Source organism: Marmota flaviventris, chromosome 14 (assembly GCF_047511675.1).
Source record: "Marmota flaviventris isolate mMarFla1 chromosome 14, mMarFla1.hap1, whole genome shotgun sequence".
Taxonomy (NCBI): Eukaryota; Metazoa; Chordata; class Mammalia; order Rodentia; family Sciuridae; genus Marmota; species Marmota flaviventris.
Window position 1 is genome coordinate 4,091,526 of NC_092511.1, and position 141,816 is coordinate 4,233,341.

Here is a 141,816-nt window from a genome sequence, read left to right on the forward strand (position 1 = left end):
TATATAAAGGTTTGTTGCTGCAGCATTAAGAACAATAGAAATAAACTGAAGGTAGCTTCGCTTTGCCGTAGGGCAGGAGCAGGTGCATTAGTACGTTAGCATAGTGAAATGTCTACTGAATAAAGCATATTTAAGAGTGTTATGTTACCAGGATAAGGTCTCATCACATGATATCAGTAAATTTGAAAACCAACATGCAAAATCAATCTGAAACTCAATGCTGATATGCAAAAAAAAACATATCCATACGTATCCCCCAGAGTAGTGCAAATTCCAATAATTTGGTTGATTTTATAACTTTTTGGATCTTCCAATTTGTAAAAGATAAGATTTGTTATTTGAGGAAGTATTTTTAAAACAGGTTCTCCCATCTGCCACCCCAAAATACACACACAGAAAATCTCTCCCCCGGATGCTCGCATAATGTTAGGAATTCCACGGACAGAAATTTATTCCTTATGCTTTGGCTTCTGGAGGTCTTGATGGATGGCTGGAGTTTAAAGGTGATATTGAACTAAGCACGAGTGAGAAAATCCCCAAATGGAGAGAGAGCAGGGCAGGCTTCAGGGAGCAGTGAGGAAGTGGAGGGAACCCTCTCGCAGGGTCTCTTTTACGGGATCTTCCCCCTCCATCTTAATTACATAGTGTGAGGGCGAAGAAAATAAGGAAAGCAATGAAAGATGGCACTGTTCTCGGTCTCCATCCTTGTATGAAGAGCTCTTCACCCACCTGCGCATCTCAACTCCCCAAAGGCTCCCCACCCAGGTTTTCTTTCCCCCATGTGAGTCGGCTGGGACATTCGCCTTAGGTGTCCCGTTGGTGAGGGCAGAAGGTCTGTCTACCTGCTGTTAGCTCAGGAATCCCTCTGCGCACACAATGCACCACTACTGTCAGTCAGCTTAGCGTGGCAGAATCAATGGGAGAAGCCACCCTGTAGTCCCAGGCTAGCATTGAAGAGTGCTCTGCTTGGTACATCAGAAAGAGGGTCCACAGTCGAGGGAACACTGGGGGCCACTGTCAGGGAATGTGGAGTGGTGTGGCTCCTTCTCTTGACCTTTCCGTTTGATGCAGATCATCCAGGCCTGCTGAACCTGTTGGGCTCTGAAGGGACACACACAGTCCCTCCCCTTATGAGGGTCACACCAAAAGCCACTCAAATGAGATAAGAAATACTGAACCCAGAATTACAAAACCCAAATGCACATTTTATTATAGACAGTTGAAAATACACACTGAAAAATATGCTTAGGACTAAATTTGTATGCAATTTCTTCTTTGCAGATGAAAGACTCCTACCTTATCCTGGATGAATACGTGAGTATTTCTCTTGAGTTATGAAATTATCACTGAAAAGCTAGTTAAGCAGCAAGTCCAGCTCTGAGCCGAATGCCATCATATAGGACCCGTTTGTCCGTCTTCATGGCCTGTCACAGGTTTTGGGCCAGTTAGGGTCATTAAGATGATACAGCTGGGGGTCCCTTTGCCATATGCGCCCAGCACCTCTGCAGGCACTGGCTTGGGCCCAGGTCCCTGGATTGGCACTAGCTGCCATATGGTGTGGCTCCTGCCTGGCCTGGTGTCCGTGGACCTCACAAGGACCCCCAGCACGTGAAAAGGCCCTGGGCTGCATTCTCCTTTGATAGGCAGCTCACTCCCTGCTGATTAACCTTGGCAATGGCAGAGGGGCCTTGCCCTTCCTTTCCTTTCTAAGCACCACTCATATCCTCTTCCCTCATCATCTTCCTAAGGAAAGGCAAAACCTACCCTCTCACAAGTGGAAAAGAATCCACTTTCTTTTCCTTTGTCTTTTTTTATTTTTTTGGTCCAGATTTATAACGTTTGTCAATATGTCTAACAAAAGACAAATAATTCCATTCAAAGATATGTTTTTCAGAAGAAATGAGCTCAAACAAGAACCATGGGTTCAATATTTAAATTGGATTTTCTTTGAGGGATATTTAAGATAACTTTTATATTTCATTAGTTTCAAGTTCATCCGTGTTGCTTTATAGCAATTTCACTTATTATCAACATGAGCTTTCTTTGTGGGACATAAGGGAAAGAGTAATAGTGGAAACGTTCAGTTAACAAGTCCAAGGTAAAGAGGAAAGTGAAACCATTTATTTGGGGAATGCAAGTGGCCATGATAGGCCCCGGGGGCTTTGACCAACGTTCTGCAACAACCTGTCTGGTCTCCACAGAATTGGATCAAACGTACTTGATCCAAAATTTGCTTTTGCCAATTTAACAACTTTCTGATTCAACATATATGAATCGATCCTCTACAAAATTCTCAGTGTAGGTCACACGAAACCTCAAGACCTCATTCTTGCACAAGAAGTAGGGAAAAGAGGCTGAAGTAATTAAAATAAGACAGACAGGATGAAAGCAAAGAACGAGGCCGGCCCATGTGGCTCTGCTGGTCTGGTGCTTGCCTGCCTCAGCGTCTGCTTTCTTACCACTCTTTCTCCCACTCTTGAAAGAATTCTTTTGGGACGCAGAGTGACGTGGCTGTGTGCTTGTCTCACTAGCAATGCCATCACCTACAGTTTCCCACAACAGTGCTCCCCAAGCCCCCAAGCCTTCACGGGATCTTTCCCTTCAGACACTGGGGAGAAGTCTCTCCAGATCAGCATGTCGCCTCTGCTGGCGGCCATGGTAGTGAGCCGTCATCCTGCGCCTGAGGCTCTCAGCGGACCTCACCTCTTCCTCAGTGCCTGAGTTACATGAGTGGGGGGTGGGAAGCTTAGAGAGCTCAGTTTCTGGCCACAGTTCTCAGTGATCATTTATTGACATGATTGGAATATTAAAAAAATATTTTGCATTGATACCTTAAAATGGGTTTTACAGCATAAACTGTATGGAAATAGACTGATTTCTTTCTTGAATTTCCTAGATGCGCTTTCTGAACTGCAGAAGTGGCCGGAAGGATCCTTCCATGTCTATCCTGGACGTTGGAGTGGAAGAAGCTATAAAATTCAGCGGGTTTGATGAACGTATGTTTCTGAAGCGAGGAGGAAAGTACGTCTGGAGCAAGGCTGACCTGAAACTGGACTGGTGACGCTGTCAGCAGAGCAAGGGCCAACCCACTGGAGGCCAGCCCCACGTGTGGCTGCCGTGGTCTGCAGGACCTGCACACTGGTCTGTCTCAGTGGCCAGAAACCTGCGCGTCACATTGAATTGCCTGTGGGCACTGAACATATAAATCACCTGCGTAACTAAAGTCCACACTTCAGTTAGTTGGCTTAGTGCTGTATTGTTATTTAAAAGGTTCTAAGCCGACTGTGAACAAGAGCATAATAATCCAGTTCAAAGTTGCCTTTGTGAGAAATAAGCTACAAGGATACCTGGGGCGGGGGGGGGGGGGGGGGGGCAATCCATAATTCCAATGGGTTTGGTATTTTCAGCAAAATTTCCCGTGACTGCTGTGTTTTTATTTCAAAGCTATTTTTTTCCAGTTTCGTTTCTGTTTTCATTTTTGTCTTTCTTTTATTTGATCATCAGTTATTTCCTGCTAAATATTGATTGAAACATCACTTTTCACCTTAGAAATATTATCAAATACTGCCTCCAGTTACTTCTGCTTATTGTAAAGCTCCTTCATTTTCTGTCTTTATATCACTGAAATCTTGGAAATTTTATTTAGAATTATAGAAATGGTCCACAGACATTTTAAAGAACAATGAAGGAAACTCATCTATCTCACCTGCTCCTTGAGCGCAGGGACTTCTGGTGCCCGTGCTGTCTGTGCTACACAGATTCTTCTTCAAAGACCCTTGGCACAACCAGAAGACTCCGCGTTCCCTGATATGGAACAAGAGTGGTACTTCAATTGCTGTGACCACCTACTTTTCAGGGCATGGGAGTGTCAAGTGAAAACGTGACTTTTCATTTGACCAGATGTTTGTCTTCAAAGCTCTGAAAATTGACAGTGTGGGCTGTTCCGTAAAAACCCTCCAAGTGCACCTGCAGTTTATGCAAGTGAAGCCACAGCACCTTATAGCATTTCTCCGTTAACTTTGAGTCAGTGGAAACAGGATACAGTCTAGGCCAGTAGGAGAGAAAACTCTTCCTTTCTTTTCTAGCTCTAAGAGGGAAGCATGGGAAATAATGTCGCTTGATCAACATTTTCTCCTTGTATAAATACATCATGTGGTTTCATTATGTAACTTAGATAGTATCTCATTACCTGGAATAAAATAATTTCCTATCATTGTTTCAAGGAAGCAAAATCATAGAAAAAATTTTTTTGCCAATTAGACTGCAATTCCAGAAGGCCTCACTAGGGGGCACTTTAGCGTCTCATTTCATTAGGAAACTTATAGAAATTCCCTGTTCATAATCAATTTTCAGGACTTGGTAAATTTTTTTCTTTTTTGTTTTATGTCTTTCCCTTTTTTTATTGTATGATTTTGTTTTTGCAGCACTGGGGCTGGAACTCAGGGCCTTTTACAGGGCTTGGTGATTTTGAAAAGTTTGGTTTTGTGATTTTTTTTCTTAAAAAAATATATTCCTATTTTAATTTTTAAGTCATATAATTCAACTGAAAGATGTGTGTCGCATCCAAAATTAGATAAGTTGTTTGTATTTTCTACTTTTTCAAGAGAAAAAAAATTAATCAGGAAACGTTTTCCCCAGGGGTTTTGATGGCACCTAAGCAGCCCTTGCCATGATGTAATCAGCTGGAACATGAAACGGATTTGTCGTTTGCATGAGTGTGCTTTGGCCCTGTGTGAGAAAGCCCTGAGACGCTCTGATGTGCTGCCAGGGCTCAGCCAGCTGATCTGAAGGCAGGTCTCACTGAAGCCCAAATCTTCTGAAGTGGATTAGATTTATTTCTAGTTGAGGGAAACTGCTTGTCTTTCCTCTAAGGAAAATATGATGCAAAACAAGAGCTGCATTTGAGATATAAGCTATTTTAAGTATATTTTCCAGCTGTTTGAGCTGCTATTAACCCTCTCATTTAGTCAGGATTTGTAAAGCATTGATGTTTAAAATATTTAAATGTCCCTTTTTCTTAAAAGGAAGAAATGGGAATTTTTAACACTGCAATAATATTTAAACTCACATAGTGTTTTGCTTTTTTTCCGTTTTAAATATGAGTGTTAGTTTTGTGGAAAATGTTGCTTTTTATTGAGACAATAAAGCATAGTTTAGTTATATATCTTACTTCAAGTGTAAGTACAAATGTTTTGTGGTGCTTTCAATTATTGCTTAAGTTCAGTGTCCACTTGGCACTAGCCATCTCTATTATTAGATGATATATCATAGGGCAGTATCCTTTTTTTTCCCCCAAGTTGAAGGTGATTGAGCTCGTTTCACTGAATTATCTGAAAAATGGGCCCGATTTTATCTCTATCAGATTTTGGAGTCCAATTGCTGCATAGACAGAAAACCAAATAAGCAAACACTGTAGCAATAAGGTCCCTTTAAGCAATAGTGTATTGTGTGTGTTATGCTCTTGTTGAAAGTATTCTATTAAGTAAGTTGTGTTTGGACAGAGACTGTTTTGTAACATGTAGCAATATATTAAAATAGTTTTGTCTCACTGGCTGACTGTTATGAAGTCTTTCTTTGTTGTGTGTTGACAGTAAGTGTGTGCTTTCACAGACTGCAATTGCTAACGGCCAGTGTGCTTTAAAATTTAATCAACAAGATTATCAATATTAATAAGTCCACTTCAGACAGCCCACTGTAAAGGAAGACTGGATGGAGATGAACCACGAGAGAAAATACACTTTCCAGTCTAAAATCAAAGCCAACACCCTGGGGACCCAGCCTTTGACACCTGATCATCTCATGAGGGACAACTCCTGCAGGAGGTCAGGGGCAGGGCAGCTCAGCCCTCACCACAGATGCAAGACCCCGGGGGGCGGAGGGCTGGGGTGAACTAACCCTGCTGCTCTAGACCAGGTCCCCGAAGGATGGCAGGGGCCTGGTCCCAGCATCGTCCTTGCAGGACTTGCTCATCAGACATGCGAGGTGTCCAGGCACCGACTCAGAAGCCTGGGGCCAGCCCCACAGCATGACCCCCCTCTGCAGTAAGCAGTCCACACAAAGTGGCAGTGAGCGTCTCCCTGAAGACTCAGAAGCCTCAGAGCTGGTGGGAAACAGGCTGAGGAGAGGGAGCCAGGCAGAGTCCTGAACTTTGGGACGAATCCAGCACAGTGGGACAGCGCCTGGTATCACCAGCATTCTGAGGCAATGCAGAGCTAGTCCCCAGCACCCTGACTCCTAGCTGTCCACTCAGACCATGGCTCCTTTGAAAAATCCTGCTGGCCTTGCCATCCCTGCCACCAGCCCATGAGTTGATTATGCCTCCTCCTTCCAGCCCGGGGCTCTGCTTATTGGCCCTAGTGTCCACCTGGCCCCTCTCGACTTGCATGTGGTCCTCCTGAGACCTGCACCATTCTCCAACTAGCCCTGCATGTGAACTCCAGTCATAAACACTCCCATCTTCAGGGGCAGCACCGCCCTCTGCTGTCCCCACCTTAACACCTGCCAACCCTCCCCAGTGTTCCAGGTCAGATCCAGGGTCTCAAGGACAGGCAAGGAGACTCTGGGGAAATATGTGTCTTTCATCACGGTGGTGAGGCCCTTGACAGCCACATTTCGGGGCACAGTGCCACGTCAAGTGCTCATGAATATGTCTCCCATCAGGTCATGATTAATGACACAGAAACCCTCATAGTGCTTGGTGTAGGTTCAGCATGTGGCTCAGATGCCATTCAGATGAGTTTCGTAGACCAGAAAGATCTTAACCCTTTTTAAAAATAACTGTAAAATCTACACATTTGGGGAGTACTTGAAAAACAGTGTAAAGCAAAATGAAGAAAATAGAAGTCACTTATAATTGCATCACCCAGTGGTAGCTGCTAATTTAGCTCAAGTCCCTTCCAGTTATGCATATCATTTAACAGAACTGAGTTCATATGCAATCATTTTATTTCCACATAATATCTTATAAAGGTTCTAAAGGCAATTAGCATGGTATACTTTAATGAGAACAGTCTGTTCTTAACAATTCACACTAATAGGTGGATTTTAAAAAGCACAGTTATTTAGAAAGCAGAGGGTGGATTTGTTTTCTGAGTTGTTTACATATTTGTTGGAGTGCGGATGCACCCTTGTTCTGCAAATTCACTTTTCTATATGTGTGTCTGTGTGTAAAACTCATGGTTTGAGTTCTGAGTGTCCCCAAAGTCTTCATGCTGAACCCCTGGCGACCAGCCAAGGGTGCTGTGGGAGGTGGTGGAACCGTTAGGAGGATTGGCTTTGTGCAAGGAAGTCTGGTGGTTGGGTGATATGGGGCCGTGGCCCCTTCCTCTCCCTCTGATTCCTGGCTGCCAGAGGTGGGTGTCTTTCCTCCATCATGACGTGTTGGCTCGCCAGAGCCCCCAAAGCAACCTAGCCAAGGGACCATGGGTTGAACCTCTGAAACCATGAACCGAAATAACCCTCTGTCCTTTTACGTGGCCGACTTCATGTATTTTGTCCCAGAGACAGAAAGTTGGCAAGCACACACACATTCACATATGTGTATCTATATGTACACACACACACTTGCGCGCGCACACATACATATCATGCACACACCTTTAGATATGTATGCACACAGAGCTTCTCTGTGCAGCTCATTCCTGGAGGGTCTGGGAAACTGCCCAGAAGCTGTTTTTTCATTCAGGGCCAGCTCAACTTGTCCCTGGAACTCCCCCAGCAACACTGTGAACTGACCGACCTCTTAGTTCTGTCAGAGCCGATCATCCTCCCAAGTCAGCTGCTGCTGGGTGTCAGAGCACCTAGGGTGTGCTCTTGGGATGGACTCCTCCTGGGTCTTCTAGGAAGCCTGTCGGATCCAGGCATTCAGTGCAGGCTGTGCTGATGAGCTCATGCCACCCCCACACAGTGCCACAGGCTGAGCACCTGGAGGTGTGAGGCCCAGGAACAGTGGACGCCCCCAACGTGTGGTCCTCCTGGCCATCAGGAGCCTCTCCTCGGGGCCTCCACTTCCTGCACTCCCACGGCCACAGCCTGTCAGAGAGGCTGCTACCTCAGGACTTCACTTGACCTTCCTTACCTCCAGGGACCCCCACTCCAATACAGCCACCCTGGGGAAAGGTCTCACAGGCCAGTTGTGGAGGGCACGCTTTGGCCCCCAGCATTAAGCAGGTGGAGGTGTGGTGTGCCCCAGGGTGCCCCGCAGCCCTGCACTAATGGCCGGCACAGGGCCACCTGCCTAGGGTCAGTGGTATTTGGATGGATAACAATGCCTAGAATGGCTTGGTGGCTCCTGGAAGGTTCCAGTGTTTTAACTAGTCCCCTCAACAACTGCAACGGAGCCTGAAGTCCCTCATCACAACTGAACTTGTGAGCCCCTCCGACCCCCGATTCCCCATAACATCCCCCATCGACTCCCATCAAGCTTCTGCGGGGATTCTCAGCCCAAACTTCCTCCCAGGTACGGGGCAGGCACGGGGACAGAGGGAAGGAAGGCAAGTCTGAGCCACTTCCTACCCGTTCACCTTCTTGGCAACACCTGCTGAATCCTTGAGCTTAAAGGTTCAACTCAGAAGCAGTTTGGCACGAGCCAACCTGGACTGGACACCACAGGAAATGCCCATGACCAGGAGTCAGGGTTTTCACCTTTAAGAAATCCGCAAATGTTAGGACAAGGGTTAGGCAGGGAGACAGTGAGTGAGAGGGTCAGAGCGGCACAGAGGGCACAAGGTGGGGACAGGGCTTCAGGACTGTCCCTTTCTATCTGTGTGATTCAGGGAGTGATGTCACCTTCACAGCCTTCACTTCATCAGCAGCAAAGTGAGGGCGTAGCACAAAGATGGAGTGAGGACTCAGGACCCTCGCAGGCAGACACGGCAGCTTGGTGCTCCTGACGGGCAACTGGTGGACCTCAAGAGGTTTTTACTTCATTGTGATTTGAAAGTGATAGAGAAGCCACACTTTGAATTGTGAACCTCCATCTTTTCCAGACTCTGGGTGTGTGGTCCAATCCTCTCCTGATGCTGGAGCTCCCTTGAGACCCAGGTTCCTGAGGGGACGCGGTGGACAGCTCAGTGTGCTGGCAAGCTGTGGTGTCACCAGGTGATGCATCTGCGTGCCTCTCCCATGTCTGCCACGCTCAGCCTGGGATGGGCCTATCGGGACCTGGCCCTATTGTAAGTGGCAGAGCACCTGCACCTACCTGGTGACCAGCAGCCACTGGTGAGACGACACCAAGTGAGCCTTGTTCTTCATAACCTGAGATCAACAAGGGTGAGCTGTGTAACCTCGTGTCACAGCTCAGTGTCCTGACTCAAGTTGATGTGAGCCACTGGAGGACCCTTAAGCCTGGGGAAAACGTCTTAAAGAACGTGCAGCACGAGAGGACCACTTGCTGAACCTGCTCATTTACTAAGCACCTGTTCACTGGCTCAGGGGCCCAGAGTTCAGTGGGGAGGGTGATCCTGTAGACTAATAGGTAAACTAGGGTGCTGAAGATGGGAGAAGCAGGAGTGCAGCGTTCACAAGGTATGTGCTGTGGGAGGAGAAGATGGTGAAGGGTGAGGAGGACCGCCACACGTGGACAAAGTGAGGGCAGGAGGGGGGACGTTGAGTTCTCAACGCTGTGCTCATGTTGAATGCAGAAGGCAGACATGGCATTACAATAAGACACAGGAGAGGCAGAGAAGTGGATGACTTAGAGGAGCCATGGCCATGTCAGAGTATCAGTCCCAAAATAAAGTTTGAAATATTGGAGACGTTTGCCCAGCTGACCGGATGGGGAAGCTGCGTGGCTTGCGTTGTGTCACTGCTGCTGTGCTGCCCGCAGTAGTGGTGCAGGTGCTGCTGTGCGTGGAGAGAGATTGAATAATTGGATTAGAGGAACATTTAAAATCACAATGGAATAAAAGTTAAATAAGAACAGACACCAAAATATTTCTTAGAAAGGAGTGGCAATAAAGCCAAGCAATCTCTAACAGCCTTGGGAGCATGTTGCAGTGCAGAAGGGGTCTCCACAGCCCCTCACGGGTCCTTGCTTCCCCGTGCCCAGAACTCTGCCTAGGTAGGCTGTGTCAATCCTGCAGCTTCGGGCCCAGCCCTCCTGCCTTGCTTATCTCAGTAGAAGACCCGATGGTCTGAGCAAGCCAGGGTTCTGCCACTGGGAGCAAGTCTCATGGTTCGCCTTTGGCATCTTACTGGAGTGGATCCCGCTTCCGTGTCTTGTTATCTCAGCTTGGTTTCCTGGGAGACAGCCTGCTGCAGGGTTGGCCACAAGGAGAAGCTGTCCCTCTGAATAGTGCTTCCAGAAGAGTGAAGGCAGCAGACGGCTGGAGAGCACCAGGGCACACTGCCTCCAGGGCTGGAAGGGCCCAGCCTTGTCCCGAGGCGAGGCAAGCCCGGCATCTAACCCTCACACAGCAGCCACGGGAAGCAGCGACTGCCTCGGGCAGAGAATGATTCTCAGCAGGGAGCCTTCAGCATCCCACACCTCTCGCCTGGAGTGGGCTGTGCCCAGGTTGTTTGCATGGGGGCTTCGGCAGGAGGCGCTGCAGCCTCCACTGCACCTAGGTGCAGCTCATCCCAAGCTGACACCGTGGTGAAGCATGAGTCTAGTCTTCCCTGTGCCTCTGGGAACCCCTAGGGGAATATCACAGGTGGCGGCATCCCCCAGGAAGGTCCTCCAGACACCTGAGCTGTCAGGGACCAGGCCTGGTTTCCTCAGTGTGGCTTATTTTTGTCTATCTGATGCCTGGATTCCTTCCAGGTCCCCTGCCTCACATGTGCTTTGACATCCCAGACTGCCTGACTTACTCTACTTACCCAGTGCGCGCTGTGCTTCTCTGTAAAGACACAGGTGCATCTGAACTACTGCTGCTCAAAACCAGTCCACAATGAACCCTTTGCTTGGTTTAGGCTGGACTGTGCTGCAGTATCAAGCCCTCAAATTGCCATAGCTTGTCACATGCAGGTGTAATTGTCTGGGGGAATGTCCTACTATGGGCAGCTCAAAGACCCAGGCCAATTTCATTTGGTGGGGCCACCACCTCAGTACAGATTCCTAGGCCATTGTGATGGGGTCAACAAGTCAGAGGGTCTCAAAGGTCTACTCACGACCTTAGCCAGAGGTGAACTCCATCCACAGTCCAGGGAACAACAGGAGTCACATGCTCTGGTCTAATGGCGACAGGGTTGGAATCTGGAGAGGCGCATGGGTATTTAGGGAGCATTGACAATCTGCCAAGGCCGAGTCCACCTACTGTTGAATGTCATTTAATTATCCTTCAGAATTGAGAAAGCCTTCAGAAACATTGTCAAGCCACAAGGGCCACATTCTATTGATTGCTACAGAAAAGCGGTGTAATAAAAAGTGAAAAGATCGATGAATCAGCCAAGAGCCTCCGGAACACGCAGTGGAGCCACCGGCTGGAAGCAGAACTCGGAAGCCCTCGGGCTCCACGTGAGAAATGCCAAGAGCAGGGAAGCTTGTCTCCGCCCGTTTTTGGTTCCAAATGTCTACCAGAATCTATGGCATTTATGTCCTTCGCAGGCAAGACTCATTTGGGTCCTTTGAACTTGTCCTGCTGGAGGTGAACACGGGGGTGAGCTCTGAAGACCACATCTGCTCTCCCTGGGAGAACCCCAGGGAGAACTGGCTTCATTTTTTACTGACAAATCAGCCTTTTCATTTACTAACACTGACTTTACCGCCTTTGAATGGCATTTCTGTTTTGATCAAGAACCTCATTCTCCATGCTTTGGTCCTACGTGGTTACCTCCTAGTGCCCTCAGTTGGCTAGATCAGTTAGTGGCTTCAACAACAGAAATTTATTGTCTCAGGGTTTTGGAGGGCTATTAGTAAGTCAGCCAGGATTCTCCAGAGAGACAGAGTCGATACAGGGGTCTTTCCAGCTCCCTATCCACCCGTATATCTCAGCTCACGTGACGATGGAGGTCAAGGAGTCCCTGACCTACCATCTTAAAGCAGGAAGCATTAGGAAGCTGCTGGTGAAGTTCAGTCTGAGGCCAAAGCCTGGGCACCTAGGACGGGATGGGGGGTGGATGGCGCAGGACCCGCTGGGTAGGAACTGGAGTCTGAAGGCCCAAGAACCGGGAACCCTGGGGTCAGAGGGCAGGGGAGATGAATGTCCAGGCTCAAGCAAGAGCCCAGCTGCCCTTCCTCCCGTTAGGTTCTTAGGGGCCCTCAAAGAATTGGGTGGTGCACATTGGGGAAGGCAGGCTTCTTGCTCAGTCCGTGGGTTCAAATGCTGCTCTTCCAGGAACACTCTGAGAGCACCCAGGAAGAATGCTTTACCAGCTCTCTGGGCACCCCATGCCCATTCAGGCTGACACCCAGTGAACCATCACAGGGCCTGGAAGTCCGAGCTCAAGTTCAGCAGGTGGACTCTCCTGAGCCCACCAGGGACCCCCTGCTTCTCGCGGTTTGCTGGTCTTCCCGGGCACGTCTTGACTTGTGGAGCCTCACCCCATGCCCGAGTTCCCCTTTCCTTGTTTACCCCGTGGGTGTGTCTGTGTCCTCATTTCCTCTTTTTATAAGGACCCCTGTCCTCCTGGCTTAGGGCAATCCATACTCTGGTGTCACCTCATCTGCAACAACCCTGATCTCACAAGGGTTTGTTTTCTGAGTTACCAGGGGTTAGAAATCAAACGTAACTTTTTTAGGGGGTCATTTCAGTCTATCCCTGTGTTGTCAATGAACAGCAGGAGGAATAAAGGCACTTCTCCACCTGTACTTTCTCCTTCAAGTGTTTTTGATGCCACTTGAAGACAGTGTCTCCACACTTGTCATACTAGGGTGGACACCCACTGAGGGGATTCTTTGGAAGTAATGTCAAAGTTGAGAAAAAGAAGGCACCTTGGAGTGGCGGGGGGTGATGAGGAACGGGGAACTTTCCCAAGAAGCCTCCGAGAGGCTGTGCCACTCACCTGGAGCTGTGACCTGCTTCTGAGCAGACCAGAGCCACAGGTGGGCGGAGGACGAGAGTGTACATCCCATTTCCCATTCCCAGCTCCACAAATCTCCCCAGGTTCCCGTGTGTCTCTAAGGAGAGGGAGTCGGCATGGGCTCTAACATTTATTTCTGGCTACTCTCTAGAAACAGAAAATTGGATTTAAGTTAAAAATTCAAAGAAATCAAAAGAACATAAATTTTCTCTACTTATAAAATGTGATTACAAATTTACACAATTCCATTGTCTATTTTTACTTTTAAATTTTAAGCCGTGAATGTGCTCCTTGAGTTTCTCTCAATTTTGTGTCTAGAAAAAAAAATTTCAAAATGGATTCCCATTTTTTCCACCCATTTATCTCTGGGTTGTTTTCCTCAAGCACAGAGTAGGCCCACAGGAGGTCACTACCAAGACTTGTTCAGTCTGTGATGACAGAGCCATGCTGTGACAGGCACAGACCCTTAACAATGGGCATTGTGTCAGTCAGCTTTCTGTTGCCATCACAAAACACCTGAGAGAAACAAGGAGGAAGGGTTTATTGTGATTCATGATTTCAGAGAGCCACCTGTGATTGCATGGCCCAGGCTTTAAGGTCTGTGGAAAGGCAGTGTGTCATGGTAAAGGTGTGTGGTGGAGGACAGCTGCTCATCTCAAGCTGGTCAGGAAGCAAAGAAGGAGAGAGAAGAGCCTGGATCCCAGTATTCCCTTCCAGGGCGTGTGCCTAGTGACCTACTACTTCCAACCAGCACCCCCCTTCCCAATATACCATCAGCTGGGCATCAGGCCTGCAGCACAGGAGCCTTGGGGGGCACTGGTGATCTAAATTGCTATAGGCATCTTTTAAAACCTAGTAGACATGACTGCCCTTGGGGAGATGGGTCAGTCATGACATGGGCAGGGGTGGAAGACCAGCCATGAGTGGTGGGGATGATCTTAGAGCCATGTTGCTAACAAAAACTGGGACAGTTTCACAGAGGCACCAAAAAAACAGTTTTACTCACTGTTCATTGAGCACTTACTATGCTCAAATCTCTGTGGGAGAATCCACGGATAAAATGACTGCATCACTATCTTATAGACTCTCTCTCTCTTTCTCTCTCTCTGCACTGGAGATTGAACCTAGGGGCACTTAAACACTGAGCCACATCCACAACTCTTTTTAATTTTTTTTATTATTATGAGACAGAATCTCCATAAGTTCCTGAGGCCGGCCTTGAACATGCAATACTTCTGCTTACCCCAGTTGCTGAGAATATAGGTATTTACCACCATGCCTGGCTAAGACTCTAAAGATCTACGATTCAGAACATAAATACCCCAAACACAAAGGGTGGTAGATGCCATAATCCACATAGAAATAAACTAACACCTGTGTTCAGAGACCCAGGCACAGAGTGGGTGATGGTGAACTTGGAAGACTTCTAGACAAACTCGTACCAGAGGTGCATTCTGCAGCCTGCTGCCAATTGTGTTCTCACTGCCAATGTGCTTCCTTCGAATCTCTCCAACAGCAATGGCATTAGCAGGGGCACATGGAACAGGTGGTGAAGTACACGCCACCCATGAGCACTTGGTCTTAGCTGCACAGTCGGGTGAGGGTTTGGTTTTGCACCCAGCCCCATATGGCCCTCAGCAGTCCCCCCCAACTTGACTTCTATACCTCTGTGTGCTTCAACAGAGACTGCTTGATCTGTAAGTGCCCTGTGCACCTTCCGTTCTTTATGCACTAGCATGCACCCGTGTGCACTAATCATTCATTTATAAGTAGGCCTTATTCCAGGACTCCCCAGGACCCCGCCAGGCTATGGGAGGTGTGAATATATTCCCCACAAACTCAGGCAATCAGCCAAAACTTTTCATCTTCTGGAGAGAGGCTGGAGTAACAAAGTGCCCTTGTCAGGATTCTTCACATTGTGCACTTTTCTTAAATAATGACATTTCTACAAAGAATTTGACTGAAACGGAGACATCAGAAGGCAAGTGCTTGTTCTTATTTAACAGAAAACTCCTCAATGCAGATGAGACTGATTTGGGGGTGGGGTGGGGATAAAGATGTGAATGTAGCAGAGAAAGACAAATTATGCAGAGTTTCAAGACGGTTAAAAACCTTCTGTTTTAAATCTTGGGAGAAATGAGATGAACAGTAATCAAGGACTGTGGAGTCTCCGTTTGCCAGAAATGTTATTTGATTTATTTGATCCCTCCCAGGAACTCTAGGACATGCATAATATTGCCACCTGCACTTTCCAGATAAGAAAATGGAGTCACAAAGCAGATGAGTAACCTGCTTCAGGTCACCTGGCTAGTGGTGGTGGAGCTTGAATTCAGACCAGGCAGGGTGGAGGCATCAAGGAAGGACGATGCTGCAGTAGGTGTTTTCTAGACTCCTGGAGAAGATTCTGCGTGTCCTGTGTTTCATGCGCCTTTGTAGGCTTGCTTCTTACATGCATGTCTGAAGTCATTTCGTTTTGAGAGGGAGTGGTAGGAAGACTATTTAGGAATTCCACGTTCAGTGATAGATCTTAGACCCTAAAGACCCAGAAATCTTAAGAAACAATCTACTCTGTCTGCATCCCAGATAGTCACAGCCTGGCTGGCCATCAGGTTGCCCTCTCTTCTCCGTTCCCGAACACGACCAGGTAGTAGGGTGAAAACACGATTCTTGTTGCCACGACAGACCATCCAGGTGAGGCTCTGCTAGGGCAGGCCCTTGCTCTCATCTGTCTGGCCCCTGGCCAGCAGTATTCACCTCTAGAGCCCCGGCTGCTCTGCTCGAGGCTCTCTCTAGCACCTCGATAAGAGCGGTAAGGTGGGTCACCCATTTCCTTCCTTTTTGCTGATATTGGTTCCCCCTGAGCAGGAACCAGGGGGCCACCAGCTCTGGGGGGACCTGGGCGCTCTCACAGGGCCTGGGGCAGGGAGCCCGGTGCGGCCGGGCGCTGAGGCGGCGGGCGCGGCGGGACGGCAGGGGGCGCTGGCGGTGGGGCCGGGCCGGTCTCCGCGCGCCCTCGCTGTGTGCGCGCTCGCGCCCCCGCGGCCGCCGCTCCCCGCGCCGGCTGCGCTCAGGGCGGAGGGCGGGGAGGGAATAAAGGGCGGCTGCCGAGCGGGCCGGCGGGCGGCGCGGTGCGGAGGCGCGGACCGTGGGCATCAGCACCCCGCAGCCGGTTTCGGGCGGAGCCGTCGGAGCCGCACGCCACAGTGGAGCGGGAGCCCGGGCCGCGCGGGACCAGGTGGGTGACGCGCTCGTCCCTTTGTGTCGGCATCACTGGAGCCGGCCGCGGCGCGGGGAAGGCGGGACGCGGCGCTGCGCAGCCAGCCTCAGGGTCGCGGCCGCGACTGCCCAGCGGATCCTGCTGGGCGCTCGGGTCGCGGCGGGGCAGGGGAGAGCAGCGGCGGCCTGGGGTGGGGACCGGCCGGTTTCGGGCCCAGGACACCCGCCCTGCCCTCTGTGGCCCGATCGGGATGGCGCCTGCGCCCCCGGCGCGGTTGCCACTTTCGAAACCTCGCGCCCCGGGCGCCGCCCCCGGCTCGGCGGGGTGGGGGTCTGCAGCGCAGCGTCCCTGCGCTCTGGGCCAGGTCCCGCGGGCTCGGGGCTGTCTCCTCCCGCCACCGCGTCCTGGACAGGGCGAGAGCTCCCGGAGGGGCCCATGGCGCCGAAGGGCAGGTCCGGCCTAGGGCGTCCCCCGAGGTGCACACCAGGGTCGGTGTCGCGACTCTCCGCACCCCTGCCTACCCCTACCTGCCTTTCCCGGTGCCACTGCCACCAGCCCTCCCTGCCCGCCCCCATACCGCCTTCCCTGATGGCAGGGACAACCCGCTCGCCGGAGAAGTTCCCTGCAGGTCTGTCCCACTCTGCCCTCCACAGTCACTCCCTGGCCACCCACACCATCCGATTGAGGGCTTGTGCAAGCTGGAGGCTTCTTGCTCCTAGAGGAAGAATGACTTATTTTGCCCCAGTGGTCTTCACAGGCGTGTCTTAGGATGTCATCTCCAAAAGTTTGTTCTCTCCGTTTTTTTCCAGATTGGGGGTGGTGCTCCTTGAAATGCTGTTCCCAGCCTGCGTTGTGCAGGGTCAACGGAGAGTTAGATAAGACCCCAAGGAAGCATCAAGGAGGAATCCCTCCTGCCCCTGTGGTGGGGAGCAGGACTGGACCCCACACTGGAAGGAGACCTGACATCTTTCATTGGACAGTTTTTTTTTCCTGGAGTGTAGCCTGGGAGATGGAATGAGCACTGGTCCCAGGGAATGGGACAGGGTGAGAGTAGTCAGCAGATGAAGTGTGTTAGTAACTTGCCAGGCAAAGGGCAGGGGGTCTGGACACCCTGGGGGCTGTGGGAGTCTTCAGGAGGGAGAGCAAAGGAGAACTGGGTCAGGGCCATGTGAGGGAGGGCCCTTGGGTTCGAGGTGGGCAAGGTGAAGATGGTAGGAAGGGCCCCTTGGGAGAGAAATGCCTTACAAATGAATGTGTGCGCCTGACCTTTCCCAGTGACTCCAAAGGGGAGACCAGAGACTTGCTTATTGTGTCCTCTTCTCCAGTGTGTGATTTGGGACCAGGTCTGGGCACTTTTCTAGTGCCTTCTGCTTTATTTTTATTATTAGTCTTTAAATAGTGTAAAAGAAATATGGCTGGAAAGGTCAACTGGGGACAAATCCTGAAGTTTTTGAATTCCAGGGCTTTGGGCTTCACTCTGTGGTGTTGGGAGCCATTGATGGTTTTGGAGGAAAGTGGGCAGTCTGAGCCCTTCTGCAGAGTGGTTACTGCAGTGGGGTGGGGGCTCAGGCTGACCTGGCGTACAGTGACCATTGTGGACCTGAGAGACAGACTCTCGAAGGGTGTGACCTTCTACCTACAGTACTTGCCAGAGTCCACGTGGAGTGGGGACCACTTGAGAAACTGGGTATACACAGTCCAGTTTGAATGGAATGGAAAATTTCCAGAATCAGCACAATTTGAGTTTCTGCAGTATGTGCTTTTAAAGATGCCCTAGTTCTGGTGTTGGTACCCCTCCCTGCGGGGGGAACTACCTAAGGGTACGCTCAGATGAATGCTGCAATGCATGGGGGTTTTGGAAACCCAAGAGTCCTGACAAATGTATTTTATAAGCATATTCTGGTACCCTTGGTTTGCTAGCTTCTAATCCCTGTTTCCAGACTGTTCCTAGACCACAGAACTTCTCTTGGGGACTTAGTGTAGCTTGGGGCTTTGAAAGGCCTTCACACACTCTTAACTGGAAGCTGTGGAGTTTTGCAGTCGGTGTCCAGCCAGCCTGGCAGATCAAGGCCAGAAGCTGTGAGCCAGGCCGCCCAGAGAAGCTGTTTTTCCCACTGTGGTTCCTATTTGGCTTAGCTGCCTTCTTTTGTTCAACTTTCTCCTCCCTGCTGGGAGGATGCCTCTCTCTACCACTGGGAGTCACAGAAGTAGGTGGGACCTTGCAGACAGCCCTCACTATGGTCAGGAGGAAGTAGGGCTGGAGAGTGGGCAGGTAGTGCTGGTCAAGTGGTGTGGTGCTGCAGTAGGTCTAGTCTGGCACCAGGACTCAGGTCCTTTCTCTCCCTCTGCTCTTACAGCAGGCTGGGAGTGTTTGCTCCTTGGGGAACCTGAATATCTGAAACCTCTTGGGGATATTGCGCCTCAGAACTTGCCAGGCCATCAGACCCCCTGATTTCCTGGGGAGTGGGATCTCAGAATCTGCCTAGAGACTGTGAGAGAATAGAATCTTTTCAGACTATCCCTGTTTCCTCTGGGTCCCTTTCTACCTTCGAGATCCAAGAACTATGTCATTTGAGGTGCTTTCAGAGCCAGGTTCCTTCACTGACCTGGCCTTGCTGGTCCACAGGAGTACCTTTTCTTAATTAGTTGGAGAAATTAAATTGAAGCAACTGTTAACACACCTGAGTGCACTGGTGCTGCATGACTCTCTGACCCAGCTGTCTGACCTTGGGTAAGTGTCTTCCCCTTCCTGCGAGGACCAGAGTTCCTTCAGGGTAACATTGACATGTTAGCCTAAATATTTTTCTAGAGTCAGAAATAAAATTGTGCTGGTTCAGTGGTATTTTCGAGGAGAACCAATATTGCAGAGCAGCTCACCATGTGCAAGCATTTGTAAGGACTCTTTTAAGGAAAAAAATATATATATTTTAACTTTCATAAGGATGGCCTTTCTCCAATGGTATTTGATGAGAAACAGGGCTTTAAGGCAGATTCTTTCCTTCTGTGAACCTGCAGTCTGAATCGGAATGTTCCTCCTGGCTCTTCTGCGGGATTGGGAGAAGGGCTTTCTCTAGGGAGCCAGTTCTGAGCTGGATGCAGTGGTAGCGGGAACACTCAGTTCCTTGAGGGCCCGAGGAAGCTTGGCAACCAGCGTTTTATCGTCTCCTCTGTGTTTGACCCTGGATATGGAGGAGACAGACTTAATATTCATTAAGCGTTGGCTGTGCGCCAGGCCCCAGCATCGGTGATTGGCTTGGATTCTGGAGCAGCTCTCACCCAGCCCAGTGTACACTTACTTGCCTGTTCCTCCTCCTCAGTGGAGCCTGGAGCCGAGGTGTTCCAGGTCTCACTCGTGCTAAGTGCTGAAGTCTGAGTTTGAGCTCAATGGCCTGTGGATAGATAGATGCCATGACCCGGAGGACATGCTGTCGGGGGAGGGGAAGCAGAAGCATTCATTCACAGGTTGCTTGAGCCGTGAAGTCAGGGCAGCATGGAGGGGCACAGAGTGCAGAGGGGCCCTGCTTGCTGGGCTTTGTAGGATGAATTGGAGTTAGCCAGATAAATTGGAGGGTCAAAGTCAAATTCGAGGCCTGAAAATGGCAAGAAACAGCCTGGAGTGGATAGAGAACATAGGAATGGCACAGAGGGGCGGAGCTTATCTGTTGGTTGGATGATGGCGAGTTCCAGGTGGCCCCTTGCCTCTGAGAGCTGCTCAGGCTGATCCCCTCTAGCCCCAATATCTTCATTGCTGGCGTCTCCCGAAAAATTCCATCCGTGTCTTCCTTTTCGTAGCAGTGTTTTGGAGGCCCCTAGAAGTGTTGCCTGCATTTTCTTCCTGTCCCTCCAGTTTGGCTTGGTGGAGGAGGGCTCAGGGGAGGATGGTGGGCTGTCACCTGAAGTGCCTTTGCCCTTAGAGTTCAGGGGCAGGCTCTCCTACTAAGAGTGGCTCATGAGGACAGGGGGACCTCTCCAGGCCTCAGGCCATGAGTTGGGAACCAGGGAGCTGGGAGCTAGCCCAGATGCAGGCTTTGGGCCAGCACAGCCCTGCAGATAGCTACCTGTGGAGCAAAGGGGGAGCATTCGGGTTCTGAAAGTACCTGGTGACCATTGGCACAGCTAGGTCATCGACTGAGCAGGGTTTGTGTCTGACCTAGGAACATACATGTCTCCCTCAACAGCTGTTGGGAGAATATTTTAGGCTTCCAAAGAGCTGGGTTTCAGCAGTCCTGTGGAGCAGGGCCTGCTAGATGCTAGATGGATGGTTGGTAGGGTTTCCTGGGAGGAGGGAACCTCAGAAACATCAAACTAGAATGTTTTTCAGATGTACTTTGACCCCTGTGAACTGTGCAGACAGCCAGGAACCCCGCCTCTCAGTGCACCTCAGAGTCTGGATGTCTCCGGGGTAACATGGCTCATAAGCCCCCTCTCCTGACCCTCAGCCTCTGCCTTGACTGGTCTGCTGTGCACACGTTCTAGAGTGGCACCTCAGATTCCCGTACCACGAGCTGGCCCCACCACCTACCCCTGGGAGATCTGCCCACATCTCCTGAAGGAGAAGAGCCTGCTCTCAGAGGGTGCAGTCTTCCTGTGTCCCCACTCAGCCACAGTGGTGGGAGACACCCCCTTTAAAAATATACAAGTTCAGCAACCAGCTGCCTTTCTTTCCTCAAGTTTAGACTTTCTCTTACACAGGTGTGTGCTGAAGCCAGAATCCATGCAAGTGTTATCAACAGCCACCAACTGGACCATCCTTTGTCTTGTCCGGGTGCCAGACTCTTAGCAATCCTTGAAGGCCCCACACAAATGTCACCGTGTTCTTTACAGGCATGGATTTACCCATGTGGGCCACTGTGGAGATCCAGTCCCCTGAGAATCACCAGGTGGGTGACTAAGCAGGTCCACTCCTGAAGTCCACCAGGTGGGCGACTAAGCAGGTCCACTCCTGAGGACCACCGGGTGGGAGACAGTGCAGGTCCACTCCTGAGGACCACCGGGTGGCTGACTGTGCAGGTCCACTCCTGAGGACCACCGGGTGGGCGACTCTGAGATTCACTGAGGTGGAGAGCTGTGGGGACCCACTCCTGTGTACTGGCCTTTTACAGATGAGAACTGGAGGCACACACGGAAGGAGGAGGACAGCTCAGAGGGGGCTCAAGCTCTCCCTCTGCTCTGGGCTCATGTGCTTCTTCTCCTCAAGCAGAAGGCTTTTCTCCCCCAGGTGCTCCCATAGCAACATTTTTCAGAACCTATAATTGCTTTACATAATCTAATTTTAGTGATTTATGTAACTTAGTTCCTCTAGTGAGTTATGAGCTCTACAAAGGTAGGAACTTATTCATTTTGGCTTTCCCTTGGCGCCTATCCTGCTCTTTCTGAATGAAGTTTTGTTAAGTGGTTGACTACATGACGGAGTGGCCTGGTTCCAGAGGGACACCTAGGGTTGACTGTCATGAGGAAATGGACGGAGAGTTGAAATTCTGGTCTCTAGCACGAGCAGAGTTCACTGATAATACACATCCTCTCTACGGAAGGTCAGGTCACAGAGCAGTGCCCTGCAGGACTGTGGGAAGGCAGGTGTGGACGCTGGCTTGGTTTGGAGTGAGCATGGTTGAAGGCATCCTTGGAGGCCCAGAGAGTGGAGGCAAGGCCCTGGGGTCCTGTGGCTGGTAGCACGGCCTGTAGACAGCAGGCCAGTTCAGTGCTCGTGTGACCCAGGTGAGCCTTTGATGGACTTGCTGCTGGGCGCCTGCAGCCTGTGGTCTCCTGTGATGCACTTGCAGCAGGAGATGTGGTGCTGGCCTTGGGATGTTGTGGTCTTGCAGAGGGAGTGATGTCATGGGTGACTGAGTAAGGCCAGGACTGGGTGCCGGCCTGTGCTCATCCTCTCTCGTGGGAGAGGAAGCCAGGCTCTGAAGGGGTGGGGGGCCCTGTGGGGGAGGGGTGGGCTCCGAAGAGGTGAGAGGTGGAGAAGTGGGTGCTTGGGCAGCTGTGGTGGTGCAGATGAAGGGATGCTCTCAAGGATGCCGAGAAGCAGGGTCTGCTGTGTGAACCCCAGCATCCCAGGAAGGTGGGATCGTCACCGTCATTTTTCTTTCTAAAGGAAAGCCTGGGATGCTGTCACTAGTACCTGGTGGCAGTTTCTTGCAGGAGTGTTTGCCAGGTATGACAGGAGGGCAGGAGGTTCCTAGGCCTCCTCTTGAGGAGTGGAAGGGCTGCTAGTGGCCACGTAGTGCAGTGTGTGTGCAGCGATTCTGGTACTCAGGGTGGTCTCTGTCCCAGGAGCCTGCGTTCTGAGCTGCTGTGTTCTCCTGTGGTGGTGGAGGCACTGTGCCTTCACAGCATGTGACAGGGTGTGCCCCAGGGAACCTCTGCATCGGCAGGAGTGCAAGCTTGCGGAGGCCCGTGGGACCCACTCTCATGTGATGGAGAGCACAAAGGAGCCAACTGGTCGCATTGGTTATTTTTTCCTTGTGTTATGAGTGTCACAAGGTGCCTCTTGGTACTGTGAGCACTGCTGCACCGGAGTGTAGGGCAATGGGATGGATAGAGCTTCAGAAGGTGCCAGTGTTGGTGTCCAGGATGGGACACTTGTTGGCTGCACAGTGTCTATTTCTTCTTAATCACTTGCCAGGGTTGGACGCTCCCAGTCCCTGGGGACAGATGGGAAGAGCTGGCTCTCTGTGCCCTTAGATCACAGTTCCTTCTTCTTGTCTCTCGGGAGCCCTTGCCACGGCCCTCAGCTCTGAGCCAGTCTGGTCACAGGAGGCCAGCAGGGTGGTAGGAAACTGAATTTTTTAATCTCATCAATCTGTGGGCTCCTGCGAACTGCCTGCCTCCATGTGTGTCTCTCGTCCACTGACGCTGCTCTTGGATCCCTTCCTTACTTTCCTCTGCTGTCACACGCAGGGCAGAAGTGGCCAGATGTGAGTATGAGATCTCCTTTTCATCCTAGGACAAACGCAGGCAGGAAAGTTGCACTGTGATGTGAGCAAGCCACAGGTGAAAGGGTTCAAGGTCCAGACCCCAGGCAGATGCGTCACCTAGGCCCCAAGCTGCTTCTCTTTCCCTGCCTCTGTGTGCCTTCTCTTCTCGTAAGCACACCAGTCGTATGGAGTACTGCTCACCCCACTGTGGTCATCTTAACGTGACTGCATCCACAAGACCCTATGAGCTCACAGACACCCGTGCGGGCTCAGGAGTTGAGCATGTCTTCTGGGAGACACGATCCAGTGACCGTATAAGTGTGTATGTGCACACCCACATGTCAGTTGTATGTTCACGAGTATGTGTTAGTATGCTTGGCTGGCAGCACACTCCCTGTTAACGAGGACTTGAACCACCAGATGTCTGTCTCCTCAGTGACAAGGTGTTAAAGGGAGATGTCTACTGGCTGGTGCAGCTGCTCTGTGGTCCCACTGAGAACCCAGGCTCTCTTCTTTCCGCCTCCCTGGACTTAGCATCCTTTGCCTTCATGCAGGTCACCCGTGGTCAACATAGCTTGCCTCAGATGCGAACTTACATCTGTGTGTCTGGTTTCGGAGAGGTGGGGCAGTTGGTGGCCATGACATCTGCCACTGCGCTTCAGGGAGAGAAAAGTCTTTACCAAAGCCAGTGGGAGGGAGGGGGAGCCTCCCTCTGAGCACCGAGGGAGAAGCATGTAAAGATTGCCCAGGAGTGCTGTCCCCCGCGAGGCTTTACCAGGCTTCTTTCCCCTCACCTGCTCTTCCTGGAAAAGCAGGAGTCCACCTGGAATGAGGTCTGTGTCGATGGGCATGTAGCCCTGGTGTGGTGGGGCCACTGTGCCTGTCGTCTGTGGGCGCAGAGAGTCAGGAGGGCAGCACCCTGCACCTCTGTGCTTCCAGCACCTGCGAGGCTGTGCACAACAGGTGCTCCATGAGGAGCTGTTGACCAGTCCAGGGCGTTTCCCTTCGAAGGGGCTGAAATGCACCAGGAACACTTCCATCTGTTATAATGTTCATGTATTATTCAGTTATATTGTCATTATTTGATTTACTTTTATTTGTTTGGCAAGATCTACTTGGTACTGGAGATTCAAGGGCAGACTGGGGACTAGAGGGAGGGTGGGGCTGGTTGGTGCAGCTTTCTGGAACAAGGTAGGGCGTGGTGTTCTGTGGTCGGCAGTGCAAGGACTCAGCTCTTGAAATGTTGCCATTTTATACATTCCAGTTTTGCTCTAGGAAAAACCACCAGAGGGAAGGCACCGGAAGCCCTCCTCTGGTGTTGTGGCCATCTCTTGGTGTGACCTGGCAGGAGCAGCGTTTCTCCTGTGCCGTGTAGAGATTTACTGAGCCCAGCCTCAGCCAGGCGCTGTGCTGTGGAGGGTCCTGCCTGAGTGACGTGCACAAGGACTCACCTTCAGTTCCTCTGAGATGGCCTGGTGTTCCTGTGTGTGGATTGGCTGCTGGCTGAGCGTTTCTTATCTGCTAATACCTTAATCACTCCTGGGACTTGTTCCCCCTTGGCCTTTCGCTCTGCTTCCTTGACAGTGACCTTGTTTTCTCTCTGTCCCTGGCCGTGTGCAGCGGGTCCGGCTTCCCCAGCAGGAGCTGCCACGGCCATTGTTGGAGGCCTCATCTGTGGCCTGGCAGGTGAGAGCTGTTTTCCTAGACGGCAGGACTTCTTCCTTGTGCAGCAGGAGACACTGGATGCAGACAAGTGGAGGGGAAACACAGCCTGTCTAGGAGCTGGCTGTCCAAACGGAGCCGCTGGCCCACAAGGCTCTGCACCCTGGACCACTGCTGGTGCCAGCTGAGCTGTGCTGTCAGGGGGTGTCAAAGATCTCATGCAAAAAAACAGAATGTAAGGTATACATAACAATTTTATGCAGTTCATATATTAAGCCATTAAATTTTGATTATGCTTGGTTAAATAAAATATTATTGAAATAAATTGCTTCATTTCTCCCTTTTTTCCTACTACCAGAAAATTCCAAATTATATGCGCAGCTCCCATTGCTTCCTTGGACCCATGGCCACTGATCGGAGAGCCTTGGGGAGTGTTTCTCTAAAGGTTAAGGCCTCGCCTCAAGCGCTTGCTGTGGGCGAGGTCTCTGCCTTCCATTGGCAGGATGAGTGGCCCCTGCCCAATCCTCAAATCCTCCTTGCCTCGTGTAGACGGGTGGAGAGGATCCCTCCACACCTGGGTGTTCCCTCTAAACCCCTGTCCACTCCCAGCATCCTGGATAATAAATGGTCCTGCCCGCCAGCTGCCGCCGCCCTCTCTCGCCCAGCCGCCGCCCTCTTGCCCAGCCGCCACCCTCTCGCCAGCCCCACTGTTCTCTGTGACCTCGGCCCCACTGTTCTCTGTGACCTCGGCCTCGCTGATGGCCTCCTTTCTGGACCTCTGTGCTTCTTGCTGTGTCCTTGCATCTACGCCACCCCACGTTTTCCCTGCGTCTTCTGAGTGTCTTTCCCTGGCCTGTTCCCACGGTTGGCATTCTTGCCTGCTGTTACCTGACACTGTGGTCCCTGCTGCAGACTCCCTGCCGTCATTGCTGACCTCGGCCTGTCCTGACCAGGCACCCTGGCTCTGGGGTTAAATCCTGGCCCGTCCCTTTGTACCTCTTCCAGAGGGCCTCCTCAGTTTCCCGGCTGGCTTTGGCTTTGTGGGAAGGACGGGGAAGGAAGTGAGTCCCTCTCCACTCCCTGGACAGGACAGGACAGGCACGGTGCCAAAGGCTGGTGAGCTTTGCCAAGGGGAAGATCTTAAAAAACCTGGAAATCAGCATGAGCTTCAGCATACTGAAAACTACCCCAGCATTGGTGTGGGCCCATCTGTTTACTATCTCAGCAAACAGAAATGCCCTTGAGCCAACAGGAACTCGAGCACAATTAGAAATCATATCTAAGCTGAAATAAAGGGTAATTTTTAAGGTCAGCCTAAAGGTTTGGCCTGGAAACAGAGCACATCCCCGAGTGGAGCACCATTCTTCTCCCAGCTCTGCTTGATGGTGGAGCTCCGTCAGTCCCAGTTCTGCAGGGGCGTGTGCAGTGGAGGGGCATGTGGAGCAGAGGGCCGTGTCCCACTCACTGTTGAATTTCCAACACAGGACCCTGTATACCCAGTTTCAGCATGCTGAACTGTTAACAAAATTATACCTCTCCCTCTCTCTCTATATATATTATATCTCCACACACATGCATACATATATATGTATTCATATATTATATAGAATTACATGTATATATATATATTACTATGTACAAATATAAAAGGGATTAAGATCTTGCCTGAAGGTTTATGTATTCAAAAACACTCACCTCTGCAAACTGACCCCAAATGTGTTGCTAATAAAAATAATCATTGGGAAGTTGACACACTCTAGCCTGTGTGACTTTAAAATGCCTTCGAGTCCTCCCCTGCATTGACTGTGTACATTACCCACACCGCGCTGTTCATGTGGGAACCAGTCTGGTGGCAGTGTCACTTCTATTATGTGATGATAAATACCTTGGGAGATAAGATGAAGGTTTTCTTGGGAAATATGAAATGATTTTTTACAGAATTTTTTTTCCAAAGAGAAATTAGCTGAAAGGAGCTTTTTCTCTAAGAGGAAGTGGGCGCTGGGGCAGGAAGGAAGTGGTGTGAATTACCCTGGCGGGCAGCAGGAGTGGACTTCTGGGTCTGAGCTGGGGAAGGGGGGGGCTTCAGGGGTGCGTTTTAGGCATTGTCCCGTAGGCAGCTGCTCTTTGGGCAGTCCAGCTCCAGGAAATGCTGCTAAGAGTGGAGAAAAAGAAATGCTTTATGCACAGATGCTTCTCTTAGTGTGTTGTTTTTGAAAATAATAACCCCAAATGGAAAACATCTAAATATGGTTAAGTAAATAGCATGCTCTAATTAGATAAGATTTTGGGAGATTGTGGCCATGGGAAAATGTTTGTAATATATTATTAAGTGAAAATAATCGTGAGACCGAATTGTATGTGCAATATGATTTATAGACATGGAAAATATGCCGAGGAAGAGAATCATAACTCACAGGGTATCTGACATTTTTTTTTCTGTTTTTGATTCTTTTGTTGTGGTTTTGCTGTTGGCCTCTTATCCATGGATTCAACCCGCTGCAGACTGCAGGTATTCAGGGAACACATTGTCTCTGTACCGAACAGGGACTGAAGATGTCATTATTCCCTAAACCACAGCATAGCAACTATTTATGCACCATGTTTTAAATGTTGCCGGAGCTTATAAGCACATATTGTGACATCTTCTGTAAGAGATTTGCACATTTGTGGATCTTGCTGTCCTTGCAGGTGGGAGCTAGAGCCAGTCCCTCACTGGATACTAAGTAGTGTCTGGAGCTCATGACATAATGAAATAGAGTTTAAAGCATTTTTAAATGTAAATTTTGACTTCCCCCAGTGCACACCCAGACTTTATTTCACACGCAGCTGTGGTGTGTTTTCACAGATAAGCCGTATATCTTAAGTGGATGTTTGGTTGCAAAGACCAAAAAAGAAATGATTAATAAACAAGGAAGAAGCCCTGCTGTTATTATATGAGACATGGGGAGAGAGCCCTGGCCCTGCTGCCAATGGCACATGCTGCCCTGCAGACAGTGCCCAGGGCCACTGGACTGGGGCAGTGAGCCCAGGATGCGCACATCCCCTAGGGTGTCTGTGCTCAGACTGGTGCCAGACAATGATGGAGGGGCGGATTCTATGAATCTTGCCCAGGGCTTCCGGCCCCACTGGGACTTGTGCAGAGACCTCTCTGCAAATGTTCCCCTTGTGTCCGTCTGTAAAGTGAGAGTGGCTCCAGGGTCACGGTTTTGAAAGGACTCCTCTGATGATTAAAGGGATCATGCCTATAGAAATTCAAAGAAGGATTTTAGGCTTGTCCAAAAGGTGGATTCTCCAGTAGCCCTCAGAGCTGCCAGGTGGGGAGGTGGGAGGCAGTGGGAAGAGGGGCTGTGGGAACCGAGAGGACGCACTGCCTGGAACTTTCAGACTCCATCTGGAGAACAGTTTCCTGGCTGAATCAAAGACTGCCCTTCCTGCCTGCACAAACGGGGAAACCTCAGGGCTGGGGCTGGAGCCTGGCAGAGGAGCTCTGGCCTGGCACACAGGACGCCCCGAGGTCCTTCCCGAGCACCAAGAAGCACACCAAAGAGGGAAAGATGTGGACCCTTCTTGACTGCTAATTTCTCTAGTTTTCAATTAAAGATAAACAGCTAAATGAAAAATAAAATGCCTTCTCCTCCTGTCTTTATTTTTCTGTTTGGATCGTTACTTTGCAGTAAACTCTGAATGAACATGGCAGCAACTCAAGTGCTGTCTACGTCTGCGCGTGGAGAACCAGGCTTTGGGGGCCGGCCACCCTGTCTGTTGCCTGTGCGCGTAGTGAAGGGAAAGACTCCTTGGTCTGATTCTGTGTTAGTGTTTGCACTGAAGGTGAGCCCTGAGGCCCAGATATGTCCTGGGAGTGGGCAGCGCTGCTGGTGGCTGGAATATTCTTGATGGAGCGGGTGGACTGTCAGCGCTCTTCAGGTGGGCCCTGTCCCTACTCACGCTCCGCCTGCTGGAGCGTCCATTTCTGAGGAAGTGGAGTTAACATCTGCAGCTCCTCCATAGCAAACTGTCCTGTCTCTCCTCACAGTTGTATCAGCTTTGCCTCATGAACTGTGATGCACTGCTGTAGTGTGTCCGTGTTAAGAATTTTTATGTCTTCTTGGAAAATTGACCCCTTTATTATTTTGTAATGGTCTCTTTTTGTTTCTGATGAGCTTTCTGTTTTGAACTCTGCTTTGTCTGAAATTAACCTAGCTCCTCCAGCTTTCTTTTGATTAGTGTTAGTACGATGCATCTTTCTTCACCCCTTTACTTCTAGCTGCAATCTTTGTATTGAAAGTGGGTTTCTTGCAGACTACAAATAACAGTTCAGTATGGCTTTTTTTTTTTTTTTTTTTTTTTTTTTGTACCAGGGATTAAACCCAGAGGGTGCTTAACTACTGAGCCACATCCCCAACCCTTTTTATTTATGTATTTATTTTTACTTTGAGACAGGGTTTCACTAGGTTGTTTACAGCCTCACTAAGTTGCTTAAGCTGGCTTTGAACCTTTGATCCTCCTGCCTCAGCCTCCCGAGCCCTGGAATTACAGGTGTGTGCCACCGTGCACGGCTAGTCTTGCTTTTTCATCCACTCTGAAAATCCATATCTTTAAACTGATATGTTTAGGCCATTTATGTTTAAAGTGATCATGAACATGGTGGGACCAATACCTACCATATTGGCAGCTCTTTTCTCTTTATTGCATCTATTTGTTTTTCCTCTTTTTGACTTCTCTGGTTGAATGGTTTGTGGGATCCCATATTGTCTACTGTATCATGCTATCAATTATACATTTTTAAACATTATCTTTAATGATCGCCCTAGAGTTGGCAATGTCACTTAGATCTACTTTTAAAAAGCACGGCACCACCCGATTACATAGCTCGTGCACCTTATGGCAGAGTGTCACAGTCCTCCCTCCCATCCCTGTGATGTGGACAGGTGTGACTCTGATTCCAGTTTCCGCTTTCTCTCCAGATTTTGGAGAGTGTTTTTGTCCTGGGGCCTCAGTTGTCTGATGGGCCTCAGAAGTGGTTGGTTTTCTTTTTCTCCAGCCTTTTCTTTTAAGGATTGGTGTACCTTGGTGAAATCTTAGATCTCCTCCTTCACAGTTTGTACCCACCTGCACTGCTCTGCCCCTGTGCCCCGTGTTCAGTTACAGCCTCGTGAGATCCCTGGCCATGGTAGTGCAGTGGGCTCAGCTGACGCTGTATGAGGCTGGACAGTTGAATGGTTTGGGGACGTAATTTTCTACCCAATGCTGATCGTGTGAACACTCTAGTGCCCTCTTCCAGCTTTGAATTTAACATCCCGTTACATCAAAAATTACTCATGGCTCTTCTGCATACGTTGGGAACTTAAAATGTCTTGCGGGCTGATAACTTTTTGCCCTATTACGCAGGAAATGATTCTCTTGATTCTCTTTGCATGGATAGTTTCATCTTCTGTCATCCATGGGACTTGATAAAATTGATTTCCAGCTGTTAGGCATCCAAACACCTTCAACAAAAATGTAATGAATGACTTTGATGGAATTATTCCAAGAGATATTTTATTTAAACTTTAGTTTTTAAAAAAGGAACTAAAAAAGAAGCCAGACATAAAAGGTTCGATATTGTGTGACTCCTTTTATATGTAAGATCCAGAGAGGAGGTGGAGCCACCTGCAGAAGGCAGACTGCAGGTGCTGCCCTGGAGAGGAGGGCCTGCAGGGTGACTTCTCCTGGGGCCAGGAACCTTTTGAGGAGATAGGAATGTTCTGGAACTAGGTTATATTGCTGACTGCGTGACATGGTGAATGTGCTAAATGCCGCTGACTTAAATTAAAACAGTTAATTTTATGCTCAGTGGATTTAACTTTGATTTAAAAATACATATAATACATTAAATATGTAACAGTACAAAATCTTATGGTGCAAGTCGATCTTCCTCCTGCCCTGGCCTTCAGTCTTCTGAACCGGAGGCGTGTGTTACTGCTGCTTGCTTAGGTACGGGTTCTCCCAGTGTCAGATCCCCCACCTCCACCTCCTGCCACACACCATCTTTAGATAGAAAACACTGTGCATTGCTATTTTTTTTTTAAAAGAGAGAGTGAGAGAGGGAGAGAGATAGAGAGAGAGAGAGAATTTTAATATTTATTTTTTAGTCATCGGCGGACACAACATCTTTGTTTTGTATGTGGTGCTGAGGATCGAACCCGGGCCGCACGCATGCCAGGCAAGCGCGCTACCGCTTGAGCCACATCCCCAGCCCTGTGCATTGCTATTTGGACCCCCACCCCCACCCTGAACAGCACATACAAATCTACCTTATTCCTTTTCAAAGTTAGTCAAGGGAGCTGCTTTCTGAGTTCTGTATAGTTAGTGTGTGTTTTCACTCACCATTCTAAATAAACTGTTTTTCCTCTTGGGTAAAGCCTCTACTAAAACAAGCTTCTTATTTTGTGCCTGATTCAGTATCCAGTCGGGTAAATCAGTTGGTTCTTTGTGAGCAGTTTCAAGCCTAAGAATTAGCTTCATTTTTATGAGTAATTTCTTAGAATTAGGAATGATGGCTAGAATTAGCCAAGTGCCTTTTATCACAACAGAGAAGTTTTAAAAAAAAAACTCATTTAATTAATTGATAGCCAGTGAGCCAATGAGTGTGCTCCATAGTTATAACTCGGCAAATCCCTTCATTGCTGAAGAGTACTTTATTTTCCCCCAGAGAAGGCAAATGAGAAATGACTCTCCGCGAGGCAGCTCTGAAGGCGCGACGACTGTGAGGCCCTGGGTTTCCCAGGGTGCAGCCCCATTGGAACACGATGCCTGTCAACAGAGAGGCGCTTTCTTGAAGCGGGACAAGACCGCCATTCATACCGCAGTCAAACAGATCATGCATGGGAACCTCCACTTAGGGTGGCTGCCGAGCTTAACTGCAGAGAACTACACTGTTTATTTGTTTTTGTTTTGAAATATTAAATTGGAGGCTCAGTGGCCACTTAAAAAGTCGTAGGCTTGGGGGTTGAAAGCTTGGGGGAGATGTAGAGAGAGCGTTGTCAATTTCTGGTATGTAATGTGTCAGGCATTGTGAGTGCCACCTTGTGAGCGGAGTGTCACAGGTGAGCACAGTCCGAAGTGTCCATTCACCAGGAGAAGACAAGCCTGTGAGGGAAGAAATGGAGGAGCTCCCCGAACCTGATTCCTCTGGATTTTTGGAGAGACCCAGCCCTACAGATTTGCTTCAGAGAGCTGGGAATATAAAGAAATGGAGTCTTTTGGTGGGATTTTAATTTTAGAGTTTGCAGTACATTGCATTTAGGATATACGATCCATTGCGAGACAAAAGAAATTATTTTTCTCAGTGTGTGGAAATCTATTGATAAAGTAAGCTATGCCAAACATTTCAGTCTCTGAAAATTTCAAGTTGGAAATGCAGAAAGTCAGAAAAAAGTTCAAAAAGTAATAAAGTGAAAGTAAGTACAATTCCCTGTGGTCCCATGTAGCAATCATCAATAGGTTTTTCCCCCTTTGCCTTCTTCTGGAGAAATCGTGTGTTTTATTATGCTCATGAATGCCGCCATACTGTGTAAATCGTTGTGTTCTACACTTGTTATTTGTGTGTGTGTCTCAGACATCTTCACACGCCAATGCTTGTAGGACCAGCTTGTTCTTCACTAGGTGGACAATGCTACATATTGGTGGACATTTAAGTAGCTCTCCAGGTTTTCTCTTGCAAAGGCTCTGCACCAGCCATCAGACCTCCCTCCTCCTCCTCCTCCTCGTCTGTGTCTTCTCTGTGCCTTCCAGGCCCTCCTTCATGTTAGCTGAGGACTTTCTCGGCTGAATCACTACTTTTTTTTGGCTGCTCCTACTTTAGCCATGTCTGCATCCCCATAGCAGGTCCTCTTAGCACTGTGAACCTCTTTTTCTCCCTCTGTATCTCCCTGACCAGCCCGTTCTTGTGATAGAGCCAGGATTCTGACATCAGGGCATCATGTCCTAGTCTCTGACCCCCACCTCTCAGTGCAACTGACTTCCTTTTACCTGACCTCACTCCCACCCTCTAAACATACCTCTGGCCGCTCTTCCCTTTCAGTGGTCCCTGCCACCTTCTGTTCTTACTCTTCTTTCTGGAATGTTGTTCTGTTCCCTACTTTCATCATCCCTGGCAAAACCCCAGCTTTGGCTAAGCCCAGCTTCCTGCAGGCTAGCAGATAAAAGTAGCTGGAGAGAAAGCCTCGCTCCTGCTGCCCAGGCACCTGCCGTGTGTGACCAGAGCCTCCCAGGCCCCCTCACCCAGGCTCTGCAGCCTGCCGTGTCCCCTTAAGTTTTGGAAAGGTCACTCTGCAGGTTGATTCCTGTCCTGTGACCTCTGAGCAGGCCCTGTGCTGCACCTGTGTCTTGGCCTTGGAGGCCCCGAAGCTTCCTCCTCAGACCACTGCTGTCCTTTCCATCTGACACCCATGCCCAGGGGTCTCCTGACTGTAATAGCATGGACGCTGAGGGCTTCTCTGTCTGCAGCAAGATGAGCCTCAGGAGCCCATGCCTGCCACTGGATAGTTCCCATTTGGGTACCGTGGGCATGAGGGCTACCCCAGCCTCTGACAGCTCAGTTCACAGGGTAGCTGAAGACCGAGACCTGCCCTCCCCTTTCCTCCTGCCTAAAGTCAATCGCTTCTGCAACTGCCTTCAAAACCCACCTGGCTCTTCTCCTCTCGCCCTCTCCCCACTGCTCCAGGAGGTCCTGCCTGCCCCTCTGCTGGCCGAGGTGTCCCTGTGTGTTCTCCTGTCCAGCTTCCTCCTTCCACTCGAGTCTCACTTAAAATATCAGAGGCCGTGAAGAGCAACCTAAGGAAATAGTACCTCCTCCTTCTCCTGGGTTCATTTGATTGTTTCTCCTTTTATCTCTAAGATAAGGTGTGGGTGTGTGTGTGTGTGTGTGCGTGTGTGCACGTGCGTGTGTGCCTGTGTGTGACCGTGTGTACTTGTGTGTGTGTTTGTGTAAACTGAGACTACAATGGTTCCAGTGGTTGTCTCTACTCTTTTTTCTATTTTTTTTCTCATATGCCTGGTTATTTTAGCGATTCCACCTGTTCTGACTTCCTGTGTGTATTTAACAAGGAGGAATCTTATAAGTAACTTACTAACAGGACCCTTTTATATTCTTTTACGTGTTTTTGCATCAGATTGGCTTTCTCGGGTTATTTTAAACCTTTGAGTCTTTTGTCCCTAATTTGAAGCAGTGTCCATGTTCATGTGAAAGGTTGATTGGCGTCATCCCAGGAGCACACTGTTAGGAAGTGGGGCGCCTCTCCTTGTATGTGCTTCAGTGGATACACAGCAGGGTTCTTTTTGTTGTTCCTTTTTAGTTTTTTGTACCAGGGATTGAACTCAGGGTGCTTGACCACATCCCCAGTCCTTTTTACTTTTTATTTTGAGACAGCATCTCACTAAGTTCCTTAGGTCCTCACTAAATTACTGAGTCTGGCTTTGGACTTATGCTCCTCCTGCCTTAGACTCCCAAGCCCCTGGGATTATAGGCGTGTGCCACCATGCCTGGCCAAACAGTAGGTTTTTTGTTTTTGTTTTTAAGTATCTTGAAGGGTCTCGTGTGGCATAAGGGCTGCAGTGTGGTCTGAACTCGGGAGTAGGGGCTCATTCCACTCCGCATCCTCCTCCAGCATCTCCGTGAGTCGTGGGGGTGCAGGAGCAGGTTGGGGAATGGAGGATAGTCCCCACATGCATTGTTCTGCAGAAGCAGGCATGGACGACTTCAGGGCTTGCTCGGAAATCCAGGGAGAGGGACTGCCGACTCTGGGTCGTGGCTGCTTCATTACTGAAGATCTAGGGGAGTAGTTCTTGGTTCCCAGGAGGGTGCCCATGGCTGGAGGCTGTACACTGAGAAGACGCAGGTCAGCGGCCAGGCACAGTGCTGCTGCCCTTTAGAGCTGTGCCTGCTGGTGCCGAGACAGTGCAGACGGGAGCCAGCCTGTGGCAGTGGGCTGGGGAAGGTGGGGACAGGGGCTTTGCCACCTGCCGACGGCCCAGGGGGTGCACAGGGCTCCCAGCACCCTCCTGGCAGAGGGCTCTGTGGACGCTCTCCCTTTCATAAAGCTTTTCTTGACGCAGCTCAAAGGCTCTGACTGCGGGTGCGCCAGCTCAGCAGAGAGCTCTCCTTCCTGCTGGAGATGATCATTCTATTTACAGACTCTTTACCTGGGAGAAAATGGCAGAAAGGTGGAGCAGAGGGGATGTATTTTGTCTTTGTCTGAAGGTGAGAATTTATTGCCAAGTGAGGCAGAAAATACACTCGTAGCTTAGTGGTGCAATAGGTGTCTTGATGCTGTCAGGGCAGAGCAGGCGGGGCGGTAAGTAGGTGAGACGGCTGCTCAGCCCAGGGCCAGCAGGTGTCTGGAGTCGGGTCACTCTGAAGCTTTAGCCTCAGCAGCCTGCCTTCCACCCTGCAAGAATATCAGCCCTCTCAGGCTGGGTGGGGGCAGAGTTGCTATCTTAGTGAGTGGGCAGCGAGGAAGGAACATTACCACAAAGATGTGTGAGTCTGTCCAGCCACAGATGTGTCTTCTGTCCACACAGATTCCTCATGGCTTTCCTTCTATCTGGAGACTGGGATGGTAGTGCCAGGATGGAGGGGCAGTAGAGGCCATGAACGTTGTTCTTTGCTTCCTGATCAGAAAAGCCTAAAAGTAAGCAGAGTTCACACACCAGCCTAGCAATCCCGATGAGCAAAGCTATACTCTGAGAACAACACTTGGGAAATTCTAATGTAATCTTGCCTTGCCTTTTAATTTTATTCCAGTAGATGTGTTTCTTTCTTTTAAAATATAATTTTGTTGAGATATAATTTACATAGCATAAAAGTCACCATTATAAATACACTTTTTTCTGCTTTTTAACATATTCTGAGTGTTGTAACCATCACCAGTACTTAATTCCAGAACAGTTCAGTAGCCTCTGAAACCCCCTGTCCATTAGCACTCGTTCCTGTTCTCCCATGCCCCAAGCTTCTGCAAACCAGTGACTTAGCTCCTGCCTCTATGGATTGTCCTGGTGTTTCATATAACTGATTTCATGCAATGTGTGGCCTTCTGCGTCTGATTTCTTTCAGTCAGTCCAGTATTTTCAGGATTCATCTTGCAGCGGGAATCCGTGCTGCGGTCTGTTCTGTGCTGCATCCAATGCTTGGATGTACCACATTTTATTTTTACCCATTGACCGGTTGAAGGGGAAGGGGGTTGTTTTCACTTTTTGGCGATGGTGAATGATGCTGCTTTGTACATTCATGAATAAGTTTCTGTGTGGAGCTGTCTTCTGTTGCCTTGGCTGGTATATACCTCCGTGTGCGGTTCCTGGATTTGGCAGTTCTGTGGATGACCTTGAAGTGCTGAACCTTTTCTCAAAGCAGTGACTCCACCTAACTTCCGGTGCAGTGTTTTATGAGGTCTGACTTCTCCACGTCCTTGCCTGCACTTGTCTGTATCTGTCTTGATTCTAGCTTGTGGGTATGAAGTGGCATCTCATTGAGGTTTGGATTGGCATTTCTCTACACCATTAATTGTGTTGAGTATTAAGTATCTTTTCATGTGTTTTTGACCATTTGATTATTGTCTTTGGGGAGAAATGTCTATTTAAATCCTTCTGGTTGTCTTTTTATTGTTAAGTATTCTTTGAGTATTCTGGATATAAGTCCCTTATCAGATATATAATTTGAAAAGATCTTCTCCCATATTGTGGGTTGTCTTTTCACCTTGATGGTGTCCTTAGACACACAAACATTTTTAGCTTTGGTGGAGGCCTTTATATCAGTATTTTGTCCTGTTGCTTCTGCTTTTGGTGCCATTGGTAATCTAAGATGATGAAGATTTATTCTTATGTGTTCCTCTGAGAGTTTTATAAGCTTAAGTCCAACATTTTGCTTTAGAATCATTTTAAGTTAACTTATGAAAAGGATAAGGCTTGCATCAAGATTCAGATTTTTTTGTGTTTTTTTTTTTTTTTTTTAGCACCATTAGTTGAAAAAACTATTATTTCGCCATTGAAATGTCATGGCACTCTTGTGAAAAATCAGTTAACTACAAACAGTTTCTAGTTGCCAATTCTAATTTATCAATCTGTGTCTTCATGCTGGTATTACGTTGTCTGATAGTAATATAACTTCCAAGTAAGACCTGGTCGTAGGAAGTGTATCTTTTGTAAGTTTATTTTTTTTTCCCCAAGGTTCTTTTGGCTATTCAGGTTTTCTTGGTTCTCTGAGTGAATTTTAGAATCAGCTAGTCAATTTTTGCAAAAAAGGAAGATGAAGTTTTATTAGAGATTACATGGGATATAATTATGTTTTAATCAATTTTAGAAGTGCTACTATCGTAACAATATGAAAAGGATAAGGCTTGCATCTAGATTCAGATTTCTTGTTTATGAACTTCGGACATCTTTCTCTTTATTTAGGGCTTTTTAATTTTTATTTATTATTTATTTTAGTGATGTTCTGGTAGTTTTCGTTATACAAATCTTACATGTCTTTTGTTAATTTTTTGTTTTGTTTTGGAACTGGGGATTTAACCCAGGGGTGCTTTGCTACTAAGTAGATACCTGACCCTTTTTTTTTATTTTTTTGTTTCAAGACAAAGTCTTGCTAAGTGGCTGGGGCTGGCCTTGAACTTGTGATCCATTGAACTTGTGATCCTGTCTCTGCCTCCTGAGTTGTAAGGATCACAGACATGTGACGCCATTCCCAGCTTTTGTTAAGTTTGTAATTATCTTATTGGCTTTGGTGCTGTTCTAAAGCGAGTCTCATGTAAGCGCGTTTGGGTTTTGCCTGTTCTACCACTGTCCTCCTTCGCCTGGAGTGTGTCGGCCATGTCATGTGGCTAGTGACCACGTGGGTTGGACGTCAGTCCCGTTATTGCTTGGTTTCCCATAGCTCTTCTCTTTCGTGTTCCTGTGGTCCTCTGTTTTGCTTTTTGTGTGATTATGAAATAGCTGATCTCTATTGTACCATTTTAATTCCCTTTTTGTTTATTATTCACTTTAGAGGTTTTTTCCCAAGGTCACCCTTGAGGTCAAACCCTCCCTGTAGGGGAAGCAGTGGCACAGGCTTGGTGCAGAAGGAAAGCAGGGGACAGGAGGGGACACGCTGGGGTGATCTGTGTTCTGAGAATGGCATGTGTTGGTGGACTGATCTGTTAACCTCTTGGTGGAATTTGGTTTTTTCCTCAGTAAACCTCAGTCCTTTCTCCACTTCACTGTTGTGCTTTACAGATGCTCGAGTGGTAAGATGTCTAGTGGTTATGCCCAGCCTTCCCTCTGGACGTGGCGGTGTGAGGGGTGGATGCCAGGGACCACTGGCCCTGCCAGCCTTGCTACGCAGCTCCTGACCACCTGCGCCCTTCTCTGCCTTCCCAGGTATCTCACTCCCTGCCGGGTCTGAGGCTCCCAGGGGCCCCCTTCCTGGTCTGCAGGGACCTCCAGGACCAGCGCTCTTGTCCCACCTCTCCTGTGGGCACCCAGCAGGAGGGAGCAGCCTGCTGCTGAATGCACATCTACACAGCAGGACCCCAGGACCCAGCAGGAAGGTACTGCGCTCTGCCCCTGGGACTTCTCACAGGTAACTCTGAGTTTGGGAAGTCAATGAAGGTGTGGAAACCATCAGCTGCTCCTCTGAGAGGAGTCTCAGCCATTGTTGGGAGAGAGTGAAGGCTGCCTGGCTGGATTTTTCCATCCCTCTTACCCAGCAGTACCCAGGCAGATTCCCAGCATGTCTCCCTGAGAGAACTTTTAGGAACACCCTCAATACATTCAGCTGTTGTGGAATTTGTGCTTTGCGAAGATTTCATGAGTCCTCGTTTACTGCTCTTAACATGCAGGTGAGACTGACGTTGCAAATCTCATGTTGCAGACAGGAAATAGATGCAGGAGGACAGAGATGTATCCAGAGTCTCAGGGGCTCGTTGATTCAGTGAGAATATGTGGCTTAACTCCCATGTGTGCCTCGCCCTGTTCCCGGTGCTACACGCAGTGAGCACAGCAGCACAGGTGCCTGCTCTTGTGGAGACAGTGCAGCTGGAGGTGTGAGTGGAGCACAGGATGCCGGGTCAGGCACAGAGAGGTGACGAGGTGACGGCCAGCAGAGAGCGGGCTGAGGTGGGAGAGAGAGCAGTAACCTGGCATGTCCTGTCCTGCAGCCACTAGGGGGATTCTGGGTTTCAAGGTGGAAAATGTGCGTGGGGTTTTAAGCAGAGGAGGAGGGGAATCGGCATTCCACCTTAACAGACTCATTCTGGCCCCTGGGCTGGGAACTGCACGGGAGGGGTGGGGGACAAGAGTTGGATCTGAGAGGCGATCACTGTGGACAGGACCGCTCCTTGGTGACTGTGAAAGTGGAGCAAAGTGGTCACTTTCTGGAAATGTTTTGAAGCCAGATTCCTTCAGATGGCCCGATTGAGTGGCCGTGGGTGTGAGAAAAAGAGGAATAATGGTGATGCCAAGAGTTTGAGCTCCAGTGAGTTTCCACTGTGGCCAGAGAAGGTGACAAAAAGAGACTAGGAGATGGTCTGGAGCACATTGGGATTGAAAGGATCCCAGGACACCCAGTGGAGGTGCGGGGAGGCCAGTGGTCTCCAGAGCTGATGTCGTGCCGTCGGACAGCGATGGGAGTCTGGCCAGTGGTTGGTATTTGAAGGAATAAGATCAGAAGGTCCCGAGTGATGGAGGAGTTAAGGAGAGGGGAGCAGAAGGGGGGGGGGGGGGCGGGCAAGCCAGAGAGGTAGGGAAGCAAGAGTGTGGCTTCTTGGAGGTCACTTGGAATCATTTCCAAATGGAGGGCGTGAGGAGTTGTGTCCAGGTGCTCGTGGCCCAAGAGGGGTGGGGACCCATGACACTGGGATCCTGCTATCTGGGTCACTGGTGGTTTGGGCGTGGATATTTTTTTGTCTGGTGGCTGTGGCTGCACAAGGCTCACTGGAAGGCAGCGCCACCGGGAGGAGTTGGAGCAAGAAGATGGGCAGGTGCTGAGCTTCGGTTGCCAAGCAGGGCAGGAAGGAGCACAATTTGGGGTGGAACTGGTGGTGAGAACCAGTCGGGAGAATGAGTGTAGTTGGGAGCTCAGCCTAGTGCTGGAGTGGTTGAGTGACGTCTCAGTGTAGGACAGAGCCTGACAAAGCCTCCTTGTGCAGGAGGGAAGTCGGCTTGTGGGAGGGTGAGTGCCTGACTTCAGGAGAGGCATGGGGGACTCTAGGAAGGGCCCCAATGGAGGATATGTGGTTGTCACTTGGAGGGGAAGGTCCTCTTATGGTTGCTCATCTGTTCTTTGTGAAGTGAGCAACATAGTCACCGAGGGCCGCTAAGTTTGCAGACAAGAGGCAGGGAGCACACCAGAGCTTGTGGCTACAGATTGAAGGTCCCCGAGCAGGGGATTGTGTCCTCCCCTGGTAGCCCAGCTGGGGAGGTAAAGGCTCACTCTACATCAGAACGTGGTTGATCCTCTGGCCAAGCAGAGTGAGGCTGGCTTTCAGTGAGCAGGCGAGAGAGGACACTCCTCACAGTGGGGACGGAGCAGGGGCAGCGAGGAGACAGCGCGTTAGGCTAGCAATGCAGGAGGACGGTCAAGTGCCATGGGCTTAGGCACGGGGGTTGCTGGGCTGAGGCCTTGGACATGGTGTGTGGAATTGGGAGATGGTGCTTTTGTGGGATGTGACAGTTCCGTTGTTCCTTCCCCTGGCCCGGCACCTCAGTCCCCCCGCCTGGCTGGTTTTCATTGTGTCCACTTGGGAAGTCTTCTGGACGGCCATTGCACGTACCTACATGACCAGTTTGCCCAGTTGGTGAACAGGGAATACCTGGCTGCCTGTTGCTGCCCCCCTCGTTGCCGAGTCGCTGAGGTCAGGACCTGGCCCTGGGGAGGGGGCTGTCGAAGCTGCCTCCCACCTCCTCTCCATGGAGGATGAGTACAGCACAGCCTTGTATCTTTTTAATCCTAAACGTGAACGCTATGGGACTGTTGTGTCCTTGTCTGCAAGGTGCTCGCTGGTCCGGGGGTCCCTAGACTCTCCCAGGTCCGAGGGCAAGTGTGAGCACCGTGGGAAAGAGCCCCAAGGCCCAAGTGAAGCTCCTGTTCCTTCCTGCGTCTGCCCACACCCACTTCCCAGGAGCCTCCTTTTTGGGATCTGCCTCAAATTGTAAGAATTGTGAAATAGCTTCATATTCACAAAAGATGTAGTCAGAGGCCAAAATACCAGAAAATGACATCCTAGCACAAACAAAGACGTTTTTAAATGTTTAGGCTTGAAATGAAACATATTTCATCATGATAAACACCAGACTTCTTACTTAGGTGATTGAAGTATCGGAATCAGAAAGATAATTTTTATTTTATTTTTATTATGTTTTTATATTTCAAGTGCAGAATATCATTGGTTAAAAAAGGAAATCTTTGGCTGAGAAACTTTGGCTTAGCCTTGACCATCCTGGGCCTGGGGAACAGCCAGGATCTGGAGAAGTGCAGCTGCTCTGTGCTCATCACCGCTCTGTTCTGGGCTGTTGGCCCGTAGGGCAAAGGTCACTTGAAAACCCCAGCTAGAAATGCAAATATCAACACAGTACCCTTCCAGTTCTCCATGGGTGTTGAGCCACTGACAAGGAGAAATGAGTGATATTTTTAGACAAGGAAGTGGTTGGAGATGCTGTTCTGAGATGTGATGGACAGCATTATGATAAATAGCAACAACCACATTTTGCACAGTGAACTCGGTTACATTTTTTTGTTTATTTCCATTTTTGAGTGCTCAGGGCCTTTTGGATGGACGCTCATTGCTGGGTCTAAGACGCTGACTCCTGCTGACTGAGTCTCCTTGGTGCCTACACACAGTGGAGGGTGGGCACCTGCAGAGTGGACAGGAGGTGCCTGTCCCTCCAACCTACATGAAGAGGTCTTCTTCAGGATCAAGAGTAGATGTGGAGTTAGCAAGTCCCCACCACATGCAGGGCTACCTGCCCGCTGGATGTGGGAGGAGACCCAGGCAGCTTCTTTCTGTGGAGACCGGTGTCTCTCAGAGTTATGTGAGCAGGCTCAGGAAGTGAACTGCAGCTCCGCAGGCCTGAGCCAAGGCCAGAGCACATCTAAGGCAGCGAGGCCTGGCTTCTGCCCCTCGCAGCCAAGACCCCGAGCCTGGGAGGGGGAGCTGAGGAGCAGAGCTGGAGAGCTCAGACGCAGTGCCGGGGCTACACTGGGGCCGGAACCCAAGTGAGCTTCTGCAACCTCAGCAGTAGGGTGGGCGGCTGAGAGCCACGAAGATATGTGAAGATGAACGAGGGAATTAAAACAGTGTGCTTCGCACAGGTGCATGGGGTGCTGCCGGCCATCTAGCATGAAGAAAAGCAGTCTGACGGCAGCACAGAGACCCCAAAGAACAGCTGGGTCACATGCTTCGAAAGAATGACTGTGTCCCCCCAATTTAGAAACGCATTTAAAGGATGTTATTCTCCAAAGACTAACAGAGCTTTGTAAACATTTGCATATACATTTACCAAAGACTGTGGTGCAGCCTTCTCTCATACTTAGAACTTCGTAAGTAACTCCCGATTTTAGTTCCATTGAACATGGCTTCGTTATATATTAACGGGAAACTCATCAGTGTTTTGCCCATGTAGTTTGTTATAAAATGGGTAACATAACTCAGTTACCAATCTCACTTTAATCCTGACTCTAATGGTTATAATAATCTGTTGTATCAGTTGTGTTCCTTAATGTATCTTCCAGTGTCTTAAAAAGTATTTCTCTCTCTCTCTCTCTCTCTCTCTCTATATATATATATATATATGTATATATATATGTGTGTGTGTATAATATGTATAAGTGTTCATAAAATATAATAAATATAAAAACATTTACTTGAGCTTAAAAACAAGGGGAAATCCCCTCTGGCAGATGGTAACTCTGATTGGCCAGTTGGTGTGAACTTGGGAGCCCCCTTTGCTCTTTAGAGGTCTGGAAAGACCTAAATATGCAAATAATACTGGCAAATGTGAAATGACACATTTTTATACTAAAATCATGTTAAGATTTGGTGCTTCTCAGGGAAGGAGGAGTGGGTTTGAGTGAGTCTTCTACAGTGTTTGAATGTACTTCCCAGAATTCAGGACCTGAGTGAGTCATGTCTTGGAGGTATATTCTCCTACAGATCTGGTGGTTTCCAAGGTTTTCTTTTGTGGGAAGATCTGCTGATTAAGTTGTCAGATGATCACCAAAATTGTTTGATTACTCTGTGATTTGGGGCGTCCATGGGGAAGAAGTTCAAAGCCTTGAGTTTCACTTTTAATTCCATCATCTGTTCCCATTTATGTACTTATGTGAACAAAGTGGGAAATTTATTTTATCTGTAACAATGAAAAATTGGGACAAAGTTGATCTTCAGTTAGGTCTTATTATAAATGCAAGTGATATTTATCTATGGGTATATAAACATTAAGAGAAAAAATCCAAATCATTCTGTTTTTAATAAATGTTTGCTTTTTAGACCTAACAAGTATATTATATTCATTTCATCTGTATGCTATTTTGATTAGTTATATAACATAGTAATTACAAACATTAATTTTATATACAACACCTTATAGTAACAAACTTTTAAAATTAATAAAATACTTTTCTTTTTTTAAAAATACATAAAATACTTTCAATAATAAATGTAGACAATCAATCAGATGATATTATGAGGTTGAAAAATTATGTTGGGAGAATAAGAATGGTAATATAGTTTCCAAGAGATAAGGTGATGTCATAAAATCTCTGTCAGAGAAGTTCATACATATTCTAAAAGTGATTGACATGATGGAAATGAAAGATTTTTTAGCTTTAATGAACTTTTTTTTAAAGGTGGTATTTCCAGTTATGCCATAAGTTACATCTTGTTTTAACTATTTGAAATTCTTAGAACTTTTTTTTTTTATATTTTTGTTTATTTATTTGTTTGTGGCATGTAGAGGTCAAACCGAGGGCCTTGCTCGTGCTTTAAATTCTTAGCCAATGTAAAATGGCCTGTGTAGTTTTAAAAACTATTTTAAGCTGTACTCAAGCCAACCAAACATAAAAACCCGAGAAATCTCTGCTCCAAGTCACCTAGAGTAAATGAGGGGCTCTGTGAGGTGGTGGGAGAGAAGGATGTCGAGAGCCACAGAAGGTGCAGGTCCCAGCCCTGTCCCTTCCGGCTAGATGACCCCGGGGACCCGCTTATCTTGAAGAGCCTGGATTTCTTCAGTGTAAAGTGGGAATGGCAGAAGTCATTGGGGAGAATCTGATGAGTTGATGAGTAGGGAAGGTTTCAATGAGGTGTAAAACAGATATCTGTCACTAAACATTAATTATGGGCTAAGGTTTACCATTATTTCTGTTGCTATAACTACCTACCTGAGACTGGGTCATTTATAAAGACGGATTTTATTGAGCTCACAGTGCTAGAGGCTGGGAATTGCAAGGGATTGATATCATCATCTGCTCAGCCTCCTTGCTTCACATGATGGAAGATATCACATGGCAAGATAGAGCTGGAGTGCTAACTTTCCTCTTCTAAAGGTACTGATGCCATCATGGGGACCCCACTCTCATGACCTCAAGCTAACTACCTCCCAGAGGGCCCAACTCCAAATGCCATCAACATTCCAATTTGGGGATTAAGTTTCCAGCACATGGATTTTTGGAAGACATGTTCAAATGACCACCTGCAGCCCCACCTGGGTCCTGAGGGAGGGGAGAGGAGGTCAGTGTGTGCATGCCTAGTGCTAAATCTCAAGACCACAAAGGACTCGAGGAAGAGGCCAGGGGCGTTGTTGTTCACAGCTGCAAGGAGGGCTGGGTGTTAGATGGTCTATATGGTCTCTGAAGGAGGGTACTCTGCATGTGATGGAGGGCTGTAGGAATTGGGGGAATCTGATTAAGAATCATCAGAGCACTGAGAGAAGGGTCAGCCTCGCGGGAGTTTGATTTTACTCTCAGGCTTCTGGAGCCATGCAGATTTGGACCCTGTTTAAAGGCCTAGTGTGACATGAAACAACTCATGGCTGTGGCTAAGCTACCATTTCTTTCTCTCCTTGAAGGTGTAAGTGAACTTCCATATGTTATTTTATCAGCGTAAACAGCGCCCTGTGAGCTATAGGGCTTCCCATCTCCCTGTCGAGCACACTGAGACTGAGGTAGGCTTGCTCACGATGCTGAAGTGGAGGTGGATCTGGCCAGGATGCCCAGCTTCCAAACAGCGTGTGATCATTGTGCCCGATAAGTGTTTCACAGGGCACTCTTAGCACCAGGAAAGCGGGGAGCATTAGAAAATCTGGGAAAGTATCTTGTTTTAGAGTGAAAATGATTTAGGCTTGCAAGACCTTTCAAGGTTCAGGTGGACATGGGTGTTGGGAGTAAAGCAGGGTCATTTATGGATGTTGGCATTTTGGTGAGGGCACCCTATAGTTTCAGCTGGTGTTTGGTGTGGCTCAAAGAGCTCTTAAGCCCCGGCAGAACTGTGCCCTGCTAGATACAGATATTGAGCTCAGATTAATAGCTTTGCAGAGCTTAGGAACACTGCTGTGAAGTCCAGTAGTGAATGAGGTTGGTGGGCGTGGAAGGAAGGCTCTGGGGCTCTGGGATGCTGGGATGTCCATCCCTGGACGTATAGGCCACACAAGATGAGCACACAGTGCTGTGGAATTCTGTGCTGGGTCCTTTGGATTCAATTCAGATGGAATGTGGTAGTGCAGGCTGAAGTCAAACAGAAATAAAATTAAGTGCAATTTGAGGTTTTGAAAAATCAGAACCAAGAGGTTGCTGTGGTAAGCTTTCTTCACTGTGTGAGTAGGAAAGGAAGGTGTTGATGAACCAGAAGCAGAAGGTATCCTATACTACTTCTTTCAGGAAGGGGACATATCCTATTTCAGAACCTTTGAGGAGGGATTACCCTGGGGTGGCATTTCACAACACATCCCTCCCTGTTCAGCATCCACAGATTTGAACATCTACAGACTGAAGGTACTTGAAAAACAAATTGTGTCTGTATTGAAAGTGTACAGATATTTTATTGTCATTATTTCTGAAAATAACATAATCTAGCAATTATTTGGCGTTTACATTGTCTTGGGTATTGTAAATAATCTAGAGATGGTTTAAAAGATATTGTGGGAAGCTTTTTGCTGTGGTGCATGCCTGTAATGCAAGTGATTTGAGGCAGGAGGATCGTAAGTTCAAGGCTAGCCTCAGCAATTTAGTGAGCCCCTCAGCAACTTAGCAAGACCCTTTCTCAAAATTAAAAAAAAAAAAAATGTAGGAATGTGGCTCAGTGGCGAGTGCCTCCGAGTTCAGTCCCTGGTACCAAAGGGAGCAAAACCAAAAAAGCAAAACAAATACTCCAATTAAGTGTATTTTGGGAGATTCTGTAGATTCTGTGTAAATACTATGCCATATTACAGAGGGATTTGGTATCTGCTGGAATCCAGTAGCCAAACCTTTGTGGATTTAGATCTAGGGAGTACTTTGCTTCCCTCCCCACCCCCCACCCCCGCCCTAAGGAAATTAAGAAACTTCCAGTAAATAGAGAATAAATTGACAGCCGATGGCCTGAGAAAGGCCTTCAGTGGGAAAGAAATTGGAGGATGGCCTCTGAATCAAAAGAAACCTGGAGATGAGTCTGAGCCTCTTTAGCACCAAGTGGTATCTCTGGCCAGGGAGGTGCTGGGGGACTGACCAGGACCTCCGTTCTAGAAACCTGATTTGCCCACACCAGCCATGCTTTCTCTAAATCCCCTGATGAGAAATCAACTCTGTGTTTTCTGAATCCATTCACAGTCTTTCTTTGCTCTTCATCTTAAACTTGGTATTTTAGTTTCACAAGTTTACCTGTTAATTACTCGCTTAAGTAATTGAGCTTAGTATGCATATATGTCTACATATGTATGAATACACATTAAACACATTTTGTGTTTAATCATCTAGAAATATTGAGGGCACATAAGGTCAGTCCTAGGTGTCAAGGCTTCTGGGATCAAGGCTCAGTACTCTTACTAGCAGTCTTTCAAGAGACGAGTTTAGTGGGATGTGATGACAGGAAACCTTACTTCAGTGATGAAGCAAGATCAGCGGATGTCCATGAGCCCGTGTTCCACACGGAGCCTCCTCCACACCTTCCCGGTGTGAACCTTCTCCAGTGTTCGCAGCCCTGAAGTCCCACCTGCTGCCAAATCACCTCCCATCTTCCCTTGCTGTTCCAACTTCTGCCTCCTGTCACTCTTCATCCTTTTACTCATGAGCCGTGACATCGTGCTGTGAGTGGACCTGGTCGGTGGGGCTACGATGTCCTCCCATTGCTCCTTGTATCTGTTCATTTCCGCTTTATAGAACCATCCTGCCTTCTCCTGTGGGCGGGGGCTTTGGCCATCTTCAGTTGGGCTGTCACATGGCGTGCTGCTGGGCATATTCTTGTACTTATCTCTGGCCCATAGTGTCATTTTTCTTGATGAGACACTTAGCAAGAGCATCTGGGCCAAAGGTGAATTCATGATCATATTTGCAAGGAAATGTCATGATTTTCAGAGTGTGACGGTTCCAGTTCACATGGTCTTAGCAGTGAGTAGTAAATGTTTCCTTAAATTCTGGCCTTTCTTGTCCCCGCAGCTGTCATTGATTGTTCTTGATTTTTGCTAAATTAGCAGTAAAGTGGGACGAGTGCACCAGCAGTGTGTTGTGCTGCTTTTCACCTGGCCAGTCGCTGACTGGTGCAGTGACGTCCATTGGTCGAGTCGCCATTGGATCGTAGTTTTCCCCCATTGGTTTGAAAGCGTTCTTGCCTATTTTTTGAAAACTGTTGTTAGCTTCCTGTGTTTAAAAAAGATTTTCTCCCAGACTGGGCCATATACTTTCATTTCCTATGAAGTATCTTTTTGATGACTAGAGGTTCTGGATTTTAACACAGACTCTATCACCCTTGCCATTATATTTAAGATATTCTGTATTCCAAGGTCTTAAGTCGCCTCCTTGTATTTTGTTTTAACATTTTAAAAATTATTTAGAATTAATTGTTGGGTGTGATGTAGGAATCTGATATTTTTTAATCCGTAAAGAAATATAATCCCTAGGACCTGGCACCTCTTATTGAACAGCCCTTTCCTCTCTATTGATCTGAAATTCACACTCTGCTTTGTGTCGAGATCCCATAGGTCCGTGGGTTTCCTTCTGTCTCCATTATCTGTGGGTCGGATTGCCACCTCTGAGTCAGGGCAGCCTGCTGGGAACGGCGTCACCTTTGGAAGAGGTCTCCATGGTCCCCCGAGAAGGGGCAACCTCTTATTCATTGGGGATTGGCTGTACTCGGGCCTATGTCCTTCCGTGAAATTTTAGAGATAGTTTATGAAATTAACAGCATCGGCTCCTAAAAACAACACAGCAAACATCACTGAGAATTTGTTTGGATTGCATTAAATCTGTAAATCAATTAAGAAAAAAGTATACTCTGTGTGTGTGTGTGTGTGTGTGTGTACACGTGTGCGTTTGGTGTCATGTCTGCTCACCCAGGAACATTTTATCTCTCTGTATTTATGTCATCTTGCATTTTTTGCTTTTAAAGATTGTCCTTTTCTCTAGATGCATCTCCGTCATCATTTGTGGAATTTGTTCTTGGTTCTTGGAAACAGCACATTGCTCTTGTGTATGAATTTAATTTTTATATATTGATTTTGCATCCTGTCACTTTACAAACCCTTTAATCTTCTTAATTTTGTCCGTGTGTTCTTCTATATATAAAAATCATTTCTGAATAATGAAAACGTTCATTTCTTTTTGATTCTTGCACTTTCTTTTTCTCATTTTCTGCTTGCATTAGGTCCTAGAGTAAATGTTGAATGGAAGCAATAGGAGATATATTTTCCTTGTGCCTGATTTTTATAAAGATTTTATAAAGAATGACATTTCCTGTCACTTTTTTTCTAAGTGTTCTTTATTAGGCTGAGGAAGTTCCCTTGTGTTTCTGTTTTCAGTTTGTGTTTTATGTTTCCATCATAAATGAATGTGGAGATTTATCAAAGGCCTATTCTGCATGTACAAGGATGACCTAGAGTCTCACGATTTTTTTCTGGTTGTGTTATATTACTTACCATTTACTCAATGTCAAGTTCTCTTGTACTCCTTGGAAAAACCAGCTTGCTGAAATACACATCTGATGCACATCTGGATTCTATCTGCTCATATTTTGTTTTAAATTTTTGATTCTTTACTCATGGGAGAGTTTGGCCTGTTTTTCCTTTCTTTAACTGCTTTTGTGTGTTTAACAGTTTTCTCTCTCTTTCTCTCTCTCTCTCTCTCTCTCCCCCCCCCCCCTCATTTTCTCTTTTTCCGCCATTCCCAGAAGGTTTTGTGTATCATATGAATTATCTGCTCTTGAATTTTTGGTAATATGCAACTGAAAGTAAGACCTCATGATCTCTCTGTGGAAGGTTTCTGACTAGTCGATGGTTTTAGAGCTTACACAGATCCTTATGTGGTTCCTTGCACTCCTGTTTCTCTGGAGACAGTTTTCTTGTATTTTCTAGGGTGTATGCACAGTCCCTTACTTCCCATGCTAATTAGCATGAGTGTATACATAGAGTTTTAAATCTTTTCTGTTTTTCATGCCAAATCCAGTATAGACTGTCTGTCTTTGTTCTTCCTTGACCAACTTGCCTGGTAGTGTATGTTTCATTATTATTTTTACAAGAACATTTGGGCTTTGGAATTTGTTGGCCTTTTCATGTAACTGGTTTTTGTTTGTTTGTTTGTTTGTTTTTGCGTGTGTGTGTGTGGGTGTTTGATTTTATTCTTATCTCTTAAGGGTCTTTGCTTTTTTTCTGTTTGTGTTTAGTCTGTAGTTTCTTTTCTACTTCCCTAAGCTGGAAATTGCTATATAATTTCTAACCCTCTTTTTCTTTTTATTATAAGCAGTTAAGATTATGAATTTCCCTCTCAGTACTGCTTTAATAGCATCTCATAGGTTTTGTTAAGTTTATATTTCCATTAAATTTTTAAATTTCCATAATTTCTTATTTTTAAATTTCCATAATTTCATCTATATCATGAGTTATTGATAATTCTTAGGATTTTTAAACATGAAAAATCTTTTTATTATTGCTGTCTATCTTAATTGCATTGAGGACAGGATACATGGTCCATATGGTACCTGTCATTTGAAATTTGCTGAGTGCTCATTTCTGCCCTAGTAAAATGTCAGTTTTTGTAAATGTTATGTGTTGTGAATTCTCAGCTTATTGACTGTGGGTTTTTATGTGTCTATTAAATCTAGATTGTTTATGGTGTTTTTTTTGTGTGTGTCTTCTGTATTTTTACCACTTTTCACATTTGCTGTATTAAGCAATGCATTCTGAATTTCCTCAGTGTGACAGTGAGTTGATCCTTTTTCAATAATTCTACCATTTTTGCTTTTCATATTTCAAAGCTATTGGTGTGTATGCAGTCAGAGTTATCACAGCTCATAATGAATTGAACTTTTATCATAGTGTATCTCCGGTTTCCCTGTTTTTTTTTTTTTTTGGCTGTAAGGCTTATTTAATTACTTATTTTTGACCGGCATTTTCCTCTACCCTACAACTTCTGCTCTCCGGTTTCTTCTGGATCCTCATATATTTGTTTCTTTTTCAAAATCCAGCTTTCACATTTCTTTCTTTTGCTGTCAAGCCTAATCCATTTATTTCTCATGGTCTTATATGTTTGGAGTTTTTCTCCAGATGATCTTCTTGTTTTTTTCTTTGTGAACACATTTGTTTCTTTGTGTTCTTGTTCCCTTTGTCCTTTTACAGTTGGGGAGTTATACACTTTATTTCTCTTCTCTAATAGATACCACTGAAATTTTACCATGTGTAAAATTAAAGAAAAAAATTTTAAAAAATTTCTTAACTCCTTTCTTCTCCCAAAGCACAAAGGCCCTGAACTCTGTGGTTGGCAAAAAGACATGGGGGATCTGCTGCTGTGTGCTTTTCAGTTTTGCTGTGGCTGGTTATTTCCCGGGGGTTGGGGGTGGTGGTCAGGGAGCCTAACAGACCCTTCTTCCTTGTTCCTACAGGCCTGGTTCACGCGTGCTCCTTGGACCAAAGCCTGTGTCCATAGTCACAGCATCCAAGCAGGTAGAGACCTTCTGCTGATGTTTCTCTTGACCCTGGTGTGGACGGTCAATGACTAGGCAATATCAGATTGTCAGGGTGGAAAAAAGTTATGTTTTGGTTGACGTGAACCAGATGGATGACGCAGATCTCATCTGTGCGAGGCGCAGGGGGCTTCCACATCCATTGTACAAACAGAAGGAACACAGCTGTGTGAACATGAGTCATTTACGAGTGTGTTCTGGATTCATTTATTCGGTAGTTTTGTTACCCTCGTTTTTTGGAGTAATCGTGTGGACACACGTGGAGAGACCCATGACCTCCCTCCCCACACAGATAACTAGTATGCTTCGAAAACCTCTTTTTCCCTCTTTGTTTTTAGTGACTTGAAGCTGCGGGGCACTTCTTGGTCTTGTTGCTGCCTGTGGTTGTCGGGTGTGTGTGGCCCCAGGCTGGGCCCCTTAGGATCAGCACGTGGCCCTTTGCTTCTGTATGACTCACTGTACGGCTCACAGGAGTCTAAATGCAGGGTTGGAGAAGGTTCGGCTCACAGATCACTGAGTTGTTCAGTGCAGGGTTTCACGGGTTCCTTGGGGCTTAGTGGAGAAGGGGCCCTTTCTCCACAGGAAGCCATTGTCTTAAAATTTAGTTAAAGCAAAATGCCAGCCAGGCCCAGATTGGACACGCTTGGATCCCATGCCATGCCAGGGAACCCACGGGACCCCGAGAGCTCGCATCACATTCGGTGCCTACATTCAGCAGAGGAGAAACCCGAAGCCAGAGGAGTGGCAGGGTTACACCAGGGTTAGGCCGGAGTCCAGGGCCCCCAGGCCCCGTCCAGGCCCCCTGCTGCCCATGGCCTATTTCTACAACCAGGTGGAGTTGTTCCCCCACACAAAGCCACTTAGGAACCGATGGGCACATTTCCCTTCTAATTATTTCCTTTCAGGTCAGCACATGTCTAGACACTTTGGTCGGATGGCCCCTGCTGGCCAGTAGTCTCCGAGCTGCCCTGGTGTCCTGGGGTGTCGTCCAGCCTGGAGGACCCTGAAGGGCCTCGGTCCCGGAGCGCGGGGACGGAAGCCCTGTGCTCCTGTGCCCGGTGTTTGCCGGCCTTGAGGAGCGCCCGCGGTTTGTCACCGAGGAGCTGGTTCTCCTCGAGCAGACAGACCACTGCTATTTCTGGGCTGTAAATTTCCAGAGCTTCTCCCCCTCCACCTCTCCAACCACACACTGGAAGAGAAGTGTGTTTGCAGCTATAATCGGCACACTTAAATACTAGTTAAATGCACAGTGAGTACAAAATCCGTACAGCGCCTGGCCCTGAAAGAAGCTATAAAAATATGACAAGGCTGTGAGCCCTGTGGGGCCTGTAAGAACACAGCGGTTCCTCCTGGCCTTTTAGAGCTCACTGGGGGTCCAGAATAGCCCAGACCGCGTGTGATGGGCAGTCTGATTCATGCACGACTGTGTCTGACACCAAGGAGTCCGGGCTGCCCACTGGCAAATTCTTTTCTTATTTCTGTTTTTTTTTTTTTTTCTGGATTTTTTTTTTAACAGATGCAAGGTAATAGGCTTTATTTTCCAGTGAACCCGTTGAAGACAGCCCCCTTTCTCAGCATGGTCACCATCCAGTATACAGTCTGCACGGGGAAGAGTGGCAAGGCAGGGGCCAGGAGCTGGAGGTGCTGGCGTGGAGTAGAGGCCCTGGGCTCCTCGGCTCCAGCCTCCGTGGGCCCCTCTGTGCGCTGTCTTTCATCTCTTTTCTGGGGTCACCTCGTGGATCCTGGGGCAGTGCCCTTAGCAGAAGAGCAGCTCCTGTTAGCCCACACTGCGGATGGCAGGGCAGAGGTGTCCGGGGCTGCTGGAAGAGCCCCTGGCCTCATGGTAGCTTCCAGTTGGGTCTTGAGTCTGGAAATCTCTTAAGATGGAGAGTCTTTGCTTCCCATGGACCTCCCTTCTCCTCGATGGTGCTGTTTTCATCTAGTGTCATCCTGCGATGCTGCTCCGCTTCAATCCGAAAATAGCCCTCCACCCTGGAAGGCTTGGGGTGTGTGTGCACCCCTCATGCCTGTGCTGAGGAAAACACGCCGAGCCCCTTAGACTCTTCCTCACCTCAGCAACGTTCTGTTTTCTCTGCCCCGATGCTGCAGAGGTTCATTCTTAAATGACAGTGTATTAAGGGACACTCTACTGAAAGCTCCATCTGTGGCTTCCTGGGCTGCATCTCCTGGTCCAGGTGCATCCTCACCCCCCAGGCCCTCAGCTCTTCCCCATCAGGGAACTGGGAGGACCCACCGTCGACCCACAGGCCATAGCTGCCCTTTCCCTCCTTGGTCAGGTGTCTGCAGAAAGCTTTCCCAAGAGCAAGTCTGTTTGAGAAACCCCTTCTCGGTCCCATGTGCCTCTGTTGAAACCACGCCCTCGCCCCTGCTCTCAGGGATGTCCTAGCTGTGACTGGGCTCTGAGTTCCATGCAGAAGCCATGCATTTGCCAGGTGCTGAGTTTGCTGGGATGTTAGAAGGCACTCAGTGAATGTTTGCTGAACGAAGTAATTGCATTTTCTTAATAATTTATTTTTTAGTCGTAGTTGGACACAATACCTTTATTTCACTTATTTATTTTTTATGTGGTGCTGAGGATTGAACCCAGGTCCTCACGTGTGCTAGGCGAGCCCTCTACTGCTGAGCCCCAACCCCAGCCCCAGTAATTGCATTTTAAAAATACCCCATTCAAATCCCCTGATATGTGTGCAAAGTGTGGCTGTTTGGAAAGAAGCAAATGTGTGCTCAGAGGAAACTGGTCCAGTGGTGTCCCCTTTGGCACTGGTAGTCCTAGGCTCAAAGGACGCTGCGCAGAGAGCTGTGGCATTGGTGGGAGAGTGGGCACCCTGCCTTGTGTGACTGTATGACTCGGTCGACTCTCAGAGTCCCTGGGCTTGGGGAGCCTTCAGCTGTGAGCCTCTTGTGACAGCCTCGAGAACACCTGAGGCGTATTCTCAGAGCTACCTCTTTTCAAATGCATTTTAAAGATTTTTAAATTAGCTTAATATTGTTGTTGTTATTATTATTATTATTATTATTATTATTTCAGTACTGGAGATTGAATTCAAGGGCACTCTATTACTGATCCTTTTTATTTTTTATTTTGAGACACGGTTTCACCAAGTTTCCCAAGGCGGCTTTGAATTTGCAGTCCTCCTGCCTCAGCCTCCTGGGTCTCTGGGATTATAGGCGTGCTCCACCATGCCTGGCAAAAATGCTTTTATTTTAAGTAAAAGAAGTGTCTTTGCTTCCTCCTACCGACTTTCCAATCTTGAGCTGTATGTCGCCTGGAGGTGCCGTGGCCCGTTGCAGGCTCCCTGCCCACTCAGTCCCCGTGTGTCTGTTTTTAGCAGCTCCTTATCGGGTCCTTGGTGTTTTTTCTGGGGCTGCCGCTCAGGCTGCCTAATCTTGTTAGCGTCTAGTTAGGCAGTGACAGACTGGGGTGGGGCTTGGGATGGATTTCCAGGGATGCACATGGGCTGCTGGAGGGCTGTGGTCACGTTGCCCTGGAAAGTGACAGATGAGAGATGGAAGCACAGGGCGACTGAGAAAGACGGTGTGTCTTCTGCAGTCCCCGTGTGGCGGGCCCGAGTCTGCCCTGAAAGCCGGAACTTGATCACCACTGGGCTGGACCTGGGCAGCCATCTGCAGGTCCCCGCTCTGGGCTGACACTCCTGGTGAAGAGCAGAAATGACTGGTTTATAATAAGGATACACTTGTCTTGTTTACTTCCTCTTCTTTGGTTATCACCGCTTAGGGACAGAAAAAAGGATGTTGTACATTGGCTCAAGCAGCTTTCTAAAAAGCAAGCCTCAGACCCCATGGCTTGGGGTCCCTGGCCCCTTAGTACTGATTTACGGAACCAAGCCTTGTGGCCCATCGAGGGTGCTTTTGGTGGCTCAGGCTCCCTTTGTGGCATTATCTGCCCCAGGCGGCGACTCACACCTCCAGCCTGCTTACGTGGCAGCCTCTCTCCTGAATCACAGTGGTCAGTTTGTGGGACTTTGATGTGGCTTATTTTGTGCCAAACCACAACCTCTGGGTCCACTATTCTGGGAAAGTCCATGTGACCATAATTGATTTCCCAGAGGGTCCCTACTGGCTGCTCCTTCCCAGTCCCAGGATACTTCTGTGGAGTCTGGGGGAGGAGGCCCAGAGGCCTGGGCCTGGACGGATGCTGGGGTGGTTCCCACTTTGTCCAAGGCACCTGCCAGCACAGGACTTTGAGAGATGGTCACCTCTCTTCCAACCACAGGGTCCTGGCCCTCGGGGCAGGTGGCCCAACTGCCTTTGCAGGACCCCGGCCCACATGGTGTTGTGAAATCGCAGTGTGTCCACTCTGCAGGGCTCTCAGTGCTAAGTGGGCCAGGGGTTCACAAACTGGTTTCGTTTTGGCATTTTTCCCCCTGAATCAAACATCGTGTGTGACTGAGCTGGGGTGGAGGACCTGGGCCCTTCCCTCCTCCACAATGTCCTTGCTGCTCGGGCTGCTTCCCTGTCCTGCACTGGCTGTCTGTTGTCCCAGGTGGCCCAGGGCCTGTGGTGCCGGTTGCCTGTCCAGGGGCCCAGGTGTGTCTGAGCAGGAGGGCCCTTGAGCTGCTTACCCTCTGTCCCCACGCAGGCTCACTGTGAACATGTGGACAGTTTACTGTCCTGCATGGTCTCCAGGAATTAGCTCTCCTGTCCAAGGGCCTGGCTGTAAGGAAGCCTGAAGGCTCATGGTCCCACCTCCTGTCACCCAGGCACCAAAGGGGGGCTGATATTTTCACCCAACCATAAGGGACAGCCAGCCCCACTCAGCTGCTTCCTGAATCACCTGCAATTATGATGGGGCGTGTTTATGTTTAATATTTGGGAGGCTTTTTTTTTTTTTAAAGAAAGTTTAAAAGCCACCATCCTCTGCAGTTTTGTGAGACTATAGTCAACTACGTCATTTAGAGAACTGTTTCTTGATGAGGACCTCCGGTGGCCATGTGTGCATGGCATTGACACATGTGCCTGGATCGGTTCACCCCCGAGGCAGACACCACCCTGGACTCACATGTTTCAGCGATCCTCCCTCTCGATGGGGGGCAGGTCCAGGCCTGCCCTCCTGTGGGTAAGGGTCTGCCCGGGATGTCCCTGGTGCTTCCTTTAACAGGCCCCTTTTCCGGGGAGTTTGCACAGCTCTGCCTGTTCTCCCCGGGCCTTCGCCTCAGCACTGGCTCTTCCGTGCCCATGTTGCAAAAGCAAACAGTAGAGCTTGGTATTAAGAAGCTGCTGCTTGCCCCACACACCCGCTAAAGGATGTCTGAGCAGCAAGTTGGGACCGGGGCTTGGTGTCTCCTGGGTGACGTGGTGATATGGAGCTGGGGTGTGCAGGCTGAGATTCAGGCCCGTCTGGAAGGCCCTGGGTGCCGTGTGGAGACCTGCCCTTTCTCCGGCTGCTGGGCCTCCTAGTTGCACTTCAGACCCTCCTGCAGGACAGCCCGCATGGGGTCATTGCACAGCAGCCTTGCTCCTCTGATGCTTCCCTTACTGCCCACGAGCAGGGGACAGAGGAAGCTTACACAGGAACACCCTTAGACCCATCCTGAATGCCCCTCTGGGGGAGGACAGGGCCTCCAAACCCAGGGGTGAGGCTGGCCATCTGATACTCGGAAGCATCCCGCCCATCTGGGACTCCCAGGACCCCTCTCTGGGGCTTGGTGCCATGCAGGTTGGGAACTTTCACAGTTTTGCTCTTCCTGCAGGATGTCTGGGGGTTGCCAGGAGATGGAAAATATGGAAAGGAAACAGGAGGTGGGAGGTGGTGGGAGGGAAAGGTGAGCCTAGACCTCAGCAGGATTCTAGAGTGAGCTCCGGAGACGGATCAGGCTGCGGGTGCACACCCAGGGCAGAGCTCCTGGGTTCTCGGGACTTACTAGCACAGGGCTGGTGTCTCATCTGCAGGTGCCACCTGCATCTGCCCTCCTAGGAGCTCGCTCACTCTCTGTGCTCCTCTGTTTCCTGAGCCCTCGCAGCTCTCACGTTCCGGGGCTCTGTGGAGATGCGCAGCCTGCCCTGGTGTCTGGGAGGGTGGCAGTGGAGCTGCTGCAGAGCTGGGTGGAAACACCGGAGGGAGGAGGAGAGGGAGAGCGTGTTGCTCTGCTGTTCTGCTCAGCAAAGCTCTGGATTCTTCTTGGTTTCCCCCTGGAGTGGGCCAGAGAAGGCGGTCCGAGGAGACACCTGTCTGGAATGGGATCTTTGCGCAGAGCCACGGGCACTGGGGCTTCCAGGTGCCCTCTTCAGTCGGCCTTACTATTCTAAGTGAGCCTGGCTGCAGTTGGCTGCCGGCTAAGGAGAGAGTTTTTGCTTTGTCCCTAGGGAACCGAGTCCACTGGGCTTCTGGGTCAGCAAGAGCAGCCACAGAGGTACTGTGGGCAGCAAGTACCGCAACACATCACCCAGGAAACTGAGCGCCATCTCGAGTTTAAGGAGCAAACAATTGTCACTCGCACGTATCAAAGTGCAGAGAAAAGATGATGGAAGTCAGAAGAGCCACTGGTCTAGCTCCCTCCTGGAAGAGGCATGTTTCTCCCTTTGGACCCTCGGTTTCCTCACTCACAGGAGGCGTCGGCCATGCCAGACAATCTGCAGCCCCTCCACCTCTGAGAAGTCCCTGGCAAGTGTGCTTGGGCCAGAGTGGGGCTGTGAGGACACGCACGTCTCTTGCCAGCTCACCCGCTGCAGGGTTCGGGCTGTGCTTACACACAAGAGGCTTGTTTACTTCCTTTAGCAGGAAGAAACCGACGAGAGTACTGGCCTGTGCTTGATTTTGAAATTGGCAATGAAGTGATTGTGTGAAGTCATTGGTCAGTATGATGCCAATTTAAAGTGTGTGTGTGTGTGTGTGTACACTCACAAGTTTGGTAGTGAATAAAGGTCTTTCTTTCTTTTTTAAGCGTACTCTGTTGTTTGAAACGAACTCTGGTTTGCTGAGTGTCTTTCTTGGTTCATGGATTTATGGTTTGTCTTTCATACATCATTTCTTTCTTTCTTTTTTTTTTAAAGACAGCAGGTGAACCTTTGGAATTGAAAAAATAATAAATGCTGCGCTGTCTTTGACCTGAGGTTGATCAGCCCACGGTTGTCTTGTAGGTATTTGATTTCTGCTCTGATTCTGTTTTTCGGCCTCACTGCACTCAGATGTCATGGTGATAACCATTGTGTGCCATCGGGGCCGACAGGAAAGACCAGGATGTTTTCTGAGGGTGGAGGTATTTTTGAGATGGATCCCGTCCGGGGCGCTTTTCACCTTAGAACGCCGACCTGGCCGGCCTTTCCTGAGTCCTGCTGTGCCCAGGGCTCTGGGAGTTGAGCTCTTGGTGTCTAAAAAGGTCTGATAGGGATCAAACCTGAGCAGTCGATGATCTGGAGAGATGAGGTCTGCACAGTAGGGACATGATTCGTATTTTGTTTCAGGAGCCACGGGGCCTGGGAGAGGATCCCTGCAGGCTCTCCAGTCTTCCCTGAGCACCTGGCTGTCCGCTCTGTCCTCCTGCCGGCTTGCTTTCCACTCCTGGGGCAGCGCCCCTGTTCTCCGGAAGCCCGCTTCCTCTCGTGTGGGCGTTCCTGGTGGGGCCACCTAGGACTAGGTGCTCTTTCGCCAGGGGACTCCCAGGCTGGGTACAATGCCACAGAAACGGTGTTCACTGCAGTGTCTGGTGGCATCTGGAAGTCCCTGAGGCTTACTAACCTGGCCACTCCTGCCGTGTCTTTTCACCAGCCACAGTCAGCCCGCTGAGGCAGGGTGAAGCCCTGTCCCTCGCCCAGGGCTCGGGCCCTCTGCAGAGACTGCGTCAGGGATCGACTGGACAGGGCTCCAGGTTGAGGCCCTCAGATGCCATTTTGATCTTTTGGGCCTTTGTGTCATCACTGAGGGGAGATGACACGATTGTAAGGTGGTTTACAGAGACGGGTGGGTGAGGTGACTGTGTGAGAAGCCAGGAGACAAGGAAAGCCCGGACCTCGGCTAGAGCCAGGCCTCCCTGGGAGGGCCGTTGGCCTCTAGAGGCCCAGCTTCCTGTGACTCCCTTTTTTTAACTTTAAAAACGTTGTTCTTTTGGGTTATCCGTGACAGGATGTGTCTTGACGTGCCATACACACGTGGAGCTAACTTTCCGTTCTGTGGCTGTACACGATGGGAGCTTCACTGGTTGTGTGTTCACATATGAACATGGGAAAGTCTGTCCAATTCGTCCCACTCTCTTTCCCATTCCTGTGCCTGCTCCCTTCCCCCCATTCTCCCCTGTCCAATCCAACGAACCCTCGTTCCTCTCTCCCTGCTGCCTATTGTGAGTCAGCATCCACATGTCAGAGAAAACGCTGAGACCTTTGGTTTTTTGGGACTGAATTATTTCACTTAGCATGATGGTCTTCGGTTCCATCCATGTACTGGCAAATGCCATGATTTCATTCTTTTTTATGGCTGAGTAATATTCCATGTGTGTATATATATATCACATTTTCTTTATCCGTTCATGTTGGGTCCATAGCTCAGCTGTTGTGAACTGAGCTTCTAGGAACATGGACGTGGCTGTGTAACGGTTGTACGCTGATTTTAAGTCCTTGGGGTCTATGCCGTGGCTCATTTTTGAGGACACCTCTTCTGAAATGTGCCTTCCGCGAGGAGATACTGAGGTCTAGACTGAAAGGGTGGCAGGTGACACCTTGGGCCCACAGGAGGCGTCGGCCTTCGCCACCCGAGAATGCAAGCCTGGCCTTGGGGGGCACCTGGCTGCAAGGAGCCTCAGTTGGAGCGTTGGCCGCACATTCCCATCAGCCCAGCCCTGTGCTGCCGTTGTCTGTTCCTCCAAGGGCTGGTAGCACCTGGCCTGGGACAGGGCTGCTCTCTGACCGCGTGGACGTTGGCCGTCGCGTGTGGGTCCTCCGTGGCTGGTCTCCCCCGCTCCACCGCTGTTCCGACTTCCTTCCCTCTCAGGCCTGTTGATGACGGGACGTCCACGTCTGCTTAGCAGCCATCGGCCTGCGCCTGCAGGTCCAGGAAGGCGAAATGGGAGCGCCCTGCGGGAAGAGGACCTGCAGGCACCAGCACCCTCCCTCCGTCCCGCCCCGTCCTGTGTCTGCTTGTAGAACCTGGTTCCCGACTCCCCTGTGGGCTGGCGCCTGCTGAGGAACTGGACTTACTGGAAGGAGTTCACTGTGGCCCCCGGCCGCCTGCCAAGCCAGGTGGCAGCATGGCTCCAGACCCGCCAGCCAGGCAGGACAGTTGTCTTTCTGTTACCCGATTTTAGGGAGGTCTGTGTATTCAGGGCTCTTACAGAGTCTGGGGACTGTGCCTTAGAGGGGGAGGACACGGTGTGGAGTTAACTCGGGTGGCTTTGCTGTGCCCGGGTGACTTGGTGGCACCTGTGGAGTTGAAGGGCAGCAGTGCATTGTGGAGTGGACAGGCCCCAAGTGCATGCGGAGGTGTTGCGGGATTCCATCTTCAGGACGTCCCGGACGAGGTGCTCCCCTGGCTTTCCACGCAGACAGTGAAGTAAGCACGCCACGGAGGACCAGTCGTTCTTGGTGTCCTTCCTTTACCTGCCACATGGTCGGGGTTTTGTTTGGTGGATGGACAGACAATTTGCCTGTATGTTTATTGGGATTTTCATTTAGTTACCTCATAGCTTTTCAGCAGGGTGCACGTGTTGGTTTCAAGAAGAATACAAGTTCAGTGTCATTCAAAAAAGAAAGGGCTGAAAAGTCTACGTTAAAGAAAAGAATGTGTAGAGATGATTGAGGGGGAGCGGGGGATTGTGGGGATGGGAAGGACAGTCGAATGAGACAGACATCATCACCCTATATACATGTATGACTGCACTACTGGAGTGACTCTGCACCATGCACAGCCAGAGGAATGAGAAGTTGTGCTTCATTTGAGTACAATGTGTCAAAATGCATCCTACTGTAAAATAAATTGATAAGAAAGGGAGGAAGGAAGGAAGGAAGGAAGGAAGGAAGGAAGGAAGGAAGGAAGGAAGGAAGGAAGGAAGGAAGGAAGGGCAGGCTGGGCATACAGGCATGGACTTATAATCCTGTGACTTGGGAGGCTGAGACAAGAGGACAGCAAGTTCAAGCCCAGCCTGGACAACTTAGCAAGACCCTGTCTTAACATCTATAATGAAGAGAGATGGAGAAGTAGCTCCGTAGTAGAGCCCTGCTGGGTGCAGACCCCGACACACACACACCAAAAACAAACAAAATGGATAAAAGGAAAACCCGGCAAATGCCGGAACCACACAGTCACTGTTGATGGAGTTGTTCACTTAACAAAGTTGTCCTGTCCTAACCTTCCAGCCACTGTTTGCCTTATTTCCTAAGGCCCACACTGAATAACAGCAGGAGAAGGTGGTGGCTAAATGAACTGTGCAAGGACCATGGTGACAATGTCGGCCAGAGAATCTCTGGAGTATTTTAAGGTTGTAGTTGTTTTTCAAATCTTGGCTATTTTCTCACCTTCCAGCTAGGATGCAGAAATTAAAAACAACAACCACTGAAGACTGAACAGTCCCTCTGGTGTAACCACGGTGTCTCCCCTGAACCTGGAAAATTGTCCCTGAGGTTTGTTTGGGGAGCTGGATAAATGGCCAGTGGAGAAATCCCAGTCCTGGAGTGTCCAAAGCGTCCCACTGTCCAGAGCGTATTTTAAGGTGAAGATTAATAGGTGGAGCTGAATTCCCTTCACTGGCCACCCCACCCTTGTGTGTTTGAAGTGCAGTCAATATTGGTGGGCGAGACCTGACCTGGAGGCTGTTTTGCGGTGGGCTGGAGAATTTCAGCTTTGTTTGTCAGAAGGATAGTAGGCAGCGGCCTGTGAGCCGGGCGGGAAGCGGGTCTTGAGGGCAGGTGCGTGGCTTTGCAAGGCTCTGCTGCAGGTGGGCGGAGGCCGGTGCTCTGTTTGTCCGTCCTGGGCATTTCTGCCTGGCGGCCCTCCTGTCCTCTGAACAGCACGGTGCTGCCCTGCGCAGACCCCTTTCCTGGCAGACTGGCTTTCTTGTTCCCTCCACACAGGCTCGTGGCCACCCCTGAGGGCCAAGACCTCCTGCCACAGGCTGCCCTGGCAGTTCTCTGCTGCTTCTCTCCCCGTCCCCGTCCCTCCCTGAATCCAGGTCCTCATCAGTCCACACCCATCACTGTCTATGTAGGTCCTTGTCCCTCCAATGACAGTCTAAGTCATCAGAGAAGTTACTACAGTGGGAGCTTTGAAGTGGTGTGTGAAACGTGGCCCCTCCTGTGCAGAGAGGGGGCTGCTCTGTCCTCTTCCTGACGTGTGGGGGGGGGGGGGCGTGTGGCAGTCACAGCACCGGGAAGGAGGACACTTATGAGGTCTGGTGGGGCCTCCTGTGGCCCACTGGGTGTGCCCGCCCCTCAGTGCCCAGGGCCCAGCAGTGCAGAGAGCCCCTGTGGCTGGAGGGAAGCCTGGGGGACATTTGGCAGGTCAGTATCCCAGGTCCAGGCCTCTTAGAGGAGGTGACAAGAGACAGACTGTGACTGTGGCTTCCCAGGCTCCCTGGCGCTCTGCAGCCTCTACCACGGAGGTGGTCTGTGGGGGTGGACCCCCTGGTCTTTCCTTGCTGTGGCCTTTCCCAGGACACTCCCAGCAAGTCACCTGCACAGGAATCCCGTCTCTGGGTCTGGTGCGTGGAGCCAGGTTAAGGAACGTCCCCAGACCTCTGTGCTCCCAGCTGCACACTGAGGGCACTCCCAAGGGCTGGCTGGGGACCAGATGAATTAAAGGGTCTGCACGTCCCTTGAAGCTGGGAGCACTGACCCACTGGACTCCGGGACTCCTTCTTTGGAGGACTCCTGTTAGCATTTCACAGAGCACTGGGGCTTCCGGGCTGTGGGTCTCTAGTTGATGTCTGTGGCAGGAGGACAGTGCCTCTCTCAGGACTCTTAATGCTGCGACTATGGGACACTGGTTTTTGACTGTCCCCTCGCACTGTGGCTGTTCCTCCTGAGGGTGTTGCAGTTCTGACAGGGAACAAAGTGGTATCACAGCTGAAGACAGAAGTTATTGACCAAGATGGTGTTGCGCAAAGACAGCGAGGCTGGGGCACCTGGGCCTCGTGCAGTGGTCATCCCACCTGGCCAGCCCTTAGTCAAGCTACATCCCTCTCAGGCCCACCTCTTTGAGGGCTAAAGAGATACAGTCTAGAACCTTCTGACTTTCCTTATTTGCTTTAGAAAACACAGCTTGAGAATATCTTGGAATCTGTGGGCGGAGCCTTTCCATGGGTCTGGGTGAAGGAGGGCAGGGGATGCTCGGGACTCAGAGCAAACCCGTGGTGCTCACCGCCCGGCAGACTGCGGATGGCCGCGCCTTCCCTCTGCACCAGCTGCAGGCTGGGCCGCTTGCCTCCTCTGCAGGGACTCCTCTGGTGGCCTGGTGCTCTCTGACCTTCCCACAGCCTCCTCTCCAATTTTTGAGCCCAACTTATTGCCTCCAAATCATAATATCTACAAAATTTAGCACACAAAATTAATTGCAAAGAATAAAGAGCGGATCTCGTAGGACACAAGCTTTGTGTACCCGCCATGCTCACTGTTGGCTCTCGCTAACCTGCATTCCTGAACGTCTCCCTCCCTTTTTGTGGTCCTTCCTGTATAGAAGGCGCAGCAGGTGCCCGTGGAGCCTCTGGACAGTCTGGGGAAGCAGAAGTGCTCCTGCCGGGCTCCCTGTGCTCTGTGTTCACGCCTCTGCTGCCTCTTTGCCTTGTCCCTGTTGCAGAAGCTGCAGTGGCTGGACATCAGCCCCTCAGGAAGCTTCACAGGGCCCTCCAGGGACAGGAGTGCAGTGTCCCCTCCTGTGTCCCAGCCTCTGGACGCTTGCCCCATTTTATACTGCTCCCTTGTCTGGGTTCTTGAGACGGGCTAATGTCTTTGGCTCTGTGAGACCCGGTGGGTGGAGAGGGGCAGGGTGGGGTCCCAGTGCCCAGCTGTTCTGTATGTGATTCCCATCTTGCTCATCCTGTGCCAGGCTCAGGGATGCCCAGGGCTACTGTGTGGGGTGGCCTGAGCATCAGTGTCTGACCGACCGTGTGCCTGGGCAGGGTCTGCAGACAGCGAGATGGACTTTCAGGATGAGTGGGAGACGTTCCCAGCCCTGCTGTCCAGCAGACCTCTTGCCCTGCACATTTCGGCAGGGCACAAGACTGTGGGACTGGACTGCGGCTTGCTGAACAGCAGGGTCACATGTTCCAGAAACAAAGAACCCTGGTGTCTCCGTGTGGTGGGGTGGCCACCAGGCTGACCTGGGAATTGGAGTCCTGCCTCCTAATCGGTTTCTGCTGTTTGACTCTGGCCCTGGGTAAACTTAAAAATGTGGATTGGAGGGCGGGGTGCCTGGGGTGCTCCCGGCTCTGACCGACTTTGGTGTGGGTGTGGATTGAGCTCCCACTCCCCACTTATCTTTCCTGCCCCTCCGCCTTTCTGTAGGACCTGGAATGCTCTCCACTGTAGGACAATAAGAAAGTGCAAAAACATACATTTCTAGATTTCCTGTCCGGTTCTTTTGACCTCCGTGTGGCTTTCTCTCTGGTCTTTCCCTGCTGGTTTAAACAAGGGAGAGTTTGCGGGCCGGTTCATGAGTAGAGGCTTTGAAGGAGGAGGCTCATTTCCTTTTGCATAGACCCCGGGTGGAGTTGGTCCTTCCTCCCCAGCCCTGTCCACCGTCTCAGCCAAGTAGCTGCAGAAGGTAGGGCACCTGGGCACAGCCACTGCTGCCGAGACCAGCAAAAGCATATGCAGGGTGGGCTCTGACTTTCCTGGCCCACCTCCTCCTCCCTCCTCGTCCCCACTCCCAGTGGGACTTTAGGCACAGGCTCCCGGGGCAGGGCCGTCCTGCAGCAGGATGGAGTGGGTCTGAACTGCTGGGGCCTCCTCCTGTATCTGTCAGAAGGTGGGAGAAGCCTCCCCAGCTGCAGAGCGGTTACGTAACTTCCCGTGTTCGCCCCACGGACGCTCTTGAACTGCACATGAATCTGAATATTTAGAACCTAGTTTTCCTTTTTAGAGCAACTTTCCAGGTGGGTGGGACTGAACGGAAGCAGCCCCCCGTGGCTTGTTCTGTGGGCTAATTGCTGTTTCTTGGGGTGGGAATGTGGCCCTGCAAGAGTCCCCTTGGCAACCCCGCTGTGGCCTCCTCTCTTCCTGGCCTCCAGCATATGAACTGTCTTACCTTAGGGGTTGGCCATTGGCCACCCATGTTTCTTAGGACCACAGTTAACAAGGCAGCCACCTGTGTCTTGGTTGTGTCCCCACCAGGGCTGGGCACTGTGTGTGCTGATAGGGACAAGGGACAGCCTTCTGTTCCTGGGCATGTGCAGGCCTCAACTCCCAGAGGAAAATGTCCTGCAAACGTGGACATCTGGCAAAGCCCATCAGTAAGAAGGCTGATGAGGTCAGTTGTGGTTCGACAAGTGTGAGTCCTCTAACGATGGCAGTGTGGTGACCACAGCAACAGCAGCAGCATTACCAAGACGCCCAGGAGACGGTAGAAGTTGGGGTCTACAGCCGGATTGCTTTGGCTTGAAACTAGGCTGTGATATTTACTAATTTTGTGACACTAATTGTGCCTCCATATTCCCATAAAATGGGGATAAAGCTTCCTTATCCATCTTGCTGAGAGGATCACATGGGGTAGTGTGCATCCAGGACAGCTTAAGACAGACCAGGGTGGCGAGCTGTAGTTACCAGGCGACGTGCCACAGCTGTGGCTGGGTGGCTGAGCTGGGATTCAGACCTGCTGGCCCTGATCCTGGAAGACTGAAGCTTTCCAGTACAGGGTGTCACCTATGACACTGGGCTCAGGCTCTGTGGATAAAGAGACTTGGGCTCTTGTCCCATGATTGTCACCTGTTTGTCATAGACAAGTTGGGGTAATTTTATTGCACTTTTCTCTGTTTCTTCTGTGGGAATGGCACCAGAAGGACATCATATTGTCATCAAGCCAAAAGATGAAATGCTTTTGTCAGGTGGCCCAGAGAGCAGGCTCTTCCCGTCACCTGACAGTTCCAGGCTGGGAGTCCCTGCACAGCTGCCCTGGCAGACAGGTAGGGAAGGACCACACTGGGAAGTGCCTTCGCGGCAGGCTGAAGCTCTGGGAGTAGAATTATAACACTTCTTTGTCACTGTACTCAACACTGTTCAGAGGCTGGGAAAAATAAGATTCTTACCACTACAGAAAGCCGTCTCTGCCCTCCAGGTCAGCCTATGGTCTGGGGGCCCAAGTAAGTTTTGCTGGAGCCCAGCCTTGCCGTTGGGTTGGTTCTCTCGCTATCTCTGGTGGCTCAGTCAGAGTGGGTGGTGGCAACCCAGACCCCGTGGCCCACAGAGACTGACATACTTACCTCCTGGCCCTTTACAGAGAAGGTTTTCTGACCTCTGGCCTCCACATTTCCTGGACTTCAGGGCAGCACAGTATTCCCTGTACAAGGACGAGCGTGGGCCTTAGGATCGAGGGGTGCAGTCCCTGTTGGGGCGGTGGCCGGTGCTCACTGTTTGGTCTCGGATCCGTCCTGTGCCAGCTCCAGCTCAGTATTGGAAGGTGGGAAGGGAAGCTGGCGGATTCCTGCTCACCAGCAGCGACGGGCAGGGTGGAGCCTTCAGGAGGACTGGCAGCTGGGCACTGGCCTCGTGTTGTTAAGAAGCACAAGGCGCCTGCATGGCACTCCCAGTATCACTGCAGAGCGTGATCATGCAGAGGATTGTGGGTAAGTAGCTAGAGCCACACTGTCCAGTCCAGGCCCTGTCTCCACCACGCAGGGCTCCGTGGCATCAGCAAACTCAGTTTTCTTCTCTCTGGGGGGTGACAACGCCCACCTCACCAGCTCTATGGGATGAAGGGCTGGGGTTGGCACCGTAGTCCTGTGGATAGGCTGCCCATTGTCTTTCCTGCTTCCTGTTGGCGTTAACATTGCTTCCTTTTCCCTTGTGGGAAGAACAAACGCATTGGATGGCTGGCACCTGGCTCTCTTGCTCCCTGATCTGACAGACGCCTGTCTAACTCCTCAGCTCTGACAGGCGGATGCGTCAAGGATATCACACCTTTTGACAATAAAATAAATTTCAGATTTTAAATTAGGAAGAGACTCATAGGAGAACAGATATACACTGACATTTTTGGAACTCAGCTCAGGGAAGAAAACGTGTATCAAAATATCATCTGGAACTTTCTCCATAATTTATACGATACTAAAATACATTTCCTAACTTTGAGCCGGCAAGTGGAGTCTGGAATGAGCAGGCATGATTCCTCGGCTTGAGAGAGACCAGAAGAGGAGCCAGAGCGTCGGTTGATTCTAAATTATCATAATGGCATTCATGTTTATTAAAATCTTGGTTATTTCTAAAAATCCATGACGTTTATGACTGAAGTCATTTAAAGTTTATACTGAGAATGTGGTGACATCTGCGTCCATCCTTTCTTGCCCTGCCCAGGTCTCCCCAGCTCATTAGGTGGCAGTTGTCATTAGAATCCCCGGGTTCCCCATGTGAGTGCAGGCGCACGCAGGCGCAGGGATGTGAGCGCCCTCTGCTCCTTGGACGCGAGGAGGCTGTGCCCTGGAGACTGGGGGCCCTTCATTCTTCCTGTAGAGCGGGTCCCTGCTGCAAGCCATCCCTGGCGTGTTTCAATAGCCCCCTGCGTGGGCTGGTTCCAGCCTCTCTGTGCTGCCCTAAGCACCACCAGGGCTGCCTGCCTGTGTTGGCCGCGGGGGATCCTCAGGTCAGCGAGGGAAAGGCAAGTTTTTGCAATTCGCTGGCACATCCCTGTTTCCCGTTTGCAGGGCTTTGCGCTCCAGCCGGGAGGTGTGCTGGTGGCTCTAGCCAGGGCCTCACGGACAGAAGGCTTTGCCAGACGGTTTGAGTGTTTGCACATTTGTTCTTAGTGAGCAGCATCTGGATGTAGTGAAATCTGCAATCCTCTTAAGAGTGCATACACTTGGGGTCATTTTTTTTTTTTTTTATCAGGAACCCCTGTCTCGTCCTTTGATCATTTTCATTAAGTTGTTGCTTCTTCATCTACTGATTTCTGAAGGTTGTGTATATTAAGGAGACTTTTTGTCTGTGATAAGTTTTGCAGATTTTGCATTTTTATTCATTTTGGCTTTCCTGGGCTTTGTGGTTTCTGAAATGTATAGCTATAAAGGCATGCTCGAGGAAGAAAAGCAACCTCTCGATCCAACCAGTGTCTTCATGTGTCTCCCTGCATCTGCAGTGACCCCATCGTGAGCACGCGGCTCTTCTGCTCACCCTCCACTACCAGCACCACTTGCTGAAGGCCCCGGTTAGAACTGCAGAGTGTTCTTCCACACACAGGCTCCCATTTTTCTGTTTTGACTGGTCCGATATCCCTTTTGAAATAAGATACTGATGCACTTCCAAATTCCTGATATTGGGAAGAGCTGCGACGAGCATCTTCATGCCCCACATTCTTGTTCCACAGATCCACTTCCAGAATCAGGGCTACTGGATTGAAGTATCTGACACTTTAAAATACGCCAGCAGGGCTGCATGTTGCCTCTCAAGACAGGCCGTGGCGCCATCAGCCACGTGTGTTTACTAGTTCCTCCAGGACCGTAACCAAGCTGTCACGGCTTTTACAATGTGCCGCTGAGTTTATAGGAGGAAAACGAGCCCCATCGTTCTGCCCACCAGTAAATGAAAGTGCAGAGAGGAACCCAGGAGCAGGGCCAAGATTGCAGAGCTGGCCCAGGGCGGGCCTCGGCCAGGAGCCAGGCCTGCCCCATCTCAGGAAGGGAGGCTGGCTCCTTTCCACACAAGGGCAACCCGCCCACGTGCAGGTGACTGGACAATGTCCTTCTGAAAATTTCAACATAAAATTTATTGGACCCAAATCAACACTGAACATCAGTGGTCCTTGTTTAACAAGCATTTTTATTTTGCTGCCGAGAAAATCACACCTCATTGCTGGCAGTTATCAAGTCATCCACTCAGTAAATATTTACTGTCCACGTGGCACATTGTTCCATGTAGTTAAAGCTACAGGGCTCTCCATACTCCCTGGACTAGGAAGCCTTTCCCTGGCCCAGGAAGTGACTTCTAGCACTGCGGCCAGGTTTTTCCCACGTGGTAAGTTTTGGAGGGTCACTGAAACTTTTTTGATGGCTGTTTTATGGAGCGCACGCTCTGTGTTGGCGCTGGCATAAATTCTTGGGCTACAGTGGTCAACAAAGCAGGCCAAAGACACTGCCCTCCTGGATGTCCAATTCTGGAGAGAGAAACAGGATAACAGGAGAGAAGCCAAGCGCTAGACAGCAAGGGTGGTCAGTGCTGGGTGGGATTTGCATTTACTGTGCGCACCGTGGGGAGGCACGGACTGATCCCAGGGAGCGCAAGTGACTGATGAGACCTTGGCGTGCCAGGTGTGTGGTCAGCGGGAGCCCCAGGCGTCTGCACCGGCCTCCGCCCCTCCTCCTCCTGACACAAGGCTAAACAGGCCAGGGGAGGGCCAGGAGGCCTGTGGCCCTCTGTGGCCCTGGGGAGCAGGGATCTGCATCGTTGCCCAACCTCGGGAGCCTCATAGCTGGCCTCTGTGGCAGCGCCGTGTGGTGTGACAGACTGGGGTGAGGAGACGTTGGTTGGACGGAGTGGGCTTGTTGTTTTTGATGCTGTGATTTTGTATTAATGATTCTCGAGTGACTGAGGAGCCAAGTGAGAGTCCTTCAGAACACCTGGTCCCATTAGACCCATTACCACTTCAGCAACTGTGCCCTCTCCCCAGGCCGCTGTCTGCAAGCACAGGGACCCCTGACAAGGTCCTCGGGGTGCGGACCCAGTGTGGAACGGGGCTGGAAATAAGCAAGCTTTCTAGTCTTGTGATCTCATGGGTCTTCCCAGACAAGTGCTTCTCCCCTTGAAGACTGTTCCCAGTCCTCATCGGTGTTTTCCTGGGAATAATTGGAAGTTTTCGTCTCTGTTTTCCTCCAGGAAGGCTTGCGTCAGTTCATCTGACGAGGCTCAGTTCCCCCAAGGCCGGGCTCCGCACAGACCTTCGTGCCCAGGACGCTCAGGCTGGTTTCTGCAATCTGAGCTCCCACACTCTGGGTCTGGGCTCTTCTTCTCTTTTGGGGAATGTCCTTGAAATCCAAGCTCTGTTTCTGCACCTGCAGGGGTCGTTGCCACCATGTCGGAACTCATTTTGAGTAAGTTTTGGGGTTGGCTGTTCTGCCTAGTGGATTTTCAGTGTCATTCCCAGAAACATGGAGAGTGGGGGCGTCTTGCCTACTGGGAAAAGAGGATAGGAAGGGGCTTGCAGTATAGCTGTGGCTGCAGTCCCTCCATCTCATGAATCCCTCTGCTGTGGGGTCCCCTTACCAGGGAGGGGGCCTTGGGTGGGAGCCTTCCTGAGTGCTCCCTGGAAGAGAGAGATGTGGGGCTCGGGGGTGTTGTAGAGAGGCTGTCTCTGCAGGGCTGTGAGAGCTGTGGCAGATCCAGCCTCGGCCTTTGGGCTTCAGTGCTGACCCAGGATGTGGTGATGGATGGTGCCTCTTCTCGCAGGTTGGAGACACGCATGTGAGATGGCAGGTGTCCCAGGTGTCAGGACAGACATTGGCTGGCACTGGCCAGGAAAGACAGCAGAGGGCTTCTGTATAAGTGTGGTCGGGGATGCTGAGCTCCGGGTTTACTTCTGCATCCTGGCCCCTGAATGACCTGTTCCTTACCTTCTTAAGCCAAAGGCCTTATTGAACACCTGGTGGACTCCCTAATGCAAAAGATTGTCTTCTTATGTGTAAAAGTCACAAGAAATGCCCACTCTTTCTCAGAGGGCAACTTCTTGTGATTCTAAAGGTGAAAGGGACACGTTAGCAATTGCTCCTTTGTGTGGGGAACAGGCGTTACTGCTCATCATGAGCTTTCCTGAGCTCCACGCAGCCTGGAGCAGGGGACATGCTCCCTGGAGCTTGGTGGGTGGCTCCAAATCCCGGACTTGCTGCTTGTGATCTTGGGATTTTGGGTGATTTGTTTAGTATCTTTCTTAAACCTTAGTTCTTAATCTGTTGAATGAAGATGATTGGATTGACTTTCCCTCTCCCTGGTGATGACGGAATTGCAGAATATAAAGTGGAAGGCAGACCCACTGCAGCTAATCCCAAGTGTATCCCAAGAGGCTGTGAAGCATGACTGGTCAGAAAGTAGGTGTCTGGGGCTCCTCAGTGTTGCCAGCTGCAGGGGTCCTGCTGGGCTCCACAGAGAGGAGGAGCCAGCCTCTTCCCTCCAAGGAAGCGGGCACTGCCCACTAGAGCCTAGTAAGAGCCTAGTATTTTCCTGACCTAGTTAGCTAGGCAGCAGTGGGAAGAACAAGATACAGCAGTCTTCTTCTCTGAACAGGTTTTTAAGCAGTCGGCCCATGATACTGCCTCCCTGATGGAGTTGGCACTTTTGAGAAGGAAGAAGAGGTGCCCTGGTGACTCTGGAGTGAACAGGAGGGACAGGATGATTGCAGCGGTGGCTGTTTTAAAGAGAGGATCAGACGGTTGGGAGAGGGGGTAATTTAATGGAGAGTAGCCAACGTTGGGAAACGTAAGAATTGGTGGCATTAACACATCATTAGCTCTGCAGAAGTGGCTGGGGGATTCTTAGGCAAATTGTGCTTGTTTATATGAAGGAGGGCCTTTAACAGTTCTCAGACCTTTACTTCATTGGAAAAGGGTCGAGGCTCCCGACACACAATGCCTTAGCTTCTGCCCAGCCATGGCGCCAGTGGGTCATAAAACTGAGTGATTAAAAGTCCACTCAGCCTCTGTTCAGGGGTGGACAGGAGAGTGTGGAAATGGCATGGAAAAGAGACTTGCCCTGAAAGGGCTCCTTGTCCAGGTCAGGGAAGCCAGGAGTGTCCTGGCGGGAGTGGCCTGTTGTGGTGCCCTCGGATGTTCCTGAACCAGCTCTGGACACTGGAGTTGGATGGACGCAGCTTGCCAGGTGGACGGGCATTGGCCTCGTGTGTGCCCACTGTGGGCTGCTTGGCAGGCTCCAAGTGGCAGAAGGGGAGTTCAAGACCCCAGTTTTCTTTTTCTGTAAGAAGTCTCCTGGGAGCTCCGTGCCTGTGCCTGGGGCTGTCCTCTTTCTAGAACAGTCCCTGGGGGGCAGGGCCTGCATGAGGTTGGTGTGAGAGGGGAAGGTGCAGACTTGTGAGAACACAGCTGGGGCAGAGGCAGAGAGGAGCCCCAGCCGCCAGCTCCTCCTCCCAGCAGCTCAGATTCCACAGGCGCATTGTCATGCAAATACTGGGCCATTTTCCTGTCCTTGGTCCTGACCTCTGACCCACTCTCCTGGAGGATTTCTGGGGGATTTCCTGACTGTGAAAGCTTTTGTCAGGAGTGCTCCTCTGGGCCCTGTGCAGCCTCCCTGATGGAGGCCAGACTCAGAAAGCTGGGGTTGCCAACTTCTGTGAAGGGCAGGAAAGTGGACAGTGTAGGCCCCCATGGCCTCCGATTGATTCTTTGTTTGCTTGTGACTTGTTTGTTTCATAATCTTTAAAATGTAAAAAAGAAAAAAAAACAATTCTTAACTTTCGGGCTGTACCCACCGTCTGCCGCGCAACCCCCCAAAAAAGCCTGGCTCAGACTTGAGTCTCTGCTGCTGGGACTGCGGGGTACCGTGGAGCTAGCACCTGCAGAGGCCCTCAGGGGCCTTGAGGGCAGGTGGGGGTGCTGTGAATCCTGACCCCTGCCTTCTGCTAGTGGAGGTGGGAGGTGGGAAGCCCCAGAGCCCCTCGCCGCCCCCTGCCCGTCTCCCAGCCCAGCCCCACAGAGCCAGCGGGTTCTAGGTACTCTTCTTTCAAAGTATATGTAGAAGGTACCTTCCTGGCACAGCCCTGTTGGTCATTGTGCCTCGAAGGACACATCCTCTGGTCTCCTATGTGAACTGTCACTGTGTCTGCTGCCCCTGGAGGAAGCGCGCCCAGGACAGTCTCTGGCCCCTGCCTGGCCCTGCTGACGTTTTCTGCTGAACACACATGGCCAGCTAACAAAGCGGTTATCTTATTTATTTTTTTCTGGTTATCTTATTTATTTTCGGTCTCCCCAGTTCCTGGAAGGGGGTACCTGACTCTTCTGTTCTCTGTCAGCTCTTCATGCAACTAGAGCAGCACCAAGCCATGGTTCTGTCCATGGGTGACTGAAAAGAGGTCTCAGCTGTGGCCTGTGTGAACTCAGTGCCACCTTTCACTTCCCTCAGGCCTTACTTTTTGGTTTTGATTTGGTCCCAGATTGTCCACGTGTGTGGGGTCCCAATGATGTTTTCACGCATGTGCATGGTGTGGTGGTCAGGCAGGGCAAGCACTGATGTCCTCAGACGTTGCCATTTCCCCGGGGTGAAGTGCTGTGTTCCTCTTCACAGCCGTGATGTATACTGGGAAATCTGGAGCATAAAGCCACGTGTGTGGGGTGGCCTTGCGGATCCCAGTGTCCCCAACCTCTGGAACTTGGCTGGTCCTGACCTGGCCTGGAGCAAAGGCAGGCTTGGCTTGCCCTGTCACACAACACCCCGCCCCGTACTCTAGGAGCCCCTCCTGCTGGGCCCTGAGAGCCTTCCCAGGGCGCTCTCTCTTGCACTGGAAGGTGGACGGGCTGTGTCCCCCTGGGGTTGGTGTCCAGCCTCTGTTTTCCGTGTCTCCATTCTCTGCCCCGTTCCCTGACCAGCTGTGGAGAAGCAAAGACTACCACAAAGTAAACTCCATGGGGGAACTTTCAACCCCGTGTCCCAGGGGATCCACTTTGAGAGTTTCAAGTTTGACTTCACCTTCTGGTGGGAGGCCCACCTGAAAGTGAGATCTGCAGCCAACATTGACCAAAGACGGGGGCTCCAGCCACTCTCCGGGCTTCTGTGAGCAGATTCCTGGCTATTTGTGGCATCTTCTTCCTCCCTCTCCCATCACCCTGAGGTCTTCAAAGGCGCTTTGACCAGAGGGAGAGTTGTGACCATTGAGGGAGGCTGCCCTGTGGGGGGCTACCCCGCCCTGCCGGCTTTTGTAGTCCCGAGGCTGTAACAGTGTGTAGAACTTTCTAGAAGCCCAATGCCTGTTCCTGGGTTGCTAACAGTGGTCAGAGGAAGACTTGGGGCAGGCAGTGTGGGAATGCAGTGGAAGGGGATTGCAGGAGGGTCCGCCGAAGGTCTGATGACCCCGGAACAGGACACGACTCCTGACCACTGGTGTGTGTTATCATGACACTGGTCTGTGTTGATGGTTTCAGCTTCAGGAAGCACATTCTGTCTTTGTCACTTCTTCACTAAGTCACATGATTTCAGACCAGCTAGAGGAGCCAGGGCGTCAGGGTTAGAGGTCAGTGCTTCAAGGAATGTGAAAGCAGGCTCTCCAGCTAGCCCCCTGGATGCAGACGAGGCTACTGGCTCCACAGCACAGTGAGGCCTCAGGGTCCCCTGGTCATCCATCCCAGGGCTGAGTCTCCAGAGAGCCCTCTCTCCACCTAGACTTGCCCCTGCTACTCTGTGGCCAGCATATGCCCTGTTCCATTAGCTCAGGGGACAGACAAGCTGCAAACCCAGGAATTCCCCAGGCTCATGGCCCTGGCAGCAGAAGGACACAGCCCTCACACCCCAGCTGAGTGGGCCAGAGGCCCTTCTAAACCACCTTGGCCATCCACAGTGGCGACTGGAAGGAGCTAATGAACTGCAGACAGAGGGTGAGCTACTGCTGCACCCACCTGTGGCGGTTCACATCAGGCTACTTCAGAGCCTTCACCAGTGACCCCTGCAGTGCACACCTATCACCTGCCCTTATCTGATGACAAAACAAAAGTGACAGTGACTGTGTCACCAGCCAGGTGTGTGAGAGAAGGAAGTGGGGTGGGGTAGGGGTGGGGGTTTTGCAGCTTGTTAGCAAGTCCCTAAGCGGTGTGGAGGAAGGCAGTTCTCTCTGAAAGGGAGAAGGAGCCAGAGAGCATTTTATGGCTGGATGTTTGATTTTAAAGCATCGCTCTCTCCCAGTCCTGAATGTAATGCTGATCTGGGCACATAAACTGGAGCTGAATAACAGGCCCTTTGTGTCTTGCTCTGCACTTCGTTCCTGGACGGGTCAGAAGGCATCATCTGGGCCCCTCTGTGGGAAGCAGACCTGAGTGGTGAAGCTCCTGGGGCCTTTCAAGCTCATGTGTGACGTGTGTGACGAGCACTCTGGGAAGGGTGGCTTGTGGGTTCCGTCCTGCAAGAGCAACCTCACCCCCCGGGAACGGCAGAGGTTCCCCAGGCCCAGCAGTCGGCAGGAGGGGCGCTTGCCAAGCCACGTACAGCTCTGCTGAGGCCCGAGGGGAGGCTCAGACCCAGCCTTGGCCACTGCTGGCCATTTCTCAAAGCCGCTTAGATCAGGATTTCTGTCCAGAGCCAGGGTGTCCCTCTGGAGATGCTTCCTGGGCAGCAGCAGGAGTCCGGGTGCCAGAGGCCCAGAGCCTGGCCTGCTCTCCCTCTGTGCCCTAGCTGAGGGAAGGTGCTGGGGAGTGGGGGGGGCCCCGTCCAGGAAAGGCTGTGGTCCCTGGTTCTGTGTGAGCAGACATCCGCCCACTTCAGTGTTCAATCAGACGCTGACCTCTGCCTTGCCCTGCAGGCTGACCTGCCCCCTTACTAGGGAGGTTTATGCCAGAGGCCCACATCCTTACAGCCCCTGCTTAATTCCAGGACGGTGTCCTTTCCTCCAGTGTCTCTGTCACCATCTGGCCCTGTGCAGAGAGCGCAATACAGGCAGTGGCTCCTGCCCTGGTCCCTGGAGACTCCCTTGTTGACTGCGTCTGCTCTTCCCTGCTCCCCTGAGAGTCTGAGTTTAGGGGCGCCCACACCGTGCAATGTCTGAGAACTGGCGTCCCTTTTCTTCCTCATACAGAACCTTCGTGAGCTCCCCTCCCTGAGAAATGTTTCATGGCCAAGTTGGGCCTACTGTGACCCTTCTGGGCCTAAATCAGCCCTAAGTTCAGCGGTTAAAAACAAAGTCCTGGGCCGGGGGATGTGGCTCAAGCGGTAGTGCGCTCACCTAGCATGCGCCGGGCTCTGGGTTCGATCCTCAGCACCACACACACAAAAAAGTAAAATAAAGATGTTATGTCCACCGAAAACTAAAAAATAAATATTAAAAATTCTCTCTTTCTCTCAAAAAAAAGAAAGAAAGAAACCGAGTCCTGTGCTTCACGTACGTTTTCATGCCAGCCGCGGCGGTGCAGTGCAGTGCAGTTTGGGGACAGACTGGTTTCAGGTGTTGTGCCTTCCTGTTCAGGCTGCACTCCACTGGCAAAGTTCCTCTTTTTAAATAACCTTTTCCTTTGGGCAGTTTAGACCTAGACTGATAGACTTGGGTTTAGAAAGCCTCCTCTGCAGGCCAGAGTCCTGTTGCCGGGGCCTCCTCTGCTCCCCCCTCGCATCTGTCTAGTGCCTCTGTCAGGATCCCGGAGCCAGCGCTGATGTGTCAGGTCCCCGCTCAGCGGGTCATTCGGACTGCACGGACATTTCACCCCGTTCCCTGTTCTGCCCCAGGATCCCACATTTGACTGAGGGTCACTTGTCTGTAGGCTCCCGTGGGCCTGAGAGTTTCTGAGGCTTCCTTAGTTTTTGAAACCTTGGAGGTTCTGAGGGTATTGGCCAGGTGTTTGTAGAATCGGGGTTTGTTTTGTATTATGGTTTGGGGTGATGGTTGGTAGTGTCCCCATCATATCTACCAGGGCCCTGTGTGCTGCTGACCATGGCCACCCCACTGAGACTGTGGGCTCGAGCATCCCGGCTGCAGTGTCACCAGAAGTCCTTCCTGGCGGTCCCTCTGTGTAGCCCACCTGGAGGTATGCGGGAGGCTGTGCTCCTCCTCCTTCTTTGTGGGGGGAGGGTTGGCTGCCCCAACTGTGGGGAAATTTTCCACATGGGAAAAGTCCTTTAGCTTAGTTATTTATTTATTCAGTCATTTATTTATGGCCTCCTGGATACTTGCTTTGTGTTCTAGGTTGGAACGCGTGCTACTGTGTTGCTTAGAGTTTTTCAGCATTAGCCACTGGGAACTCTCTCAGTTGGCTCCGGCAATGCTCTGACGTATCATCAGTGTGTGGGAGATTGTTTATTTTGAGCACTGTCTTGCTTTCTGGCACCACAGGGTGTTCCGAGCTCAACCAGAGTATTTCTTACCCTAGTGCTAGCTAGAACCAACCTTGTGTCCACCACACCCTGGTTCTCTAGGTTGGGGCAGCACGTTGGAATCCAGCCTCTGGGCACCAGCAGTGCTTCTGGCAGGAGGCATCATTGTGTCTGTGCCCTCAGTGGACACGAGGACTGCAGGGTGTGTGCTGGCCAGTGGGTGTACGTGCATCCAAATATCATCACCTGACCGTCTGCCTCTAGGTTAAGCTAAACATGAATTCCTAGTAACAGACCCAGCTCTGCTCCATCACCTCAGGTGTGAAATGTGGGAAGCTCATCAGCACAGTGCCTGGTACACTGAAGAGCTTCTTGCTCTCTCGCACTCTGCACATGTATGTGTGGCTACATACCTGTAATTATGGAGTGTGCGCCCGTGATTGACACTGCCCACAAGGAGGTATCACGGCACTTGCCCTTGAAAAATGCATCAAGCTGGGGAGATGAACTAACTCATAGCATGGGCTTCAGAAGCCACATTTCACCCAGAAAGAGTTGTGATAAAGAATAAATAAAGCCTGACACGCCAAGTCCAGCCCCAGGCCTGGCATCCCAGGCTGTTTGGTTTGGGTGTTGTGGAGAGCTGTGCTTTGGTGAGTTGAGCCCACGTGGACTTTGGAGTCAGGTGGAGAGTGGGAAGTGCGATGGAGTGGGATGGTAGAGACCAGTGGTTCTCAGACTGTACTGTGAATCAGGACCCCCTGAAAGGCTTGTGAAAACCCAGCTTGTGGGCCCCACCTCCAGGGGTTCTGCTGCAGCAGTTGTGGGCGGGCCCAGGAGGTGAGTACTAGCAAACTCTCAGGAAGAGCTGCTGCCGCCATCCCCGGAGGACCAGAGACTCAGAGGAAGGGGGACAGGTGAGGGCTCTGCGGAGTCAGGGCAGACTCCCTGACCCCGGGGGGTGGGTGCTGGGCATGGGGGTGGGTGCTGGGCATGGAGGGTTGCCGAGATTTGGAGAAGTGGCAAGGATAGAGAAGGGAGTCCAGTGGGGAAGAGACATGGAGGTGACCAGCCAACACCAGGAAAGCAGAGCGGGGCTTCCCAGAGGAAGTTGTGAGAGTGAGTGGGAGAGGGATGGCTGGCACCTGCCTTGCTCCGGAGGGAGCGGGTGGAAGGGATGCAGCCCTGGAGCTGAGAGAAGGGACAGCTCCGTCACAGAGCCACATCGCCCCTCTATTAATATGGTGAACGTCTTCCTTGGTGGGCCATTGTCTCTCCAGGTCTCGCTGTCTTTTATCCATACCTCCTCCACCGCGTGTCCTCCGTCATGCTAGATAAGTAACGTGCCTTATAAACACTTGGAATTGCTGTAATTGAATAATATTCATAATTGACCAGATGTTCTTAAAATAGTTTCTTGTTTCATATGACTCCACATTCACAATACGAAAACAAAGACTGTTTTTTCTTTTGTTGTGCATTGTGATTCTCTTAGCAAATTCCTGTTGCCAGTTTGCAGCTGTCCGGTGTTTGCAGAATCATATTCAGGCCATGCTGGGGAGGGAGGGCCGTGGCGGGCTTGCACAATATAGGCTTGTTTAAATAGTTCCTGTGGCCGCCAACAGAATCACGATGTTGAGTGCAGTTCAGAGACTGCGCACTCTACAGGGAATGGGCACAGACACGGAGCCAGGTACACGTCTGTGATCCCCAGCTACTTGGGAGGCTGAGCAGGAAGGTCGTGAGTTTGAGGCCAGCCTGGGCAACATAAAAGATCCCATCTCAAAACAAAAAAACAAAAAAAGGAGACAGATATGGTACCTGAGATAGAGATTTGACCTGCTTCACGGGTGGCTTGTGGGGCTGGAATAGGAGCAGAGGCCAGGGCTGAGGTTGCCCAGTGGCAAGGCCAGTGGAAGCCACATCGTCTGGGGGTGCGTAGAGACCATGGTCCAGCAGAAGAGGAAGGAAGAGAGGTCAAGCCTCCATGCTGTGCCAAGGGTCTTGGCAGCGAGGCTGTCCCCGGGGAATGGAACCAAGCTCTGGAGCTGAGGGAAAGGGCTTGGGAGTGAGCAAGGCTGGATGGGTCTGGGCCTGGGGCGCAGGCTGCACGGGGATCCGGGATAGGAGACGGCTCGCAGGCAGGCGTGGCCTGTGACAGGAGCCTCGGGCCTTGGAATTTTTCCCCTTGCCACATACTCTGGGCACGTGTCCCCCCGGGAACCCTAGGGCACAGCTGATGCCCAGGCAGGAGGCTCTCTCCCACGGATGCCTCGCCCGTGAACTTCCCGACTGCACACTCTAATCATGTCTCTTCTCGGCTGTACAATGTTGTCCTCTAGTCCACAGGGCATCGTCCTCTTTCTCACCAAGCTAGCATTTCCCCGACATTGAATATGCTTCTTCTCACTCCCCCTTCACCATCTCTGTAGAGGGCTGGAGCCGGTGAGTGGGACTCAGGGAGGGGGAGCACAGAAGAGGGCCAGTCATCCCTGCAGACATCGAATAGCCATGGCCATGAGCCAGGGCTGCTGGGTTCCCTTACCCCAAAACCAGTGCTGCAGCGCCCTGCAGTCTGGACCACATGCCCCCCTCCCCCCGCCATGGCATCTGCAACCGCTGGTCCCACTCTACAGGCCAGGGAAGCCAGGGGGCAGCCGCTGTCCTTTGGGAAAGTTTCTAGCCTTAGGTGGTTTCTGAAGCCCACCCCAAGCTCACTGTTGGGGTTGAGGACTGGGATCCTTTTTAGGGCTGACTGATGTTCAGTCCAAACAGCCGTCGCTGTGCACACTGAACTTTAAAGGAATGTGATTTGGAAAAAAAATCATTATGGGTTAAGACAGAAGAAGATACTGAGAACCGCAAAGGACCATCGGAGACCCAGAAATCCCTCATGGGCATTTACACCAGCAACAATAGTGAGGAATTCAGAGTGCAGACAAACATTCCCAATGAACATGACTTCCAGGTCGAATGAGAAACCACCCTCTTCACTCCAGAGAGCTGAGTGACCCAGTTGTCCAAGTCTTCCCGAGCTGTCACTTTTAGTCAAATTAGGAGGCTTGTTTAGATTATCTTGAGGGTGCCACCCGGTCCAAAAATCACTTGAATTTGTTTCAAAGTGGAGATACGTGTACTTCAGAGTGAGTTACTCTTAGGCACTTGGGAGAGCTGGGTCTGCCCTTGCCACTGCCAGTCCCCTGCAGCGTTGGGTGGATGGCTGTCCTTGTCTCCAGGGTGACTCCAGGTCACTCCTATCATTCCGCTCTCCTGTGAGCTCCTGTGGCCTGTCCATCACATGTCTGCCCTCATGCTGCTCTGCACCTGTCCCTGTCTTATCTGCTGAGTTCAGGGTTTGCAGCTTCTCTGGGTCGCTGGCTTCCTCCCTCCGGTGCCCTGCGTGGGATTCAGCAGGCTGTTTGACTGCCTTTGACTGACAAAACTTGAGAAAGAGATGATGTGAATTATAAAGAAAAACTCTGACAGCAACCTGACCCTAGGGGTAGCTTTCGTGAGCAAGAGCAACCTGAGACCCAGTCCCTAGCTGCAGAGCACAGGAGCACCTGGGTTTTCCGTGTCGTGTTGGTGACGCAGGCCTTGTGTGGCTCTCTCTTAAGCCCTCCTGTGCTGGTCTACCCGTGGACTGAGTCCCCAGCCAGAGTCCCTTCCTTCTCCCCTGCCCGTGGCTCGCATCCTGTCCTCTGGTGAGAGATGGTCGCATCTTCCTGTCTCTCGACTGGACGTGACCTCCTCTTCTCCTCTCCAACATCAGGCCCACCCCAGAGGTCTTGGGCTGAGGGTTCTGTCCAGCATGTTCTCTCCTCGTCTTCTCCCTCCAGCACAGACTCACACACCCTGGAAGGCTGCCTGGTTATCAGCTAACCTCTCACTGGTAGAGGAAGTTCCTGAATGGATTCTGAGGATTTGGGTGGGGAACTCTCTCTCTTTGAATCTTTCCAAGGTCCAAAGCCATTTGTGTTTTCCTGTGTTGTGTTGGTCCTTGTGCTTATCAGCCCTGGGCTCTAAGTCAGAGGTTGCCTAAGACAAAAGCTTGTGCAGAGCAGGAGGGCCAAGGAAGCCACCTGTTATCTACACCCTGTGGATCCTGAGATCTGGGTGGCAAGCAGAGATCTTATCTAGAATCTTAACTGAATTTTTCTTGGTTCAGAGTTTAGGAAGCTGAGCAGGAGCACTGGAATAAGAAAACATGTACTTATCTGTTGCAAAATCAGCGTGAATGCATAAAATAAAGGCATGAGGCTTAAATCAAGTGGTAGGGGCCCAGGTGACAATTAACATCCCAGACACAAGCATTTGTTCCTGCAAGCAGATGAAGGCACTCACTGGGAGACCCTGTGGTCAGGTGCTGAGCTAAGGGCTGGAAAAACACACCTTTCCTGTCTCCCCCAGGCTTCCTGACTGCCTGGGGCAGGAGAGAGACCATCCAGCAAGCAGTGGTACTGTAGTGCAGCATTGAGCAATAGAAAACCACTTGGAATCCAGGGCACTGGCCTTGCTGGGCTAGGCTGTGGCCAGAGAGAGTCCTAGGAGGTTGGGGAAGTGAGGGTTATTCCTAGCGTTGTGCTGGGATCCACTATACACTTTGACCTCCAATAAGTGGACCCTGCTGCCCGAGACCCATGCATCTTGGAACTTGATGTTCCAGGAAATCTGCTGGCTCAAGAAGCCAATGGGACAGGGCAGTTTCTGGAGGTTGAGGGTGGTCACAGGACAGGAGGTTGGAGAAGGTGCATCTTTGTGCAGACCCAGGGGCTGCGGAGAAAAGCTTTGCTGATGGGATTCCCAGGCATGTTCTCCAGCGGTCACTGGAGAATAGCCAAATCCAAGGAGAGCTTCTCTTCCAAAATTGCTAAGGTTTTTGCTCTCCTGGGGTAGGTGCTGTATTGGAAGGAGGTGCCATGTCAAATGTACCTGAGAGGAGTGGAGGGAAGGGGGAGCGATTGCCATTTTGAGGATAGACATGAAAGTTACCATGGAAATGTTAAGGGAACCACCTCAGACCCAAGTCAAGGGCTCCTGATTAAAATTTCTGAGGATCCACAGGAGCTCTGTCTAGAACTCCAGCCCCATCAAGAGCCAGCCGCTCACATCCAGGGCTGGTGAGAGGAGATGTGACCCAGCTATGGTCCTGTGAAGGCTGCAGGTGAGGAGGTCTGACCCTGTGTGTCTCTCATGTTTTCAGACTGCTCTGCGATGACCACAGCAAGGTACCGGCCCACCTGGGACCTGGCCCTCGACCCGCTGGTGTCCTGCAAGCTCTGTCTCGGGGAGTATCCAGTGGAGCAGATGACGACCATCGCCCAGTGCCAGTGCATCTTCTGTACCCTGGTTGGTCTCTGGCTCAAGTGCATGTTCAAAAGAACATCGGGATGAGCCTTTTCCTCTCTTTCCAGACCTCACAAGTGACTGGATTAACGGTCTTGGTGGGTGATGGGGTCTCCTGGTGAAGGCTCTTGCTAGGTTGCTGGGATTCTTTGTGTGTTCAGGCAGGCAATCAGATTAGATGTCTGTGATGGTGGCTCGTAGTGAGAAGGCAGTCCTTAAACAGCGTCGTCGAGGCTGGTGGACAGTCTAGAAGACTTGTCCCAGCACACACTCTCCCTTGCCAGTCAGGAAGACCTTCCCCACACCTCCCTACGAATTTAGTTTAAAAATCACACGCTTGACATCAGGACAGGGCTGACCTGATGATGCCCGTAGTAGCTGGAAGCCTCCGTTATTAGGGTCGTCTTTCCCTGCTTTGTGCTGAACGAGAATGTCCACATTTTGAAATCACATTTAAATGTCTTTAAGGTGGAGCCAACCTTCCTTTGGGGCCCGATGATTTATTTTTAATGAGTATGGGGATTTCACGCTCTTGGAATCAGGGCTAACTCAGATCCAAAATTCATATGCATCAGGAAAAAAGGGAGCAAGGACAAAAGGAGAGTGATTCTCTTCAAGTCGATCTAAGTCCACCCTGTGTCCTTGTTTATCTTTCCCATTCGGGAGGGACAATAAGCTCCCACAGGAGAGAGGAGGCAGGTGGTTGCCAGGTCCTCGGGAGCTCGGGGCCTGGGGTAAATGGGCTCCGAGGGCAGAGGTTCGTTCGGCGGGGTGAATGCAGTTCCTAAAGCAGCTCCAGGTCCTGGAGATTCACTGTGGCCATGGACTGAGGGGTTTTAGCAAAGCAAGAACATGCCAAGCCAAGAAGCAGAAGTGTGAGACGATGGCTACTCTCCCAGCTGCAGGCTGGTGGCCCACGGTGTTCACGTCCCCAGAGCCCCGAGCTGCGCACCTCGCACGCACGGTCTGAGTGTCAGTTACGGTTCAGTGAAGCTGAAAACGAAAACACCACAGTCATCATCTGAAAAAGCAGAAGAAAAAAGAAAACCTTTCTTCACTTTCTAAAGTAGCGAAGACTGGCCAGGGGTGCGGCCCCGGCAGAGCGCTTCCTAGCCCCCAGGTTTGGGTTCCGTCCCGATACCACACACAGCCAAGGTTCTTGCTTCTGAATCCAGTTGCCACACTGGGTGGAAGGGCAGCAGCCTGTGGAGTTTTCGAGTGTGGGGATTAGAGTCTGTTGCTCAGACAGCGTCTCCCGCCTCTGCACCATCAGCGGCACCGGCACTGTGGGGGGCGCAGGCCAGCACAGCCCGTCGTCACCTCTGTCCTGTGGTTAAGGACGGTGAGCCGATCCAAGCCCTCGTTCTCCCATTTCTTGTTGATGCTCTGCTCGGATGTGCTCGTGGTCAGAAGGCTTCCTGGCTCATGCTCCATCCCCCAAACACCTGGGTCCGTGCGGGACTCAAGAACTAATCAGCAGAGGCTCACGGAAGTGAGATGGCGGCGGTACAGGATTGACAACCAACAAACGCGCCCTGTTAAAGCCCCAGGAAACTATCTTCACCCCACAAGGAAGGAACCTGATTTTGACATTTTTCTGCCAAGGGGAGGGTGGGAGGGAGGGAGATGCTGACAGAGGGGAAGCAATGGCCTCCACCCACCTGACACACCAGGGGGCCTCATCCCATTCCAGAGGGTGCGCTGCACGTAGAGCGGCCTCCCTCGCCAGGAGGGGACACCTTCCTGGGCTCCCCTTTTCCACGGTGTCCCCGGCATGTTTGCATCCCTCTGGTCACCCACAGGCTGTCAGAGGCCATCCTGTGTTCCTTCTTCTGGAATATTCCATCTTCCAGGCTGTCCTGCCAAGGCTTTTGTGACACTGTCGCTGGCTTTCTGCTTCCATAAGACGGGAGTCACAGGAACAAGCGACTCCACCTCAGACCCAAAGCTTATCTGGAGCCGAGGAACATGAAAAGAGGAAGCCAGAACCGCGTGCGTCCTGGGGGCGCTGATGGGAATGCCCAGAAGCAGCAAGACCCTCAGGGCTTGTCCCCCTCAACCCCTAATTAGGAATTAAAGTGTCGACAGCATCTCACCTTCCACCTGGTACTGAGAAGCACAGGAGGTCCCTGCGCGATGGGCCCTGAGAAGGGAGAAGGTGTCCTGTGCCATGATTCTGTGGTCCTGCACCTTCCCTTCTGGGGCGTCTCTGGTCATCCACACCTGGGCAGGCGATGGAGGACCCAGGGCCCGCGGGAGGAGGAGGTACAGTGCCCGCAGGCTGGCTTCCTCCTCAGGTCAGCTTAGAACCCCAGGCGTGAAGGAGTTGGGGCAGCGTTCTCCAGGTGGGTGTCCTGAGGAACGTTTGTCCAGAAAGCACCCAGAACGATGCTGTGGCATGGTGGGCCTGCCCACACTGTGCTGCGTTCCTGTCTCTGATCACCCCACGATCCTCTGGGTACTCAAGCGCGCACAGCCCCAGGCACTCCCCAGCCTGAATTTCCCAAATGCATGTGAGCAGGACAGCATCTGTCTACTGGTTACTGACAGGCCCGGCCGTGATGCCTGTACCCAGGGCTTTCCCTGCTTGCAGGGGCCCTGGAGGCCTTAGGGGGAGCTCACCCTTCAAAGGGATAAAGATGCACTCTCCCACAGGTGGTACCCTGGTTGGAAGGGTAGGGCATCAGCAACAATTGCTGCTGCTACCCCTAGGAGATTTCTCGCCTGCCAATCTTACTGTACCTCTGCATAGTTTCCATCGCCATAAAGCTTTCCAGCCTCAAAACGGAGAGACACAATCCCTAGTTGGGGTGAGGCACATGCTGCGTGCCGTCCGAGGGAGCCCCTCTGCCCCCTGGAGCATGTTGTGTGGCCCACCTGGTAGGTAAGGTGAGCAGTGGTGACTGCTGCAGCCCTGTCTCCCCCCCAGCTCTGACACCAGGGCCTGACCACAGGTGCTGGGTGAAAGTGTGGGCTGGGAGATGGCACAGAACACCAAGTGGGAGGAGCCAATGCCATTTCTCATTAAGGGCTCACAGAACCCTCATCTTCCATGTTCATGGCATTTTCCGTACTACAGACTAGGAAGCACACAACAGGCTGGAGAAACTAACTTTAAAGCTCTTCCAGGCTCTGAGCAAAGTCCTCCGCTGGGGGTTAGGACCAGATTCTGAGGATGCGGACCCCCACCCACTATCCTGCTTGTAGGCTCCTGCCCACCACTCCTCTGGTCTCTTCTCAGCTCTGGGACGCACCACGCCCAGGCCAAGTTGTCCACACCCCCCGGGCTGCCTGTCCCCACTTGAGAGCCAGCCCCGGGGGAGGCCTCTGCAGAGGCCGCCCTGGCTGCTGGACTTCGCCACCTCTGCACTGCTCAGGCTCAGAGGAGAGGCCTGGTCTGTGCCCATGGAAGCACCTGGTCCTGAGCCCTGGGGGCTGGCCTGCAGGCAGGGATGGGGTTTCAGGTCATGGTCTCTGCCAGCCAGCAGAACAGCCTAATTCCAACTGTTCTAGACACATGAGGTCATCCTGTGGACATTCATCAGAACACAGGGGCCCTGGGCTAAAGGACACTTTGAAAACTGTTTGCTCTGATTCCTTTTTACCAGGGCAGCCTGATCCCACATGATGAGACAGAGATTTACTCTCCTCTGAACCTGACAACTCATTGAGTAATTAGACCGACCTCTTGGAAGAGGTGGCAGCAGGGCAGCAGCAGTCACAGGTGTCTGGAAAGAGAACGGAGCAGGCACAGCTCACTCTCCATGCACCAAGTCATGTGGGACCAAGTCCACAGCCTTCCAGCAGCAGGTGCTCACTGTCCCTCCCGAGCTCTACCTGCAGGGCAGGCCACTCAGCAGGATTGCTTGCAGGGTCCCACGAAGCTGTCCTAAGGCTGTGCTGGTGGAGCCTCCGCCTCTGCGATGGTCTGTGGGGTCTATCAGAGGGCGAGTCTGTGCCGCCGTTCAGCTGTCGCCCAGAGCAGTATGTAGAGGACTCTGTGGGGTCTCCAGCTCTTCTGCTGAGATGCAGAGGAATGCCTGCTGCCAGGCAGCTGGTTACTCTGGGCACATTCTGCACGTCTGTCCATCCATCTTCTCCCGCCTGTCCCTATGTACAGCACTAGCCTATCACTTCCTGCCGACCAGCACTGCTAGCTGTAAGAAGAATAATACACAGTTCTTACTGTCAAAGAACTTGCCGTCTGGTCGGGGAGAAACACTAATGGATGCCTGGTACCAATGGCTCCAGACGTGCTGAAGAATGCCCGGGGAGCGCCTGAGTCCTGGGACCACCTTTCTCTCTGCCAGGCTCCCTCTGCACCCGGAGGATGTGAGGCCTCATCACAGCTGTAAGTGGGTGAGCCAGAGTTCCAGCCAACTCTGGAGCTCCAGGGCCCTTGCTCCTCAAACCCTGTTCTTTGGGGTCCCATGCTTCTGTTTGGGCCGGCCTGTGGCTGATGTTCATAAGCTGTGGTTCCTGGTAGGCCAAAGGCACTCAGGCACCCTTGAGTATGATATCTGAGTGCTTCCCTCTGCGGGTAGGGACCTCGGCAGCCAAGGCCTTGGAGGAGAAGAGACAAAACAGACCTGCTGTAGTTTGGAGTGAGGCAGCTACGTCTCTGTCCCACTTCTTCTTGGCAGGAAACCTCTGCACATCAGCAGGCTGTCTCCTCGCTGGGTTTCAGAGTTGGAAGCCACAGTGGAAAATGAAATGCCTAGAACATTCTGTGGCTCCACAGCCTCTCCCCTTCTTCCCCTCGGGCAGCTGATGCCTCTTCCCTGGAATTCCTTTGTCCCTCGGGCCCCCTTCATCTCCCAGAGTCTTCCCTGGCCCCACCCAGAGGGACCCCAGCTCTGCCTTTAGGTGGCCAGGCAGAGCCCCACCACCCCTTGTCAGGGCCCATGGCACAGAGCACAGTGGGTGACGCTCACCTTCCTCCCTCCAGGCCAGGAGGTCTGCATGTCTGGGGGCTCAGTGCAGTCATAGCACCCCGTGCTCGCCATGACTCGGGCCTCCTCAGATGAAGGCATACACGGTTCTTTGCCCTACAATGCTTGAGATAACAGAAAAGACTTAATAAATGGTTGCTTATAGAAGAGTTCTTAATTGAGGAAGAAGTAGGCAAAAAGTTAGAACCCATTCAACAAAACCCACCAACTTTGAAGTCAGGCACACCTGGTGCTGTGCTTACAGAGCACGGCTGCTCAGAGCCTGGTTTCTGCCGGGGGTGGGGGGGGGGTGGGGTGCAGTAACACCTCCTAGACCCTTGTGCATGCTTCTTTGGTAACGTAGGTGACTTAGCAGAGAGCCGGGCACTTGGAAGGCACTCGATTCCTGGGAGCTACAATAGAATAGGATCGTGAGAAACTGTGTTCCTCTCTGCCTTGGAACTGCATCTTTATTGTCACAAAAGTTTCTCTGTTCATGCTTTTGTGCACATTCCAAGACATTTTTGCTGCCAGGTTGAGAAACATGGCTGAGTCATGACCCACTTCATAACTGCAAGAAGACGGGCCGATTTTGATGGAGGCACAATCAGCCACTCAGACCCTCTTTTGCTCTCTGGGGTAAACAAGTTGTTTTTCCCTAGCGGACCCTCTTGCATTCTGTACAGGGAGATGTCTTCTGAGGGCACTGGCGTCCACACTTGGGCTGCGTACAGCCAGATGCCACTCAGCCTCCTTGCCATATGCGGGCTCTTGGACAGTGATGTTGAGAGACTTTTCACACCCGTCTTAATTGTTGTGTTTTGAATCTTAGGGATAATAGTGCTCTGTCATTATGAACTGCTCTGCCCAATGGTGTCAGAGTTTTTAGCATTCCATTGACTTAAGACATTCCGGTGTCCCACGGAGAACAAACTTAGACAAACTTAATTACAGAATGTGAAATAATGAGCTTGTTGTGGAGGGCCTGGGTTTCATAAGTCCTTGATCAGCTGGGCAGACGAGGGAGCAGGGCCACTGTTCCTAGTTGGTGCTGTATGACACATGCTTCTACGTACTGTTTCTTACTGTTGCAAAAGCCCAGGAAGATGGGCATCCCTGTCTTACCCTCGAGGGAGCTCTGGCCTGAATGCACTGAGCCTCTGTGCCATGCCTCTTAGTACAGCGACCAGCATTGCTTGTGTCTCATCCCATGCCCTTGAGGGTCTTGCTCCCCCTTGTGTTGGCTGGACACAGGCAGGACCTTCCACTTCTCCTCCTGCTATAAGCAGGTCATTGCCGTGGCCCATCACCATCTACTGAACCAGCAGCAGAGCCTCCTGGTGGGTCATCGGTTCTGCCCAGAGCAGATGCAGCCATGGTGGGCTCTGCAAGACTCCACTCTTCCTCCTCACAGGCCTCGGCATGGGGAAGGCCTTCTCAGGGGGGTGATGAGTTTGTCCCTGACAACCCTGCCATCTGGTGTCCAAGACCAGGCTTGCCTCTGCCTGGTGCTACAGGGGCTCTGTCCCTGAAGGATGGGCTGCCAAAAGGTAGATGTAGCCATGACCGTTCAAGTTCAGGGCCATGCAGTCATCAAAGCCTCAGCAGACCAAAGGAATAGAGGCTGAAATGTCAGGGCCTCTGCTCACAGCTACCCACGTTCTCATTTGCACAGGAAGCCATCACTCTGGAGAAAAGCTCTGGGAAGCAGCTTTCTCAGGGGATGGCTTTGATTTCCATTTTTAAAAAAAATGTCTATCTTGAGTCTTTGATGAATGAAATATCCTGGTTTGCAAGAATGGAGAGAATTACCCATTTAGATCAAACGATTCTCTTTATATCGGGAATATACCCTTCTCCATGAATTTTTCTAGGCTTTTTCACAACTCCACTGTACGGTAGATTAATCAGACTGTGGACTGGGAACATGAGACTGGTGGAGAGACAGTAACAGGGCTGCTACTCACAGAAGAGCAGGCCTTTCAGTTGGCCTGCCGTTGCACCCATGCACCCATGCCTTCATATAACCATGCACTTAGTGAAGTTGATCACCTTTCATCACGATGCATTTTAATGGTGTTACTATAGGGTCATAGTAAGGTTGCTTCGGTGTTGTCTGGGACCAGGTTTGGATGTTGCTTTGGGGATTCTACTGAGGTGTTCTACCTTATTTTCCTTTCCCTACCTGGCCCCACTTTCCTACGCTCTTTGAGTTCTTGCTCAGCTTCTCCATGTTCCTGTCCCTGGTCTCCCTAGGTCTGGGCCACCTGGCTAGGCCTGGCTTATGATGTGCTGTTTGGGGACACTGGATTTCTGTAACTAGTGAGGTAAAGCCAGAGGAAACCGGTGCTGAGAGGGTGTCATCGCCTTCACTATCCACTCTGCCTAATGTCTCCCGCTTGATATTTTGGGCTCACTGCAAATTTTAAACAGTGCTCCCCAAAAGTACAGTTGGAATCAGTCGTTGCCAGGTAGGTGAGGTGTGCTAAAGGAGGATTGCAGTCCTATGAGGCTTCTCATAGGACGGGGTGAACACTCCAACAAGTGAACCGGGGTTTGAACCCAACTCCTGCTGTCTGGGTAAGCTTCACATTCTTCTTGGGTGACTCAGTTTCCCATCTGAAAGGTGGGACCATCCTATCGGTGTTTCTTGTGGGAATGTTCTAAGGATGAAGTGGAAAGGTGGACGATAAAGAGTTTAGGGAAGTGCCCGACATCAGCTTTGTTTGGGATACTCCTTGATGTGAGGATGAGGGATGGGCTTCTGTGTGCTGGGCCCTGTGAGGCAGCACACAGTCCCTGGCGCAGATTAGGGTCATTTGGCAGATGAAAAACTGTTGCTAAATCTCTGCTTTGGTGGTTGCTATGAGATCCACAGTGAAAATGTAAAACTGTAGTGGAGCAGCGTGCTCAGCTGGTCAGTGTCTCAGCGCATCACTGCGCCTTTCCACTGAGGAAGGAAAGATGCTGACATGTGTTTTCCTGCTTCTTTTTCAGTGCCTGAAACAGTATGTTGAGCTCTTGATCAAAGAAGGACTAGAGACTGCAATTAGCTGCCCGGATGCTGCCTGCCCCAAACAGGGACGCCTGCAGGAGGATGAGGCACGTGCAGATGAGCAAACTGGTTTGCTGACAGCACTAGTGTGGTGGCATAGCTCCCGCCCGCTCCGGATCCTGCTTGGGCTTATGTTGCCTTCTGTTCTCACCCTCAGCTTATTCTATTCGTTTGTATGTTCTTTTCTTTTAGATTGAGTGCATGGTCGCAGCTGAAATTATGCAAAGATATAAAAAGCTACAATTTGAAAGAGGTAGGTAGCCCAGTATATTGACCAGTTAAGATGCTGTAACAATGTAGGCAACTTTGTGGGGGGTGGGGGGGCTTCTCTGGGGAAGTGTAAGTGGATATCATTTGATAGGAGTGAAAAAGCTATAAAATAGGATCAAAAAATTTTATGTGAATGAACTTCTAGAGTTGAGCTGACATTTTGAATTCCCTGAACAGCTCACAGTGGGAAGGCCTCGGCAGGTGATCTGTTTGGTAGCAGGAAGAACTGCCATTTGTTTATGGGGACTGAGTTTTTTGCGGTTGCCTTAAAGGGATATGACCTTCATGGGACATTTTGCTGCAGGCAGGTTAACAGTTTCATGACTCAACTCTCAGTCTAGCCCTGAATTTAAAAGGTGAAAATCATGGAAGTGGTACCTCTCAGGACCCCCGCCCTGAGAGCAGCCCGAGTCCAGGTATGCAGCCTGCATGGATTCCCTGCCTGCTGAGACTGAGGTAGAGATAATCACTCTGATGGATCATCAGGCTCCACGTCTCAGCTAACACTAGCAGGCAGGTGGGGACCAGATCCCCAACCCTTAGCCTCACCCTCCCCTCTCGGCCCTGTACAGATCTCCTTGCTGGAGTGGAGCCTAATGCAGACGCGGGATCGTCCCTAGGACCACGGGGTTGAGTGGGGAGCCAGTAGACAGCAGCCTTGACTTGGTTTGGGGTTACAAGGCAAAGCATTAAACAGTCTGACTGTCAGGGAGGGGCCTCTGTCCTTGCTCTCTATAGTACCCCAGATCATAAAATGTCTCGGAAAGAGGCTGTGAGCCCCACTGGACTCATTTTCATGTATGTTCTGGGCCTCAGGCTGCCTACAAATCTGCAAAAGAGCAGTGGAAGAGACATGAGCAGGTCCCCTTCTGTGGGACCTCACTGTGAGGACACTGCACAGGACTCTGGGGTCTTTGGCATGGTTGGTGGCCCCTGAGGCCCACTCTCCCTCTGTCCCAACCAGGTCTTGCCCTCACCAGGATTCTCTACCCAGCTGACCTGCAGCCTGGATGACTGGCTTCTAGGGACCAGTGGGCAGGTGGCAGTGTACGGCAGGGCAGGCCAAAGCCACATGTCCCTGAAAGCTCATGGCCTTCATTTTTGAAAATTGTTCTGCAGAAATGCTGAGGATAGCTGCATTTCCCCCGAGGCCTGCGTCCCCGGCAGCAGCAGCAGCACCTGCATGTCCTGCCCCATGAACATCATGCGGGAGTTTTCATGGCTCTGAAACTTGTTTTAAAGGATTTGTTTCTTTAATTGGCATTTATCATTTACACTGGGGCAGTTCGAAGCTTAAATGTAATATCACTCCGTGCTGAAGTCAGTGTGGGGAGCTATAAAATTGATTAATTAGGATTCATGAGGCTTTTAGTCTCTTCTGAAAATATTTTCCAGGGAGAATCTTGACAGAAACGAGAGGTTGCTTAGGTTACAAGAATATGAACTTTCTATGACATCAAATTTAATTTAAAAATGCAGCTGTGCAAATTCCCTACCTAATAAATGTATCTTATTTTTTTAGTATGTTGACTTCATCAAAAAAATTTTTTTTTTATTTCTTGTATAAAAATGAAGCCAACTAGACTTAGGTTAGAAAAGAACCCCTCAAACCTACCACTTGAAAACATTTACTGACATTGTGCTAGAAGTTTTTTTTTTTTTTTTTAAGAATTCATACTTAACACCACAAAAGACCTGTCTGAATGAAACAGGAGCATATCAGAGCTAAAACATAGCTATGAGTTTTATCCAGTTGCTTCAACAAGCAGGCTTGGAGAAGTGGTCAGAAAGCAACCTTGGACTTTCTGTGTCCTTACAGTTTGGTCAGTGGAGGACGTTTTAGAAGGAAACTAATTTCACTGCTTTTCCAACAGCATTTAGTTACCAAGAAATCCTGTCGTGAGTTTAAGTTTCTTTATTTAGACTTAGTGTGTCACATCTGATTTAGCAGCCTTGACTTTAATTTAAACTTATCCACCTCCCCAGCTGAAGCCTTTGGCCAGCAGGCACCAAGGGAAGGGGCACTCAAGCTGCTTTCCTCCCTGAGCGCCTCCCTCCCTCCCTCCTGGTTACCTCTAGCCCGTTGGTGGGGACAGGCTTTTGAGAGGGGTCTGCTGATCACCCTTCCCTGTGTGCCTGCCTGCAGCATCTCTGCTTCTGTTTGAGCACCCACCCTGCAAGGCTGCAGGTGTTTTTTTCTGAGTCCATCTATCTGAAGTGCCTGTCCTCCCAGGAGAGGGACTGCACCTTCCTGGGTACCCTGTCCCACTTTGTGTATGGCTCCTGGGCAAAGGAATGCCAAGGTCAAGCCTTGTTCTGTGTTTTGTGTTTTAAAAAGAAAGCCAAGGTCAGTAAGGTTAAACAATATGCCACGGTGCCCACCGGTCATCAGGCCCGACAAGAGCCTGATCTCACTGTCTCCCAGCAGCGTCCCACCCATCACCACTGGCTGGCACCAGGGTACCAGCCAGTGGGCAGTGCAGTCCCTGAGGGTGTGCTGGGTTTGTCCTTTACAGCAAATTTGTTGGAACAAAACACCTTTTTTGAAAAACATTGAACATTTTTTACAAATAGGAAGCTCTTGGGACCCTCTTTTATTAAGATTAGTTAAGAAACTAATATTAGAGCTAACTCACCATTCTGAGTCACAAGCAGCCTTAAAAGCTCTTTGGGGATCAGAGTTCTATTTAGTTTCTTCTACCATTTCAGAAAATGCCTTGTTTGCCTTGTTTGAAAATATGGTTCATATATGCATGAATAGAATATGGTGGACATAACATGATATGCAAGACGTGGTATCTAGTGCTGGTTGTCATTAGACACACCTAGGTGGGGAGGTAGATAAGCACACATGCATGCACTCTGAGCACACAACGCAGGAGCTGCCTGCTGTGGACTTCCTTGTCCGTCGGTTCCTGTCTTGTACACAGCTGAGAAGGACAGTGGGATATTAATAGCTGTCTAAGCCAGAAACCAGGGGCTGTGTTCCTGGGGTTTAATGGCCCTGGCCTTGCAGGAGCTGGCAGTCAGCACATTGCCCATAGGGAATTCACATGGGGACAGTCAGTGCCATGACACATCTCTGTAAGGACTGATGTCACAAAATTGAGTTGTTACCATGGAAACCTTCACTAGGCCTCTGCTCCCCTCCGTGTGGGCAGAATGGGCCTCCCCTGAGCAGGGAGCAGGACTCTCTCTCACTGTCGTGCGAGGGTGGGGATGGGAGGTGGTAGGCTCTGGGAAGGGCAGGAGAGGTGGCTGATTTGGGGAAGTCTTGCTGTCAGAGGCTCTCAGAACACAAGGTGGGGTGGGGTGTGTGGGCCAGTGTGGGGACCTGATGGTCTAGGCAGACAGTCGGCTCTGGGCAGGCTGCCAGCCAACAGCACACTGGCCAGAGAGGCAGGAGCAGGAGGACTCCTCTTCTGAATCCTGTGTCCAGCAGGTGTGTGAGCCCATGTCCTGCAGGCCTGCATCGCAGCTGTGCAGGTGGAGGACACATACCTAGTCCGGGTCCAGGCTGGACTCACCCACAGTGCACAGAGGGCAGGCAGGGCCAGCAAGCAAAGGCACAGGCATGAGTCAGGGCCTCGAAGGCCCACCAGGCAAGCAAGCAGCTTGTCCTTCCCGTGGGAGCTGCCCAGGCCACTTCCTGCACCATCCTGAGTTCTGGCAGATGGCAAGGAGCACCCGATGCCCCCCAGCTACACGAGCACACCCTGTGCTTGCTGTGTCACCCGGCTCTGCCTCCACAGAGTGTGCCCCAGGGAAACTGTCGGCTGCTTGAGGCTGGTTTGTCTATGCTCTCACACCAGGGGCGCCTCGAGGGTGTCCACAGGTTCCTTAGCTCCAGGGCCCCTTTGCTATCAAGTTCTTGGTTCTCCGCCAGCCCTACTGAGGTGGTGGCTTTGTGCTATTGGTTGATTCGCCTGGTTACGAAAGGCAGGAGACAGTCCTGTCGGGTCAGCAGGTGGCCAGCCATGCTGTCATGTGGGTTTCCCTGATCTTTGTTTATAGTCTTCCCCAACAGCAAAGCCGAGCAGATGCCACAGAAGCCGCATGGTCCGCAAAGACTTAATCACTGCCCGGCCCTTCCCACAGGGTTCCAGCCCCTGTGCTAAATGACTAGGTCATTAGCAAGATTACACCCAACAGGACCTTGTTTCTGGAGCACTGAGGATGGCTGCTGGTTCACTGAGGGATGGGTTCACCCCAGGAGGGCACATACCTGAGGGCAGCTAGGGATTTAGTAACCATGTTGTCCAGGCCAGAGTCCGGGCCCCTCCACCCCAGCCTGCTGCAGATCCCCAGTGAGTCCAGCTCCCATCTTCCGTGCAGGTGAGCCGGACCCGTCTGGCCGCCAGTCACAGGGCTGAGAGGTTTGCTGGGGCTTTTTGTTGCTTTCCAAGTTGCCTCAGCACAATTCCCAAGACTGCTTCTCAAGGATGGCCTTACCCCACTGAGCAGCCGACAGGAGCCCTGGAGCTACTGGCCTCTGATCACCTTCTGGCAGAATGCAGGCATTCCATGTGACCCCTCCTCCCCCACCCAGCCTCACTGAGAAATCAGTGTCTGCCGGGGCAGCAGTGGGTGAAGGGAACAGCCAGGCTTACTGCAAAGGGCAGCCCAGGACCAGTTGTTTAAATAAATGCAGTTTTTGGAAAAGGATGTGAAGAAATAGGAGTGTCAGCATATCCTGTTTTTAAAAATAAACTTCCTGACTAATTCCATTAAATCGGGATTCTTAGTGACTGGGGCTCTAGTTTAGAGGTGAAATCCGGCCGACAGAGGATTAATTTTACTCAGTACTTAGCTTGTGGCTTTTTTAAATCTGGGAAGGGAGACAATGTTAGGCAGATGAACCATCTAATTCAGACACCTTCCTTTCCTCCTTTCTGACTGTCTTTTAACAAGTGTGACCCAAGTGCAGACTGCTGAGCCCTGGGCCTCATTCTGAGGCCATAAGAGAACACAGGCCTGACTTCAGGAAGCTGTGTCCTTGGGGCAGACAAGGAATCATAGTGGCAGCACTCAAAATGCATACAGGGACAGGAGGGCACAGCTCTCCAGAGTGCAGGGGCCTGAGCGCTCTGAGCCTGTCCTAGAGGGTGAGCAGGACCTTCCTGGGGGACACAGTTGGTTAAAGGTACAGGGACAGCATCCCCGTGGACACTTGGGGTGTCTAGAAATCTGCTGCACCACAGGATCGGGCTTGGAGGTCAGGAGGAGCTGGAGCAGAGGTGGGAGGGCAGGACGGAGTTGCAAGGGCTGACCTGTCTGGTCGCCTTACCTAGACATCCTCCTTCCTGCTCCCCACCCTGGTCAGTGCCCAACAGAACTGCTCCAGGCCCATCCCATGAGCCCCCCTGGTTCCAGGCCTGACTCACCTGTCTTGTCTCCTGTTGCTAGAGGTGCTCTTCGATCCATGCCGGACATGGTGCCCAGCATCCTCCTGCCAGGCTGTGTGCCAGGTCCAGGACATGGGACTACAGACCCCCCAGCTGGTGCAGTGCAAAGCCTGCGACATGGAGTTCTGCTCCGCCTGCAGAGCCCGCTGGCACCCCGGGCAAGGCTGCCCAGAGACCATGCCCATCACCTTCCTCCCTGGAGAAACCAGGTACCTCCTGCATCGGGTGGTGGGGGGCTGCAGGCCGGGAGAAAGAAAGTGCCTCTGGGGGACATGGCTGTGCATCCGTCAGCCTCAACACGCACTCTCCTTCTCGAGATTGTAGTTATGTGTTTGATGGTTGATTTTTGAGAATCATTCACCAGGACCAGTCAAGGCTTTGAAAATATAAGAATCCACAAGAACCACACTCTGCACTACCTGCCTGCAATAGCGAATGTGCGGACAGTTGTCACCATGTGGGTTGTGAGTCCTGCCATGCTTGTTTTTCCACAAGTGCAGTGTTGAAGTGGATCCTGAATAGAGGTGTAGGAACAGGACTCAGCAGGGGTGGGGTGTAGACCCCAGAAGGATCACCAACCCAGGATTTCAGCTGACAGAAGCCGAGGACCCATGTCTCCCTAAAACTCCATGTCTGTTGGGAGATTTGGGAAGCAGGCAGGGTTTCTGCCCTGCTCCTCCTCACAGCCAGGTGATCCTGCTGTTTGCCCAGGTAGACTTTGTAGCCTCATTCTGTATATCTTGAAATTTGATAGAATGAACCAGAAGAAATTGGTAATACCCAAGTCTTTTCTTTTTCTTTTTTTTCCCCACTGTCACTTGGCCCTACTAGGTAGAGTGGCCAGGTTCCCAATAGAAGGGGGGACTGCCATGTCTGCCCACTGCCTACCCTGAGGCATCTGCACCAGCTACTCCGTGTCTCCCTCTCTCCCCTCCTCCTCGCCCCTGGACCCCATTCTCCACGTCCTGCCACAGGACCTCTAGTTCCCACGCCACATCCCTGGCCCACTCCTGGTCTGCTTGTTGGTTTCTCTGCCTTTAGTGCCCCTTCTCCCAGCTCCTGCTTTCCACAGACTCCTTGCCACCTTTCAGACAGGGCCTGAGTCCCCTCTGCTGAGCTTGCCCGACCCCAGCGCAGGGTCACGACTCCCCCCTCTTCCCCCTGGAGACAGTCTGCACTGGCCATTCTCGACATGCTGTGTTTTAAATCCTCTGTCTCCATGGCTGACTCTTCCCTTGGGTTGAGCTCCCACAGGGGGCTTTGAGCTGCATGCGTCCAGCACTCAGACGCCAGGTAGACACCAGCCGTCTCTCTTCACTTAGACTCGGGGTTTTAGATGCTTCCAAACTTTGCTAGAAGAAACACATTTCTTGTTTGGTTGGATTAAAAATGATTATAAGTAGGAGGCAGGTCGGGGCATCTGCCCCAGGAAGCAGCCAAGTGGCTATTTGGTGAGAGTGAGTGGGTCCCCCCATCCTGTGTAGGAGGAGCAGGGTTGGGAAAAAGAGCATCTGCCGCAGGCGGGAGGGACGAGGCTTCCAGCCCTGGGTTTCCTATGGGGAGACGCTTTCATAGACGGGGAAAGAGCAAAGGTTAGGGCGTAATGACTCAGTTTTCTCCATCCCTGATATCACAGCCTCATTTAAATCATTTCACAAGGGCGACTTGAATCAAGAGTAACAAGTCTAATTTTGTGAACATTTAAAAATCAGGACATTTCACATAAAAATTGGAATTTGGGGCTTCTCTGGGAGTCTGAGTATCTGGCCATACCAAGTCTGTGTTCTCATGTGGGAGTTGAGCCCCAGCCACTGCCCCGGGAGGGGGCTTGTGGGGAAACCCATAGTCCTTTTAACACCCCCCCTGTCTCCCCAAATGAGGCTGTTGCCACTTATGACTGCAAACACTTAGTTGTAGTAGATTTGTTGTTGTTTAAGTTAAATTCTCCCTTTGCCCACGTTTCTGTCCCCACTTGACCAGCTGTACCCATTAGCATTTCCTGCCACCCCTTGAGGCCCCAGGGCATGTAGACTGTGGTTCAAGTGCCACAGACTCCAGTCCACCCTTTTAAATTTGAGTAGTGCTAACACTTGTTATTAATAGTAATTTTATCTGTGATCCAGATACCAGTAATCGTTCAAGGCCACGGTCTGTACCGTGCATGCATTCAGGCAGAACACAGTGCATCAGATTGGGTATTCCCACAGGTTTTGTTCTGAACATCCCTGAAGCATATATGGTCTTGCCTCTTGTGGTCTTGCCTCTGCCCATGGCATTTCTTCTAACATCAGCTTGTGGGTCACATGAGAATGTTGGTTTCATTACTCTAAGGCCACACCTGGCTTTCACACCAGAGCAGTTCTAGCTAATCTGACAATCAGCCTTAGTCTCAGGATTTGGTCCCTTGAGACTTTAGGCTCTTTGCAGATTAACTCCACTGTCAGAGGCCACTGTGGTCTCGCCTTTAGAGGCACCTGCAAATGTGTTGGTCCATCTGTCATGAGGGCAGCCTCACTCACTCTCGGTCCCATCTGCAATCTGCCTGTAAATTTAAGAATTTGAGCTACAGACAGCTTTGTCATCTTGCAGTCACAGCACAGACAGCAACTGTGTGTGGGCAGCCTTTGTGTTTTGCACCTGACCTGTGCAAACCTCTTGGTCCTCTCTCCTCTCCTTAGAGATGATGCTGGTAGCCAGGTTAGTCTGCTCTGGGGAGAGGAGAGGAGACCAGGAAGATAAGGCGTCAGAGCATAGCTAGGGTTGATCTGCTCCCAGCTGCCAGGGTGCACAGCTTCTCTGGAGAGCTTTATGGCCTGTCTCCTTCTACCAGTGGACAAAGCAGAATCGCATTCAGCTTGGGCATGGGCCTCAGTGCACTTAGGAACCTGGGGATGAAATGATAAGGAAAGTTCACGTCTCATAGCCAGATGAGTCAGACTGAAGTGAGACTGTTTCACTCCTGTACATACTCTGATGTTTGGGGGAGATCCTTCAGCCAGGATGCATGCAAAATGCCAGCATTTGCTCAGCCTCAGTGGGCATATTGTGAATGAATGTTTGGCCCAGAGTGCACCCATTTTTCTCCTGTGGAGTTGAACTGACGCAGTCTGTTCAGGCACTGCCCTAGATGCACCATCAGAGGTGGTGACTTCACTTAGCATTTGTGCTTTTTTTCTGGACATCCTCCCTGAACTCTGTGCTACCTTTTCACCACAGCATTAAGTCATTGCCCCTTTTAGAAGCACAGCAGACAAGCAGGATGCCACCTGTGCTCTGGCTGTAAGTGACCTTCTCTCATGCTCACGCTGCCACGAGGACTGAGGCTTGGAGAGCCTTCACCCAGTTGACCGTAGGAGAGCCGGCACCCAGCCCCAGGCCCAAGCCCTTCGCACTGATAGCCACTGCAAATCCAAGCAGAATGCTCAGGAAAACAGTTTTGTAAGACGAGCCATCTAGATCTATGAAAGCAAAGAGACTGTTTATGTGTGCTCATAACTTAATTCTTTCTGACAACAGTGAATTGCATGAAGTTTACCATCAGCCCTTTGGAAACTAGCACGAGCACAGGAAGACGCACATGACGTTTCAGTCTAGCGCGTTACCCACATTCCTCCCTTGAAGCCTTTTGCCTTGTTGTCTCTCGTGTTTTCTATGCACCCACCTGTAGCTATGCACTGCTTTTCCTAACCCAGCCCAGCTGGGGCAGTGTTCTGCTTGTTGGTTTTCTGAAGTCCCAGCTTCTTAGGCTGGGTTCTATTTCACTTCATAACCCGAGGTCTTGGTCACCACAGTCAGCAGTGCCTCCCGTGTGGCCCACGCTGCCTGCTGGTCTCCGGTGGGCCCCTCTGCACGGGTCCCTCACGGACTTTCTCCTACAGCTCTGCTTTCAGGATGGAAGGGGATGACGCGCCCATCAAGCGCTGCCCCAAGTGCAAAGTCTACATCGAGCGAGATGAAGGGTGCGCCCAGATGATGTGCAAGAGTTGTAAGCATGCCTTCTGCTGGTACTGCCTGGAGTCCCTGGATGTGAGTACCGCCGCGGGTCCAGGGGGCTTTGAGGGTCAAGCTGGGGTGGGAAAAGACCAGCCATTCCCCGAGAGCTTGGAGGTTATTCCTGGAAACGGAAAAGTAACAAGAGCGGACATTGTCCTGAGTTGTGGAATGTCAACTCAGAGTGCCACTTGTCCAGGCAACCCGTTCAGCAGCTCTGGGCCTGGACGCTCCGGCAGGCTTGGGGTCCCACCTGGCTTTCAGGGGTGTTGAGAGCCTCAGTTCTCTGGTGCTACCTAATCAGCTTGGCCACTGTGTTGCATAGCTGCAGATGGTGCAGATGGGGTGGCGTGAGCCACAGACTGTTTTCCTCAGGCCTCAGGACAGGTATAGACAGTTCCCACTCCTGGTGAGGTCCCTTCCTGGCCACCTTCTCACTGTGTCTTCACATGGCAGAGAGGACACGAGCTAATCCCATCCTGGGTTCCACCCTCAGGACCTCGTGGAATCCTAATTGCCCTCAAAGACGCCCTCCTGACACCATCACATTGGGGCTAAGGGTGACCCCAATGGCTGTCCGTGGAGGAGGCACAAATACTCTGCATGTGACAGGGCCTGGTGGTGGGTAGGCAAAGGCGCATAGAGGGAGAGAAGGTCGAGGGCTGGGTGTGGGCAGCTTCCGTTCCTCACGGCCCCACCGTGAGCTTTGTGTCCTTGGCAGATCAAAGAGCTGCTGACAAACAGCCCTGTGACCCTAAAGGGCAGATTCTGAAGGAGCAGATTCTGTTTGGGCAGCTTATCAAGGACAGTCACGTGGTTTCAGACAAGGTCACAAGTGTGTGGCTGGAAGGCAGCCCAGCCCTGGCCAGCCCAGCACGCAGGCTCCCTCTGGGCTCTTCTCCTCCGTTTCCCACCAAGGCCCACGCCACGACACAGAGGCCTCCGGACACAGACGACTGGACGGTCCTCCTCTCACGCTCCTGCCCACCCCTCAGGGAGTCTCCCTGGTGCTCCCCACTTGTCACACTGTGCCCACATCCACTGCTCCCAGGAGCTGGTCCTCTCTAGTCAGCAGACAGTAGAGGGTTGGTGAGTGCTGAGGAGGGCCTTTCCTGGTCAGTCGGCTCTGCAGACCCTCTGTTCACCCAGCACTTCCACGACGTGGGACTGTGAATTCTTTTTCTTGAGAGAAAATCCAGGGAAGTTACTGGTGTTTCCCCAAAGCCCCTGGCTGCCAAGGAAGGGGCCTGGTGTCCAGTGTCCAGCCTCTGACCATTCAAGCTCTAAAACCTGTCACTGATGCCTGGGCCAGGTGGCTTCAAGCCAGAACTGGACAGGACATGTTAAGCCTCACAGAAGGACCTGCCCAAAGCCTCAGCCCTTGTCCCGTGCAGCTGACTGACCGTGACTGTCTGTACATGGCCTGTTGTTTCTCGTGCCCCGTAAGTTGAGTGACACCTCTGATCGACAGGAAGGAAAATACTCCTTGTCATAAAAATACTGCTGGATTCCCGGCAGCTGCTGGGATCGCTCTGCCCAAGGGCTTCATCAATCAGTAAGTTTAAAATCACAATTAAATCCATACAACGTGGGACCCGTTCAGAGTGCTTTTGTCAGGGGATAAGAAAGCACGTCTTAAATAGCCTGCCCTTGTCTTCTTAAGACCTGCACTGAGCGTGGGCAGCTCCTCGGGGTGGGAGAGTGGCCGCGTCCTTGATCTGGGGGAGCCTGCCCTCTCCCTAGCACATGATAGGAGAGCATCCTTATGAAGAAGGCTGTCACCGTGGGTGAAGGCCACTGGCAGCCGGGGGAGCAGCCCAGTACCAGATGTGGGGGGTGGGGCGGGGTCTCAGCTAAGGACCTGAAGACCAGAAGGTGCTCAGCCAAGGGAACATGAGCAGAACTGCTGGGCCAATGACTCAGGTCACCACAAAGGTTTCTATGTGCAGGCAAAGGGCTTTGGTCTTCAGCACAGGGTCCCGTGCGCCCACCCAAGCGCCTGTCCAAGGACAGTTTGGGTCAGAATCACTTAGAGAGTTTGCACTGGGTCCTGCCCTGGGTCCATGGGTCTGTACCTGCAGGTAAAGCCCAGAGCCTTCATTTCCAGGGGATTCTGATGTGCAGAATGCACTACGGCTGGCAGAGATCGTTAAAGATTTCTAAACTGAGTAGTGCCATGTGGTTTGGTTTACTTTCCAGAAAACAGATTCAAAACCGTTCTAACCTACAGAAGAAGGACATCATGATAGGCTGTTTGGGAGATGAGACGTAAGAATGGAACTTGAACTGATCTGGGTGGTGTGTGCATGAGCGTCCAAGTGAAGGGAAGAGCTCAGTCCTCCTCAGGAGGGAGGAGGCGTGCTCTAACAGTGGACAGAAGGCCAGACATGTCGTTGTTGAAGGCAAGCGTGGGGTCGGAAGAGGCTGTGAGTTCAGCTGCCAGGCCGCCGGCCTTTCCACAGAAGAGGGCCAAGGCCAACAGAGTGAGGCCAGCCTCTGTGAGGGCCTCGCGGGATTGCACGGAAACAGCCAGGATTCATGCCGCAGCACCGTGCGTGCAGACCCCAGGAGACAAGCCTCAGCACCCTAGCGGCTGGCACCCTTCTCCAGATGAGAGAAAGCGAGCTTAGCACCCGGCCTGGCTGAGTGGTTCCAGGAGCCACAAGAGAGCAGCTCGTGTCCAGTGCTGCAATTTCAAAGAGGGGCTTCCTGTCTCTCTGCCACCTGGGGCCCTGTGTTTGCTTACTTTTCCTCAGAAGGAGGTTGTTGACAGCATCAGTTGTATGAGTGGACAGCCCTGGGCTGGCCCTGCATGGGGCCATTTTGAAGAGCTGCCGTTTCCTGGATTAGCAGTAGGTGGGAAGGGGCTCTCCTTCATGGAGAAGCAGAGGTTCGTGGAGTACGGCCTCAGGAGTGCTGATGGGGATTTGGATGACAGGCACTGAACTGTGTCGCGTTGCATGCCTCCGTTCCAAGAAGCTGAGGTCTGGGGGGTGTCTTATGAAGTGGTTGGAGAGTCGAGTGGGGAATCGAGCAGATGTCTCCATGAGTGTCAAGAAAGGAGTCCCTGCTCCCTCTGTACAGTTGGAGACCCTGTGGGGAGAAGATGTTCCTGGGCTGGTTCTTAGATAAGAAAAGTTTAATGGTCTGAGTCAAGAGGGAGCGGCTTTAGATGAGAAGCTGATGCTGAAGACAGCGCAGAAGTGAAGAGGATCTTCTGGTCTCTGGAGTGAGCCTGTGCTGGGTCCTCCCCTGGGACCATGCCCGGCCAGGCCTCAGGGCCCTGGGGAGTAGCACTTGACCTGCTTGTCCAGAAGCCCTGAGCTGGCACGACTTGCTCTTTCCTGCAAGCTCAGGATATGGCCACTGTGCCCAGGGAGGCCCTGCTTTGTTTGGGCTGGGGACATCTGGCTCAGGACCTCTCCAGTGTACCAGGTGACTGTCGTCCTGGGCTGCTCCTCGTGAATACTGGTGGCTGGAGCCAGGCGTGTGGCACAGGCCTGCCCTCCTGTCTCCACTGGTTGCGTGTGAAGCAAAGGAGGTGTGGTCACGGTGGAGACCCAGTGAACCGATCCCCTCTCCCTGTCCCTTCCTCTGTCTTCCCCAGGATGACTTCCTCCTGATACACTATGACAAGGGACCCTGCCGCAACAAGCTGGGCCACTCTCGGGCCTCTGTGATCTGGCATCGGACACAGGTAAGAGGTGGCTGGCCTGGACCTTTGATCTGGACGCGCGCGTGTGTGTGTGTGTGTGTGTGTGTGTGTTCTAGGAGACAGGCCAGTTGGCTGAAGAGCTGCTGTGTAGAAAGGCAGAGCTGGGAATATGGCAACACAGTCCTGCTGGGCTGCTGGCCGGGGGGTGCCCTGGCCCCATGGTGAGTGACCGAGCATCTCCTGCAGCATCACACACATTGCCTGTCTGCTGCTCATGGCCTGAGTCCGGGTCTACTAGGGCTTAACCAAAGGCTTTCCAGAGAAGGCCTGAGGTCAGCAAGTCGGTTCAAGGGAATGGGGACAGGAAAGGACAGTTGCAGCTGAGTGCCCTGGAAACCCTCAAGTGGTGCACTTTAGGCAGGGGCTGTTTGCAGTGAGCGTTCTCCTCAAGAGCACTGTTATATAAAGCAAGGCGTCCTTGTGGGTGACCCATGTCACTGGCTGCACGCAGCATCTTCCCCACAGCGTGAGCCGCCTGTTGCTTGCCTGGGCTGCCCTAGGGGACCTTGGAGGCAGCCCTTTGCAGTGGCTGCTCATGTCTCTGGCCTAGTGCTGGTCCCAGTCTAGGCTACAGACAGGTGTGCAGGAGGCTTTGGGATGCCCCAAGCCATGGGGGCCAGGGTGACCTTAGCCAAAGCATCATGCCCATCCTCCTCAAGCTCAGAACAAGCAGCAGGTGACAGAGGCCCTACACAGGGCCATAGCAAGTCCTCTGGCTTCCAGGAAATGCACCTCTTAAAAAACCGGGGCTTTACCAAGTTCAATGTGGATAAGTTTTCGGGAATGGTGGCTAGATGAGCTCTTCCGGGGTGTGTGGACTCAAGTACCCTGAGCTGTGGTGCCTAGAGAAATAGCAGGCCCCGCCCTGCTGGGGGCTTCACCTGCCACCCCTCCTTCCTCACACCCTCCAGGACGTCCTATTTCCTGTCCAGAGGTACCCAGAAGGGGTGATGAGGCTGACTGGCCCAAGGGCTTTGTTTGCTGCCCTCTAATCAGGAGATTTGGTTTTGGCTGTAGGCGCTTTCTCTCCTGGGGATGCACAACCTGATCTCTCCTCTCCCACCTCCACGTGAGTCCATGCGCACAGGACGCTGCGACCAAGCTCTGCCAACTCGCTGGCTCAGAACAGCAGAAACGTATTGTCTCTCTGGAAGCCAGAAGCCTGGGGCCAGGGTGTGGCCAGGGCCTCGCCCTGACCCTGTGGGGGAGCCCCCCTGGCCTCCTTAGCTCGGGGCTTTGCCAGCACTGGGAGCCCTCTGGCTGGAGAGCATCCTCCAGTCCTGACCCCAGGTGGTGTCTTCCCCTCTGGGGCTTCATGTTCTCTTCCTGTGTCTGGCTCTGTGTCCAAAGTCCTTCTTTGTATGAGGTCAGCAATCAAATTAAATTAAATCCCATCCTGTTAACCGCATTTTAACTTGATTACATCCACAAAAGACCCTGTTTCCAAAGAGGGTCACTGTGTACCTAGGGGCTTAGGACTTCAACATGTCACTTTGGAGGGACACAATTCAACCCACAGAAACCCTCTCCAACAGTGTAGGATACCATAGGGGGTCACATCCTTCTCAGCCCTTGTTATTGCCTGGGCTGTATCTAGAGGGGGCGCGGGAGCTGCTGGGGCTTCCTGCACCTGCATAGCCACTCCCAGACCAGAGGCTGCTGTGTGGACTCCATGGCTTGAGGCGCCTGCCTCCTTCTTCCATTGCCTTCCCAGAATCAAGCCGACCCACGGAGGAGCCGGAATGTGCATTTCTGTTTCTCTAGAGTGAACCCACAGGCAGGCCGCTGGCCTCTGCCAGGAGAGGAGCTTGTCCCGTGCTGGCTCTTCCTTGTCTCCCGGCACTGAAGAGCTTCTCACCCAGGCCCAGCTCTGCTCATGGCGGCACTTGTTTTAGCCCCGGGCTGCGCGCGCGCACACACACACACACACACACGTGCACACACACGCAAGCGTGGGCATGCCTGGGACGTCTCCTGGAAGCTTCACGTGGGGGTGTTCTGCAGGTGCTGTTCACGAGCCAGTGAGGTGGGCCTGGGATGCCAGCTTTGCCATCTGAAACCAATACTGGAAGGTCTAGAATAGCTTCTTTGCATCTCTGGAGTGAGGAAGTTGGACTGGACTACAATTCAGCATCCGCCTGACACCACTGCGCTCCGCCTGCCTGTGCCCTGTTCTGAGGTCATGTTCCAGCACATCAAAGGCGCCCTGTGCACTTTCCTGGGTCTTTGATTGTGGTCGAGTTTCCCCAAACCTTTGAATGTGCTTTGGGGACTCCCTGGAGAGACTCCTCGGAGAACTGTCACTCTCCCTCCAGAGGGCGGGTCCCACGACCACTTTCCTGTCCTTCATCATGAGAGGCACTGGGCCAGGGGTGGGGCCTTGAAGTGGCTACAAAGAGTGAGTTCTGTTCTTATGCAGCATCTGGTACCTATGGAGGCTGGCTCTCTGCAGATCTCAGGGTTGCTGGTGCGGCTGTCACTGTGCTTCTCAGTGACCCTCTCAGGGTCCTGACCGGTACCATCCTGTCTCCTAGCGTGTGGTCTGGTGCCCGACACCTCCAGCAAGCTCACCAAGTGATTCTGTCTGTTTCGTGGTGTTTGGTTGTCTCATGATTTCCTCTTGGCCGCATTCTCCTGGTGATATCCATCCACCTACCATCAGCTGGCATAGACTGGTAACCCGACTTGTCAAAGAGTCTACGCAGTTAGACAGGATAGACCAAGTGAGAAGAGAAGGGGGCATCAGGTTGGCAAGAATGTGAGCGTTTGGTCAGAGATTCGGGGTGTGTGGCTCCTTTGAGACTGATAACTGTGTACCAGTCACATGGGCTCTCAGGAGAGCCTTTCAAATAAGACCTTCCACATGTTCTTATGGGCCCAGGCATTAGTGTGCAGGCGATTTTAGCAAAGCACAACCCAATGCACACTGTGATCCAGTCACTGATTTCACGTTCTGCAGAGGAGGGTCTCTGGCTGGGCAGCAGTGGTGATTCCCAGTATGTGCACCACCTAATTTATCATCATGATGCCATTTGTTTAATGCAGTCTTGCTTATAAACACACATGTATGAGTGCATGGGATGCATGTGCAAGTGTGTGGTCTTCAGAAGAAATCCCCATTCAAGATATCCTTTCCTTCACACATCTGGGGTGCTTTAGCAGCTGATAATTTTAGATCTGACAATGGCTTTTCGAGATCTTTAGCTCACGTGTTTATTTTACAGTTGAGAAACCAGGCCCATGGAAGAGTGGAGTCAGAACACATGCCCAGAGCCTTCACGTACTTATCACTCTGAGCACTAGATGGCAGCCTAACTCCATCCTGGGATTTCAATTCTGCACTCCCTGCAGCCTGGGAGGGGTGCAGCTGGTGGACAAGCTGGTCACAAAGCAAAGTCTGTTTCCCTCGCACAGCAGCACTATCTAATTTCTACGACAATATGCCTATGTTTTAAGCTTATTATTTTCAGCATTTACACATACCAAGGGATAAGCATGTTTTTAAACAAAAATCAAAATTTGTAATAGTATTGGGCTTTCATCCTTGGGAATGACAAGTGTCAAGCCATCCTCTAACTTACCATGCCTGTGTCTTTCCCCTTGACCCAGGCGGGATGCTTTACCCAGGCTTTCTTGTATACTAACCACCTCCACATCTCTGTAACCCCGGCTGTCCCCATGGGGAACCCTTCTTTCCTCCAGAAAATGTTGGTGACTCTTGTTTGGAATCCCTTGCACCTGGAGCGTGAGGGCAGTTTCTGTAAGATGCATTATTCGAGTAAATCTTGGTCTTTCTCCACCAGAGTGCTTCTTGAGGGCCAAGATCTCAGGCACCTTTGCACTCTCAGCACCTGGCACATCGTTAGAGGGAACTCAGCTCATTGGAGGCACAGATGGATGGGAGAAGGGAAGGGAGGAGAAAGGCAGAGAAGGAATTAGGAGGAAGGGGGAAAATTGAAGGGAAGCCAATATGTGTGGATGAGAGCAGAACTGGGGATGAATGCACACATGGGTGTTTGGTTGAGCAGACGTGTTGACGGGTGGACGGGGTTCGGGGGGGGGGATAGGGACTGCATGGGAGTGGTGGGTGGGTGGGTGGATGGAGGATGGGGGTGGTGGTGTTGCTCACACTCAGGGAACCCATGGACCAGGCTTCCTTACCTCTGCTCTTTGCTCCTTCTCCAGGTCGTGGGCATCTTTGCTGGCTTTGGGCTCCTGCTCTTGGTGGCCTCTCCATTCCTGCTGCTGGCCACCCCGTTCGTACTCTGCTGCAAGTGCAAGTGCAGTAAGGGGGACGACGACCCGTTACCCACCTAGAGGAAGCACGGTGCTGCCGAGACCCCACCTCCGGGACGTGTAGCTCCCCACCCACCCCCGGCCCCCCACTAAACATTTCTCTTGCCTTATGTGCCCCATTGAGCTTCACAGTGTCAGGCTGGATGCCGTGATTTCAGGGACCGATGTCAAGGTGTTGCCAAGGCCCCGGGTGTGGTCGCCTCGTCTTGGGGAAGGCCAGACAGGCAGGGGTGGGGCACATCCCCACAGCATCAGTCTCTGCAGACCTGAGCGACAGTGTCGACAGAAGCACACCAGGCCTTTCCTCCCCGTGGCGTGGCGGTAGGCTAGGAACATCTGGTGGGGGCTAAGAGACCTTCTCCTTCAAAATGTCGTCCTCTCCTCCTTGGCTTCAAGATGGCGCCATGTTGAGGGAGGTCGGATCACATCTGTCTTCAGACAGAATTTAATTATTCCAACTTGAAAAAAGCACTCAGTTCGTGACAACTATTTTTATTACTAATGGCATTTAGTGAGGTCCTTTTTAGAAGGCTTTTCTTTTATCCTAGCTGAGTAGTGAAAACCAACAAGGTGCATATGAACCATCCTATGCCTTTCTTAAAATGTGCATTTTAAGAAGTTATAGTGCAGCGACTTTTCTGGCTTGACCACTTTTCAGGAGACTTAGAAAGCCTTATGCACTCTGTGTTTTTCTTGAAACTTGCTGTAATAACTTTCTGAATGCTGTAAGCTGTGTACTGTTATAAACACGGTTCTTGTGTCGCTGCTTTTATTGGAAAATACTGACATGTTTAAAGGAACGTCTCCACAAGAGTCACCTTTTGTTCCTTCTGCTATGGGGATTCAGCATACCCACAGGGTTGTTCCTTCTCACCCAGGTAGCGGCAAATAGTTTTTAATGTCTTCTAAACCAATGGTTTACTTAGAAATAGTTCCACTCAGAATGACTATGGTTTGGCCTCTTGCCCCAGTTTTCAAGTCAGACAGTAAGAAGAAAATTGCATTATCGATCCTGGGAGCCAGGGCCTTCTGCCAGAGGCTGGGGGGCCCTTGGAGAAGGGGCAGAAGCTTCTGGATATTCACATTTTTAAAATGCTTTAATTATTTTGAAAAATCATGTGTCTCACACAGTTCCCAGCCCTGTAGCTAACCAGTTTGCCCTGACTGGATAAAACACTTGCAGTTCATTTTTGATGTGGGGGTTTTACCACTTGGTCTTTCCCAGGGCTCTGTGTGACTGTTTCCATGGCAAAGAAATGCACGGATCAATAAGGTGCACATTACTCCATCCCTTGTCTGAAGGGTGGAGAAAGTGTTTCCTTTAAAGAGAATTTATTATGAGAGCCACGTGTGCTTGCCAGGAATAAGAAGAAAATATTGTGGATTTATTACAATGGAATTTCTTAAGACTTATTAAGAATTCTACCAAGGAGTGAAACAAAAGCAAAGTCCTTTTATCTCAATTGTTTGCTCATTGCAAGCACATTTTAAATATGAGGTTATTTTGTGTGTGTTTGACTCGACATTTACACATCCGTCTCAGGTCCTAGTATATCTTCCCTGCCTGCAAATTTCTTCTTTATTTCTTGACAGCGAATAGTTACGAAACAGAATCACTTCTCTCTTCACCTCTAGTATTGATTTTCTTTATGAAACAAGAGCCATTTAGGAGATCAGTCTGCATCAAAATTATGTTCGAGAAGTTTTCTTTGTAATTGCAAATTAAAAGTTCAGGAACTAAATAAGAACGTAGCTGAGGCTGTCTTTCAGGTGGGTCTCTGCAGTCTGAGATGTTGTTATGCGTGAAAGGGGTTTTCTGGAGATGGGCAACAACTCCATGAGCCAGTGGCCTGGGGACTTGGGACTTAAACCTGTAATTTGTAGGCACAGTTGCCTGGCCACATTCCCTATCAAAGGCAGCAGGCATTTGGCTGTCTTTCCGGTGGCCTTCATGATGCCCCTGTCCTCCCAGGCTTGAATAGCTGCTGTCCATCACATGAGTCCATTCAGCAGTACCCCATCTTTGGGGAGGGAGTTAGAGCCCAGAATGGGAGCCTAGACCCCTTATTCCTAGAGGGGTGGCATGTCCTGTCTCGGAGGAGTCTCTGGCCCCATCACACACATCTCTAGCCCCAACCATCCTGTGCCTTCGTGTGCAATATGCTTCAAAAGCATGTGGTTTGGTGAGGTACAGACCACAGCAGTCCTCGGGCCACCAGGGCAGTCAGATTAGCACTGAGCTTTTGTATCCAACCTGCCTCTGTTTGCTCAGTGTGATTTATATAAACCTATGTAAATGCCAGTAAGATCACCTGGAGATACTGAAAGTAGCACTTCCCTCATCAGAATCCTTTTCTCTTAGTAAGGAATGCCATACCTATTTGTTACAGCAATGCAATCTTCACATGCTGGATGTAAAATGTAAATAGATTATGAGAGGATGGTCCTCCGTGTGAACTTGGATCTTATCTGCACTCAGTAGATGGACTCATTACTGTTATTTGACATGGTCTGTCCTGGTTGGAAAGTGACATTCACTTTCACAGATGGTTTTCTCTTTGATGTCCTGCTAGCATGTACTTTTATTCATTGAGAGGCCTTTAACTCCCGGGGCTGGGAGAGGCCCTTAGTGAGAGGCCAGGGCTGCTGCAGGGTGGACCAGTGGGGAGCCCAGGGTTGACCTGTAGCTACCTGAAGCCCTTGGGCAGCTCGCCATCTCACCAGGCTTTTACTAGAGGTGCCTGGTTTCTGTCTGGCTCAGCCGTGTGTCCTGTGTCCCCACAGATGTCCTGGGAGACCAAGTCTGTTCAGGTGGCAGAGATGGACTTCATAGCTGAGCTGAGGCAGACCTTGATTGCATGAGCAACGTCTAATCAGTTCTTCCTCCTCAGCTCCCAGGAGCAGCTCAGACTGCAGAAGGAACCTCTGGCACCTCTTCCAAGGGAACACATTCTCTTTACAATATATTCCATATGGCACACTCTGCCATAGGAGAGCGAATGTCAGAGGTGAAAAGATGACTTCGAGATGAATTTATCTTTTTCACGTAGGTTGCAAAAAGCAAAAGTTACGTAACAAATTACAAGAGAAAAATTTCCCTTGGTAGTGTAAACATGAGGGAGTTGGAATGAACCAGGGTGGACTTTTTGTATTTTCTCAGATTACTGTTTATTAATAAACACACCTGTGTGTGTACATGTATATACATATGTAAATCACAAATCATCAAGGGAAAACATTTTGCATGTACAATGCTCCATGAAAGTCTCTTTAGAACATACCAAAGCTTGTTTTTTCCTTTTAATTGACCCAGGCCCTTATGAAAATAAGCAACATGAAGGGATTATGACTGATGATTGCCAAAAACCCCCAATGGGGCGAAAGGGTCTGCGTGAGACGCCATTGCTGGTGCGTCCTCTGGGGAGCATGCCCGCTGGTTGTCAGTCCCGTGGTCTCTGGCCGCCCCTGGCGTGCGCAGTCTGTCTTCCACAGTTTCAGAGCCCTCAACGCAGGGTAGCTACGTGCCACGTGCCACGTGCCTGACCTGTCTTTCCTTTGCTCACTTTGCCGTGGGTGTGTTTGAATCTTGTGTAAACGCATGCGTGAGTGAGCCATGCACATGTATACTTTATGTATTTGACAAGTGGTGGTAAAACAAAAAACAAATTTGGTTTGTGTTTTTGAAATGTCAGTACGTTTTGTGCCACTAACACTGTGATGTATAAAAGAACTGTTTGGACGCCTTTCAATGTTGTGTTTTGTACTTTGGAATCACATGGAAAAAGTTCCATTTGTAACTTCGATACATATTTTAAATGTATTGTGTCTTACATAGTTTGTCCCCCTTTCAAAGGGATTTCTTTTTAAAGATGTTTTGGCTGGAATACAGGTGACTTTTTAAAATCCTGCTTGGCTCCATCTTTTGTAGACGCGTAATTGACGACTGACCACAAGATTGAAATACTGGGATGAGAGGTGGGAGGGAGAGAGGGCTGGCCAGGCGGGGGACGCTCTGCCCCACTGCAAACACAGCGTTTCTATTGGGGATCTTCTTTCTTGGGAGTGGTCTCAACTCTCAGATGACAAAATAATCTGCATCCTTGGGGTTGAGTTGCCATATGTAGCCATTCTCTGGGTCCTTGAGTGTCAGACTAGAAAAGCATCCCTGCGAAGCATCCTGCTCAAGCACCCAGCCCAGCCCCAGAGACGAGAGCTTACAAACCTGCCGTATTTTACAGGGAGCATCATAAAACTCAGTGATCATTCTCTCTCTTCTGCAAAAAAGTAAATATGGATATTTCTTATTTAATAAGAAATTCAGCCATCTTTCAATATCTACAAGGAACTGGTTCCAGGAACCAGCCCCTCGGATACCAAAGCCCACAGATGCCCAAGTCCCTGCATACAAAGTTGCAGTGTTTGCGTAAAACCTGGGCACACCCCCCACGTACTTTAAATCACGTATAGATTGCTCATAAATCCTAATAAAATCTAAATGGATGTTTTGCCTAGGGGAGAATCACAGGGAAGAAGTCTGCATGTGCAGTACAGAGTTATTTAAATTTTGGCTCTGAATATTTTCGATGCACTATTGCTTGAGGTAATCCTTGCAGACCTGCAGATAAAGAAGGCCAAATGTAAGGAGAATCCAGAGATCAGGGTGTTTCCTTGATTTTCATCTGCCCCACCTAAACTTCAAGGAGGGATATACCTCATTCATTAACAGGACACTAGACCAGGGATAGAGAATGGGAGAGTTTCTTCTCCCATATTTAAATTTCAGGATCCACTCTGAGTGACTTGAGGCACAGCGTGAGGCACAGTTTCTTAGCTGGTGACTCGAAGGGGTGAAAGAGTTTTTACAACTGCTCTCGGGGGCTCTTAGTCTGAAGAGGGGACAGAGAAGGCAGTCAATTGTTGTAAGTGGTACAGATGCTATAGTAGACAATGCACAGCAGGCTTTGGGGACCCCACATGTGGGCATTCTGCAGTCCAGGATGTCAGAGAGGCCTGTCCAGAGGATGTCATATGTGAGCTGATCTTGCAGACAAGGAGGTGTTGGCCATGAAACAGGAGGAGAAGAGAATTCATGGGAGTGGTCCCTCCAGTGGCACAGGCCCTTGCCTCAAGATCTGCTGTGATGGGGTGTGTGCTGGAGGCCAGCCTCCCGGAGGCAGAGGGACATGGCCCTTGCTATAAAAGGTCTGGGTGAGCGTGTTCATTGCCGCTGGCTGCTGAAGAAGCTCACAGCCTGGGAGGCGACAGCAGCTTATCTGCTGCCTGACAGTGTGGAAGGCTGGGAGTCCAAGGGCTAGGTGTGGGCAGGGGTGGATCCTTCTAGAGCTTTCTCTGGTGATGGCTGGCAATCTGTGACATTTTCTGGCTTATGAATGTATCCCCAAGTCTCTGCTGCCACCTTCACATGGCCTTCTCCCTGCATGTGTCCCTTTGTAAGGGTGCAGTTATATTAGACCAGGCCCACCATGGTGACCTCTTCTTAGTTTGATCATCTGCAAACGCCCTATTTGCAATAAGGTCACCTTCACAGGCCCTGGAGTTGGGACATCTTTTGGAGGGAACACAACTGAGCCCCTATGAGGGGATGTGGTCCACAAGTGGACACTGAGGTCCCAGGGAGAACAATCCTGGGAGTCTGAGGACCAGCTGCCTGGGGGTGCTACGTGGGGGCTGTTGAGAAGCAACCCTTCCCCACACTGGCTGAACCTCAATCCCTTGAGCTAACCTGGCAGGCGGGGATTGCTCCCCAAAATCCTGCTGTTTATTTGTAAGTGGATGTGTGTGTGTGTGTGTGTACATAAGCATTTTTTTTTCCAAAAATTAAAAAAAGAAAAGATTTTTGTCAGTGTTTTCAAACAGAAAAAAACTCAAGAACTCGAATTACAGGGTCCTGAAAGGAAGGGACAATACTGAGGTGACCTGCTCTTATACCAAGGGTGGCTTTTGATGCTGACCTCACCCCAGGCTTCCCTGGGGAGACTGTGAAGTGGCCGGGACCGTGGGACAGGTCACACACTCAGCTTGGCTCTATAGAGAGTGATCGGCAATCGCTGCTCCCTGCCCGGTCCCAGCCTGCTCTTCCCCTGCCAGTCACTCAGGGTGTGCACTGAGGAAGCTGGCCTTGACCGGGAGCCAGATGGGGCACCAGGACAGAGCATGGTACTATCCGCAACGTCAGGGAGGGCTGGATTCTGGGCCCAAGGGGCTGATTTCCTGTGCATGAACCTCAGCCTGGGAGCACTGGTCTCCTCATCTGAAAATGAGGGTAAAATGCACCTCATGGGATCTTTCTGGGGACAAATGACAAAGTGGTAAATAAAACACCAAGAAAAAATGGAATAAAATTCTCAATATGGGAAAAATCCTAATTTTGCACTCTGAAAAAGTCATTTGTTCATTTCCTGGGTAATTCTCTGAGTCTTTTTAAAATTTGTTTTTACTTATCCTACTGATCTCTTTATCACTGACTGAGGAAATCCTGCAGAGCGTACATTCACATCTTCACCACGTAGGGAAGCGCCAGCAAGCGAGTTTCTCACCTCATCGAAACAGTTCTAAAGGCCCCAGATCCAGAAGGGCAGGAACCTGGGAAGTTTCTGACTGTGGACCATGCCATTAGTGTCATCCAGGGACTTGGAAATGGACAGTGTAAGCATGGGTGTTTCTTCTCTGGGTCACCAACTTGTGTTCTTGTAGGACACATAGTTGGGACTTGCTGGACACTTATCAAATGGAAGAACTAGCTCCTGTTGCCCGCAGTGTGGGTGAGGGTGTGGGAGCCTGGCCAGTCAGTTGGGGTCGTTGAGCTAAATGAACGAGAAGACTATTAAACTTCAGATGAGGGTGTGCGGACGGCAGAGAAGGAGAGCCTCACTTCAGTTGGGGAGAAATCCGGATTAGAACCGGGAAGTTTCTAATGGCGATCACCTGGCTTTCTCCTTTCCAAGGGGCCTGTTAAGCCTCACAAGTCTGCAAGTCATTGTCTTCAGATTATAGTAAGAAAGTGGGCTTGGGGCGGCCCCCGTGCCGCAGAGTGAACCGGGGGCCCAGGTGTACCTGACCCAGCCGTCCTGCCAGCTCTCCCCGCCCCCCTTCTTGATTTGCACCTACTTACCTGCAGAGACATCCTTCAGTTATGGAGGCCGCTTGTTTTCTGGCCCTGCAAGAGTTTAAACTATGTTCTGTCTGAAGATAAAAATCCCACTTGAAAACAGAAGCCCCCACTCCCACGGCTTCCACACCAGCTCCATAAACCAAAAAAAAAAAAAGGCCAGGCATCCTGAGGGGAGGCGGCTCTCAGACACAATAAAACCACAGATGCTTTTAAATCAGAAGACACACCTTTCACTCCCACCCCCAATAACCACAGGAGGACCACCCCCCAGGGGTTCTGGACCAGCATTAGGCTGGACAGGGTGCCCACTGCAGGACAGGGGACAGGGTGCCCGCTGCAGGAGAGGCACTGCACATCCTTGATAAACATTCTGTTCAGAGGAGGATTCCCACAACCATCCTAGGAAGGAAAACACCCTTAATGTCACAGTTCTTCACTTGGGTGAGGAAACTAAGACTCAGAATCATTAAGATTCTTACCCAATAATAAGTGACTGGTAGACCTCAGGTCACAGTCCAACCCCGCAGCCTGTAGAAATGAACACAGGACTTAGGAAGAGGCCAAGGCCACTGCTTGTCAAGGGTGACTGATGGTGGCCAGAGGGGTGCGGGGGGCAGAAGGAAAGGTGTGGGAGTGGCTGGCTGGGAGCGGATGGCTAGGTGCAGCCTGGCTGGGACTGAGGGAGGGACTGCACAGCGTGGGCTCCTGTCCTAATCTGTCCTGGTAGGACAGGATCACCTTGGAAATCGACACTCCCCACAATCTGAAGTAGACTAAAAACGAGCCAGAACAAAATTAAAAACCATGAAAGTAAAGCTGGCGAAATGCACTGAGACCATTGCAGAGAAGATGGGCTTAACCTGAGGTCAGTAGGAGTGTGCAGGGGATAATGCCCAGGGACAGTGGCCCAGGGACTCCCCAGCAGACACCTGCTCTGCAGAAGCCTATGGTGAGTGCAGAGCTGCAGAGCTCAGGAGGATTTGGTGCAAACAATTGTACTCTCGTGGGGAATGATGCGGGACGGCTTTGGGACCCGAGGAAGCATGCATGAAAACTGTCCCTGCATAAGGGCAGGTTCGGAAGGTGCCCTGTGCAGTTAGGGAGGAGTCGCACTTCAGGCAGCAGCAGGGTAAGGAAGGGAAAGCACAGAGGCATGAAGGAGTGGCATTTCCAGAACAGCTGCATGGTGGCCAAACAGTTAATGCTCAATTAATGTTTGCTGCTTGAATGAGCAAATAAATGCTCATCCATATGGTTGAAGCCCGGGCATGGGGTGAAACTGAAAGGGTATAAATTGTTGATCAATGGCAAGAGCAACAGCTGAGAGGTGACCGGCTGGGAAATAAAACTCACTCTCAGGAGAGAGAAGCTCCAGGGATTTTGCTTGATGGCTCCACCCAGCACAAAAGATCCTGAAGTAGGCCTCCCTTGGGGTCCACAAAGGAGGAGGAGGACAAAAACTCCACTGTGCTCAGCTATTTGAGAACTTTTCAGGGACAAGAAAATGAGGTTGCAGAGAGAGCGGGATCCGCTCTTCTATCCTGCACAACTCCTAATACATTGTTGGTGCACAATGAATGTTAAATAATAATTTAATGTTTTTATTAATGACAAAGGAGCAATCAGCATGTTAATGAAACTTGCAGATGATACTAAACTGGGAGTTATTACAAATACCAATTAGGAGCTGCAGACAATGAAGAGGACAAAAAAGAGGGAAAGTTACAACAAAGCAAGATTCTGTTTTGCAAAATACAAGCAAATGCACCTGCAAAAAAATGCATACTGTGGGGAAGGGGGCAGCCCACGCAGGCTTAAAGGGGAACTCTCCCAAGGCGGTGGGTTTTGGACACACTGGGCTTGGGCCTGTAATGCATTGTGGTGGGCAAAGTGCCATTTGTCCTCGGTTCCCAGCTGAGAATGCATTCAGCACCCAGTCACCCCATTGTGGTGGCACTTCAGAAGCTAGGCATGACTGAACTCTGTGCCTCCTGGCTCACGTTCTCTTCAGTCTCCTGTGGTACTCCTGGGTCCTGCCAACTGCCTTCCGCTCCTCTCTCTTCCTCTGTCCTATCTGTCCCCAGGATGCTCTGTTAAAAATCAAAGTCTCCTTCACCTTTCCTACTAAGAACCTTCGTCATCTAACTCTGTCTACTCTTATGAATTTTCTCCTTGAAGTCACGTTTGGAGGGGGTGCCCTGGAGCCCCATGGATGAAGGTCTCAATTGCACAGCAGGGCCACATGGAATAGGGCATGGTATGTCCCCCCAGAAGTGGGAAGAGCAGGAGTTAGACCACAAGTTAATCATGATAAATTAAACATTAAACAATAATGAGCATTAGGTGTCCCCCCAAGGCTCCGGTGTTTTAGACTTTCGTTGTGACAAAGAGTGGCCCCTCATTTCCGGAGGACTCTCCTGTCGCTCAGAATGCTCATCTCGTTTGTGCAACAGGTCAACCCTGCACAGGACCCATCCCTTGCATATGCAATACGTAGGCAAAGCGGGAAGTCTGCAGCATTTTTCCTTCCAACCCTGTATTTCATCACTGGCCCTTTCCTTCCTCCTGCTCAGCATTATGTATTCCTTGAAAACGACTCCCGTGAACGACTTCCATATGCATTTAAACTTGCTCAACATAATCATTCAGTTTTTAGTGAAATTGCAAAAATCAGTTTAGATATTTGCAACTGGTGACAATTTTTTCTGACTCCCATGCTGTTTTCTTCCCTGGCTGGTTGTAACCATAGAATCGGAAGCTCTCTCAATAGGCATCTAACTAGTGTTTGCTGCAGATGTGATTCTAGAGTGGCAAATTTGCATTGCCTGAGACTAGTTAGGATGAATCTCAGGGATCCCCTGATGATTGGTAGGCACATTAGATTTTTAGATTTTTGTTAGTGCCTAACAAATTAGCAAAAGTTTAGTGCCTTAAAGCATTTATAGTCATTTGGTTTCCATGGGTCTCCCCAGCATGTTTATGTATAAATGTGTGTATATATATCTATCTATGTATATATATTTCTTCTTTCTTTTTGTGGTGCTGAGGAAGGAACCTAGGGGATCACACACGCTTGGCAAGTTCTCTACCACTGAGCTGCATCCTCTGCCCTGACTCTTCCTGTCTGCATGGTCTGTAAGCAAAGCCAGGACCCTCTCCTCTGTGGACTACGGCACCGATGTGGCCAGGTCCCCTCAGATTCCACGTCATGAGTCTCCACTTTGCCTGACTGAAAATTCCCAGTTCCTAGTTTTGGTTCCCAAGTCCATCTTCCCCGGTGGAGAATGGAGTTCACTAAAACCATCTAAAGAACAAAACGGGCTCTGTCCTGGTTGGGCCTCTGGAATGCCCCTCAGAATCTCTGCACTTGCTTCTTTTGAAAGGGCTGGGCGAGCTCCCACTTTCTGTCATCAGTGGGATCCTTAGGGCACGCGCTCTGTCCAGTAACTGGCACGGGCCTCCGTTTCCTCTCGGACCTGCTCAGCGGTTCATGGGAACCACAGGCTGATTTCAGCATTGGGGTTAATGGCTGAAGTCCAAAACCAAAGTGTCTGTGACCTCGGTTCTCTTAGAAACTGGGCAACCTGGAACATTGCTTCCTGGGCAAAGGAGAGTCTTGTGGTGGCTGCTCCCATCTCGTGTGCCATTTTTGACCTGATGGTGGCTGGCGTGCCTTTGAGGGCATCTCCACACGTTGCCCCACGCACATGCCTCTGGTAGTTGGGCCCTGTCCGTGCCTCCCTGGCCACCTTTCTGTAGCTCCTGTCCCTCCCTCACTGTCCCTGGCAGTTTTCACTCCCCTTCGTCTCAGGCATCTCTTCCTTCTCCTGCCCGTGACCCTTGGAATTGTGCCTCCAAGATGTGGAAGCCCTAACCCTCAGAGCCTCAGAACATGACTGTGTTGGGGATTTTGCAGGAGCAATGGAGGTGAAGGCAGACTGGTGGGGTGTCCCTGAGCCCATCAGGCTGGAGTCCTTATGAGAAGAGTAGATCAGACACACCAGGGGCACCAGGAACATGCACATAAGAAAGGGTCATGCAGACACAGTTAGGAGGCCACTGGCAAGCTAGAGAGAGGATCCAGAACACGCCGGACACCTTGGGGTTGGACTTACAGCCTCCAGAACAAGGAGAAGAGAAATTCCTGTCTTTCAAACCACTCATGGCATTTTTGCTCTGTAGCCCCACCAGACTAATCCAAGGCATTGCCAGATTCAGCTCCCTGGTGTACCGTGGCCACCTCCTACTGTCCCTCCCACCTACTGTGCCTAAATCCTTCCTAGGTCTTCCCCTGACCCAATCCCACTTTCACTTTCCTGCTGCGGCCCTCTAGCGCCCCCTCCTGTTCGGGGATTGCCTTTGCTTATTTTGTTGACAGCCCTGGAGGCCAACCCTGGTTTCTGACTCTGTGGTCTGACTTTCCTTCCCTCACCATCCTCATCGCAGATCTTATGCACCTGCTGCTACTGTGGTCAAAACACGTGCGACGTGAGCACCCAAACCTCCCTGATAACAGTCCCTCTGGCACAGGACTGCGAAGCCTTGCCTTGGCCTCAGTTATGTGCAGACTTCACCTGCTGAGGGCCTGACCTTCCCTGAATGGGATGCCGGACATTGACTCCTAGGGGCCCTCTAGCCTGAGGTTTATGAGAGTAACCGTTCAGGCAACAGCTGGAGGCCACGAGGAGCCATGCTCACGGGGAGCACAGTGACAGTTCCCAGTAGTAAACAGGTTTAAAACGTCCAGTCTTCATCTCCACGCCTCGCAGAAGCTCTGGGTCCTGCAAACTGTCTTTTGTTTGTTTGCAGTGGAGACTATGTTGTTGGAGGCTGGTCCCTTTATCCCTCTCCCCTCATCTTCAGCACAGCATTTGTGCAGCTAGAGGGCCATAAACGCTTGGTTGAATGAGTGTCTGTGTTTCCTTCCAGAAGCAAAACTTAGGGACAAGGTAATGAGGAAGAATTCCTAACCTTAGGGCAATTGAGTATTCCCTAGCAAGGGTTTAGAGAAGCCCAAGTATCAGGAAGTCAGGAGACCCCATGTGAAGGCTTGGTTTACTCACTCGCTCAGTGAACTTGGACACGTGTTGTTGTTGTTTCTGCATCTCAAGTTTTTCAGTAGCCTAATAGTGAAAAGAACTTCCATTCTGACAGAGGCATTGGACAGCAGAAGGATAAGGAAGGAGGAAGGTCCTCTTTGCCTTTCGTGTTAGCCTGAGAGAGGCTCCACTCATGCTCTGGAGACTGGAGTCAAGATCTTGTGATTCCCGCCCATCCTGGAAATCTTGAGTTCTGGTTGCCACCCATGGATTGAGTAAATCTGGGCTAGTCCTCCTGGCAGAGAGGAGTTGGCCAGGTTGGGGGGCAATGGAAACATGTATCTCTGCAATGTCAGAGGATCCAGGTGCCAGTAACCAGGGGTCAGCAGTCCCATGGAAATCCACTGAGCTCTGAGAAGGGACCCTGACACCCGAACACCTAGCACCTTTGAAGCCAGATTTAAAGTTAGGTGGTCAGTGTAGTTAGGTAAATCGGGTCTAATATCGAGTAAGATCCAAAATGGAGGCCATGTTGAGAATGAATTCCAGGAAAAGCTGAACAACTCCTGGAATGTTAATGAAGTCTGGGAAATGCAGGATAACTCATGGAATGTTAATGTCCCCAAGGCCCAGAGCCCATCCCAAAGAAATGTTAATGAACAGCTCCCAGCAAACTTGAAGATGCTGACTCAAAAGTCCTTCCTGCCCAGATTTCTTCTTTGGCCCACCTGTGCCCCACCCCTCGGGCCTGCCCACCTACATGCCATCACTGAAGGAACTATAAAAAGGGGAGACAACCGCCCTTCCACGGATTCCACCTCTTGGGTCCCCTTCTTCCTCCGGGAGAAGTCTTTTCTGCTGTCCTTTAATAAAGCCTCCACTTTCCACTCTGACCTTGCCTCGGTGTGCTTCTCTGGTGTTATTCTTCAACATTGGGGAAGCAAGGACTCCTCACTGGTCAACAGTGGTAACACCTTCCCACCCAGGCTTTGGCCCTGGGGAGCTTACATGGAATCAGAGGGAGAATGGGATAAGGTAGCCACTTTAAGCAAGCTGAAGAAGGAGAACGGGGAGGGGGAGGGGAAGGGGAAGGAGAAAGGGAAGAGGGGAGGGGGAGGAGGAGGAGGAGGAGGAGGAGGAAACTTTGGATTGTTTAACAGGATATCCTTAAAATCCAGTTTTTGCTCTTGGCTGAAAGAGGTGCTGAAGGCAGAACATACAGTCACTTACTTACGTTGCCTGTCTGCACCGGGGAAGAGCTAGAACTGCTCCACATGCTTAATGTTTGGAATTTCTGCCACAGGAAAAGGGTACATTTACCTTATTGCCCACCACATGAGCGTCTCCAGGCTTGACTCACATGCCGGGAGTTTCAACCCACCAGATGAAGACTTAAGCCAAGGATCTTCCAGAGTGGAGCCCCCTGCGCTGGGTTGGCGGCTGGGTCTCCCCACCCTCCCTCATTCTTTCCTGCCACTTCTTCTTACCTCTCTCTGCTATTTGCTGGCTCTTCTCTTTGTACTTTCCTCAAAACTTTGAAAATCCTAAATAAAACACGATTCTCATATTTTCCTAACTCCAAGGACTCCAGTTGGATTATACGGACACTCTTCTTTCCCAGAAAAATGTCTGGAACTAAAGGGCGCATGCCCCAGAAAGCCTGGTGCTGACCCAAGGTGGAGAGTCCTGCACAGCCAGGCAGCACTGGAACCCGCAGGCTGGAGGCTTCTTTTGTCCCCAGGTCCCCAAGGACTCAGACAGATTAACATTCCAATGCTCTCTGCAGCCTTTTCTTCTTGCCAAACTTCAGCCAGAGTAAACCCAAAGTGAAACAGAGGGAGGTCTGCGTTTTCCTGGAGCCCTGAACCACAAGTTCACAGTCAGCTCTGAGTGCTGCAGCTTCTCACTCACCCAGCTCACCCACGGTCGTCCTTCACTGTGGCCAGGCCACCCCACCGAGGCATGGGCTTTCCTGGCTCCCTTCTCACCTAGAGGATGCTCACCCTCCTCCATGAGCCCGGCTCAAGGTCCCAGCCCACATGGGCTCTCGCCATCTGTTCCTCTCCCCGCTCGCCATCCCTGACCAGCTCCTCTTGGCACGTGCAGTTCCTCCCTGGGTTTCTGTCCTCCTCTTTGGAGTGTGGTTTTCTTGACAGCAGGTGGACCGAGTCTCTTACTTTGTTTTTCCCAGCACCTAAAGGGACAACAAATGATTTCTAAATGGGTGGATGGAACCTGTGAAATCAAAAGGGAAACGAGAAAGTGCTGGGATGGCCTGAGTAATCCTGCACTACCCGCCCCTGAGTGCTACCTGAATGGCACCTGAGTGGCCACAGACAGGAAGAGGCTCGCCATCAGGTCCAGACTCTTCCAGTGTCCAGGCAAACCCAAGCCTGCTGCTCCCAGGCCAGCCAAGGCGCTCCTGGAGACTTGCTGGTCTTCAGCGTTGATCTGCACACACTCCCTGGGCCACGGTGGATCCGTCAGCGAGCAGCCAGCCAAGAGCCCCAGCACCCTTCAGGCCAGTTCCCCTGCAGTCGGAGTGTGCTGATCACCCATCCACACGCGTACGCTTCGAAGTTTGTAATTTAGGCCAAATGCTGAGGTCTAGAACTGCATCCTACATTTACTTCGGTAGGGATGCCATTGTTCCTCAAATTACCCAAAACAAGAATGAGAAAAGTTTCTAGAATTTCAGAATTAATTTGAAATTAGCAGTTTGTGGAGTGCCTACTACATATTTTAGGTACACTATTTCATAGGCATTGCCTTATATGTATTGAAAACAGCATGTATGATAAGCATTGTTTTCCATTTTACTCTGATACACAAAAAATGCTAAGAGATAGTATACCAATTGGCTTTTGATAAGTAACTAATCACCCCATAATTTGTAGCTTAAAAAAGTGGGCATTTTTTTTCAAAAATTTAATTGTTTTTTTTTTTTTTTTTAGTTATGCATAACATTAGGATTCATTTGATCCAGTTTGCTGATCTCAGCAAAGAGGAACAAGGCACTAGCACTGAGCTCTGGCCCCATGGGTGCCTGGTTCTGCTGATGGAGGTCCGGCCTTTCTGCCTTCACTCTGCTTCCTGAAGCCTTTCCTTTGGGCAGATTGGCAGGAACTGACCTGGGGCAGCCTAGGTGGGGGTTTGAGAAAGATCAGAGACAGGTGTTGTTTCTCAGGGTCTGACACTCACACGTTATTCTGATGTGTGTGTGATTGTGTGTTTATTGTTGCTGTTGGTAATATTGTGTTTTTGTGTTTTGCCAAAAACGAATGTGGAGACTGGCTCAAAGTGAAGGAGTGGGACATCCATTCTGCCCCCGGTTGGGAGCTGCTATAAAGTGTCATTGCAAAGGTTGTGGAGAGAGGGAGGAGGCTGTGAAATCAATCACAGATGTGTTCTGAGAAATGTGTGTGCTACTTGGAACACAGTCATAGAAAGGAGACTCTCAACCTCAACTGAGACAGGCCAAGACACTGCATGTCCAGGGTTGGAAGGACACGTTAGCCCTGAGTCAAGACAGGTCTATGATAGACAACTCAGAAAGAGAGCGGAATAGGTCAGAGTGGGCAGGGGCAGGGGAGGATTCCGAGGAAAGAGGTGGGAACAGAACTTAGAACTTGGCTGCTCTGCCCGTGGCTCACTGGAGGCAGTCCTCACTGCCTGCAGCTTCCGGGATCTCTGACCAGCCCAGAGACAGAGCTCTGATCCCGCTGCACAGTGGTGAGTGGCCACCTTACAGATGGGACGGATCCCGTGAGCCTGGAGAGGATCATTGGTGAACCCTGATCATGTCCTTCCTCTGCAAAAAACAAACATTCTTTCAGAAGTGTTTGTGACTGAGTACTGAGAAGAGTTGGAAAAGCTGAAAGGTTGGGTGTTTGTTGTCCAGAGGGCAGGCTCTGAGCTGCCCAGAGGCACAGTAAGCTTTGCCATGCACGAGGGGCCTGTGTGGGCGGAGCACGGACCTGGATTTGGCAGCATTCGGATCAGAGGCGGAGCTGCAGACTGCAGATCAAAGGAGACTCTGGACACTACTCTGATAGAAGCCCAGAGGGTGGGGAAGGGAAGACCACTTTCCCTCAGAGAGAGGCAGGGATCAAAGACCCTGTTTGGGCTTGACCTTGATATGTGAATACAGAGACCCTTGCTGTCCAGAATAGAGCTGAGGCTATTCAGGTGAGATGCTCAGGTGGACTCCAGAAGCTCCGAGCTGTCCCGAGGACCTGTGGAGGTCACAGAGCAGGCAGAACCTGCTTCAGATTAAATCAATGTGCACCAAGACCTTGGGGGCAATAGAGTCTTTCTGGCCATCACAGATGAGGGAAACTGGCTTCCAGCTCCTACGGACACACCCGCTGGGGCTCGAGGTGGAGGGAGCTCCCATAGAAGAGCAAGGGTCATGGTGGCTAATGTCCACAGGCCACCTCCCTGTGCCAGGCACCACTCCAACTGTTTGTGGGTGCTGATCAGGCAGTCCTTTAATCATCTCCAAGGTAGGTATCGCTGTCCTCCCCAACTCCCATGTGAAGAAATCAAGGCACAGAGGGATTAGTGAGCTCGTTCCACACCACCCAGCACCGAGTGGGTCAGGAACTGACCTCTTCCTTTCCAGTGACCTGATCAGAGCTAACAGTGTGACCCAGCAGCAGTGCGAAGACTGGTTTGTGAGAGAGGACAGAGATGTGAATTCTGGTTTGTTCTATGAGCATGGCTATTGAGCTTTAAGGGCTTGTGAATCAGGAATGTGCTTGGTGGCCGCACTAACGAGGGCAGAGCTAACCCTCTTGAGTTCCCAGCAAATAACTTAGCATCTGAGACACATTCCCTTATGTAATCCCCCAAGCACAGTGTGCGTTTGGTACCCTCAATTCCACTGAGCACAGGAGACAGAAATGTGAAGTAACTGGCCTGAAGTCACACAGCTAATGAGCAATAGGACAGAACGGGATTCTAGGCCCCCTGACCCCAAGGGCAGCCCGCTCACCAGGGCAGAGTGGTCTCTTCTCTTCAAGCACTGGTTCAGATACTTTGGGCTGCAAGTTTCAAATGTAGCTCTCTTAATCATGCAGGAAAAAGGGAGAGGATTCATGAGATGCTAAGGGTATGCAGGTGACCCTGGTATTGGACGGAAAAGGGTGTGGGCTTTCTCCTTTTTCAAAGACTAGGTTAATGCAGGGATCTCTTGGCTCCAAATCCATATTTGTGTGGAAAACCTCTGATTCCTGGAATAAACTGATCTAGTGCCTTTCTCTGGCCTCATCGACTAAAGCTGGGGGAACTGAACCTCTTGTCCAGGTGGCTATTGGTATTTTGGCCACGTGGAACTGGAAAGCTAGAGGGGCTGGGTCTCTGAAAAGTGAGAGAGTTGACAAGGATTATTTGCTGGGCTAAACTTTTATGGAAAAAGGAATCTTGGAAAAGAAATTTTACCTTGTATGGTCAAAATTGGCTGAGATTGAATGGATTCATTAGAAGTCTTTTTAAGAAATTAGCTTCAATACAAACTGGTGCAAACCCAGAATTTGGTCTTTGTCAAATTACATGAAAAATGTTGTTTAACACAGAAATAACAACAGGTCTGCTTGCCGATTGCATCACCTCCTGAGCAGTCCTCAGACCTTTACCATGGCCATTGTTAGTCTAGAGTTGTTCAAGGACAATTGTGGTTTATTTTGAGTCTTCTTTGAAAGTGTTGACAAGCAGCTATAGCACAAAGTTGCTTCTTCTTCAAAGACATTCATGAAAAAGGCTCTAAAAGGTGTTCTGCAAGAACTTGGCTTATGTTTCTGGCCTACAGAGGCTTTCAGAAATCCAAATGAGGTTTCTTATGAAAGGTTCCAGCAAAGCAGGCTCAAAAAGAGCTTAAGTGGTTGATCAGTATTCCTGCTGGACTCTGGAAGTAAGGCCAAGTGTAACCAGAGTAAGCTTATTTTGCCTTTAAGTCAGCTTCCTGATTATCGTTGGTAGAAATGACGATGCTTTAGAGTGAAAATATATGTCCCAACAGACAACTACAATGCACCTCTAATTAAGTAAGATCTGGCCTTGCTAATCAAATTTGAGGCTTTGTTACTTACAAACTGAACTGAGTCCTTAATTCTTCTAGTTCCTTCCAATAGCTGACTACAACTCTCCAAAATGATGTTTCCAATTTTCTCCCACTCCCCTGACTTAGAACTGCTGAAATTAAACTGCCTTTTCCTAAGCCCTGTGAGCAGAAGCAGGACAGCCCAGCATGGGCTGCCAAGGAATCATCAGAAGAGCTGACCATGGACAGATTTTGTGACATTCAAACTGCAAACCAGGAAAATGCACCACTTTGCCACTGCCTGTGCCCACTCCTTCTGAAGAGGCTAATGCCTGACTCATAGCACGGTTTAGCAAATGTCCTCCACTTTTAAGTCCCAACAGAAAATCCGGCTGTTACTTAATGAGCAAAAGGATACTGAATGAGAAAAGGGACTTTGAGTGTTCAAAAGAAAGAAGATAGACTCTTATTATCTTGAATAAGAGGGGGACTGACAAAGATTCTTGCCAGACTTCTGAACCTCTGTGTACTTTCTAGTAAAATGCAATTATATATATAAAAAAAATCTTGCATCCCACTCTTGCTATCTAATCACTCTCAATATCTCATCAGGTTTCTCATCACCCTCCAGAATCTCCCAGATGACGTCTGATGACCACATTGCCTGTCTTCAGCAAGAATCCTGTTAGATTGGTTTGACCATTGTAATGGTTTAGATGGGTATTATCTCTCCCAAACTCATGTGTGAGACAATGCAAGAAAGCTCAGAGGTAAAGTGATTGCTTTATGAGAGCCTTAACCTAATCCGTGCATTAATCCACTTGAACAGGTTAAATGAGTGGAGAGCCTTGGCTGATAGGGTGTGGCTGGAGAAGGTGGGTTGCTGGGGACATGCATCTGAGGTTTCTATTTTGTGCCTGGTGAGCAGAGCTCTTTGTTTTCTGGTTGCCAAGTCCTGTGCTACTCCCTCTCTGCCCACACCCTTCCACCAAGAGTTGGTCATCTATGGATTGAGCCCTCTGAAGTCATGAGTCCCCAAAAAACTTTTCTTCTGTAAAATTTTTCTTGCCAGGTCTTTTGGTCACAGTGGTAACAACAACAATAACACCTGACTGACACCCCCTTACCATGCTACGCTCCTTCCTATAAATTCTCACTCACCTATGCTGTATACTAAGTTGAGCCCAGCATTTCTCCTTCACAGCAAAATGCAACTGCTATAATTGGGATGGAAGTCTTTCTTATTGTGCTTTAACAAGTATCATCAAATAAATTGTCCTTTAACAGAGTGAGGAAAATATCAACAATAAAACATTACATGTACCTTCTCCATGATATCTAATCTGTGTGCTACCCCTACCTAGAAGCTATATCAACCTCTAGACTGGGACATTTAAGTGGAAAAACTCACTATCACTTCCCCTCACACCTTGAAAGAGTTGTATTTCTTCTCACTCAAATAAATCCTACTCCACTGAAAACGTTTTTGTTTTCAATGATTGTCCATGGATTTTATTCTTCAAATTCATGAGACAAAATGTGGTGAAGCAGAGAATCTAGTTTCATCTAAAACTCTGGTTTCATTTGGTCCGTGGTACCTAGAATGAAGCCAATTGGCTTAGCCAGTCTCCAAGCCTCTTGATTTCATGTGGACTTGACCAGAAGGATGCACTAGGTGCTATGCTGTGGGGACCGCAATGAATGCTGATTCAGCGCATCGGAACATAAAGTCACCTGGGTCACCCTCGCCAGAGCTGTCTTCTACATATGCCAAGCGTTCAGTGCCAAGGCATTGAAAGTTAAGCTGTGGCTGGGTCAGGCTGTCAAGTCTTTGTCTGCCGCAGGTCCCCCCCTGCCTTTAGTAATAGATTAAACCTGTTTTGAGAACAACCTTGGGAGAGAGAGCTGTTTGGTAGGAAGTTCTCCCACCAGGCTTGATTGTTTTCACAATGCTTTCTTTCCTAAGAACGTCATTGCCTTGAATTCTATCATATTTTCTCTCATTTCCTCTCCTCTCTCTCCTCTTCTGGGTGCCCCTGTTTCTCCTTTTTCTTTCTCTCTCTGTATCAGTCACTACTTGTCTCTTACTTGAATACCTTCCTCTCTCTTTCTTTTTTCCTATATCTCATTCTCTTGTTCTTATATTTGGAACTTAGAATAGAATGTTCTCATAGGAACCTCTCATACTCATACGTAAGTGTAGTCTGATCACTTAATTGTAATCCCTCCCAAATTTTGGAAGGATGAGCACAAGGATGAGGTACTTGAGTTCAGGTATGTGAGCACTCAGGCCCAGCTCTGATTGTGGAAGCCTGTGTAAAGAGCTCTGTATGAAAGCAGAGGAGAAGATGCACATCCAGCTAGTCTACTGGGGGTTCCCAGGGATTAACTCCCCGAAATAGTTTAAGGTCTTTCTTTTAAAGACTAGGAACAGCTTAACTTTCAATATATTGTCAACAGTTCTTTGCCTGACCCTTTCAAGGTTTTGAGTTGTCTCTTTTCTGTGCACGGAAGTGCTAAAATAATGACTCGGTTGTGTCCAAATAAAAATGTGAAATATGGATGAGAAGATTCACAGTGCTTGCCACACGTCAGGGCTTCCCCACTGTTAATCAGCCTGATTTGGGGGATTCTGAGAGACTTCTAGAAAAAATAGAACTCCAACAGTCACATTCAGCAGAATAAAATGGAGTTTTTGTGTGACAGGCAACATGAGGTCAAGGGAAAAACTGTAACCTGTCTGCAGAAGTTGCCTTCCTACACTGGCGGGAGCCTGTTGTGGATTGAATTCTTTTCCTGAAAATGATGTGCTGAAGTCCCAACCCCACTACCTGTAAAGGTGACCTTATTTGGAAATAAAGACTTTATAGATGGGATTAAGTTAAGATGAGGTCATACTGGATTGGAAGGGCTCTCATTCAATGACTCATGTCTTTACAAAACAAGGGGAATTTGGGCCTTTAGACCCAGTAGGGAAGCCACACGAAGAGACAGACCGAGAGAACTCCATCTGATGGGGGAGGCACAATTAGAGCTGGGGTGACAGCAACCCCTGGAAGCTAAGGAGGATGGAGAAGAGCTCTGTCCACTCCTGGAAGTGAGGCAGCCCTGCTCAACCCCTCCACCTCCGACTTCTAAACCCCAAACTGGGAGCCAATAGATTCAAGTTTAAGCCACGCCATTGCTGTGATTTATTTTCATTTTTATTTTTATGGCAGTGTTAGGAGACAAAGGTGCACCCGGCAGCAGGTGTATTGTCAGGCGAGATATGAGATACAGCGATGTGACTTCCCCAGCAGGGAGGCACCCAGAGCCCCTGTATACCTGCAACCAGAGACTGAACGAGGGCCAGCAGCATGTCCCTTCTTTGGACAAGGTCATGGGGGAGGACGTTTGTTATAGTCAGACATAAGAAGTCCTGCCCACAGCCTCTCTTCCTAGTCAAATCACCTCACACAGGTTATTTACACTCTGTCTGTCGATTCCAGTTACCTCCTGGCACCTGCAGGGTGATGCTGCTGCGCTGGACAGGTAAACGCCATTGTGGGTGAAGGTCAAGGGTAAGACTTGTTGTTCAAGATAAAGCCCTTCCTGGCACAGCAGTTCTCAGGGTTGGGATTCCTGTCTGGTGGAGGTCAGGGCCATGGGTCAGTGTGGCTAAGCTGCAGCACTCATTCAAAGAAGCAGTAATCCAGATGCCATAGTGAGGCGTGTTGTGGATGTGACTAGTATCTGTCATCGGCTGGATTAAAGTAAAGGACATCATCCTGCACATTCAGGGCGGGCCTATGCTCCTCAGCTGAAGAACTTAGGAGAAGGAAAAGCTGGGATTTTCTGAGAAAGCATTTCCAGCCTGCCCTACGCATTTTGGACTCACCCAGTGGACTCACCTCCAAATGGTTCCCTTTCTTGGTAGTTCCCGTTGATTCAGGTGTCGGTACCTGGAAGAAATGCTGTTGAAACAAATGCCTAAAACTTTGAAGCAGCTTTGTAACAATGCCGAGGTCGCTGCAAGGAGACTGCTAGTAGGAATACAGAAGTCCCTGGGGCCACTTGTGAGGCTCAGAGGAAACGGCAAGGAGCATGTTCTTGTGACCTGGGAAAGGGGGTGCTTACAGAAATGCTGAGTTGGATCCCATCCTCTGGTTGTTTGGAAAGAGGGACGTGCAAGCAAAGGACTTGGGTATTTTGCAGAGGAGATTTCAAAGCAGAGTAGAAGGTATGACCTGGTTTTCCTTGCTTCTTAAAAAAAATGAGAGGAGGAAAGAAATTGAGGGGAAAAATTGAGGAGCACGAAGGAGCCAGGATTCGAGGAAGAAGAGCCTGTCCACCTCCTAAAACTCAGCAGGAACCTCGGAGTCAGACACATCCTGCAAGAAGCCTTCCTCAATTTTTGTGGCGTGTTGACCACCCCCTCCTTCCCCACTGTCTTTTCCGTGGTACATTCTTGCTCTTTTCTCAAGTATCTTACTTGTAAAGAGTGTCATTAATTCAACTACTGTCACCTGAGTGAGTGGCTGCTTGGTGACAAGGGCAGCGTCTTCATCAATAGGTCTTGGCACTTGGTGGTCTTGGGTACAAAGCAAATACGTGATAATATTTGTGGGATGAGTGAATAAATGCACCAACAAACTTTGGGACAAATGTTGAGTAATCGGGATTTTGAAGACGTTCTGAAATGTTAGGATGGAAGGCACTTCCTTGGCTGGAAGCCCAGAGCCTTCGTGGAGAGGGGCTGAGCTGCAGGTGGGGTCATGGCACGAAAGGGACTCATGTTTGGCCCAGAACCAGGGCCTGACACTCATTCTGCGCACTGTCTCCCCTCCCCTGGACTGTCTCCTGTACCATCACTGCCTGTGAAACCCTGCTGAACCCTCTCACACCTCTCCAGACTCACCTGCTTACAATCTACCCTCCACTTCAGCTGTGCCGGACAAGTTGGAAATCCCGGAGGGCTCTGCTGCCTCTCAGACCTTTCTCTGGATGCTTCTTTGCCAGGGGTCACTCCCATCTGCCCCAGGAGGGTCTGCTCACCCTTCCAGACCCAGTGCATGCAGCAGCCCCTCCAGGAAGCCCTTCCCAGTCTCCTTCAAGTTTGATCTTTGCAAAATCACACTCCTTTGTACTCCCCGTTGTGCTTTGTGACTCTAGATCATGAACATGTCTGTCACGTGTTGGAAATCGGTCATGACCCTTGGCGGGAGGGTAGGAGCCGCACTATGTCCATACTCACATGAAGACAGACATGAGGTCAGGGGGCTTCTCTGGCGTCGGGTCAGTACTGCGTTTTTAATTGACTTGTTGAGTGAAGAGGGTAGTAGAGTATCCTAAGAAACACACTGTGAGGAGTGGGCGACTTTTTAAATTAACCCAGAGTTACCACTGGAGAGAGTGGCATGTCCCCACGCGGCCTTGAGATCTGGAGCTCCTGCCCCGGGCTAGCAGAGTAATGGGAGCCTGGTGCACTGAGGGGCTTGACCACCATTGCTGCCTCCTTGGTTGTCACCATGGTAACCTGCTGACACTTGTCCAGAACTCGTACTGCCAGCGCTGGCCTCAGCCCTTTCCATGCCTGAACCCTTCAGTCCTTATGATGAGGACTGAAGACATATGGTATTCCATCATGCTGGTATCCCCCAGGTAGAAAACTGAGGCAGAGACACAAATTGGCCTTCCCAGGTCACACCGTCACTGTGCCAGGCAGCTCCCGCTACTGTAAGAAAATACATGAAATAATTCACTTGCAAGGAAAGAAGTCTTACTTTGGCTCGTTTGGCTTTATTTTGGGCTCAGAGGTATCCATTCATGGCAGTTGGCCCTGTTGCTTTTGGGCCTGCGGGGAGGCAACACACCCTGGCTGGGAGTGCACAGCAGAAAGCCATCGCAGGGGAGAGAGACCCGTGAGGACATGGGGTCCCACTGTCACCTTCAACGGCACGCACACAACAACCAGAAGGCTCCACTTCTTAACAGCTCCACCACCTTCTAATAGGACCAGGGTGGGTACCAAGTCTTCAAAATATGTGCCTTGGGGGACATTACAGATGCAAACCAGAGCAGCTATGATTCTGGAACGTTCTTCTAGCTCCCGAGCCCAGGCTGTGTGGCCCAGGCTGTGTGGCCTGCGGAGTGCCCTCCTGCACAGCAACGTTCCTCTGACCCCTCCCCCATTCTCCAGTCCTCAGCTCCTTGAACAAGAAACATCTGCCCATCCGTGTTATGCCACCTGGCTCCTGTTTGTCCAGGAGGACAGAGCACCTGCCCAGGCTCCGCGTGAGTTCTCGTGTCCGAGAGCAGGCCTGGTTCCGCACGTCCCCCACCGAACCTCGCCAATGCCTTGCGCAGAGGCAGTAAGAAACCCTCCACAGTGACTCCCCTCGAGACCCTTAGCCATTCATTGCCAGGGAAGCTGGTCTACAAGACAGACAGGTTTGGGGACAAATCCTCATAAGATGATAGGATCCTGCTTATGCTACTGTCGCACACCCAGAGGTTGAATGGTGTCATGTCCTGTGGGTGACAGTTTATGACACATAACGGTTTATAACTCCCGGCAAGCACAGTGGTGGGGGTGGGATTTTCCCAGGGGAGCTAATGTGCAAATTTCATCTTGAAAGAAGCAGGTTGTAGACAGAAGGAAGGAGACTGGCAGGGCTGCACACACTTTCTGGGGAGTGTCCGCTGCCAGTGGGGAGCTCCTACTCATTAGCTAGAGAAAGGGGAGTGGGAGGGCAGATCCGAAAGCCAGCGTGGGGCTCTCTGGCATGCACAAGGACAAAAGACGGGGGACCTGTCTGGAGCACTTGTCCCTAGCTCGGAATCATCATTTCTCAGCCCAGAACTTGCTTCTTTCCTTCAAGTTCTGCCTCAAAGATGGCTTTCGTTAGGACGATCTCTTGACTGGTGCTTCTGCACGTTGGCGATGGTGGGCAGGACCCAGATGGTTCATATGGGGGACGCGGACACAGAAGCCAAGCCCTTGGAGAAGCAGGGCCTGAACCACTTAGGAACAGGAGATCCTGACCTACCACTGCGGGTCTGGGGATCGGTTTTTCTCCCAGAGCCACCCTCAGGGCCTCTCCCTCCAGAGCCTGCTGCAGGCAGCTTCAGTAGGTGCAGGCTGCAGCATGCTGGGGCCACCTCCAGGCCCGTGGCCATCAGCCACTGGACAGTGAGGGCATTGTCCCTCTGGATGGAATAAGCAACATTTGGGGCCCAGTATTCTCCATAATTATTGTAATGTGACTCAATAAAACTAAATACTTCATTTGTGCTGCCTCTTGACTGTGACTTCCTTACAACACGACCCCATTGTGTGCCCAGGACAGCAGCTGCAGGAGGCCATGGGGTGAGGACACATACTTGGAATTTTCCCCCTCTGGTGACCCCACTGTTGGATGACTATCTTGAGAAAGGAATGAGAGTGCTCTGCCATCATCACGGCTGCCAGGGGCTCCCCGCGGCCCTCACCACATCCCAGCCGACACTGCAGCAGCCCGTCCTTACAAATGCTGGAAGCAGTTTTCTATCCTGAGAGATGGCCCCTGTGGCTAAGTGACTTCTCCTCAATATTGGCAACGCTTTCTTCAGCCCTGAGCAGTTGACTTCATCCTTAAAAGGATAGATGAGAAACTGAGTCAGAAACTATCAGCAAAATTGCCCACGATTATGTTATTAGAAAGTGGTGACTGGATTTGGCTTGTCCCTTGACCACCCTGGAAAGTCAAAGGTCGTGCCTTCTGAGCAGGTGTGGTTCAGGGAAGGAGGAGCCATTTCAGTGCATCCCTGCAAAGTAGAACCACCGCCAAGTTCATGATATTAAAGATGTGGCTTTACCAGTATCAGCAGGTAATGTCACTACAACACATAAAGAATAAAAATACCAATAAATTTGACAAAAATGAATGATATGGACAAATTTCTTGACAAACAAACTAATCACAAATGATAAAAAAAGAAAATCTAAAGAGTAAAGAAACTGAGTTCATAATCAAAAACTTTCCAGATCAACATTAACAGCAAACATAAAACCCATGAAAACCTGAGACCCAGATGATTTCACTGATGAACTCCATCAAATGTTTAAAGAATACATATCTAAAACTCTCACAACACATTCAGAAAATAAATGAACAGTGACTACTGCCCCTCTTGTTTAATAATACCAGAATAAGAGAGATACTAAAACCTGACAAACTATAATAAAAGAAAATTGTGTGAACATAGATGCCAGATTTTTTGGTTAAATTTGACAATTCAAATCTAGAAATATGTAAGTCACCAGAATAAAAAAAATAAGTTATATAATCATTAGTTATTGAAAAAGTTCTTAAGAAAACTCAACTTCCATTTGTATAAAAACTCTCAATAAACTATGAGTAGAATGAAGCTACAATTTTTTTAAGAGATCAATAGAAAAGCTGCAATTAGTAGTGAAATGCTGGATGCTTGTCCTGTGACTCTGGGAACAAGGCAGGTGATGGCTCTTTTCATTTCTACCCTACACTGCAGTAGGTCTGAAGCTATATAAGAGAGATAAATCAAGGGCATGAGGTTGACATGATGAAGTAAAACTGACTTTCTTTGTGGATGACACAATTACTCATGTAAAACATGCTAACAGAGCCACACAAAACTGCCCTAAGTACTAAATACATTTAGCCATGTTGTAAGATACAACATCAACACATAAAAATGTATTTCATTTCCATATACTAACCACAAATATTTGAAAAATTAAGTTTAATAAGGCCATTTCCATAGCAACAAAATTGTAAAATCCTTAGGAATTTGTTTAATAAAATATGTGCAAGATATTTACTTTGAAAATCTCAATATTTTGCTAAGAGAAATTAAAGATTTAAATAAATAAAAGACAATGTTCATGGATTAGAGGACTCAATAGCATTAAGATGTTGATTCTCTCCAAATTGCTCTACAAAGTCAAAGTACTCTCACATCCTCTCATATTTTTGGGGGGTAGAAATTGAAGAGTTGACTCTAAAATTTATCTGGAAATGGAAAGAACATAGAATAGCTAAAACAATCTTGAAAAAGATGGAGGACTCATACCACCCATTTCAAGATTTCCTGAAACTACAGTAACCAAGACACTATGGTTCAGGGACAAGGACATACAAAACCAGGAATTGGCAATCTACAGACATGGGCACAATGCCACCTGTGGTCTGGCATTTTACAGAGATAAGAATGATTTTTATATTTTAAAAAATTTGGCAAACCAGAGAAATGAAAACATTTTGTTACACAAAAATATGTGAAATTCAAATTCCAGTGTCATTCAGAAGTCTTCCTGGCACGCAGCTGTGTTCATTCACCTATTTCCTGCAACTGCTTTCCATGCACAAGGACCTGGCTGAGTATTTGTGACAGAAACTGTATGACTTGCAATGCCGCAGTCAGGCTGCAGCAAAATAACCGGGGGGTGACGAACAACTTGTGTAGATTGATACAGCAGGAGTGGGAGCCGTTTATTGTAGGACAGGAGGGGTATATATACATTACACACAGCTTATCTTAATTAGCATAAACTAGATACATCAGTCAACCAATAAGGAATCCCCACACTTAATAGCTCCCTGGCTACTTCACAAACCACTCCCTCTGGCAAAATGCCAGGCGCCATCCTGACTTGTTTACAGACTCTAACAATTCCCCCTTTTGTTTAATTTAAATAACGACCAGTGGTTTTTACACAAACACCATAAATAATCTGCTACAAGCAGAAGGGGAGGATACAAAATGTCACAATACCAAGCCAATTGATGGCTCCATGCAAGAAGCCCTTGGAAAAATTATACCAGCAATGACACCGTTAGCAAAGATACGGAGTTACAATTTGTTGTAGATTACAGTTTGTTGTCTCAGTCCAGGTAAAGCAGTGTCTCAATAGATTAACTCACAGTTCAGGTAAATCACAGTCCAGGTAAGTTCTGCAGGCAGCTAGCTTGATTTGAAGTCTTGTCCGTTTCTCAGCCGAAGTCTCATCCGGTTTTCAGCAACACTGGAAATTCTTCTACCCTTGTTTTCACGGGCACTGGGATGAAGGCAGGAACTCCAGCAATGATGCTAAAGAAAATCCTGTAGCATTCCACTAAGAAAACAACCTTCCGAACAATTTAGTATATTATCTCAAGTTTTTTTTTTTTTACATTTGAAACAAGCCTTAATAGTGCTCATTACTCATTAGCCTCCAGGTGTGGGAGAACCATTGTAGTTACTGGCCTTGGAAATGATCAAACTTTAGGGACGCCATGTGCGTCCTCTGCAGAACTGCAGCGTCCTTGGGCAGCCCCAGACGGGCAGCGTCCGGGACTCAAACTGCCAACTGCCTCCGGGCACAGGTTTGGATTTGGGCTCTCGCAGTGGTATCCCATTCCCGGGCGGGGGGGGGGCGGGGAAGAGCCAGTCGCCGCTGCCTCTTGGAAAATCCTTGCTGTGCCATGACCGGCTCGCACACTTGGCAGCCACCTCGCCGCTTCACGCACCCTCCAGTAACAAAAAGTATTCAGTAATAGCCTTTTTTTAAAAAAACTTTTATTGTTGGTTGTTCAAAACATTACATAGTTCTTGATATATCATATTTCACACTTTGATTCAAGTGGGTTATGAACTCCCATTTTTACCCCGTATACAGATTGCAGAATCACATCAGTTACACATCCATTGATTTACATATTGCCATACTAGTGTCTGTTGTATTCTGCTGCCTTTCCTATCCTCTACTATCCCCCCTCCCCTCCCCTCCCCTCCCCTCTTCTCTCTCTACCCCCTCTACTGTAATTCATTTGTTCCCCTTGTATTATTTTTCCCTTTCCCCTCACATCCTCTTGTATGTAATTTTGTATAACCCTGAGGGTCTCCTTCCATTTCCATGCAATTTCCCTTCTCTCTCCCTTTCCCTCCCACCTCTCATCCCTGTTTAATGTTAATCTTCTTCTCATGCTCTTCGTCCCTACTCTGTTCTTAGTTACTCTCCTTATATCAAAGAAGACATTTGGCATTTGTTTTTTAGGGATTGGCTAGCTTCACTTAGCATAATCTGCTCTAATGCCATCCATTTCCCTGCAAATTCTATGATTTTGTCATTTTTTAATGCAGAGTAATACTCCATTGTGTATAAATGCCACATTTTTTTTTACCCATTCATCTATTGAAGGGCATCTAGGTTGGTTCCACAGTCTTGCTATTGTGAATTGTGCTGCTATGAACATCGATGTAGCAGTGTCCCTGTAGCATGCTCTTTTTAGGTCTTTAGGGAATAGACCGAGAAGGGGAATAGCTGGGTCAAATGGTGGTTCCATTCCCAGCTTTCCAAGAAATCTCCATACTGCTTTCCAAATTGGCTGCACCAATTTGCAGTCCCACCAGCAATGTGCAAGTGTACCCTTTTCCCCACATCCTCGCCAGCACTTGTTGTTGTTTGACTTCATAATGGCTGCCAATCTTACTGGAGTGAGATGGTATCTTAGGGTGGTTTTGATTTGCATTTCTCTGACTGCTAGAGATGGTGAGCATTTTTTCATGTACTTGTTGATTGATTGTATGTCCTCCTCTGAGAAGTGTCTGTTCAGGTCCTTGGCCCATTTGTTGATTGGGTTATTTATTATCTTATTGTCTAATTTTTTGAGTTCTTTGTATACTCTGGATATTAGGGCTCTATGTGAAGTGTGAGGAGTAAAGATTTGTTCCCAGGATGTAGGCTCCCTATTTACCTCTCTTATTGTTTCTCTTGCTGAGAAAAAACTTTTTAGTTTGAGTAAGTCCCATTTGTTGATTCTAGTTATTAACTCTTGTGCTATGGGTGTCCTATTGAGGAATTTGGAGCCCGACCCCACAGTATGTAGATCGTAGCCAACTTTTTCTTCTATCAGACGCCGTGTCTCTGATTTAATATCAAGCTCCTTGACATTTTGAGTTAACTTTTGTTAACTTTTGGTGAGAGAAAGGGATTCAGTTTCATTTTGTTGCATATGGATTTCCAGTTTTCCCAGCACCATTTGTTGAAGATGCTATCCTTCCTCCGTTGCATGCTTTTAGCCCCTTTATCAAATATAAGATAGTTGTAGTTTTGTGGATTGGTTTCTGTGTCCTCTATTCTGTACCATTGGTTCACCCACCTGTTTTGGTACCAGTACCATGCTGTTTTTGTTACTGTTGCTCTGTAGTATAGTTTGAAGTCTGGTATCGCTATACCGCCTGATTCACACTTCCTGCTTAGCATTGTTTTTGCTATTCTGGGTCTTTTATTTTTCCATATGAATTTCATGATTGCTTTCTCTATTTCTACAAGAAATGCCGTTGGGATTTTGATTGGCATTGCATTAAACCTATAGAGAACTTTTGGTAATATCACCATTTTGATGATATTAGTTCTGCCTATCCCTGAACAGGGTATATTTTTCCATCTTCTAAGATCTTCTATTTCTCTCTTTAGGGTTCTGTTCAGTAATAGCCTTTTGCTGCAACTTTTTTCCTGATAATCCTTCCTGCTCTGAACTTTCTTTTTCTTTTTAACTAGAGTTCCTGGGCTCTTATCAACACATGCCCTAATTATTCTTGGTTCCACTGGGGTGTCTCTTTCCCTTAGTAATTTAAATGTTAGAGTCTGTAAACAAGTCAGGATGGCGCCTGGCATTTTGTCAGGGGGAGTGGTTTGTGAAGTAAGGCCAGCGAGCCATTAAGTGTGGAGATTCCTTATTGGTTGACTGATGTATCTAGTTTATGCTAATTAAGATAAGCTGTGTGGAATGTATAAATACCTCTGTTGTCCTACAATAAATGGCTCCTACTCCTGCTGTATCAATCTACACAAGTTGTTCATCATCCCCCGGTTATTTTACTGCAGCCGGACTGCAGCATTGCAAGGCCTGGAACTTTCTGTAAAGTTTTCCAGGGCCTGGACAAAGAGATCAGAAGAGCAGAATTGAAAGTCCCCAAACTGTAGGTAGTAAATATTTAAAAAACAAACAAAAACAAAAACAAGAAACAAAACACTGCACCTCTATTGGATGGGTACAAAAATTTTTTTCTTGACCTTGTATCCTAAATAATAATCATAGAAACTATTTAAACAGCTTTTATATGGTGTTAGGCATTACAAGCAATCTAGAGATGATTTAAAGAGATATATAGATGGGTGTAGGTTACAGGCAAATACACTGCTATTTTACAGAAATCTTGAGCATTTCTGAGTATGAGTGTCTGGGGGAAGTCCTGGTACCAATAATCCAAGGATACCAAGGGATGCCTATTTTATTACACAAGTGCTGGAAAGGCTAAAGTGAACAATGCTGACATGTTAGGGATGACACAGAGTAGCTGGAACCCACCTTGAAAATTGTTTCACTTTTTACAAACGTTCATGTACACCTATCTTATTACCCAGAACTTTCTCTCATAGGTATTTAGTCCAGATATATACAAACATTTTTATAGAAAGATTATACAAAAATTAGATAGTCATTATTTCATGGTAAAGCGAGACCACGTTTTTGTCAAAATGAGATGTCTCCTTGAGAGACACACAGGTGATGTCATGATGTCACAATAAAACAGGTGGCATAACTTGCCGCCAATAAACACCATAAAGCCAAACGTTAGTCAATTTGGGTATGTACCCAGGTGTGGTGTAGCTGGATCATGTAGGAGTTCTAGTTCAGTGTTCTGAGGAATCGCCATCCTGTTTTCTTTAGTTGTTATTCTGATCTACATTCCCACCACAGTGTATAAGAATTCCTTTTTCTTGACATTCTTGCAGCATTATTATTTTTTTTAATAAATGTCATTCTAACTAAATCTCATTTAGTTTCCATTTGCACTTCCCTGATGACTAGAAATATTGAGCATTTTTTCACATATGTATTGGCCATTTGTATTTCTCCTTTTGATATGATGTCTATTTAGATCATTTGTCCATTTTTAATTGGATTGCTTTTTTAATGGTAAGTTTTTGAAGTTTTTCTGTACTGTGGAAATTAATCCTGTTGATGAATAGCTGGTAAAGATTTTCTCAAATTCTATAGGCTATCTCTGAACTCCGTTCATGATTTGCCTTTTAATCTGGTGTAATCCCATTTGTCAATTCTTACTTTCATTTCCTGAGATTTTGGAGTACTACCCAGGAAATCATCACCCAGGCCGATACCTTGAAGTGTTTCCCCTGTGTGTCCCTCTAGTGGTTTCAGAGTTTCTGGTCTTACCTGAAGGTCATTGGTTTAACTTTGGTACAGAGTGACAGCTTCAGGGTCCTCTGTGTGGACATCCTGTGGCCCCAGCACCACTGATTGAAGAGGCTGACCTTTCCCAGCCCATGTTATTGGCACGTTTGCAGACAACCAGCTAAAGTTGCAGGACTTATTTCCGAGCCCTCCGTTCTGTCCCATTGGTCTGTGTGTCTGTTTTTGTGCCATTTTTGCTCCTGGATCTCTGTAGTACATCTTGAAATCAGGTCTGTGACCTGTCTAACGTTGCTCTTCTTGCTCAGCTTGCTGGGCTAGCCGTGGTCTTTTGTGCTTCCATGTGAATTTTAGGATTGTTTCATCGAGTTCTGTAAAAAGTGTCACTTGTATTTTGATAGAAATTAATAGACTAGGTACTTTGGGTAGTGGCACTAGGTACTTTGTGGCAGTTTAGCAATGTAAATTTTAGCAATGTAAATTCTCCCAACCCACACACATGGGAGGTCTCTCTACCTTTTGGTGTCTTCACTTTTTTTCTTGGTCTTTCATAATCTTAATTGTAGAGGACCATCACATACTTAGTTAGGCATACACTGAAGTTTTGTTTTGTTTTATTTTAGGAAAGGATGTCGTGAATGGGATTACTTTCCTGATTTCTTTCTCAGCTGGTTCATTATTGATGTATTGAAAAACTACCAAGTTTTGTATGTTGATTTTGTACCCTGATAATTTTACTAAATTTCTTCATTAATTCTAATAGTCTTTTGGTGACATCTTTGAGTTTTTCTATGTGTTTCTACTTTTTAAAAAAATCTTTATCTTTTAGTTGTAGTTGGACAAAATACCTTTTTTAAAAAATACCTTTTTAGTTGAAGTTGGACACAATCTCTTTATTTATTTTTATGTGGTGCTGAGGATCGAACCCAGTGCCTCACACGTGCTAGGTGAGCACTCTACCACTGAGCCACAACCCCAGCCCATTTCTACTATTTAAGTAGAAGTGTGGGCTACTGATTGAATGGGACCATGTCATGGCTGGCGCTGGGCACAGTTCCTCTCTAAGGGACTGGGAGTGTAGCGCAGTGGCAGAGTGCCTGCCCAAGATGCATGAGGTCCTGAATTTGTTCAATCCTCAGCATTGAGGAAAAACAGAGAAAAAATTTAGAAAGAGAGAAAACCAAAAATAAATAAATAAACAAGAAAAGATAAAAATAAAGAATAGGGGCTGGGGTTGTAGCTCAGTGGAAGAGCATTTGCCTGACATGTATGAGGCACTGGGTTTGATTCTCAGCACCACATATAAAAGAAACAAATAAATAAAACAAAGGTCCATGAAGAAATAAAAAAATTAAATTAAATTAAAAATAAAGAAGAAAAA

The 141,816-nt window shown here is 49.9% G+C and overlaps 2 protein-coding genes and 1 pseudogene across 8 annotated transcripts in view; all 3 read left to right on the forward strand.

The window, feature by feature from the left end:
* Rsad2 (radical S-adenosyl methionine domain containing 2) overlaps positions 1–3,353 on the forward strand; it is a 12,448-nt gene extending 9,095 nt beyond the window's left edge. Inside the window, exons 5-6 of the mRNA XM_027937901.2 lie at positions 1,282–1,314; positions 2,897–3,353. Of these exons, the coding sequence (XP_027793702.2) occupies positions 1,282–1,314; positions 2,897–3,061 (198 nt within the window). The 3' untranslated portion in view covers positions 3,062–3,353. The remainder of the gene's footprint in view (positions 1–1,281; positions 1,315–2,896) is intronic.
* Positions 3,354–16,019: 12,666 nt separating this feature from the next.
* On the forward strand, positions 16,020–111,933 carry Rnf144a (ring finger protein 144A). 7 transcript variants are annotated; one of them, XM_027937798.2, is made up of 10 exons: positions 16,020–16,195; positions 20,870–21,057; positions 38,149–38,318; positions 82,222–82,367; positions 90,293–90,397; positions 90,543–90,603; positions 96,027–96,234; positions 99,904–100,051; positions 103,623–103,712; positions 104,748–105,133. In XM_027937798.2, exons 4-10 carry the CDS (start codon positions 82,233–82,235, stop codon positions 104,955–104,957), a joined length of 957 nt encoding a protein of 318 aa, XP_027793599.2. In that variant the 5' UTR covers positions 16,020–16,195; positions 20,870–21,057; positions 38,149–38,318; positions 82,222–82,232; the 3' UTR covers positions 104,958–105,133. The 7 variants fall into 7 exon arrangements, with proteins under 7 accessions (XP_027793599.2, XP_027793601.2, XP_027793595.2 ...); XM_027937794.2 differs by having other exon boundaries at positions 16,021–16,195; positions 38,149–38,350; XM_027937796.2 differs by having other exon boundaries at positions 16,021–16,195; positions 21,002–21,057; positions 38,149–38,350.
* Positions 104,126–104,248, forward strand: LOC114094720 (small nucleolar RNA SNORA70; annotated as a pseudogene).
* Positions 111,934–141,816: the final 29,883 nt, after the last annotated feature.

Bases quoted from the DNA above. Each gene is read 5' to 3' on its own strand.
- Rnf144a (XM_027937794.2), top strand. From the start codon at position 38,278: ATGCACATCTACACAGCAGGACCCCAGGACCCAGCAGGAAGGTACTGC. The intron at 38,351-82,221 runs GTAACTCTGAGT...TCATGTTTTCAG, and splicing joins GCCCCTGGGACTTCTCACAG to ACTGCTCTGCGATGACCACA. The intron at 90,604-96,026 runs GTAGGTAGCCCA...TCCTGTTGCTAG, and splicing joins AAAGCTACAATTTGAAAGAG to AGGTGCTCTTCGATCCATGC.